A 126,558-nucleotide genomic window follows, 5' to 3' on the forward strand; every position below is an offset into this window, starting at 1 on the left:
GGCTGATTACTGTACAGAATCTGAAAGCTCATGTTCACTTTATACCCCGATACTGCCAATGAAAGAAAGATACCTGTGTGAACAGGCCGCCGACCTCCAGCTACTGGAGAGGAGGTCATTGCATCTGGGCAGATTCCTGGGCATCTTCTGCGAGGAGAGACAGGCTGAGAAAGAGGAGGAGGCAGGCCAGCAAAGGAGCCAGGAGGTTTTACCCGTAACTCCCAGGAGGTTTTACCCGTAACTCCCAGGAGGTCCTTGACATCAGGCAGTGTCTACATAAAACAGAGTGGAGAGACAGCTGGGATGGAGGCCAGTGGAGTAATAGGTATCTGATTTGGGGCTAAAGGACAGTTGGGGAAGAGAGAGATTAGAAAGTGGAGGGCGTGGAAGAGCTGGGTATCAGTTCCTGCCTGCTGTGGTTGGAGAACTAGAGAGGGCATAGCACTTTCTAGTGATGTATTTGTCCTTTCAGAGGCTCGAGCCCTCCCCAGCAGACCCTCAAACCTAGGAGAAGACTGATGCAGGAGGCTGCCTCATACCTGCTCAGGCACACCCCACAACCTACCATGAGCATGGTGTGAAGGAGCAGTTTGGATGCACAAGAAGGGAAACACAGGCCTGGGCTGGGCTTCATTCAGGAGCAATGTTGCTGAGCAGTTCTTCCCATCTGCTCAGTCACTTCCGGTCCTGAAGCAAAAGGAAAGCTTCCATTCACAGGAAGCCAGGCTAGCAAAGACAGCTTCCTGTTTTCAAGGCAAAACTAGACCACTCAAAGTTGAAGCCCATGACAATTACTCAGCATAGTTTGGGCAACCTTGCCAATAAAGGCTCACTTGATTGTTTAAATCCTTGTATGCCATTGGACAGGGCCTGAATTTGTAAGTACAGACATGAATCAAGAAGTTTGTACATGTGACATTATTTAATAAAGTAACTATCAGGGAAATATTTGTAAGGTGTAACCAATTCAGCAGCTACATTCTCCTGAAATAGTGGCATGAAGGCACACTAATCAGAGAAGAAAGGAAACAAGATTTAAATAAAATAGGATCAAAGCGTGAATTGCCATTCTGTGTGTGTGTCTGTCTGTCTGTCTATCCCCTCCCCCTTTTTCTCCCTCAGCTGTATAAATAATAACTATAAAAAAAAATCATAGAAAATACATCAAAATATTCATGCTGGTTATTTTGGGTTGACAGAATTTTGAGCAACTTTGATTCATATTAAAATTTTCTACAGTGACAAAGTTTTCTTAAAATATATTCAGTGAGCTTTTGCTGTGTACTAAGCAACTCCAAAATTGAATGACTTAAAATAAGAGATATCAGCTGGGCATGGTGGTACATGTCTTTAATCCCAGCACTCCAGGAGGCAGAAGCAGGCAGATCTCTGTGAGTTCCAGGCCAGCCTGGTTTACAAAGCAAATTCTAGGACAGCCAGGTTTGTAACACAGAGAGAAATGCTGTCTTTAAAAACAAACAAACAAACAAAAAGCAAACAAATGAAAACAAAACAACAACAAATGGACACAATAAAACAAAGAGGGCATTATTTTTAGGAGTGAGTGGGTCTTCAGGGCTGCACTTTGGGTATGTGGTGGCTTGGTGGGTCTTTGGTTAGCTGACAGCCAGGCTGGGTCAGGAGGAGTTCACACTCACCTTTCTGGTAAGTGGCAGGTCAGCTGGTCAACTGATCTGGGATGAGTATCTGTGTTTCTCCTATTCTTTTCTGGGCCAGCCCAGGAGTAGGTCTAGAATCCAAATAAGCAGGAAAAGAGAGAAAGCCCTGAAGTGATTGCATCACATCTACTCACACTCACCACCCAGAGATAATTCCATGGAAACCAGGATGAGTGGGTAGAAAGGGAAACACTACCTCTTTGTGAGAGTTGTCACCACGTACCCACAGAGCACTGGCAAAGGTGGGAAGCTGTAGGTATGTAGAATAGCATGTGGCATTTGAAATCAGAAAAAGGAAGTTCTTTTGAAGATCGAAACCAGATCTTTTTTTTTTTCCCACAAGATTTGGAATTGTGGTAAAGAGCTGCAGAAGCCAGACTCTAACAAAATGAGATATAATGAGCCAAGACTGGTTGTATAATTAACACTTAGAGACTAAAAGGTGTCAAAGGAGACTTTTTGCCCTTACTTTAAAACTGAGTTCGTTTTTTCAATGGCATTTTTAAAATCTATTAAGACTTGAGTGCTTGCTGTGGGAGGGGAGTTGGGTCTGTGTTAGAAACTCGTCTTGCTGTGGCAACAATGTACATGACAAAATCATCTTAAGGAAGGGGGTGTCTTAGGGTTTCTATTGCTGAGAAGAGACATCATGACCATGGCAACTCTCATAAAGTAAACCATTTCGTTGGGGTGAGGGAGTGGCTGGCTTACAGTTTCCAGAGGCTGGAGTCCATTATCGTCATGGCAGAGAGCATGGCAGCATGCAGGTAGGCTAGTGCTGAAAGAGAGCAGCTGAGTGTACTACATCTTATTGGCAACAGGAAGTTGGCTGAGGCACTGGGTGGTATCCTGAGCATAGGAAACTTCAAAGTTGCCCTTACAGTGACACACTTCCTCCAACAAAGCCATACCCACTCAAGCAAAACCCCTTGATTCCCTAATAGTGCTACTCCCTTTGAGATTGTGGGGGCCAATTACATTCAAACTACCGCAGGAGGGTGCACTTTTTTACAGTTTGAGGGTGCAGTCCATAATGATGAGGGAAGGCTTGGCAACACACATATGATGGAGCTGGGAAGCACACATGTGTCACATCTGGGCACACCCTGCATCCATAGTCAGGAAGCAGAAAGAGAGGCAGAGACAGAGGCAGAGAGATGAGCGCTGGTGGTTAGCTTTCTTTCTCCTTTTTATTTTGTCTGGGACCCCACAGTTCGGCTTCCTTACTCATCTAACCGAGTCCAGAAATTTCCCATAGATGTGCCATAGACAAGACCAGAGGTTTGTTTCCATAGTGATTCCAAGTCTCACCAAACTGACAGATATGACTAACCTTAAAATAGAAATGAAAGGCAGAGGAGTCAGGTAAATTTGGGAAACTAGGCCAGGGTAGAGTGTCTCAGAAGGACCTGGTGTCACATTGTTGACTTGCCATAAGAGCTGGGCCAGGGGCTGAACATGACTAATAGAACATAAAAATGTGCTTCAATAGACACCAGTGAGGACACAGAGACCAAGGGGACCACAGCCTAAATGTGGCAGTGTGGGTCCACTCCTATGCTACAGAGGGGGGTGCAGCCCTCTGTCTCCTGACACCAGAATTCTCACCCAGAGAGGCCAGGCCAGGCTGCCGAGCCACAAGCACTACATGGTTTTCAGTCTGTGTGGTCTGGGGCGCCGTGACAACCTGTAAGCTGCAACAATGAACACATTATGAGATCAAGGTTTAGAATAAAAATTTTTAAAATGTCCAGGAGACATAAAAAAACCCCACCACTATACCTGTTATCACACTGTAGTTCATATTTGAAAAACAAACTCTATTTAGATGCTTTAGAGGAACTGGGATTTTAAAATTATTTGTTTACTATTTTATTGTTATTGTTGATTAGAGACAGAGGGTCCTCTCATGCTGTGAACCAGGCTGGCCTTGAACTTGAGGTAACCTTCCTCTGCCTCCCAAGTGCTGGGATTATAGGCATGAACCACTATGCCTAACCTTTTTTTTTTTTTTTGAATCACTGGTTTCTTCTTGCTTTTATAGAACAACTTGGACAGCTTTCCAGGCCAACAGATTTTTTTCCTGTCCCTGAAAGAGGAGAGAATTTTAATCAGGTGGTGAGAAATACATGAAAGTCACATGGGGTCTGTGAACTTAGGGCCAGGAAGCATGTGTTAGAAGAGATGAGTGGGTGTTTAGCCTGGCTGTTCTTGTGCAAGATGAAGGCATGAGCTAAAGAATACTTGTTGTAGCTCTTCTACCCTCAATGGCCCCTCCCAACCAGAGCAGGAGGCTGGACAGGCTCATCTTTCCAGAAGGAATGGGACAGTAGCTTCAAAAAGTTGTCTTCTTACCTGGCTCAGGCAGTTTTCCCTCAGTGGATTCCATCTTGACAAATGACTAAGAACTGTAAAATGTGGCCGCCATCACACCAGACAAAGAGTGAGCAGCTTCCAGCACCAGAAAAGCACAGGTAAGGACAATGGTTCCTGTAGTTGGTACCTTGCTGTTTCCATGGAAATATGGTGACCACTCTAACCTTCTACAATCACTTGGTGAATACAGACATGGGCACACACACACACACACACACACACCACACACACACACACACACAATGAACATTTCATTATCACCAACTCATGAGCAAGCCTTCCTGGATAGGCCGAAGAAGTCCACACACATGCCAACTGCACACAATGGACTCAAGCCACACTGGGCTTTGTGCTCTGAGTTTTCTTTAAAAACTTCAGTTCTCAGCAGCTGCTTCAGTGGGTAGCAGACAGTTGGACTGGGATTTTGTTTTCCTCCCCTTGGGACCCAACTAACACAAATGCCCCCTCTGCCAGCTCTCTGGACAGTCCCACTGAGCCCATCTCTTCCAGGATGACCAGTTTGTCCCTGGAGTCCATTCTTTTCAGCTCTTTTCCACGCAGCAGATAGGGATGAGCTCTCTCTGCTCACATTTATTCCTGGATTGCCATCCAGAAATAATTGATAGTTCCTACATTTGACTACAGACTGGGGATTAGGCCATGTTGAGCAACTGGAAGGCCGACTATGAGCCTGGCTTTCTCTGGGGCCACAGTGTCTCCAGATCTAAAGCCTGAAACTGGAGAGTTCTTTCTCTCAGCCTCTAGGCCGATCTGCACCTTCTAATCCGACCCTAATTCCACCTGGGCACTCTGTCTGCTGCCCTTTAAGACATCAAAGCACAGCTGCTCTTTCCAACATAATGGTTGTCTTTGTTATTCCCACATGACTGGAATCTCTAAAATGTCACTTCCTGGCAGATCTCCATTTGGTACAAGTGAAGCAGTTTAAAAGTTAATAAGTACATTTGGAGGTTCATTCTAGAGAGCTTGTTCCCTTTACCTTCTATGGGCTCACTCTGCAGGCTGACACCATGACTGGAGATACAGGGATGGCTTGCAAATCCTGAGTTTGCCTCTTCTAATCTTTCCCATCTGAATTTAGGGAGACATCCTGGGAGCCTTTACTGCTATGAACATGCGCTTGGAATTGAGAATAACCCTAACCATTTCTTTTCAGGCAACAGCTATGGTTAAGGAAACTTTTCCCCAACCCGGCATCTTGGACTGCCCCCTCCACCACCCAGAACTATGTGACTGGGTTGATTCTATACCTTATGTCCATAGGCTCCATCTGCTCAGGAATGACAGCGGCCTGTCCCCTATATTGCACCAGGAAGAAATCTGACTGGAGTATCACCCTTTTGAGGTCATTCATTCTATAATTGGAAACACTCTTGTATACACAACTTATGAACCCACCCCCACCCACCTGTGCCTCTATGCCTTGACTCAGGGTGACCATTATTTTCACACCTCTACCCACAAAGGGGACTAATCTTGCATGCCATTAAGACAACCTTGAGAAGAAGCTTGAAGGCAAACATTGAAGATGACATGTTCTTGAGCAGATGAACAGTGAAGCAAGCCATGAGTGTTCCAGGCTGAAAATGAACCTGATTTTTAAGGCCAGGGGCCACTCATGCTCAGTGACCTTCTGGATGGCTCTCATGATCAGAGTGCTGGTGACTCCTGGCCCTCTGTCACCTGGCTTTCATTGTGACTTTTGTGCTCACAACAATGTGGCCTGGAGCCTCTCCTGTTTGTCTCAGTGCAAATGGGTCATTGTGACAGCTTCCAGGAATATGAATCCAGGGTTCCTTTAAGACTTCACAGAGGCTTGATAGGAGGAAAAGCCAGTCACTGGCCACAGTGGCTAGGAAAGAAACCATGTCTCTACTCAGCTCCTAGCTTCTTTCCTAAGGTCACCTTACTCTATGTTCACTGTCCTGTCCAGTAGGGCCCATAGGTAACAATGCTCAGAGCCCAAGGGTTTGATGGCCCCTGAGCTTACCAACAGGAGAGGTGAACTTCATAAAAAAAGGTGGTCCCATACTCAGAGTCTGACTCAAGGGCTCCACTAAGGCATGTTAGGATCACTCTCCACACACCCTCAGCCTACCGCTGACCTGACTCTGGGGAACTCTTCAGGGATGCAGGCAGATCTGATTCTCTCTAAAGGGGGATGTCATTGTCCTAACTTGTACAGCTATTCCTTAAGACATTTGGCTTACACGTTTCTGTCTAAAACAAGCCTGCAGGCACATTTGCACATAATGCCCTTTTAAAAGTTTAAAATAGTTTCTCAGACTACAGGGCTGGAAACATGGTTATGGGCATAAAACAGGTGTAAAAATTTAAATGTTACATATGTATTCTTAAATTGGTTTCAAAGGGTTGTATCGTCTCATTATCTAGCTAATAATTTTAATTTTACTGTATAATGTTGAGAGATTCAACAGGGTTTTACTCCTTCAACTAACATAAATCATTATTTGTATTTAATTTTGAGAGGTAGATAGTTTTAAAAATACAAAGGTGGGGATAAAATAAAAATACCTTGTGAAGGTCTTGACTGAAGGATATAATTTCTGCAAATTATACCCAAAAATTAAGAAATACAATGTATATAATTTGCACAACACACAGGATATTACATAAATATCATCTTGTTCATATGTCAATGTGGGGGCTGGAGAGATGGCTCATCTGTTGAGATCATGTACCCTCCTTCCAGGAAGACCAAGTTCCAGTCACAGCACCCCTGTTTGTGGCTCACAACTGTCTGTAACTCCAGCTCCAGGAGACTTGAGGGCCTCTTGTGGACTTCCTGGGTACTCCCATTCACAGAGCCCCATGCAAACACATAATTAAAAATAATAAATCTAAGAAAGATTCAAATAGATGTAAATATGCATTATATATTACATAGAATTAAATATACTATGATTATTTCATGCATACATGTAACCATACATACATTTGTAAATAATTGTTTTTATATGGCGTATAAGATAGACCATGTGTATGTAGGCAATGAATGATAAAGTACATGTAGCAAAATTGTTCTATTCTTTTTTTCCTTTTTCTTGGTGTAAGCTCTTTCCTCACTCTGGAATTATAGTTTCCTCTCCCTCTACTCCTTCCAGTTCCTTCCTACCTCTCTTCATCTGGATCAATTCTCTTTCTGTCTCATTAGGGAAGAGCAGACCTCTAAGAAATAACAACCAAACATGACAAAATGAAATATAATAAGGTGAGGCCAAAGTATCACATTAAAATTGGACATGCGCCAGCCAAACAGGAAAGAAAGAATTCCCAAGAGCAGGCACAAGAGTCAGAGACACACTCATTCTCACAGTCAGGAGTCCTGTAAAAATATTAAGCTACTAGCTATAATAGACCTGGTACAGCCCTGTGTGCTGTTTTAGTCTCTCTGAGAGTTCATAAGCACCTTGTAGTTGATCGAGGGCTTTGTTCTCCTGATATCCTCCATCCCCAGCTGTCTTACTGCAGCAGGCTCTAGAAATTCCAACATAGATGAAGTACAAGAAAAAAACCTTTAAAACCAACTGTACAGAAAGGATTGAGGTCTTAAAGGGGAAATGAATAAAGACCTTAAAAGAAATGCAGGAAATGCAAAAGTTAGAGGAGATGAATAAACCTCTTAAAGAAATCAAAGAAAACACAAACAGTGGGGAGAGTAAGTAAAACTGTTCACATCCTGAAAATGAAATAGATTAAAACACATAAAACACAAACTGAGGGAATTCTGGAAATGAAAAATTAAGAATTTGAACAGGAACCACAGAGGCAAGCTTGATACAACATAGCAAAATAACTATTAGTCAAAAAAAAAAAAAAAAAGTATTCAAGTCCCTCCCCCCAAACTATCCTGACACAAAACATCAAGGAAATCTGGGACATTATGAAAAGACCAAAGCTAAGAATAATAGGAGTTATTATTGTATTGTTGTTAAGGAAGGAAACAGAATCCCAGCTCAAAGGTCCAGAAAATATTTTCAATAAAATCATAAAAGAAAATTTTCCTAAAGAAGAAACCCTATAAAGGAACAAGCATACAGAACACCAAATAAATTCTATCAGAAAAATAAAGTCCCTCAGCACATAATAATAAAAAAAAAACAATAGAAAACATACAAGACAAAATTAAATCTTAAAAGATGTAAGGAAAAGGCCAAATAAGTATAAAAGCAGACCTATTAAAATTGCATCACAGCCCTACAATGGAGACTCTAAAAGCCCAGAAGAGCCTGGACAGATGTCCTGAAGACTTGAGACAGATCACAGATGCCAACCCAGACTACTATTCCAAGAAAAGTGTTCAATCACCATAGATGAAGAAAAAAGATATTCCATGATAAAGCCAAATTTAAACATTATCTGTCTGCAAATCCAGTCATACATTAAATAATAGAAGAAAAACTCCAACCAAAAAGTTAACTACACCCATGAAAATCAGAGTAAATAATCTCAAACCAGAAAAATCAAAAAAAAGGAAACAAAACAAAACAAACAAACAAACAAAACAGCAACAGTCACGACCAGCAACAGCAACACCACTACCACCAACAAAAATAACAAGAATCAAGCAATCATTGGTCGTTGATGTCTCTCAATACCTATGGTATAGAGTCTCAATTCCCCAATAAAAAGACATAGACTAAAAGAATGAATAGAGAAACAAGTCATTCTTCTGCTGTGTACTAAGAATACACCTCGAACATCAGGACAGATATCACCTACAGGTAAAGAGTTGGAAAAGATATACTAAGAAAATGGACCTAAAAAGCAAGCTGGTATAGTAATTTTAAAATATCTAACAAAACTAGACTTCCCCCCCCCAAAAGAGATTAGGAAGGACACTACATGCTCATCAAAGGAAAAATCGACTAAGATGGCATTTAATTCTTAACATATATGCTCCGAGCACAAGAGGCACCCAAGTTTGTAAAGAAACACTACTACAGCTTAAGGGATACGTGACCCCCACGTACTGATTGTGGGAGATTTTAATGTCGTTAAAATCTCCCACTGCAATGAAGCTTGAGTCGTACAGACAAAAACTAAACAGAGAAATACTGGACCTAACAGATATTATCAACGGAAGTTATTCTTGTAAGCCCACAAATTGGGTATCTGGTGAGAATAAAAAATAATATACCCAGTTTTTAAACCGGTTTTTAAAATTCTATGAGTATTTTGTCTGCACCCATATCGTGCACCAGAAGCCAGAAGAGGAATCAGATCCCCTGGAACTGAAGTTAAAGATGGTGTGAGTGATGGGAGACTGGGAATCTAACATGGGTCCCTCTGGAAGAACAGTCCATGCACCTTAACCACTGAGCCATCTCTACAGCCCACTTATGACCATGGTTTTGCATAAAAACATATCATTTCCTACCAACCCAGGGCCTATTTAGCATTCTCAGCAGATGGTTTTGCAACATCAGCGTAATATAAATACATTGCTATGACCTTTGTCCACAGTCCCATGAATGTAAGGCAATTTCCCCTTCCTGAGGAACTTTTAAATTATTTCTAAATTTTTTCTCAGATAAAAACATTTCCTTGCATGTTCTTTAACACACATCTTCAGTGATCTTGATGGATTCCATTCCTGGGAGTTGTGAGTTGGCATTTAGCACAGTATGAAAGGCCCAAAACACAGACAACAGAACACCCTGCTTGGCTTTTCTCTCTCTGGCTTCCCATGGTGCTCTTCACTATTGCCAGAAACAGCCTGGCTCATAACAGCTCTGGTGAGGCTATGGGTCCACTGCAGGCTTGAGGGACCTCAGGGCCTGCAGCTACAAGACACACAGCTGATTTGGAGGCCTCCGGACTGCCATCTTCATGTCTTCTCTGGATCTGTATGCAACCATTCACTCTACTTCCTTTCACCATCAACTTCTCTATCCTGTTGTGGAGTTCCAATTCTTTATTCAGCTTCTGGAAGCCTGGGACTCAACTGTAGTGTACCCTCTGTGCAACACTCCAGGCCCATTTCCCTCCAGGGTGAGTGTGGGCCAGAGAAGTGAGGGGAAGATAGCAAGAAGAAGACAGATTCTGTGAAACGGCATGCCTTGCAGAGTGAGGACTGGAGTTCAAGCCCCAGAGCCCACAGGAAAAAGCTAGTTGTTGGTGGTGCCTGAGTCGCCCTGGGGAAGGCAGAAGATGGGTCCCTGGGGCTCACTGGAAAGCCAGTCTAGCTGAATCAATGCACTCCAGGGTGATCAAAGACTGGCTCCAAAAATGATGTGAATGTCACCTGAGGGATGACATCTGAGTTTGACTTCCGACCTCCATAGGTACACACACACATCTTACACAATACCCTCAACAATACACCAAGTATGTGAGGGCATGTCTTGGTAGATTTATAGTCTTTTTATTTTAATTTCCAAAATTGGTGGTATTTGGTATTTTTGTGTGTGTTTGTTATCATTTTTGCTTCTATGAGGGTCCTTTGGTCATTTTTCTTTGTTTTCGTTTGTTTTTTTAAACTGGAGCTATGTCAAGCTTTTGTTAACCCTGTATGATGGTTGTCCTTGGTTGTCAACTTCACTACATCTTGGATTAACTAAAACCCTAGCAGCTGAGTACCCCTGTGAGGGTTTTTCTTTTAATTAAATCATAAATGTAGGTCTTTTGAAGTGGGAAGGTCTGGGCCACACTGTCTGCTGGCAGCCTATACAAAGGACATGGAAGAAGAAAGCGTCTTGGCCAGGTACTTGTTTCTTATCAGCTAGCTCTGTCTTAATTATTAACCCATTTCTATGTATTTCCAGGTGGTCTTACCGAGAGCAGAGGAATGGTGGTTCTATTCTCTCCAGGCTCTCCATCCTGACTCCTTTAGTACTTCCTATTTTCTCCTTGTCTCCTAGTCCCTCCTATCTTCCTTTCCTATTGGCCAACAGTGCTTTATTCATTAACCAGTATGAGAAACATATACAGAATGACATCTCCCATCATCTCCTCTTTTTTGTCTAAATAAAAAGAAGGGTTTTAACCTTAACATAGCAAAATATATAGCACAACAGTTATCAAGTTATGAATCACAGTTAACAATATTTAGTAAATTAACAATTAGGAAGATTTGAATAAAATATTCCATCATCTATTTTATCTTGTGAGTCTAAAGTCCTATATGTACCTTATCATTGAATCCTAACTAAGGAAAACTAGTAACCATAAAGCTTGGTCTCTCTGGTAAGCCCATTGCTTCACATGTATTAGAGCCTACATCTTCTGGATTCCAATATATACTGAAGACCAGCTGAGACATCAGCCTCAAGGACTGAACACCTACTGCATTCTTGGACTTACTGTTGGTAGACTCATTGTGAGATTAGCTGGACCACAGCCGTACATGACTGTGGTCTTGTATGTATGTATGTATGTATGTACATAATTTTGTGTGTGTGTGTATGTGTGTGTGTGTATGTGTGTATTCATCCTATCAGTTCTGTTCCTCTATAGAATTCTGTGTCATATATAGTCTCAAGTATTTGTTCCATTTTTTCCATTTGCCTTTTTAATTCTGTTTAAATCCCCATCAAAAATCCCAGCACAATTCTTCACAGACCTTGAAAGAACAATACTCAACTTTATATGTAAAAGTAAAAACAAATAAACTCAGGATAGTCAAAACAACCCTGTACAATAAAGGAACTTCTGGAGGCATCACCATCCCTGAAACATTGCTTTTATAAGAATGGTTTTTGCCTTCCATATTCTTTGTTGTTGTTGAATATCTTTTGTTTAGTCTTTGACAATTTTGTACATGTATGTATACAATGACACCCCCTTCTACCCCAAACTACAAAAAATTTTCTTCCTGTGTTCAAGTCCTACCTCTTCCCTTTTATTAAACCCACTGAGTCCAATTAATACTGCCTGATGGAACTCTGACCAACCTCATTGACTTGATCTTGTACAGGTCTTGTATAGGTAACCATAGATTCAGTGAATACAATGGCCATGCCATATCCAGAAAGCATGGTTCCTCCCCTCCCTGTCTTCTGGCTCTCCCATTTTTCCACCATCTATTCTTTGGTGTTCCCAGAACCTGGGATGGAGGTGAGGACAGTTCCTTCTATAATCTTATGGGTTAGGTGTTGTCTATGAATCACTTCCTAGTTTACCTTGCATTCCCTGCTCAAATGTGCCTAAGTATAACTAGCACAGGGCATTGAGTAAGCATTCAACCCATATGACTTGCTATTGACTCTTATGAAGGGTAATGGAAGTGCTTTGTGGTCTCAATGACTTGAAAATCACTTGCAAAATTGACAATGAGAATTCCAGAAATGATATCTTAAATGGTGTTTTAGTGCCTCTTGGGGGAACTGGCTAATTGAATTCAACCCCATGTGGGAGCCATCCTTCCTGGAACAATGTCCCCCTGCTGCAAGTGGAGATGTTTTCTCCAGAGCCTGGGAGTCTTATGACAAGACTCTTAGATCAAGACTGCATCAGCATCTTCCTGGAATAGATTCTGAGATTTAAGCTATGCTGCACCCTTCGAATGTTGACACCTTCTAAAATCCCTGCTGCTAATAACACCATGCTTGTGTGCAAAGAGTTGCTGTAGCAGGAAATTGGTATCAAACAGGTCATCTTATGTGCTAGGACATAAACGTTGGTCACAAGCACATTCTTTATGATGGGCCTCACTGCAGCCCCCAGACTTGAGGTCACAGTGGGGAGAAAGACAAAGCAGCTCATATATTCTAAAACACATGCACCACACCTCTGTGCTTTCTCAACATTCAGGAACAATCTTTGATTAGAACCTGACTTTCTGAGCTGAATGACCATCAACTCTTGAGTGTGTGCCCCATGACCTACAGTTGATAAAACTTTCTACTGAAAACTCACTGACATAGCCTGGATGGCTCAGAGTTTGGAAATTTTCTTCTGCTCTCTGGACTTAGATTTGCTTATGGTTTCTCCATTTTTCCCCCACTGTCCATTCCATTCATGACTTTTCATACAACAAATTCCAAGGTATCTTCTGTGGAGGGCTAACTGTGGCATCTGAATGTCATTGATTGATACATACATCTAAGAAGCTTCCCTCACCTCCCAATAGAATTCTAACTAGGCAATTTCTGTTCAGAATATGAAAAGTGTGTTGTTTGTTCCTCTGCCTTTGGCTTTGGGTAGAGACCTTGAGCAATGTTGGTCTTCTCAAATAGAATGAAACACAAGGAAGAGACCCTGATAACTAGAGAGACATCAAAGTGGGGGGTGCATTGGCACCCGAGTCTGCTTCTTTCTTCCATATCCCGAGGCACCTTACACATCACTGTAAGAATGAAAGTTACAATGGCAGATGTTTTCAGCTTCCATTTACTTGAGGATATGAATTATATTGCTCCATAATTTAAATCTTTTGGGGATTATCAGTGAAATTATTTAAGATTTTAGAGAAATACCCCAATACACCAGTATCTTATGTTTCTATGTGCACCTACCATCTGCCAGAGTAGAGAAGGTACTTACTGTAGGGAGCTCACAGTTCTGGAAGGAGAGTTATGGATTCAATCTCTGTCCCAGCTTTCCAACATGAGACCACCTGGATCAGTTAGTCTTGTCCTCTATATAATTATCTCCTCAGGTATGATGGTGAGAGCTCAGTTAACACTACAAACACACACACACACACACACACACACACACACACACACACACACACACACAAAATATGATCCAAAGATGAGCCCATGGGAGAAAAATGGAGAAGCATCTTCCAGGCATCTGCTGGTGACATCCATGGTTCCAGCCTGCTTCTTTCCTGGAGGAGGTCTAGATGGGAGAAGGTACCTTATGCATCCCTTGGTGTTCAAATCCGGGCCATCATGCTAAAAGATGCTAATATATGTATTTTCTCAGTACTGGTAGTCACATCCAGGAGCCTCATGCTTGCTAGGCAAGAAGTTCTTGCAACAGGGTCTCACCAGTTTCCTCAGACTAGCTTTGAACTTGGTCCTCCAGACCAAGCTGGGATTCTAGTATTTTAGAGGGAAGGTTTTGTACATCATGCCTCTTAAACATCCTAACTTCTTCATCTGATACCCAGTCTCAGAGCTGGTGAAAGTGCTGCTGAGTATGCCAGCCCATCTTGAAGGATGGCACTCTGATTGCAAGATGGTACAAAAGATTGCATAAAGAGTGATTTTATATATATACGTGTGTGTGTGTGTGTGTGTGTGTGTGTGTGTGTGTGTGTGTGTGTATTCTAGCATTCTATCCACATCTTACTTTAGAAACCATCATCATTACCACCATCTCCAACAGCCCCTGTTCTAATGGGCAGCAACTCCACAGACTGCCTCCACTTGCCTCCTGGATTCTTTTGAGGTAACAAGAAATGGGCAAGTTTTAAAATGTGCAGGGAATATGGGTTCACTATCCACAAAAACATGTTTGCAACTAGGAAAAAAAAATGGTATCACTGAACAGCTGAGGCCTGAAGATCACTCCCTTGATAGCTTTTGCAATAACTGCCTGGAAAGCCAAACTTGCTAGAGAGTCTCTTGATTCTATGGCTCTTCAAGAGCCATAGGGGATAGTTTTATGTCAGTTTGACCCAAAGTGGTTACCAGAGAGGAGGGAGACTCAATTGAGAAGATGTCTCCATGAGATCCAGCTGTTTGAAAGTCCATAAGGTGTTCTTAATTAGTGATTGATGGTGGATGGCCCAGGCCATTATGGATGATGCTATCTTTGGGCTGGTGGTTCTGGTTTCTATAAGAAAGCAGATAGGGCAAGGCATGAGGGGCAAGCCAGTAAGAAGCATTCTTCCATGGTGTGTGCATCAGCTCCTGCCTCCAGGTTCCCTGCCCTGCTTGAGATCTGCCCTGACTCCCTATGATGTTGAACTGTGATGTGGAAGTTTGAGCCAAATAAACCCTTTCCTCTCCATGTTGTTTTGGTCATGGTATTTCATCACAGAAATAGTAACAATTACTAAGAGAAGAACTGTGTTTAAAGATCTGGGCTATGGAACTTTATGCCAAGAGAGGGAATCCAGGGTGTAAGCTGAGGTAAAAATCCCTCTCTCATGGATTGAACAGGAAGGGACTTTGATTGGATGCTCTACCAGGTTATCAATTATGAACAAAGGGTTTTCTGTAGTTCAAGGCTACAAAACTGAGGGATGTCTAGGTGGGGGGAACAGCCCATACCTCAAAGGGATGTGCATAGGGGTTCCTGCAAATGTCAATGTGAGCATTACCTACAGAAGAACCAGCACCCTCCAGCTCTGGGACTTGGCCTGCTGTAGACCAGGTAGCATATGTCATAAGAGTAATTGAAGTGTACCGTGACTGCAGGGGACAAGTGAGGGTCCTTAACTAGTTTGCTCAGGCTACCATAATAAAATACCATCCACTGGGTACCTAAAACAACAAAACTATCTCACTGTTCTGAAAGGCAAATCCAAAGTCAAGGTGCCAAGCAGTCAGGTTCTAATCTGTTGTCTTCTGACTTGCAGACTGCCATCATTTGTGTGTGATAATGTATCCTCTCGAAAGCATCCATGTTCTCATGTCTCTTTTCATAGGTCACCAAACCTATTGGATGGGGGCCATCCTTGGGATCTCTTCTAACCTCTCATGTTTCCTAAGAAGCCCATCACCACACAGAGGACTGGGCTTCCTAGTACAAACATGAACATGAACTTCAGTCCACAGTAGGTCCCCAGCTAGCTTGGGACCCTGTAAGCAGACCCGGAGCTCTGACTCATTCAACCCTCTCCGGTGGACCCATCCTTAAGTGGGTATCATCTTGGCAAGAAAAGGGGGCAGAAGTAGAACATACAAGGAAAAAGAAAACAAATGTAAGCCTCAGCGGGCTGCTCACCTCATCAGCGGGCTGCTCACCTCAAACAGATGGGGTCTTTGAATGAACCAGAGTTCCTTGATTCCGAAGGAATGCGATGCTGAACTCACCCTTTCATGCAACAGGTGCCCCGGGGACAGTGGATTTCTATTTAGGTTCTATGCTTTGTTTAGCAAGTTGCACTGTCACCCAGTGGAAAGCCACTTCATACATAGCAGTGGTAGCAAGAGAGGAATTCCTCTCAAGGGCTAAGTGATAGGCCAGTTTGGAGTACCCAGATCCAAAGCAAATGATTCACCCGATTCTTGTCACCCTGCTAAATCAACTTCACCATCTTAGACAGAGTGACAGCAACACGCCCCAGTTTAATCTACATAAAAATATTTATTCATCACAGTCAGGCTCAGCCCTGCTAATGAATGTCACAGCTTTACCCTCTTTCTCCCCTCCCCCACAAAAACAGTCCCTTCAAAAACATTCTAAGTTACTTTGTCATTTTAACGAACATGTTAGCCGAGAGCAAGGCTGGTATTACAGCTGTAATTATGTCAGCATACAATAATTAAATCGGGCCCAAGTAGCCTTCAGGTAGGTTTTGAAATGGAAATAAAACTCTCATGTATACCGAGAGATTAGTAATATAAAGCATGGGCTAGGCCACGTGGACCCTGTCATCATTAATCCCTTTGGTGTCTGTGTAATCATGTCATGTCCAGAGTAGTTGCCATGGCTACAGTACAAAGGTGGAGGTTGATTTCTGAATGAATCCACAGCAATGGAAGTGTTCACCCTGTCCCCACTGAGCAGGTAAGTCCACAGCCAGCCACCGCCTGTCCTGCACAGTCAGCATGGTGACACATATATGGTGTCCTTGATGTCATTTGCAGCTGCCCCACCACTTCAGGCATGCCAGGGAAGTACAATGCTCAGACAGAGAGAGAATGTTCTAAGGGTTTTTGAAGTACATTTACCTCTACGTAATTCACTCTTGGGCTCTTTAGTAAAATGATTTTTAGGAATTCATCCCTCTTCCCTATTCAGACTGGTCTTTTCTGTATCAGTAAGGGTTTTTGAGAGGAACAGAGCTTACAGGACGGATATATATTATATATAATACAACACCTATAATATGTTGTATATGTATATACCATATACAACACATATAATACTATATATTATATAGAACCATTATATTATATTATACATGGGATTTATTAGAATGGCTTACTGCTTGTGTGTCTACCAATGGAAGGGCCAAGAACTAGTAGTTGGTCAGTCCATGATGCTGGATGTCGCAGCTGTTCTTCAGAATCTCAAAGAAGTAGGCTCTAATGCTAGTGAAGGAATTGACTTGCTAGCAAGAGTGACATCAAGCAGATGGAGGGCAGGCTTCCTTCTTCCACTCCTTTATAAAGGCTGTCAGCAGAAAGTGTGGCCTGGATTAAAGATGGATCTCCCCACCTCAAACATCTAGGAAGTGGGTTTTCCACTTCAAATGCAAAAGATTTAATTTAAAAAAAAAATCCCTTACAGGTGTGCCCAGTCATTGGGTCTTAGTTAATTCCAGACACAGTCAAGTTTACAACCATGAATAGCCATCACATTTTCCCTTACTTTCAGCTCTCTCTCTCTCTCTCTCTCTCTCTCTCTCTCTCTCTCTCTGTGTGTGTGTGTGTGTGTGTATGTGTGTGTTTCTGTGTACATGTGTGTAATATGTGCGAAGCCAGGGGGCAACAATGGATGTCTTCTTCACTTGTTCTCCACCTTAGTTTTTGAGGCAAGCCTGGAGCTCATTGTTTTGATTAGACTGGCTAGCCACTGAGCCCAGACATCCTCAAGTCTCTTCCAATGCAGCACTGGGATTGCAGGTGTATGCTAATGAACTGGGCTTTTGTTTTTTGTTTTTTGTTTTTTTTTAAATGTGGGTTCTAGGGGTAGCACTCAGGTCCCCACACTTCCATGTCAAGTAATTTACGGAGTTACCTTCTTACCCCCTCTTTTATTTCAACAATGCTGCATTCTTTTGAGGTACTCTGAGTGAGTCCAGTCTCCTCTTCCCAAGTCCCCTCCCAGGCCTTATCTCCGGTCCTCTCCCAGGTTCCTGTCCCAGGTCCTGAGGTGCTTAGATCTGGGAGGAAGGCTACTACTTGAAGTCACCTTTCTGGCAGCACCAAGGTCAGGCAGAATGTATCTAGGAATCTTTTCAGCAAAGCAAGAGAACAAAGAGAATGTCCACATCTCCTCCTTGCTCTGTGCACACTCCAGATGAGAACCTCAGGTTAAATCTTCAGTTGAGACAATGGATGCAACTTGAAGAAAAGCCTTGGAGTTTTGAAGAGAGACTTGCAAAGTTGTCATTGTTACAGTCCATGTGACTAAGATTCCACCTTGATGCAGGGGCCTGTCCCTCTAAAACAAGCCACAGGGTGTGGGGGAGGGGGACTCCATAGACTCCCAAGGAGCTATTGCACAGTCTGCCCAAGCAGCATGAGCCAGCAATGTCTCACCAGCATGGGGCAAGACAAGAGAGAGAACATCCAAAGGGATCCAGTCCCAGAATGAGCTATCTGCCCGTGGTGGCAGATTTCAAAGGTTTCTACCAGAGCTACACGTTTTTGGGCAATTTTGATGAAAGTACAAATTCGAGGAACCCTATCACATGGAACAATCTGCTGATGGACACATTTAATCTCTTAATAGATCACTTCCTTTGTATTGAGAGTGCATGTAAATGCATTCCCATCAACCTGTAGCAGTCATTTTTCTACCACATTCTTAGCTGATTGACCCAGAACTCTCATGCACTGATGATTAGATCACCCTCCCTGAGTAGACACATCCTGCCTCCTCCCCTTTCTTGTCACCCTGCATCCTTTGTGCCTCATTCTCAGACTGTGGGTCATCAGATACACTCCCAGGCTGGCTCCATTGCCTGATTCCTGATTTTTTTCTTTTTTTCTTTCTTTCTTTCTTTCTTTTTTTTTTTTTTTTTTTTTTTTTTTTTTTTTTTTTTTTTTTTTGCCAGTAAGTGTTGAAAATTGTGGACTTTGTGAGACAGAGAAATCTCCACCACTCTGTCATGATTGGCTGCCTCACAAGTACTTCTTTCAAAGAGTCTCACTCCTGAGCAAGCATTTTGCTGACTCACCCAGGGAGCTCACAACTTCCAGGAAGCTGGGTTGGCAACAGGTTTTTGGTTGAAGCGCCAAGACAATTGTTTTCCCATTATTCCAGCTGGCAGACAGGCTGCATAACCCCAATAGAAATTGTTCCTTCCACAGGAAGTCATGGGGACCACCAGGAGACAGCCCAGTTCTCTTACCACCTGGACGTCTCCAAGGATTTCAAATGTTGCCTGGTCCAGACATGGGAATCTTTTCTTACAAGCCAGCTCAGGGCCATGCCTGCTGCATCTCTGAAAGATTGTCTCTGTGCTAGGCCCATACCATGCTCAGATGCAAAGGAACCACTGTCAGAGAAGAATTTGCTCATTGAAGTTGCTATGGCAAATTCTACTTAGAATTTCCAAATCCTTCAGAGTTTTTCTTAAGGTCTGAGTCCAATAAAATGACTCAGCAAATGGTGGCCAGCTCCTTCAAGAAGGGAAGGAGTAGTTGCGTTAATTCTGCAGGCCTTGATTCCCACATTGATTGTAACATTATTTATTTCTGTTATTACTTTGTGACAGAAGAGAAGCTCAGACTGTATCAAATCCATTTATTAGCATGACAAGAATTTCTATAATAAGAAAATAACCAAATTTTGGTGTTCTGTCCTTGTGCTAAGCCAGCTGGTCCAGAGGAAATGTTCTGGCCCCCACACCAGACCCCTTATTCCTACCTGGTTCCCCTCCCTGGGACCTTAGTAAAGAAGTGTCCTTAGCAACTACTTTTCAGTGCCACTCAGAGTCACCAATCTGTGGGTGACTCTTCTTTCTTTACATTCAAAGTCTCCACAGCAGGACTGCCGTGAAGGGTGAGTGTTTTATGAACTCTTGCAAAATTTGGTTTCATCTAGCATTTTTTTCTTTAAAATGTTAGCCAACACAAGCCTACCTCCTTAAGTATCACCAAACAGTCTGGGAACAGCTGGGCCCTGAATTGGAATGCACGGGAAGAACTTTGGAAATGCTTGAGATACTAAAGAAAAGTAAGGACAGATGTCTCAGTATCTTCATCCAAGAGAGGCTGTCCTTAGCTATCATAGGTTTGACTTAAAATGTATATATTTTAAAAAGCAATTAAGCTGTACACAGAATTCACTGGAGCACCCAAAGAGGCCCTAACAGTACACACACACACACACACACACACACACACACACACACACACACACACACACAAAATAAAACCCAAAAATAAAACCACCTTGCTGAGCTGCTTTGAAGTAGTTCCCAAGGTGACAGGAACATGGAGGGCATGTGTAAGTTTACAAGAAGCCAGAAGCTTGGGAAGGGATGGAGAACATCGGGAGTTCAAGGCCAGCCTCTGTTACACGGAGAGTTCAGAATTAGCCTGGGCTACATGAAACTGCATCTCAAAAAAAAAAAAAAAAAAAAAAAAAAAAATCTAAAACCAGCTAACCAAACTTCACTTTTTTCAAAAACATTTTGCATTTATTTACTTATTAATTCACTGTCTTTGTGTGTGGGTATGTACATGCCATGGTGCAGAGAGGAGAAAGACCTGAGGACAAGCTGTGAGAGTTAGCTCTACCTCCTACTCTGTGGGTTCCAGAGACTGAAATCAGGTTCTCAAGTCTAGGGAGATGCTCTACCCAGGAGTCACCTCCCCAACCCCCAACCAGATTTTATGATTGAAATTTCCTGCTTACAGGATTGACCAGGTGCAGCAAAGCCATGAATTCAATGGCCTCTTGGAGCATCTCACTGCCAAGTCCTCTAGACCAATTCATGGCCCATGTGAGCTTCTTCCCACCTCTGTCTATGCCAGGAAACACTCATGATGTATTTGCTTTGGGCCAGACATCCTTCTACACACTCCACTCACATCCACTTTATTTCCATAGCAACAGCATGAAGAAGGCACTATACTTACTTGCATCTGGCAGTTAAGGAAACTGAGGCAAAGCTAAACAACCAACTGTGCCAGGTCTTCATTGTACTCTCCCTTCTCACCTCCAAAGCAACCAACCCTTTTTTTGTCTGCTCAGTTAAAATGGATTCCAGTCATTTGTACAGTTTCCCTTAGCCGGCTGGAAAATGCCCAAGTTTGTCAGTAGGGAGTGCTGGAGAGATACAGCTCAGCAGGCACCTGGGCCAGGCCCTGCAAAGCCTGCATACCACCCCTCTCCCTACTGCTGCTGTAGCAGAGGGGCTCACCTTGTACATCTCCAGGGCAGGATTCTGGCAAGCCTCAGAGGGAGGATTTTCAGCAAGTCCTACAGGTGTGGCAGTACAAACACTCTTCTGTTGTCTATGCAGCCACATCTGAACCCTCTCCAGAGCAGCGCCTTTACTTCTGTGGCTACTTGGGCTCTTCAGAGCTGCCTCTGCTTCTTACTAGAAGTAATGCTCTATATGGTGAATAATTCAGTCCACTAAACCTTCCAGATAACTGCCGGTTTTCTTTTTCCCGATTGGATGCTGGCTGGCAGGCATGTCTGTCCAAGGCCACAGAGCAAAGGATATTAATGGCATCCACTGCAGAGCCTCTGATCCTCGTGGGTCTGTCCCCTGCTTCCCGCTTCCCCTGAGCAGGGCAGGCATGATGACACACTAGTGAAGACTCTAGTCGATGAAGATGGCTTGCCCATGGCATGGGGAAAGCACACCAAACTGAGCTGGCTCCTCACAGCCTATGATTTTTGTTGTTGTTTGTTTGTTTGGAGGGTTGGTTGGTTTTTTTTTTTTTTAAGACAGGGTTTCTCTATGTGGCCCTGCCTGTCCTGGAAGGTGCACTGTAGACCAAGCTGGCCTTGAACCAAGAGATCTGCCTACCTCTGCCTCCCCAGTGCTGGGATTAAAGGAGTGTAGCATCACCACCCAGTTTGTTTGTTTGTTTAAAAGTCATTCTGTAATTCAAGAGGCTGGGACAGGTAGATCCTTGGGGCTCAGAGGACAATCAGCCCAGCCTATTTGGCAAACTCCAGGTCAATGAGTTTTTGTTTTGTTTCTTTTGAAATGGATTGTGCCTGAACTCTGATACCTAAGATTGTCCCTCTGGCATCCTCAAGTAAACAAACATGTACCCACATACACCTACACCTGAACATGGGAGCACACATATTTGTATATGCACACACAGACATACACACAATAGGGACAGAGGTGTCACCAGGGCTCCTGCCCCGCCCCCTTGTTGGCAGGCTTCTATATGCTGCCTAGACAGGCAACCCTGTGTCTCTTGCACCAGCTCTGAGAGGCAATGCTCCCCGCCATGCATTCAGAAGCACAATGACTTTTATAATGGCCAGAGGTAGAGTAGGGGGAGACACAGTGTCAACCTAGGGTTGTATCAGGTATTATCATACTAAGCAGAATACATTGCAGAGAGATGCTTGAATTTCAAATAACTGTATTTATTTCCATTTTTGTTGCAAAACTAATTTGTTCTTAACTCCACAAATACATATTTATGGAGAATACTTGGGAAAAAGAAGAGTGGAGATCTAGAGGCCATTTGATCAAGATAACTTCTGGTGCGTGCGTGCGTGCGTGTGAGAGAGAGAGAGAGAGAGAGAGAGAGAGAGAGAGAGAGAGAGAGAGAGAGAGAGAGCATGTGCTATAAAAACACTGATGTTCTCACCCAGTCATCTCAGGCTCCCACTAATACAAGTGCTTTGGCTGGCAAAGGCGGAACCGTGGGGTGGGGGGGAAGAGAGGCAGAGGGCGCTCTGGCTTGCTTGCACTCTGCCTCTTCACCTGTCCATTTTAAAGTCAGCCTCTGGTACTTCAGATGAGTGTGCTAAAAGACTTTGACCCATACTCTGGATTTCAGAACTGGCAGCCATTGGGACTGGGAATTAAAATATGATAGATTTTTGCTTCTCAAAAATTTTAAAAAATATTTCTCCCAAAAAAACACATCAAAGCATACTTGAAAATATAAAGCTTTCCTTCTTGGGTGGAAATGGTATACTGCAAACTTCAGAAGCATTGGGTAAAATTCAAAAGCAAAACCAAAACAAAACCAAATAATAAAAGGGGCTATGTCTAGTAGGTTCAGAGGGATAGAAGTCCTGGCAATGGTCTGCTGACCTATTAACTGCAGGACTGTTTCTTTTGTTTGTTTGGGTCATTCAGAAAGTGAAAAAAAAAAAATCAAAAGTAAAGTATCTTTCACGTGCGAAGATAGTGTTTAGTTTAATGGTTCATCCAGTGTCAGAAGTCTTCCCAGGTCCAGGCTGTGGCTAGCAGAGCCACCTGGAATCAGACTGCATTCCTCTGAAGGAGCTGGTCCAGTAATTGCTGGAGGAGTGAGGACCACAAAGATGTCAAGATCCCCTTCTCCTCTGCCCACCACCCACGTCACGCCTGCGCATGCCAGGCAGCTACCTTTTTGAAGACTTCTGCTCGGAGTCTGTTACTCTGTAAGATCACTCTTTTCTTTTGCTCTTCTTTTTTTTTTTTAACTTCCGGCAAGTTATTATAGATTCTGAAACAGACAGAGGACCTGATGAGGAACCAGATGGCAGGTGCTGGGGTGGGGGGGATGGGGACAGCCTGACTCATCAGCCAGAAGGAGCTCACAGGTAGGGTCTTCCTGATGGTAAGGTACCCTCTGAAGAAGTCCTCTGCATCAGAGCACAGGGAACCCATGGAAGAGGAGACAGAAAGAGTGTGAGAGCCGGAAGGGATGGAGGACACTAGAACAAGGCCCTCTAAATCAACTGAGCAAAGCCCATATGAACTCAGAGACTGAAGCAGCAAGGGTCCACACCAGGTCTTCTTCTAGGTACATATTGTAGCTTTCAGTCAGTATTATTATGGGATCCCTGACTGTGTGAATGAATGAGCGAGTGTCTGATTCTAGTGCCTTCTCTTGGGGCTCTTTTACTTGTCAATTTCAATGTATTAAAAAATAAAAAACAAGATACAAGTATATTTATAAACCTTATTGAACCCATAGAGGCCCTGAAAAACAAAATAGATCTTCTCTGAGGTCCCAGGCCATAGACTCTCTGGGGACAGTGTCTCAATGATGTGTCCTGGGCAGTGTGGCAGGCAAGCTGGGGAGACCAGGTATTTATGTGGGAGTCACTTCTCATCTTATATTTTCAGTGATAAAGATTTACCTGTAAGAAGGGGGGAGGGGTTTCAACCTACTGATTTGCCATTCTGAGGGGCAACATTCCCTATATATCCCCCTTTTGGCCATCCAAGTTTTGACTTCCTGTGATTTGATGAGAAACAACAGATTGGATGGCAGTAGCAAGAATCGTGTACTGGAAATAAACATTAAGAACATGTTTATTTACCCTTAGCCTATGGCATGTCTGATTAAGCTGATTCTAAACACAGTACGGATTCAAATATTTGGCCCTTGTCCCCACATAAATAATGAACTTCTGGGCTGCCAGCAGGGGCTAAGGGACCCTTATCTGGAAGGTTGCTTACTCCCCAAGGACCAGGAGAGAAGTTCACAGGGGAGCTTGCCCTGAAACACTTGAGAGGACAGATCAGAGACTGCCTCTCCTTGAGCTGTTTGTCCAACTCAACTGGGAAGTGGAAACAAAAGCTTGCATGTCCCACCTCTGGCCCTTCACTATTTCCTCTGGTGAGATCCCGATATATAATAGTATATGCAGTCAAAAGCAAGGAGGACAGAAATCTGCATCTTGGGAAAGCTCACAGGTCACACCAGGAAATGGTAAGCTAATGACGGTAAAGACCAGTGTCTGCTTAAATGTACAAACAGGAGGCTTTGAAGGGAAGAGAAAGGGACAGATGGTGGGCATCTTAGCAGGTAGGTCTAGGACTAAGGGAGGGGCAGCTGGCTAATTGGTCTTGAGGGGACATCAGCTTTACTCTACTGCTTGATTTAAATGAAAATATAACCAACACAATCCATGTCAAGGAACATGAAAAAAGCCATTCCAGGTGCCCATGGGAGCCAGGTCAGAGCCCAGCCAGGCATGTGCCACAGAGCAAATAGGTCCAATTGCTTGGTTTTCCTGAGGAGAACAGATAAAGGCCACGTAGCTCACTAGTCCTCCTTGAACATCAGTTTCTTCTTCAGATGTATGTCAGGCAGCCTCTGCCTACCAATGCTGCCTCAAAGTGCATTATTTAAACTGCTTGATCGGCAAGGCCTTATATAATAGCAGTTTTAGGCTTGGGGACCAATAAGGAAAGGGTTTTTTTTTTGTTTGTTTGTTTGTTTGTTTTGTTTTTAATTTTTATTTATTTTTTTCTTCACTAAATTGAAGAGAATGCTTTTGTTGCAAGGTATATACAACTTTTCATTTATGAAACAGCAAGTCTTCAAATGGAGGGACCTTTTATAAGCCCCGGTTAGAGTGTTGGGAGCCATATCATTAATGGTATGCCCCTAATTCTTATTTTAATACTTTCAAAGAGGTTCCCTGTAGGTAACCAAAGTTACTTAATTATCATGGAAACAACATAAATCACGATAAAAGCAGAGATTTAGGGTCTGGAGTGGGGGCAAAATTATTCTTCCTATTTCAGTGGTGTGTCTCTGAGTGCACTATCAATTTGATTTAATTACTATAATCTCTCCCAGGGCTAGGCACTCTATTACAGCTTAGTGGCATTTTACATGCGTGAACATGGCCAACCATGCTGAGCTTGTGTGTCCTGGTTAAGAGGCCATGTCCCAGAAAGAATGGTAGCCTTTGTGTGCCCCGAGGTGGTAAGAGTTAGCGGGACTCGGATAGTGACTAGCCAGGCAGAGCAGGGAGAACCTTGGTGGCCCCCGCCAGGACTATCAGAGACAGACATGCCAGAAAAGCTGGTTTGGGGCCCCTCTGGGCCCCCCCTGGCTCCCATGCTCTGCTGGCTTCCAGTTTGGAAGCTTTTCCTCAGGACCGCCTCAGTGAAGGCCCTCCAGAGAAACGGGTTCTCTCCTCCTCGTAAAATTACTTTCAAAGGTGCAGCCGCACATGGCTGCTGCCCAGAGCCACGAGGCAAATGCATCGAAAGAGTTTCAGTTCAGAATCCGCTGATCACTCAGGGACCAATTACAGGCCGCCCCTGAATCCAAGACCCACCACTTTCCGAAGGTTGGTCCAAGAGCAGCACAAACATTCCAATGCACAGTCTGGCAACTTTGCTCACCTCAGCCAGGTTTTCAGATTGGCAGCCAAGAAGACCTCAGCCCTTAAATGTGGGCCTGGAATCCGTGGCCCAAGGGGCAGCATCTGGGCCCTTCAAGCCTCCCTCCCCAGCTCTTTCTGTACCTCCCACAAGAGCCAAATACCTTTTAGATCTCATATGCATCTCCTTCTCTGAAATGCATCTTTCTTTGGGTTTGAACAAGTTATCTGGAAGAAACAGAAAGATGATTGATTTCAGAAGATACAGAATAGCACAATGTATGGAGCAACCCTGAGGTAGATCCAGAATAGTTTCCTGATTGTTCCGTCCTCCAAATCAGGGCCTATGACAAATACTGTGGATTTCCCATTGACCAGACGACAGCTGGTCTCAGCAAGAGTTAAACAGGGCAGAAACAAAACATCAGTATGCTTTAGTTGTCAACTTGACACAACCTAGAATCACTGGGGAAGGAAGTCTTCCTGAGGAAGTATCTAGGTCAGGCTGGCACATGGACATGTCTCTGAGGGGCTGTCTTGATTGTTAATTGAAGGAGGAAGGCCCACACTGAAGGTGGCTGGTACCATTTCATGGCCGGGTCTTGAACACGTTAAGAACACTGGCTATTTTTGCAGAGGACTCAGATTTGGCTCCCAAAGCTCAGTGGTAGCTCACAACAGTTTGTTGTTCAAGTTGCAAGGGATCTGATACTTTCCTCTAGCCTTCACGGGCACCAAGCATGCATGTAGTATACACATGTAGACAAATACATACATACATACACACACACACACACACACACACACACACATTTAAAAAAATAGAAGCTAGCTAAGTGCCACATACACAAGCAGGCAAGGATCCCAAACTGCACTGCATTTGAATTTAAATTCCTCACAATAATAGACTGAAACCTGGAATTATAAGCCTAACAAGTCCTTCAAGTCCTTTGTTCCCTTACTTTGCTTTTTGACAGGATTTTTTTTTTTTTAATGGCACTTGAACAGCCACCCCACTGAACATTTCTTTTAGCAATAAAGGGGAGCAACAAATGCCAGGCTATCTGCTCAAAGGAAAATCCCTATACTAGGTTCCTGGGCTCTAAAGACAGGGAAATCTCCCAGTCTTCCTAAGACTCCACCCCCAGAAGGGGCTCCTGGAGTTTCCCAGAATTAACAGAGTACCACTAAGTCTGTCTGGATCTTGAGTGAGCAAATGTGTGCATATTTGAAGACTTCCCTCAGAGAGAGAGAGAGAGAGAGAGAGAGAAGCCTTAACACAAAGTCTCAGACCCAATTTTGGATTAGCATTCTTTTAGGAACTAGTGGAGGCCAGGGTGGAGCCAGTGGAGACAGATGTACTGTATTCTCTGTATTCTCCAGGGATCCCCCTAGTAAGACGTTTAAGTAATCTCCCATCAACTGTATGTGGTCTATTCTGGGGAATCAGATGTTCCTCTTCTCCCAGGTCTGCTTCTCCAGGGCATCTGATACCATGAGCTTTGCTTCTATTTCCAGAAGGGAAACTGGAGCCACGATGCTTCCATGGCTGTGTGTTTTGAACTCTTTTCAGCCTGCTGTATGAGAGCAGGAGGTGGAATCAGGAACCCAGCAGTCCTTAATGGGTACAAAGCAAGCAGGCCTGTATCCAGGAAGGCTCAAGGCCGGTGGGCTCATGCCCACCCTCTGCCTGGAAAGTGTTCTAGTTTCACTTCTGTTGCTGCCACATAATATCCTGATGAAACAACAACAACAAAAACCTTACAAGGAAAGGGATTTATTTGGCTTTCAATTCCAGGTTATAGTCTATCATTTCAGGGAAGTTAAGGCAGGAACCAGAGGCAGATAGTCATATCAATAGTCAAAAGCAGAGGAAGAACAAGGCGAGATCACTTACTGTTCAACTAGATTTCTCTACTCTTACATGTTCTAGTGCCCTAAACTCAGGGATGGTATCACTCACTTTCAGACTGGGCCTATTCACACCAATCAATAGGATCAAGAGAATCCTACACACACACACACACACATACACACACACACATATACATACAGAGACACACACGACCACACATGTGTGCACTTGCATGCTTGTGAGCACATACACACAGACCCCATACACATATACATAGATGCATGAACATACATCACACACAAGTACATGCACATACCACACCATCCACACACACACACACACACACACACACACACACACACACACACACCCCAACCAAATCTAGATCAATCCCTCACTGAGACTCTTTGGTTGCAGTTAAATTGACTAAGTATCTCAAATGGCCTTTAGCAGTTTGTGAGCGGATGTGGACATCTGAGTGGTCACAATGATTCTGCTTACACTTACAGAATCTTCCTTCTATGATCCCACTCTTCTTTTCAGCCCTGTGACATGTTTATGATGTTCTGCATTTAGGGATGGTGTCCATTAGTTTCCAAAGGGTAAGTTTTACCTGCCAGATCCACTGTAAATGAGTGAGGCAAGCCTGGATTTCAGCCCCTATTAGCCTAATGCCATACACATGCACTCTTGACTGCAATACATGGCCACTCACTTGTAGCTACAGAACCTATTTTCTGAGAATTACAAACAAAGGTTCTTCCATTTCTCATGAGATCCAATCCCAAATTCATTTTCCCCACACACACTCTTCCTTTTATAGCTCTGCAAGGGATACAGACAGTATGACTCATGGGGGATTCATTTCAAGGGGATTTATTATGGTACATGTCCCCCATGGACTCATGAGTTTGAGTACTTGGGGCAATTTTTGGAGGTGGAGTCTTGCTGGAGGAAATGGGATACTAGGGGGCTGCCCTTGAGGTTTCTGTAGCCTGCCTTCACTTCCTGTTAGATCTCTACTTCCTGATCCACCCAGATAAAAGCAAACTACCTCATACTCTTACTATCACAGCTTTGACCTGCTTCTGCTGACATGTCTTCCCCAACCATGACAGCCTGCTTCCTCCAGCTGAGACCAAAATAAAGCCTTCCTTCTTCATGTTGACTTGTCAGCTGTTCAGTCCCAGAGATTAGAAACCCATCCTGTATGCATGTGCTTTACTCAGAGATAAGGTTAAATCTGATCTACTCATTCCTGCTTGCAGAAATTCTGCTTTTATAAAAATTAAAGCACTGGTGAGAATCATTTTCAACCCCCTTCTGGATCTTTTATGGTTTTTTCTTAGAGCTGCATATATTCTGACTGCCTTGGAGGAAAGACATAATTATATTTACTCTATTATCACTCAAGTAGAGGGGGACTTTTCAGTAAAATTACTAAGGTAAGCTACATTCTGGAAAACATACCCATCACACACATAGACATACACCCACATATACCACACACCACACACCACACACACACACACACACACACACACACACACACACCAGGATCTCTTTCTGATTGAATTTGATAAGTTCCCTAAGCTCCTATGTTTCAAAGTCAGCAGGCAACTAGGTACCAAATCTTCTGAGGAGTTTTTGTAAAAACCAAGTCCTCAAATCCCATTAATTTGTATAAACATGGGCAGGTGTTTATTACTCTAAACCAATAATGTATGAGAGCACATATGGGGACAGGTGACCTCAGCATGCAGCCTCATGATAGTGTCATGTCACCAAGAAACACCCAGAACCACCCTGATGCCAGCACATCTTGTTGCTTGGGGCAAAATTTTACAGCTTCCACAGGATGGTAAAGCTTCACCTTCCCTCTCCAGTCATTTATATGATAATAAACGTAACAAGGATGAACTCCCAGGAGTCTTTCCTCTGTCACCCTGGACTCCTGAAAAATGTTTTAGACATTTACTTCTCCCGAGAAACACTCAAACCAAGTCCTACCTGTTGGGACAGAGTAGAGCCAATCAGATGCCCCGGAGAGTAGATGCTGGTTTGCACCTCCTGAAGTCTTCACAGAGCATTCAAGACTGGTCTTCTGGGGAGAGTGGCTATTCGTGTGCTCTAAGGTACCTCTATTTGCATCTATTCTAAGATTACAGGGGTTTCTCATTGGGCGATCTCCCATAAGTTCAGTTCAGTTCTACCACACCCATCATATCTGGCTGCCTCACCACTGTGAAAATGCTAATTCCCCTGAAGTAGGTGATAGTGGGATGATCTATTTTGGTCTAAAGAGAACTTCAGAGATTAACAACACCTCTCTAAAGTCCCATCCCATTGCCCAGTTCAGTACCCCTTCTCCTCCCTCTCCACACTCCTTCTCTCCCACTAGAAGACATGAGATGCCCCACACTGATACTTAGTGCCTGGCCCAGCAAGGGTTAAAAGGATTAAGGAATCAAACAACCTTCCTTAGTTCCCTATGAAAGCCAGAGGGACTGCCGAGGAGTCCTAAGCTGTAACAATTCCTAAAGATCACAAAGGACACATGCGCTCATGAGCCATACCTAAAGATATTCCATTCATTAGTGTTGGCAGCAACAGCGGCACCAAACTAAACCAGATCCTCAAAGTGAACCCTAAAGAGCCCCTGGCCCCTTCCAAAGAAAGGTATATGTCTGCTGCTTCCCAGGAGCTTCCACAACGTCTAGAAAATAGAAGGAACTCCACCTGGAAGATGGGCAGCTTCATTGAATCTTGATAATTAATGACCCCTAATCTATTATAATCTAACTAAACAAGGCAGGAAAAATCCTACACAAAGATAATACAAGCTTTCATAAATTAAATATTGTGCTTTTATGATGGGCATAGGGTGATTCTTTGTCTTGCCTGAATCATAGCTAAGTCTGTGTTAAGTGGAAAAAAAATTGAAGGCACCTATATTTGAGGATCCTTGTTACTGTGACAAAAAGTAGTGTGAAGGGTAAGAAGAAAGCCAAGGCCCTGTGGCCTTCACAGCCTTGAGGCAGGAATGCCAGACATAGGGTGCCCACCCAAATTTGCACTTATAACAACAAATCCCTTAAATTACAGACGACATCTTAGATGTTACATGGAGCCTAATCATACAAGACTAGGTGTGAGAGTTGGTGTGAGAGTTAATATTGACCCTGATTACAGATGCAACATGACCACCATGCATTCCATACCACAATGGCTGTACCCTTAAACTGAGGAACCTGACCTTCCTGAAACTTCTTTTTTCAGGTATTTGAACAACAGGATGAGAAAAACTAACTGATACATCAGCCATTATTCATTTCCATTTCCTGGAAATAGTAGTTGTGCTGTATGCATTCACGGAACCTCCCCCTGCCATGACAACACAGCATCAGGCCCCACTCCCAGGACCCACGGGGAAGCAGCCATGTCAGGTCTCCACCATCCGTTCCATCTTCTGGTCATTTTGTCAGCTCCAAGTTCTGCTCTGCCTGGCAGGCATCTCTCCTGTCTGTGATTATTTCATATCCTAGCATCTACGAACACTTTCCAAGGGTCTGTGACAGGCTCTTCTTTTTCCAGAAGACTTCATGCTGGGCACCATCACAGATAGCATGGGAGCCAGCACGGTCACAGTTCTGGGAAGGGACCATAGCTAGGCAACCGTCCAGCAAGGCAAAGCCAATCACAGATAGAAATAGACCCTGTACTGTCTGCTGCCCAGACAGTACCCAGGCGTCCAGCCATCACTTCTAGGCATTGCTAGATCAAAGCACCACAGGCAGTGAGAGCACTTCCCCACAGTTCTAAATTCCCAAGGAAAAATGGGAAATCACAGCTCTAGTTGAGACTTCTTTAGTAAGTGTAATGGGTATAAACAAACAAGCAAACAAACAAACAAAATGCCAGCACAGAATTTCCAAAGTGAACTTTTGGCACGGTTAATAATAAGTACAAGATGTGTAAGTACATTTAACAGCCCCCGGGCATTATAAGCTGAAAACAGCATAAAAAGCACAAACATTTTTCAAATTAATTATAAAAGACACAGGTTCTCCTCTGGAACTGTAGGTATCATTGTGCTAGAGGACACGAAGCGGGGAGAGGGTGAAAGCCAGCTACAGGACACTAACCATTAACTTTAACTAATTTATATCTTTCAAAATTATCAGTGCACATTGGATGGAATTTCATCTTTACAGATAAAAGATTAAAATAGTGGGGGGGTCGGTTTTGAAGGCTGATGAGATCACTCAGCAGGGAAAGGTGCTTGACAGAAAGACTGATGACCTGATTTCCAGTGTTAGAACCCATGGAAAGGTAGGAAAGAGAATGGATTCCCAAAAGTTGTCATCTTACCCCTACATGCATGCAAAGACTAGTGTACACACATATAGAGACACACACAGAATATTAATTTTAAAAATATGAGTTAGATTTGAAAAGTTAAAGAAAATTGACAAAACTTAGACTATGAAAGAAAACACTCAATGGAATGAAATCCAAAATTAAGGGAGACATTGTAATGGATGCCAAGAAATACAAAGAGATAGCTGTGTACAATTTATATCTACATATTGGATAACCTTGAGGGAGGGCATCAGTTCCTGAGAATATAAAATCTACCAAGAATAAGTCTAGAAGAAAGATAAAGTCATGATAGGCTACTAGCAAGTGAAGACATTAAAGAAGAAACTTAAAAAGAAAAAAAAAATCCCACCAAGGAGAAGCTTCATTGTTGACTTCTATCAAAGAGCTCAGTGAGATCCAACAGAGACCTTCCTGGGCACTTGCAGACAACTGAAGAGAGAATACTTCCAAATTAATTTTAAGTGGCTGTGTTACCTTAGTACCCAATCTAGACAAATTTAGTAGAGGTCAATGTACTATGATGGACTTAGTTGCAAAAACCTTTGATGAATGACGAGTAAGCTAAGCTCAGTATCACGTGATTTTAAGGCTCATTCATCTGTCAAGTATGATTTTTCTCTGAGAGAGAGAGAGAGAGAGAGAAAATGTTGTACACCATTAATAGAACCAAAGAGAAAAAAAAATCATTATTTGACAAATTTCGACATTCTGTAATAAAAACATAACTAAACATATTAAGATATTAATGAGGGGCAGAGATGATAAATGAAGTTAACACCACAGCAAACACTACAAACTTGGTAGTTTTCCCACTAAGATTGGGAACAGGACAAGGATGCCCACACTCGCCACTTCTATTTGTCTGCAGGATTAGACAAAGGGGCATCCAGAAGTGAGATTATCTTTGTATGAAGAAGACATTATCTTATCATGGAAGAATTCCTAAGGATAGCAGCTAAAACTTCTGGAGTAAGAACTGGATTCAGCACATACATAATCATTATTGTTTCCATATGCTATCAATGAAGTAGATGGAAAAGTAATCAAGGAGCTTCCCATACTAATAGCTTCACCAAAAATGAAAATAGGAATAAATTTAAGTAGGCTAGGAAAGGTTTATACTATAAAATGCTGAAGAAAGCATTGGAAAGGACATTAATAAGGGGAAATATACCCCCTGTCAAAAGTTTGAATATTGTTGAAATACCCATGTTACTCAAAATGATGTACACATCCAAATGCAATGCCCATACAATTCTCAGAATGACATTTTCCTCCAAAAACAGGAGAAATGCTAAAATTTACAAAAAGTCCATTACAGCATGTTGAATTGGCTAGACAAAGGCATCTCAAGTGAAGGAGTGCACTAGAGGAATCATGCTACCTGACTTTAATATCTACCATAAAGCAACAGTAATCAAAAAAGCATGACTCTGGCATAGAAGCGACATACAGACTGCAGAACAGAGCAGGAGCCCAGAAATGCCACATAATATGTTCAACTGATCTTTGACAATCACTGAAAATACACAGTGGGCAAAGGACAACCCCTTCAGTCAATGACAAAACTAGACCATTTTCTCCCACCATCAACTCAAAAGGAACTAAAGACTTTTAAAGGTAGGGCCTTGAAGAATAAAACCACTTTAAGAAAACATTTGGATACTGTTCTAGACAATGCATTTTTAAAATTGACTCTCAAAGCACAAGAAGCAGAAGTTTAGTTAGAGAATTCTAATTAGAACATTCTTTGCATCCAAGAGAAAAATCAACCATGAGAAGAGATAACCTATAAGACAGGACAGGAGAAGATATTTGTAACCTACACATCAGATGAAAAGTTAATTTCTAAAATGTATGAGGAAAATATTCGAAAACATCAAGAAAAGAACTTGACTATTAAAATGTGGAAAAGACCCCAATAGCCATTTCTCAAATGGACATTAAATTATGAAAAAAATGCTCATAATATACAACTACATGGAAATACAAACTGAGCCCACAAGCAAATAACAACAAAAACTACAGGAACTACTGGAGAGAGGTGAAGAGGGGACCCTTGCTATTGGTAGGAACTAACTCTTTAGAAACTAAAGGAACTGTCTAAAGATGTGGCATTCACACTGCAGGGTGTCTATGCCCTTGCATTTCAAAGGAAACAAAACCAGTATGTTGAAGATACATATGTACTCCTGCACCCATTTCTGCATTTGTTAGAAACAATATATAATGTCATGTGTGTATATATGTAAATATCATATATACATATATATGTTGTTGTTTACAACAACAACATATAATGGGCAGAAGACTCCAATGAAAATGAGACTGGGGTAGGGAGGGGATATGGCTTAGGTTTTATTTTTATTTTATATTTTGGGGGGGATTTATTGTCTCAGCTTTAGTTTAGTTTTTTTTTTTTAAGAGAAATAATTATTACAAAATGTATGACCCTTATGACAAATGAAATAAATTGGCTGGAGAGATAAACACTGCAGAATTTCTGGCACTCACAGCAATGCAAACTAGAGTGGAGGTTGAGAGACTGGTCAAGGGAATAAAGTTTGAGCTATTTAAAAGGAAGAATGGTCAGGCAGTGGTGGTGTATTTCTTTAATCCCAGCACTTGGGAAGCAGAGGCAAGAAGAGTTCGAAGTCGGCCTGGTCTACAGAGTGAGTTCTAGGGCAGCCAGGGCTACACAGAGAAACCCTGCCTTGAAAAACCAAAATAATAATAATAATTAATAAATAAAAGGAAGCATGTTCGGAAAGCCTGCTTTACATGGAGATGACTAGAGATTATCAGAAATTATTTGACCTCAAGATCGTTGAGACAACTGGATGGTTCTCACGACAAAAAGACAAAAAAAAAAAAAAAAAAAAGTCAGTTCAGTTGGTACTGGCTGTGTCTGTTGTAGCCATCTAATTATTTCACAGTACACCCTTACACTCTTTCATGAAGGGAAGTGCGAAGTGCCCACAGCATAAGTTTGTAGGTTTGTATAATTTTTTTGTCAACAATGCTGGAGTAAAGCTAAAACAAAATACATGTGTTATTAAGTGACAAGTTTAAATACAAGTCACAAGCCTTGCTGTCAGGCCACTGCATTCATTCCAAGTCAAGGAGTAACTTTATCACAGTGTGTGCTCAAATTCTAGGCTTATCCAGCTTTTTTTTTTTTTTTTTTTTTTTTTGAGAATTAAGAAATGGAGATTTATGGAATATTGAGAAACTCCATCAACTATTTCCTTACAGTTTCCACACAGTTTATTACTTAACTATCTTGTGGAGCACAAAAGAAGTCATTTGGAAAACAAAACCCAGGCCATTGGGCAAACTGCTTACAGAGCCATCTCCCCCACCATGTGGAGACCCGGAGCTCCTAATTTTTATTAATGTGATTGGAAATGACCTCATCCTGTAAGTCTAATTCCAATCAATAAATGAAATTGGTTTTGTCTTCTTACCCTTCTTATACTTTTGGTTGTGAGCCTAGCCTTTACGGCTGAACCATCTCTCCAGCCCTTTTTTTATGTGTAGCCCAGGCTGGCTTTGAACTCATGATCCTCCTGCCTCTGCCTCCTTCAGCAAATCCTACCAGTGTGTGCCACCACAACCAGCCTTCCTACCCCTTTTTAAAAACACAAACTTCTTAGCTGGTTGGTGGTGGCACACACCTTTAATCCTAGCACTCGGGAGGCAGGGGCAGGTGGATCTCTCTGAGTTCGGAGGCCAACCTAGTCTACGGAATCAGTACCAGGACAGGCTCCAAAGCTACACTGAAAAACCCTGTCTTGAAAAACCTAAAAAACAAAACAAAAAAACCACAAACTTCTTAAAGATACAAAGCAATGCAGCAGGACACCCTCACAGTGTCTGAAGTCTGCCTATGAAGGGTTCTGAATCAGGAGCCTTCAAGTAGCTCACACTTCCTGTTTTTTCTGTGAGCTGATAAAGGAAAATTTACTTTTCTCTGATAAGCACATTTTAAAATTCCGCTGAGGTTAATACTGGGAGAGCTGACCACAAATATTTCTTTCAATGTTTTATGGGAAAGCACTCACGGGATGAGATGGGGGCAGAAATGAGGATGCTGTGACTCTGCAGGGCAGACTGCAGGAGCCCTGGTGATCACATCTGCTGCTATGGCTTATCTACTGAGTCACATCTCCTCCTGGATGCTCTGAGAATGCCAAACAGCCAAGAGCTGTCAACAATCCTCTGGGAAAGGGAATTTGCAAGGGCCTTCTAGAGAATTCCATCCCTCTGCTGGCCCATGATTTGAAAGGCTTGGCTCACCTTGGGGAGTGTGGATAATGAAATTCAGATTAAGCCCGTCTGATTCATGACATATAGCAGGGAGTCTGGTGTGCCCATGTGGCCACCCATGCTTCTTTCTGGTGTTAGGGGGACATCCCTCCCCAGATCACTCACAGAGGATAATCCAAAGTGAAAAAGGCGCCGAGGTAGGAGATTTCTAAGTGTACAAGAACCAAACAGCAATGGGGACACAGAGGAAAGAGGGCTTTATGGAAGCAGACGCTCCTGGTGGATTTCCTGCATTGCCAAGGGTCAGATACATAACCGAATAAGGAAGGGCCGTGGAAGAAGGGCCATGGCAAGAGGATGGGAAAGGAGCCATGCAGGCTGGCTGCAGGGGGTGGGGGGGTGGGGGTGGGAGTGGGTCCTGTCAGGCTGAGTCTGTAACATCAAGATAACAATAGTAGCTAATTTTGTTTGTTTGTTTTTCGAGACAGAGTTTCTCTGTTGTTTTGGAGGCTGTCCTGGAACTAGCTCTTGTAGACCAGGCTGGTCTTGAACTCACTGAGTAAGATCCACCTGTCTCTGCCTCCCCAGTGCTGGGATCAAAGGCATGTACCACCACCACCCAGCTCAGTAGTTCATCTTTTAAAAAGAACTCAGTTGAGAAGCAAAGGCCTCCACATACCGGTTATATGTCAAGGGGGGGGGATTTTTGGGGTAGGAGTTTAAAGAGGCTGGATATGAGCTCAGGCAGGGTGCCCTGCTACAGAGAGAAGGGACAGACATGCTTCTATCAAGTGTTTTGTCATTTTTCAGGAGTTAAGGAAAAGAGAGAAAATGAGATTAGCTAGGGAGAAGGTGACAGAGATAGGGTGGGAGGGATCTGGAGATGATGGGGACATGACCCAGGGAGGATCTGAGACTCCAGTGGAAGATGGTCAAAGCCAAGCGTGGGGGAGGCTGCCGTGAGAACAGGATGAAGTTCTGAATGTGTCAACAGAGAATGACAAGGGCCAGCACCTGCTCCGGGTGCTAACTCCACTAAATGCAGGTGCTTCCCATATACAATTAGGCTGCTGTTTGGGGTTCTTTTAAGGGAAAAAGCAACAGCTAATTCTGAAACACACGACTCTCGAGTTATGGTTAGCTTCTGCACAAGGCTCCGTCTACCTATGCTCCTGCAGAGTTGATAGAGAAGCCTTGCTTATAGTTACAGGTAACTCTAGTGACTTAACAGAGCACCGACCTGGGAGGAAGACAGAAGCCCACAGGCTAGAGTAGTTATAGTATCAGCCTTTTATGCCCAGCTCAATAATTGCCACCTGATACTTACCATTTCACCTAAAAAACCTTTTCTACCTGTCTTACACCCCAGGACCTCTGCCTTTACCACTTTGGGCTCTCAGTTACTCTACACAGCAAGCTGCCCCATCGTCTGACCCCTTCACAAGACCAAACTTAATCGCTATACCTTTTAGCCTCCCTGCAGTCACTTTTCCTTAAGCCAATTCTTGGCCCTCCCATCTCTCTTAACCCTGTCTCCATAGTTACACGGAGAATCTCCAGACACTTCCCCACTCCTGTGCTTTCCTCCCCACCCACCCTGCACCAGAACCCACCTGCTTCATTTCCATTCACCTCCACGCAATGGGAAGCTCCCCATCAGCCAAGAATTCATAAAGCTACTTCATGAGCCCTCCATCACCCCCTAACTGCTCATAAAACTTTCCCGGTCCTTCAAACAGAGACCCTTAGCCCTAATTAGCACTTACACCCACATATGCATGCACACTGTGCAAGCACACACATGCTGCAATCTGTCCCTGAGATTCCCAAGCTGCTCACAACTTATCAGGCAACACGAAACAGCTGGCCCTGATCCCTTTCATCATCACTCCTGCAAATCCAGGCACTTGCCCCTCCCAGTCTTGTCCAGGTGCAAGAGCTCCCACCCTGAAGTACTCAGGTCTTTCCCTGAGCCAAGATTGCTTCTGATCAGGAGGCAGCTACCCCAGCAAGGGAGAGCAAACCTGAGCCTTCCTTCCATCAGACATCGCAGTGCTGCAGCCGTGGCTCGTTCGCACACATGATTTATGAACTAATTTAGCATGTAAGGAAACATCTGCATTTTGCTTTTATCATCTTGCCAGCAGACAGGCTGAAGACAAGATGCATACTGTAGACTTGTTTAATGGGGCCTTAAACGTTCCCTCTCACTAGCCTGAGCTTACACAAGGCTCTGGTTTCAGAACTTGTCTGATCTAACTGACACAACACAAACAAACACAGAAATAAAGCTCTCCTAAACACGTCCGTACCACAGGGACAGTTGGAATGGCCATAAAATCCATGCTGGTCAAGGCCCCCAAGAGCATTCTAGTGGCCAGGACTGGCTTGGAATTTGGGGAATAAAAAAGGTGACTTGGTTATTTAATACTATGCATCCAGACTGCGCCCTTTTTATTATATACAGTTTTAAAATGTTCATTTAGAGGCACATGAACTTATAAGGATATTTGGGGGAAAACATCAAAGTTGGCTGATGTTGCAAGCAGAATTGTAAAACCCCCCACAACACACACACACACACACACACACACACACACACACACACACACACACACAAAGATACATTCAAGTCCAAGTTCCTAAAACTGTGACTGTGACCTTCTTTCGACCTTGTCATTGGAGATCTGGTCCTTGTAGATATAATCAAGTTAATATGTGGTCACCCTGGATGGGTGGACCTCAGCTCAGTATGAGAAGAGGAAATTGGATTCAAAAGCACACAGACATAGGAGGAAGGTCATGTGAAGACAAAGGCAGAGACTGCAGGGGGGCATTCATGAGCCAAGGAGCACCAGAGGCCCCAAAGCAGGGAGAGAGGATGTAACATGCTTGCTCTGAGCCTCCAGACAGGTCTGGCCCTGCAGGGGCCTTGATTTTGACCCCTGGTCTCCAGAATTCTGAAAGAATGTATGCTCATGATTTTAACCCAGCATGTGTGTGACAATTTCTTATAGCACGACAAGAAAGTAATGCGGGTATGTCAAGGCCATGACTCCTGTGATACTGTGGCCATTGGCACATGGCTTAGATGGAAGGGGAGGAGCACAGCATGCTACCTGCTATGATCGAATCTGTAGTTCCTTCCGCCAATGTGAGAAAGGCTCAGTCTCCAGCTTGGAGATTTTAAGAGATTGGGTAAAGTGGGAGTTTTTGGGTCACTGGAGGTGTGCCCTTGAAGCACACTGTGGGATGCTGGTCCCTTTTCTCCTTTGCTGCCTGGTTACTGTGAGATGAGCATCTTTGCTTCACTTAGCAGATCTCACCATTATATGCTGCCTTGCTATAAGCCAAAACGCAAACCCCGCCTTCAATGATGCTAACTGATCATACTGAAACTTCAAAAACTGAGCCCAAATCAACCTCTTTCTCCTGGTAAGTTAATTTGTCTCAGGTGTTTGTTATACAAAGTGAATGAATCCATCACCAATAAGCTCCCTGCAGCCACAGGTCACTGCTGCTTCCTGCACAAACTGAAGGCTCAAAATGGAGATCCTCCAATGCCATCCTGTGTATGTGTGCTTATTGTGTTTATCCATTAACATTGGTGTTGGTAGCCTAATACTTTGACCAAGTAAAATCTTTAGTACCTTTTGTGAAGGTGCCGAGAGACACTTTCACTATGGCTGCCATTTGGTCTTCACAGCACCTTGAGACAGCTGTGCCTAAAACAGGTGCCCTTTGTTGAGCTAGAGACCTGAAAGTCCCCTAGAGAACACACCTAGACCAAGCTTGTGTCTGTGACCAGCTTGAAACACTAGCTGCACACAGTGTGCAGTGGGTCAGCCCTTTGCACACCTCTCTTGTTGTCTTCATTTCTCATCAGCCTGGAGTGTATCATGGGATGGAAGCAACGGGTAGTTCGCCAGATCCCTGGCATAACAATGGCCTTTGCTGGGGTCTCTAGACAGCTTTCCTGAAGGGCTCTGGCTGGCAGGAAGGAGCCAGCCCTCCCACAGAACAGGCTCTGGTAGGAACTTACTACAAAAGCCCTCTCCTCTGTCTCCTACAGCCCCCTCCTCCTGAGATCCTGGTAAGCTTGCTGAGTTGCACTTTATTGAATATGGTTATTTCTCCCAGAGGACTTTTACTCAAAATCATACTCCTGATTTCACCTCCTGGGGGCCAAAACATTTTCCTAGGAAAAGAGACCTCATTCCTGTACTCACAGCAATAAACCAGAGGCTTCTCCAAGCCTCCTGATTTTAAGATTTGGGTTGGCAGGCCCTACGTAAGAATTCTGATGTTCCAGTCCTTGCCTTCATCTCTTGTTATTCTTGCTAGTTCAAGGGCCTGTTATGAGGTCCGTGAAGAAGCCTGAGATCAGTCTTGCTCACAGTGATGCTCTCAGCACCCCCCCCACACCCCTGTGCTGGGCCCAGAAAAGGTTCCTGTTAACTCCTTTGAGTGTGTCCTGCCTCTCAGGGTTGACTTGACCCTGGCCTCGAATTGCTGGGTAAGCTGGCCATTCTTCCTCTGAGCTCATAGCAGGAAGAGGTCTCAAGATGACAAATGTTGATGCAGACAAGCTGGAGTCAACTTCTCGCCCTGAGGTCTGTTTTGCAATCTATAAAGGGCAAAGGAGATCGCTTGCAAGCATCTGTTAGAAGCCAAGAATTTGAACTTGCTATCCTGGCTCCTACAGTGATGTGGCTCCTTTCCCAGCTAGAATGGTGAATTTGTGTCCCGAGTTATTTCTGCTGAGCTACATGCCCATATGTAACCTCTCAAAATGAGCTGGCTCCCAGAGAAGGCTTCAGGGTGCTGAGGTCTGCGCGTGCCAGTGGCATCATCTGAAATCATGATTTGAACCTTTGGTGAAGGCTTAAGGCCTGAGGATACCTGTCTCCACTCTATCCAGGCCTTCTGAGCCATCTGCAGCTTACCACTAAGAGGATGAGGGACGGTGAACTGCTTCTTGTGGGCACGGACAGGAAGTAGGCTCTGCTTCTGTCCCAGGTTTTCCTTTTGCTGGGCTTTCCTTTGCTGTACCATGTGCTTAAGCTTTTTCAGCCGTTCTTGTGAGCGAGAAATGAACTGAGGTCTACGGACTTCCAGTGCTTCCTAATTGGGACAAAAAGTTTTACTTTTTAAGAGAAGGGAGATCAGGAAACACACACACACACACACACACACACACACACACACACACACACACATCCAGATATCCATCTGTCTTACTCAATGGGAGCCAATCAAGAAAACAATACTGGGTAGGCAAAAGCCACAAAGCAAATCCTTGTGATCATTTCCCCCTGTGACCATGTGTAAAGATGGCAAGGGCACATTGATGACAATCTTCTGGAGGTCAGTTCCAGCCAGCATCACAGAACCCACTGTGGCAGAACCAAGCAATAACTAGCATTGAAGCCACTGGGTACCAATGGCCAACATCTTTCCATTTGTAGAATCATGCTGCCAATCACTACACCAAGGAGGGGCCTGCAATAAGACATTCCAAGAGACATGGGTGGGGCTAGAAGGCAGGTGCTAGAAATCTGCATACTCTTTTCTGCCGGGATTGGAGTCTTAGGAAGCACAGTCATTCTCCTGGCACAGAAAATGGCACAGAAAATGGTGCCTTTCCAAAGTCCTGTCTGTGGGTTACAGGACTCCTGGGTAGAAAGAGACAGAAGACTTTGCTATGCAGAGTGGTTCTGTGAGATTCACAGGACAGATCAGCATCCCCTGCATCTCCACAGTGGCCTTAATCCCTCTGATCTCCTTGCACAACACAACATGTGCAGAGCTGCCATGGCAGACACTGGGGATGTCATTTGTATCCATCCTCTTTGGGAATTCCCATATAGATTCTGCAGTGTCCATTGGTCAGATTAGAAAGCACGCCAGCAGCAGCCACACCCACTTCTCCCAGTAGGTCCTACTGGGTCTTCAAGGTCAACCAGAGCATCATGGTACCTCACAGATTGCCTTGTGCAAGAGTGAGTCCCACATGGCTATCTCCCTGCTAAGCTGTGGAGGCAGACACATGCTGTATCTCAGTAACTTTGTATCTTTCACAGGCACTGTCCCGGGTTTGCCTACAGCAGGTACCCAGCACAGGTTAGATGTGATCCTCCCTGCACACTGGGGGCTCAGGGAGGAGCACACCATGAGCTCCATCCATGTCATGCAGGTGCTCCTGGCAGCTGCACTGATAAAGGAGTCTCTCTGGCATTGTGAGCCATTGGCTACTGAGTAACTAACTCCCCAGTCACAAAATGTGCACAAAATGTCAAGTCTGGAGACAATGTCCCTGAGCATGCCCAAGTGTGGCTGCTGCTTTACTGTTCACCCACCTGAGAACATCTTAGAGGTTCAGGATTTGGAGGACAGCCTGGATTTTTTTTTTTTTTTTGCAGGCTCATCAAGGCCCAGGGTTACAGCAGTGAGCCAATGGAATTTTCTTCACATTCAGGGAGAGGTATCCCCCATAGCAAGTGCCGTCCCCCAAAAGTACATCTGCCCATGCAGAATGCTAGTAGCAGCAATTTTCTGCTGCTACATAAAAATTATAATTAATTATAATATATATGTATAATATATGTATATGTAATATATATGTGTATCTGTATATATAATCTTTCATGTCTTTCAACCAATGGCTGCATGATTTGGGAAGTCCCCTGAAGCTTTCAAAGGCTGTGCATCCTCATCTGACTATGGGGTGTATAGAGGCTCTCATCTGATAGGGATCTTTTGAAAATCAAATGTGAAGTGACCCTTGTGACCTGTGGACACCCTTTCATAGCTATGGTCATGGTTGATAGTGCTAACAGTTCTCATTCTTACATTGCAGAGTCATATGTCATTGACTCCAGAAAGCAAACAGCGGAAGAGAGGTTAGAAAAGGTTAGGGAGGGGCCAGTGACAAAGGCAGGGGACTTGCAGTCTCAGGCAGAAGTGAGGTCAGGTGCATGGCACACTCCCCAGGAGAAACCTCCCCTGGATAGAGTCAAGCAGGATGGGGAAGCTTTACCTGCAAGGTCATGGAGCTTGCCAGCAGATGCGGAGGCTCAGAACTATCTTCCAATGGGTCAGAGCTCTGTGGTCCCTCTGCGGGTGTTGGAGAGGGCATTGCTGGTGAAGGCTCGGGTGTGGCAATGAGGTCCTTGTGCTTCTCAAATTCCTTTAGTTTTACAACCAAGTCACAGCATGTGTAATCTAGGAAAGCAGATTTACAATCCACTTAGAGGGCACCCAGCAGCTCCCCTGCCCAGCTCCCAGACACAGGAGGAAGACACACAAGGCAATTTAGAGAATAGAAACCACCAGTGAGTTGTTAACCAGCCTTGTTAAGCCCATGAGATCCTCATCACAGAGCTTCACAGCTGCCACAGTCACTGCAGCAGGCATCAGCCTGAGTCCATGACAGGCTAGTTAGGCCACAGAGGTGCCTCTTACCCTACAGTGTTCAGAATGCCTTTTCTCAAAATGAAAGGAGACCTTTCTAGACTGGATTTCATATTAAGTGTGTCCCTTGTAATTGTTACAGTTCGCTTGCTTCAACACAGCATATTAATCTGTCTTGTGTTTGCCACACTAATGATATAATGACCAGGGATGGTGTTCAATTATGTATCCCTCCCCTTAATTTTCCAGAGTCGGCCACTGGCTTCACATAAGTAATCAGGGGGTTTTTCTCTCAAAGCTGGCTGGGCCCTTTCCTGGGGCCATGTTTTAGTTTCCTTTTGTGGGAAGGGTCAGACTATGAGTGACCCCTTATCACTCCAGATGAGGCCATCTCTGGGCTACCTCCTGATAGAGCCTTGGTCTCAAATGCAAGGATAGGTCCCTTCCATCACCTTAGCCCACCCTTCCCCTCTGACCCCCTTACTCTCCTCTGTACCTTCTCAGTCCCAGCCTCACCCTTGGCTCTTACGCTACCCCATTTCACATGATTCTCTGCCAATACCAAAGCACTTAACGCAGGTCATTCTTCCAGTCTTCAAGCGCATTCTCTTTTTTTCCTGCAGAGGATTTCTTCACTGTCCCATTTTCTCCTTAGGCCTAACCAGTAGCTCAGGTCTAGCCACTAGCCAGCACTCTCTCTTCCAAAAGCAATCCCCTTCTCTACCACACTGTTCCCATGCCTCCTTGCGAACACTCTTCCCCAGCTCATAGAGAAACCAGGGTCTTTGCATCTTTCCCCTCCTTCATCCTCTCCTGGAAAGGATAACTCCGGGGCTAGTCCTGGCATGCTGCCTTCTCACTGCTTGTGGCATCTGTCTCCAGATCCAGCATGTCTCCACTGCTGTGGCTTCTCCCACTGTAGAGACCTCCTCTCTCCTCCCTGACTGGGTCTCCACCCCAGCCCCTCTCCCATCTGTCCACATACTGCTCACCTGGAATGCAAATCCCACTGAGATTCTTTTTCTTTCAAAGTCTCAGCCCTGCCTGCAGCCTAGACTGCAGTGGGTGGAGAGGCTCTTCCATCTTAAACCACCGGGACCTCAGAGAATCAGAAGCCCCTGGTTCTGGTGCTAGTCTCCTAGGCTGCTCATGGCTTTGTGGCCTTTCCCTCCCCACTCAAGTGTCTTTTTCTCCAGTCTCATTTTAAACCTCTAATGACATTGACATCCAGCTTAGAATCACTGTGTACAGAGACACCTCTGCTCAGACCTCTCTGAGTGTAGGCCATCTTCAGGCTCCACACATTCACACCTAACAGTTACACTGCGCCTTCTGCACTGCAGGGAGAGTACTGGCCTCAGCACCCAGCTTACGACAGGTGTTTAATAATTGCCTCTGCAATCCATTGATGGTTAAAAACATAAGAGTCAAATCCCAGTCATGTTACTGTTACTTTTGCCAATTACCATAATCAGTTTAACTTTTGTCACCCCAAGACATATGATCCCGTATGGGCCCTTCTGTCTTGTTCCAAGTATTGTAAAAATATCTTCAGGGTGATGGGAAGTCCAGGGCCCATTCTCTGCCATGATCTTCTGTCTTTTCACATAGAACCGTCCACTACATGGTTTAGGAGTGGTCAGTAGCTTGACCTACAGGGACATACATGATGCCTATGTCCAACTTGGTTATTTCCTCTGGAGTGAAATGGAGAGGTGATGCTTGCCTGTGTGCACTATGGGGTCCAAGTTGCTCATGTTAAGTGCTAGCTATATGTCAGGGGCTGTACCCCTTAGCTGTTATCCCTGTCAGCCAGTACTGGGAGCCTGGGTAGCGAGGAGGGCATGCTACCTTCAGGGCAACTGTACCAGCTCCCCAGACCTTTCAAGGCCCAGCCACAGAGTCAGCTGTGTCCCTGGGCAGCCTTCTGGGCCTTAACTGCAACTGGCACTGACATTGACACTGAGTGTGGTTGATCTGGGGGCCTCCTGATCTGTATAAAGCTGCCTTCTATCTGCTTGTGAGGTGTGTTTTGCCCATCATGTCTACTTGTTAGTCCTGCTCCTTCTGCCTTGCCGGCAGGTATCTCCATAAGGCCAGCATGTGTGAATCATTCCAGAAAGGCACTGAGCTATTGTCTTTATGTGTATCAAGAAAGAGTCTGGGGACCACCGCCCTTGCTCCTTACCTTTCTGGGACTCTTTTTCTATCTGAACAGTATCATCTTCCTGCAGTGAGGCACATGCAGCTTGTAAAGGGCAAAGAAATCCGGACAAGGGGACTCTGGGTGTCAGGAAGTACAGGTGCTGTCTCTCTTGGGGCTCAGAAAAGATGCGAGATTGACCATCATTGCTTGGCGGACTTGCCCCATCAGGAGGGACGTGTTTAATGGGCTTCTGTCCCACTGGAGGAGCAGGAAGAATCACTTGTGCTTCTCCTTGCTGCTCCTTGCTGTTTCCAGAAAATACTTTTCTTTCTATTAAAAATAAAATGAGAGTTGACTCAAAACATCGGATCCTGATGAGGCTGCCTCTTAGGTGCCTAATGACTGCCCCATTGCTCTTCTAGCTAGTGGGCTACAGCAGGGCTTTAGGGAACAGTAGGTAGTTGTTATAGCTGCATGATAGCAAACTTTACATGTGGTCAGCATCCTTGACTCTGAACTGGAGGTAAGAAGAAGCTCTATTTGTATACACCCTTTACCATGAATTTGGCTTCATTTGTATACACTGTTACCATGTATTTAGTTGCAAAGGGACTGTGCCCAGTAGTGTCCTTGAGAAGTCATATTATCTTTCCTATCACTCTCAGCAGAATAAGGGATGGAGCATCTTACACTTAGACTTGACCCACAGTACCTAAGTTCAGATCCCAGCTCTGCCACTTAAACTCACAGCTTCATCTATAAAAATCTAGGTGAGACGATAATACAATCAGTGAATACTAGACACTATTTATTTGCTCTATTATTGGGTCTTACAAATATAGAACTAGAATATATGCTATAGAATATATTTAATAACACTATTTATGTGTACCCAATAACATTATTTATGTAAGCATCAACCATTAAAACAGGTAATAAGAAAATAATAATGCATAGAGCATCGGATACACACTAAGCATTGGTTTTTCCCTATTTTTACAGATATTAATGTCATGACATGTTATAGCAAGCACAGAGGTAGCAAGCAGAGCCTCATGCCTCCATCAAGCTCTGAGGAAAAGATGGATCTATAGATGTGTGGCACATGCCGTTTCTATAGCATAACATCCAGTTCCCCAGACACCTATGTCTACCAATCAGGGACCAGTGAAGGAAGGTATATGCATCTGTGCTTTGCAGCAGCTTAAAGACACAGGTGTTGTTGAGTGAATACATACTCACATTGCAACTGTATTGTTCAGCAAACAAAGCAAAATGAGGCACATTCGTAGCAAATGCTATTTTTGCAGAGGATATCTCTAGAGAGATAGGATGATGAGGGAAAGAGCAATGCAGGCCAGGAGTGAAATGGAAGAGGCACTGTCTCTCTCATGTCTGTTTAATAGGCTGGGATATTTTCAAAAAAGCTAAATTTTCACAATTTCCTGTAAGTTTTAAAAAGATGCCTGTTTTAGATAAAGTCATGACTGTTCTTGAGTTACCACCACCTTACATTGATGTCTCTAAAGGAAACAGCTCCATTGGAGGTGGGAGCAACCAATGTAAATGAGACGGGGCCCTTAAATGTTCACGTGTTGAGGCAGGGAAAAGTAGTGGGTATAACTAGTACAATGAAAGCTAGGAGAGCCACAACTCTGTTTTCTCAAGAGTGTCCTGCACAAGAAAGAGTGGACTCTTGATACTGCTCTGAGGATGTCACTGGTGACCTGTCAACGATGCCCCAGTTTCCATAACATACTTCCCCTGACCAGGAATAGAGAGAACTCCAGCCAAAAGCCAAGCAACCTTTAACTCTCATGCCCAACTTCCTGACCCAGTGAGGCCTAATATCCCAAAGCTCCTACAGCCTTCTTCTAAATAGCGCCCCAACCTGGGGACCAACTGTTCTAACATATGAGCCTGTCTGGGGCATTTTATACCCACACCATGACACTCTCTGTCTGTCTAGATGTTCTAATATAATCAGTGTGAGTTAAATGCACACCATATATAAAGCCACTGTCATGCCACTGTGTCTATTATGCAAGAGCTTCCAGAAAAGAGTTCAGCAGAGTGGCATGGCCAGAAATTCTGGGCAAGTTAGCATCATATTATGTCCTAAATATGCAGGGCTAACCCCAATGAGACAAGGCAGGGCTGCTGTGTGGTCAGGCATGCCAGCTAGTGGTTGTGAGGTTGGCAGAGGGTGCTATCCTATACTTCTGGCCCCTGATCTACCCATGTTTAGCAGATAGAGTAGGGAACCTGGAAGGAAATCAGGGCTCTCAACAGGGAGGAGCCTAGTGTAAATAGGATAAGAAGAACCTCAGCAATATGGTATCCAGATCTGCTGAGAAGGGACATATGTAGGCCAGTACAGAGCATTACAGCTTACACGGGTTCTTAGTAAGCAGGGTAACAAGGTGGGCATTTCTATGGATATTTTACTTCCAGTGGCCATAATGCACTACCATGCACATTGACTTAATAGAAAAAGTCACTTTCCCATTTCTTTCCCAGCATTCAGGAGATACACAGAACTTGGAGCTATAATGACTGAGGGGCTTTGGATCACAGCAGACAGCAACAAAGTGCTTAGCAACTGCTTACAAAGATCCACACAACACTAGGACTCTGTCAGTCAGATGTCAAAGGCAGAACATGAAATCCAGAAAAGATGAACATGAGCCCATAAGGGACAGCTGCAAGAATAGTCCACAGTGCAGGTCAGGTCTGGCACACACTGATACATGAGCTAGATTAAACTATGTTAGGAGTGAGACTGGAAAAGAGGTTTCAGCTTTCTAAAACATTCATCTGGGTAGACATATTTGGGGCTCTAGCACAGCTTCCCACTTCCTTAAAGCAGACTGTATAGATTCTTAATCTCCCAAAGAGACCCCTGTGAATGAAGCAGGCCTGTTTAAGTCTAACCCTTGAGTTTCCTCCATATATGCATCCAGTGGTCATGGACTCCCTCAAAAGCCAGACCATTGTTCAACTGCCTTCATCTTAGAAATACAGTAGTAGTAAAAGATGTCTCTGGACCATTAGCACAAACATCAGCTTCTAAACTCAACTGCAGGGATGTGTCTCAGAACATCCTAAAGGTCCTAATGCTATCTGCTGTTACTCCAAGTGGCCCCTGACTACCCTAGACTCTCAATTTCTGCTGCCTTTACACCTCCATGTGTGCTTTCACTGAAGCGATCTGGATCAATAAACCCCATAACCACAGCTTCTAACTGAGAACCAGGTGCTCGGCCCGATAGACACCCACTAGAAATGCAGATGCAGGTCCTGCACAGAAAACTCAAGCTTGCTCAGTGGGACTTTGCAGTCCCCTCTCTTGGTACCTGCATATGAGAGGATGCTGCTATAGAAGAGAAAGAGGGGCAGGCTTTTTCACAATGCATGCTAATGCCTCCAAGGAGGAAGGAAAATACAGGGAGGGTGGTGGCTAACTAAGTGCCTAACTTCCCCAGCAGGTATGTTTGCCTTATTCCTTTCCTTTATGTCTTCCATTACAATGCAAGGGGATTGAAGTACAGCAAAGTAGAGCTAGCCTGGCCACTGACAAACAAGGGGGAAATAAAACCCAGAATGAGCTCTTTCCACGGGCATGGCTGGTGGGGATTCCCTCTTTGTTCTGCCCCAGGCTTCATCCTTTGGCTGCAGGTTGAAGGGTCTCCTTGTGTGGAAATGGGTCTCCCTGTGGTAGTGCTGCACACCCACCCAGAGCAGACCTCTGTTTAAAATCAGACAATAATTGCTTCAGCATATTTCTGCTCAGTCTCTACAGAGTTTGCATGACATCCCAATGTAGATGGAGGGAAGGAAAAGGGCAAGGGGGCCGAGAGGAAATGGAATAAACAGCTCCCTCCTCCCTGAGAGGCAGGGGAGTCCTAAGCTACGTCACCTACAAGACCTTCAAGGTGATCCAAGCAGCAGAAGCAGAGTTGCTACCACTGGCCAGAGGACCAACCAAAGAGGAGAGCTGGCGTGGCCCAGTGGATAAAGTATTTGCCATGCAAGAGTGAGGACAAGAGTTAGGGTCTCCACAATCCATGTAAACTCTAGTGGGGTGTTGCAGTCAGCCTAAAATTCTAACTTTTGGGAGGCAAAGATGGAGGAATCCCTGCAGCAAGCTGGATAGCTAGGTGGACTGGATTGAGAAGATCTTGGTTCAATTAGACAGCAACTGTCTTGTGAAAGTATTTCCCATATGCCCTAAGAAGGGAGGGATTTCTCTGTGAAAAAAAAATTATACATATACATATAATCATGGGGAAAATCACTGAAAGGCCCCCGCCTCACCCCAGCCAATGCTTAATATACAAGCCCGAAGAAGGGGCAAAACATCACCAAAACTTTCCTCCTCCATGCTGGTTAGTGATGGGTGAGAGAGGAGGTCACCAACTCCTGGCTGTCTCAGATCAACTTGTTCTACCAGTAGTGAGAGGTCTGGGGAGCAGGCTTCCCCTTTGTAACATGTGCTGTGCTCCATGGGACTTATGCTGTGTTCCTCTACCCGGCCTTGTTACTTGTACACTAGGGTAAGATCAGGTTTTTGAGGAAGGAGGATGGCTCATTGGTTTTCCTTGGGCCTTTAAACCCCAGGACATCATTTAGCCCAGAGCGTCTCTGGAGATAACATTTCCTGTGTTCTACACCTGGCTCTTCCCTGTTGCTGGAGCACTGAGTGACACTCTTATCATTCCTGACACACTCCGTGGGGATCTGAGGTCTCAATATGGGAAGAGCACAGGCCCACTTTAAAAAGTGAGGTTTTTAGGCAGTAGGTCCTCAGGGCACGCTAGGGCTTGTTGACTTGTGAAAAACATGTGTAAATGGTCATTATTAATGCACATGTGAGTATCTGCATAACAGAGTTGGAACACAAGAAGTGTCTTTGGACTTTCTGGTCCCATTTCTGATGTTTTGTTTTGTTTTGTTTTGTTTTGTTTAAATGCTCATTGGAGAAAGATTCAGAAAAATCCTGAAAAGAGCAGTTTATCACATAGTCACTCCTTGGAAACTACAAAATGACTACCTCTGTGTTTGTGAGCTGCCAGACATGGCATAAACTTACAGGTAAAGTGGTAATTTATAAAACACCCAGGGAAGTCCCATGGAGCCCAGTATTTTATTCAGCCTGCTCACATACCTGTCTGCACACCCTCAATACTAGGACCCCAAATCTCTCAGGATGGTTGAGTTTGTAACATACTTCATTTCAGAGATGTAGAAAGTGATAGAAAGAACTTAGATTATGGGACCAGAGAACTAGTACCTATTCTCACCCTGGTTCTGCCGTCCATCAACTAAGTATCTAGGAACAAGCCACCCACCCATCCAGTCTCAAGTTCTTTAGTCATGTAACAATTCTATAACCTTACTGTGTGAAGTGTGATTTTTTTTTTAAATCAGAAAGATACTATTAGTTAAGATTAGTATTAATAATTAAGACTGGAATATAAGAACCTTTAGTGACCAGCTATTAAAGGGAAATCATTAGTGAATATCAGTTTCATTGTTCAATGAATTCTGACATTGCAGAATGACACCAATATGTCTGTCTTTGTTTCTAGAATAGCGCCTGCATGTCAGTAAGGCAAACCCAAACATCTTCCAGAACCTGCAAGCAACTGTGTGGGAGGGGGGTCCAGCTGTACAGACCCCTTGGCTTCGGGCTTGTCCTCTGGACATGGCAGCTGTGCCACTGCGTCCATGTCACCAGAAACAGGGTGGGAGTGGGGTGGGGGAGGGGTAGAGTACCTAGAGGAGCCAAAGGCGACCAGAGACCCTTAAGTGTACTTGAAATGCAAAGTCAGTTCTAAAGTGAGGACAAGGGCCTCTGGTTCTTCCCTCCTGTGCAGACAGTGTCCTTTTGGTGGACACACTTTAATCCCCCTCACCTCTAAAATTCCCTGAACACTTTAGTCAGACACTCACACTAGACTGGGGAAAAGCATCTATAGGGCCTATAGTGAGATTAGGGCCCAACTTTCCCTCTACACCCTGCCAGGAGCGATAGAGCAATTCAGCAATTCAAAGCCTAGTTGCATAAGACATTTGGACCTTTGGATCATAAGGCTGCAAACCCTGAGGGAAGTGAGCCCCTGTACATGTGACTGGCCCTCCTGATGTGTCACTACAGCACTGGGCTCAGACGCACTATCAAGATGGAATTACCAATTGCACTAATTTCTCAGCAAAATCCAGTCACTTGGGTAACTGTGGGGATCCCACAGTTTATTTTAGAATTGGGGAAAAACATACTTAGAGGCAAAGTTCCAAAAGGCACAAGACTCCTAACAGGTGCTGTTGAACCTTCCTGTCCAGATGTAGGGGCCAGAAGGCAGGGTCAGAGAAAGGACCTCTGAAATCCCAAGCTTTGATCCAACCCACCTCATATGGAAGGCAGACTTGAACAGGACTACCCACTCAAGAACACAGCTCACCATGTCAAGGCTGCCCTCTGGCCACAGCCCGCTGCTATTTATACACTTGGGGATTAGCCTTTTTGTCCATGAAGATGCCTTTCTCCCATTAGTGCTAATGGCAGTCAGATGGCTGAACCAAAGCCATTTCATCTCCCAGATATTCTAAAAATACACTGCAGAGAAGGAAAACATATGCACTGCTTTTATTTGGGCTTGTAAAATCGCAAACAGAATGGAACTTGGGAGATCTAGTTCCTTCCTGGTAGTGACACCAGTGTGCTTACAGGTCTGTGTGAGTTTATAGGTGGGACAATGTATAAGGTGTGCTCAGGTGCCAGTATGCTACAAGTTGCTTTTCTCATTGCTGTGTCTGAAGTCCTGCTCAGAGGCAACTTAAAGGAGGAAGGACTTGGCTCACAGTTTGAGGGTAGAGTCCATCAGTGGGAAGGCATAACAATGGGCGTGGCTGCTTGCTCATTTTGAATACATCAGAAAGCAGGGACAGGGTTAGGGAAGCAGGCCTGTGAACCTCAAGACCCATCCCTAAGAGGACCCACTCTCTTCAGCTAGTTCTCACCTGCTAACCATTACATCCTCAATAGTACCACCATCTGGGGACCAATTGTCCTCACACACTCAAACCTAAACCACCTGACAAACACACCTCATTTTTCTTGGATGACTGGAGTACTGGCATGTTCTGCCTGGTATGTTGACCGGGAATGATTCCTGCATGTTGACTCAGATGATGATCTGTGTTCCAGAAAAGTATAATGCTGAGAAAATTTCTAAAAAAGGGAATTGTATTTTCTTAGCGACTCTTACTTGTAACAGCAAGAACGAAAGGGAAATGTTAGTCAGATGTGAGAAAAATCACACTTAAAATACAAAGACGCTTCTCAAGATACATACTGAAGGAAAAGGCTGTAACCAACTGCTAACAGAAGGCTAATTAAGTGCTAATCAAGTACTAATGTCACCGTTCGGCACACCTAAAGTCTCACTGAAAAGCAAGGCTTAAAATGAACGTCTGCAGTCGGCCCTAAAGAGGATGTCTTCTTGAGAGGTCAGGGGATCCTTTGGAAGAGTAAGAACTGGAAGGGATGGAGGACACCAAGAAAGCTAAACCCTCTAAATCCCACCTACACAAAGCTCATAAGAACCACAGAGACTGAAGCAGTATGCACTGGGCCTGCTACTGGTCTGCACCAAGTCCTCTACTCTTATATTATGCCTAACAGTTCAGTGTTTTTGTGGGATTCCTGAGTGTGTGAACTGCTGGCTCTCTAATTCTTGTGACTTTTCTTGGGCTCTTTTCCTTCTGTTTGTCCTGTCCAACTTCGATGTGATAGGTTTTGTTTCATCTTATTATGTTTTATTATATATATAGTTTAAAGTAAATGAATGAATGAATGAATGAATGAATGAATGAATGAATGAATGAAAACCAAGCCACTAGGGTAAAGACTAACAATGGAACTGTCATTTATACGAGCTAGGAGAGAGAAATAGGTTTTCTCAATGGAGTGACACTAGGAATATCAACTACTCCAGGACAGATCTTACATTCAGAAGTAGCTGACCAATAAATAATGAACTTCACAGGTGTGTGTGTGTGTGTGTGTGTGTGTGTGTTCTTTCATTGCACTTTGCTTTGTTTGTTTTTGCTTTTCTATTTGGGTGTCTTATTTTGTTTTCTTGGTTTGGGGAGGTTTTATCATATTGGGTTTTTGTCAGATTTTTGAGAAAGAACTTAAAGTTTGGTGGCTAAGGATGGGGAGAAGATCTGGAAGGACTTGAGGGAGGGGAAGAATATGATAAAATAGATTTCAATTTAGAGCCTTTTAAATAATAAAAATATAACAAAGGAAAAATATACACAACACAGGTTAAAACTATTATTTCACTAATATCCACAGAAGTTTTTTAAGTTTATGTGAATAAATTATATTTTTCCTAGATTCATTCCAAAATGACACTTAAATTTTCCTGCTTAGAAATTAGAATGTTCTACTTATAGGAGTATGTGAACTGGCTAACCCCCAATTTATCCCATTGTGATAAACTCTTGTACTGAAATATAATTGCAAGTGTAAAAATATTTGGCCATAACAAAACCACATTACCTTATAATTTTAATGTCAACTAGTTAGACTAATCTTCCCAAATATTACTGGCCCATTAAAAATAACATGACATAAATAAAAATAAACTTCTGGTCAGTCCTGTTTCCTACAGCATCATAAGTTTTGTATGTGGCAAGCTTGTGTTCTGTGTTCTATTGTTTCTGATGCCCTAATCTTTCATGTCACTCTTTGGGGTCCTTTTCCTGTTGTTTGAATTCCCAAGCAATTTGAATTTCTTAAGCACAATTTGCTTCAGTGCTTGGGCGACTTCAAGCATATCTTATCTCTGCCTGCTTATGGAAGTTGTCCCTAGGGACTAGAGACAGAGTGGTATGTTCAGCATCTCATCTGCTTAAAAATGGTGAAAAAATCAATAAGATCATCCACAATCATCAAGTAGGCTTCATCCCAGAGATGCAGGGATGGTTCAACATACGTGAACCCATAAATATATTCCACCATACAAACAAACTTAAAAACAAAAACCACATGATCATCTCATTAGATGCAGAAAAGGCCTTTTGACAAAACCCAACATAATAAAAGTCCTGAAGAAACTAGGGATACAAGGGATATACCTCAACATAGTAAAGGTAGTTTATAGAAAATCCATAGCCAACATGAACTTAAATGGAGAGAAACCAAAGCAATTCCGTAACAAGGTTTTCTACTCTCTCCTTCAATCTGCCTCAAGATCCAGTTCTATCACTCCTGAGTACATACCCAAATGCTTCATTCTGCCACAAAGACATTGCTCAACTATGGTTATTGCTATTTTATCATAATAGCCAGAAACTGGAAATAATTCAGATGTCCCTCAACAGATAAATGGATAAAGAAAATGTGGTACATTTACACAATGGAATATTTCTCAGCCATTAACAAAACTACATCATGAAATTTGCAGGTAAATGGATGGAACTAGAAAAAAAATAATCCTGAGTGAGGTAACCAAGATCCACAAAAAACAAATATAGTATATATTCACTTACATACAGATGTTAGCTGTTAAGTCAATTATAAGTTACAATCTGTAGAAGCACAGAGGTTAGGTGTAGATTAAGGGGCCAGAAAGATTTTGTTAGGAAAGAGAAGTAAAAGCATAATGATGTATGGAAGGAGCAGGACATGGAATAGGAGGATCAAGTTGGGAAGGGGAGTGGGGAAGGGGATGAGAGAGGGAATATGGGGAGAGACAACTAAACATTAAGATCTATTTGAGGAGTAGTAAGGAATTGGTAATATAGTAGAAGCTTTCTAAAATAAATACATTCTAAAATATATGCATGTAAAAAGGCAATCTAAATGAAATCACCAAATAATGGGGGAGACAGAGCCCTAACAGGACATCACTTGGCACTAAATGAAGCATCCAATTCCAGGATTGGATTACATCTGATTGAGTTGTTAGCCAAAGGGGTCCCATGGAAATCCCCAAACAACTGAGGCTGTTGCCAAGGCTACAGATTGCTCTCCACAAGCTGAGGGCAAGGCCCCAATGCTGAAGACAATATCTCAACAACTTACTGAACATGTAGATGGCGAGCAAGTGCCTGCACAGAACCTTAAACCCTATGTTCTTGGGTCTTTGGTACAAGGAGGTACTCTATACCCTACTGGAGAGAAAGGTAAGCACCACATCAGCCACAAAGGCTTTGACCTACAGTGATGTCCTGCCTGCAAGTTATGTCAGAGCAATGGTGGCACAAACCTGTGGGCACACCCAAGCAATATCTGATTTGACTTAAGGCCCACTCAACAAGATAAAACTCATTTCCAACACTGCTTGGGTGACCAAGAACCAGAGGCTAGATAGTTCAGGGACCACAGTAAAGCCAAATACTATTGTTTTGAAAAAGGAAAAGAAAAAAATGACTCTCAGATTCCTAATGAGACCCTGCTATACTCATAGATGAGTGCCCTTCTCAGCTGTCACCAGAGAAGCTTCCTCTTGTAGCAGATGGGAACAAATACAGAGACCCACAGCTAGACATTATGCAAAGAGTGAGACATCTTGGAACACTCAGCCTTAAATGGAATGTCTATCAAATTCCTACACTTGGGAACCCCACAAAAGAGGAAGCAGAAACAATGTAGGAGCCAAAGGAGATACAGGACACCAGGAGAACAAAGCCCTCTAAATCCACACAAGCAAAGCACTTATGAGCTCACAACATGCACAAGGCCTGCATGGGCCTGCACCAGGTCCTCTGTGTATGAATTATAGCTTCCAGTTTATGTTTTTATGAGTGTGCAAACAAGTGGGTGTCTGATTCACGTGTCTTCTCTTGTCCTTCTGTTTGTCTTATCCAACTCTGATGTGATAGTTTGTGTTTTATCTTAAATTTTGTTGTATTTCTATTATTAACCCTTAGAAGTGTGTTTGTTTTCTAAAGAGAGACAGAAAGGGTGTGGATCTTGATGGGAGGAAGTGTGAGTAGGAGAGGGAAGGCAAGCTATAATCTATTTTCAATAAAAAGGAAAAAAAGGGTTGGGAACTTCAACAGGCTTGGTGGGGGGTGGGGAGAGCTTAATTTTAAGTCCCTTGTATCTGTGACATCAGGTACCCTTTTTGAAGTGCATATAATAGCATGAATTTTAGAAATTCACACATTTAGAAACTCTCCCTTCCTCTAAAAGTAGACTTTCTAGAAAACGTTGCTGGCAGATAGTCATGCAACCCAAGAAAGTAGCTGGGTCAGAATGGGAATAATGTCTGAATGAAGTATGATAACCAAATAAATACTTTATTCATTATCTGTGTTGTGTGCACACATGTGTGCATGCGTGCAGAGGCCAGAGGCCAACCAGAGATCATCTTATTTTTTTTTTTAATGTGCACATGTGTGTTTGGTTGCTTACATACACCCAAAGAGGGTATCCGGTTCCTAGAGAGTTGAAGTTCCAAGCAGTTTTGAATTACCCAATGTGGGTGATGGGAACTGAACTTCTGCAAGAGCAGCAAGTACTCTTAACTTCCCAGTCAATCTCTCCAGCCCCCTCCTTGGTTTTTTGTTTGTTTTTTCTTTTTTGACACAATGTCCCTTACTGGGACCCAGGACTGGGGCTTGCAGATGCAGCCGGCAAGCTGGGAGCTCTGCCTGTCTCTGCCTCCCTAGTCCTGGAATGACAAGCACATGCCACCATGATTGGTTTAATTTTCACATGGGCACTAGAGATCAAAAACAGTTTCTCCTGGCCATGAGGCAGGCATGCCACTGGCTGAGCTGTCTCCCCAAGGTAAATAAGCCTATTTCAAAAGACACACAGATAGGCGCATGTTTAGCAGGTTCTGAACCAGGCACACAGCTGGGATTTATGCAGCAGCAAACTGAAAGCATCTCCTGCTCAGCAGGTGGGGCTGGGAGAACTAAACTGCTCCAATTTGGCATTCCAGGCCTTACAAGTTTTTCTGACTTGTACGCTAATTTCTTTGGTTGAAGAACTAATTCAAGTCAGCTGCAGAGACTCCAGGTCGTGAGCTTTGGTGTTTCATAATGTAATTAATGATTCACATCCAATTACATCATGTTAAAATCCTTTCTCAATCCTTTCTCTGCTAATCCAGGACCCAGGGCCTCCAGTGCGGAGTGGATGGATGCTCAGGAGGGAAGCAGAAAGCTCGTGTGCAAGCAGCAAGTGGAAAGCACATGCATGATTTGGGATAGTGATTTGACATCATGGGATGCTTTTTTGTAAGGGAAGACTAGAAATGAAGGAATACAAGGGAATCAAATATTAACAGTCACCCTGTAAGCTTCAAGCCAGAAGGATGCAGGTATCATAACCTCTCCTCTACCCTGCAGGGGTCTTAGGGTGAGACCTGAAATTATCACTTGGTGTAATACATTCCCTCCCACCTCCTGTCCTGGCTCAATTCTAAACTACTTGTTCCTGTTTCAAAGTCATCAAGCCCCATGGGACCGAAGGACTTGTTCTGTTTGCTGCATTTTCATCAACTTTGTGTGGAGCTTCCACCCCCTGAGGTGTCTGTTTGCGATTCTTGTTGCAACTGGTTGCTGGCGTTAGGGGTGTTCTTTCTCTCCCTGTGTGCAGGGTGGGATGGAGAAAGCCACCCATTTCCAACTGTATCACCAAGTGAGGTAGCTCATTTGTAGTCTGTATTAACATAGAACTTTAGAATATGTTATTTTTGTGCCCCAGGTTTCTTCAAGCTTGTGTCAATTTCCTTTGAATACATCACTGTTTTAAAATATCAAAACCACCTCAATTCCTAAAGTCAAAGAAACTAGACCAAATTAAGAGAAGTGTAAAATACCAGTTCAAGGCTGTTCAGGGGTCACTGTAGAAGGGCTCAGTTGGTACAGGCTAACTACCGTGGTCTCTGGGGTCATCAAAGAGTTGACACACTAAAGACTCATTTTCTAGGGGAGAAAATTTTACCGGTCAGGTGGCTGAAAGGGAGGCAATTTCCAAAGTAGAAAATATATGTAGCCAATAGACAGAAAACTCAATACTATTTATGATATGAAATTATATAAAAGATGCTGTTTGCCAATCAAATTAGCAAAACATAAACATATGTATATATATTCAATCATCTATGCATATATATATATATATATATATATATATATATATATATATTCAATTCCAGAGAAATTATAGGGAAACAAGTCCAAGGTCAGTACAGTGTCTTACCAAGTATTGGGATGTTCCAACTTGCCTTCTGAGTGTTTGTAACTGAACCAGATTAGCCTTGAGGTTATTCCTTAATTAAATTTGTTCAGGCACCACACTTTGAAGTACATTTCTAACCCTTAGCAAAAGCAACTGATAAAATCAAAAGTCTCAGCAATGCTCAAGCAATTTACCCCCAAATTCTCCAACCAGGAATGCGACTTAAGAACACAAGTGGAAATGTGGCCAAAGTTTCACAGACAGATATAATTTCAATATTATTTTAAATCCTGAGAAAACAGGAATCAAGCTGAATTCCCAATATTATAGATATAGTTATGGAGTATATATGGCTGTATCAGGTGAAAATTAGATAGCTGTGGAAGTTTGAATGAGAAATGCCCCCCATAGTATCCTGTGTTTTAACACTTGGTCCCCAGTAGGTGGTGCTCTTTGGGAGGTTGTAAAACCCTTGGGGAATGGGGCCTCACTGGAGAAAGTATGTGAATGGAGATTTATAGTCTCATTCTACTTTCTGTTCTTCTGTGCTGCCGGCTTGCAGTTGAGGATGTTCAACTCTCAGCTACCTGTTATGGATACCACACTTGCCTCTTGCCATACTTCCCCTGCCATGATGGACTCTATCCCTCTGAGACTGTAAACCAAAATTAACTGTTTCTTCCATAAGTGGTTTGGTCATGGTATTTTATCATAGTAACAGAAAAGTAGCTAATATGCCTGCTATTTCACATGGTTACAGAAAACTTTGAATAGCAATGAAAGCATATTACCCTGATTTCCAGCTTCATAAAAATCTGAACATTAGAAAAGCCCTAACAACCAACAAAATATCTCTGAGACAGAGAACAGCCCTGGGTATAGACAGAGGACAGCCCTGGGTATAGCAGACAGAAGACAGCCCTGGGTATAGACAGAGGACAGCCCTAGGTATAGAAGACAGGGGACAACTCTGGATATAGACAGAGGACAGCCCTGGGTAGTAGTGTGTTCTCCCAAATCCACACGTTGAAACTCTAATCCCAGCCTGGAGATATTAAAGGGGGAGTTTGCCCATATAAGCTGAACAAAGCACGGCAAACCGAATAGAGAGGAGCCCACCAGACCTCAACCATATACAAAGAACTGTGGGTGACTGAGGAAAGCTGGGAGTGGAGAGGTGGCCCTCCAGGGAAGAGCACAAAGTGGTTGTTCTGTGTCAAAAACAGCCCCCAAAACATACATACAAGTAACATTATAATAGACGGAATGGGTTATATTTAGGAAATAAATGTATATACAAATACATAATGTATATAATAACAACTGATGAAAAAGGAGACCATGAATTTGAAGGAGTGAAGGGGTATTTGGGAAGGTCTGGAGGGAAGAAAGGGAAGGGAAAGTGTTGTAATTAAAGGACAATCTCAAAAACAAAACAAACAAACAAACAAAAACAAAAAAAAAAGTCATGAGGGTGGAGGCTTCATGAATGGTATTAGAACCCCTTAAAAGAAGAGATCCTACTGATGTGAAGCTACAGTAAGAAATAAAAAGTCTGTAACCAGAAAGGGGCCCTCGCCAGAACCAACCTTGCAGTCCTTGATCTTGCAAGGCCAGCTTCCAGAACTTTAGGTAGTGTCTGTTGTCTTTCCTACTCACTGCAGCAGCATGGACAGATTAAGATATACTATTCAAATCAATGTATATAAATGAAGAGACATACCGTGTTTATGTACAGGATAATTAATATTTAATACAATGACAAACTTACCTATTGAGATGATTTGTGTAGGGAGGTGTGTGGGTTTAGTGCTTGTGTGTAAGGGTATGCATATGTGTGGGTGCACTCACTCATGTAGATGACTGTGGAGGTCAGAGGTTGACTCAAGATGCTTCCTTGACTGCTTTTCTGCCATTTTTCCCCCATGTGGTGTGTGTGTGTGTGTGTGGAGAGGTGTAGGGACTGTCACCAATTTTGTTGCCCATCAGTTTGGCTAAACTGGCTGCATAGTGAGCCTTCAAGTCCACCTGTGTCAGTCTCCCAGCACTGGATTACTGGAGCATGCCATCACATCCAGACTTTTTGTGGATGCTGGGGATCTGAACTCAGGTCTTCATGTTAGTGAACTAAGCACCTTACCATTGAGCCATCTCCCCCAGCTCCAGATTTAATTTTCTATTATAACTTAAAGAAACAGATGGCCGTTTTTACAAAATTCTAGTGAAAAAGGTAAATTAGTAAAACATTATTTCTTGCAACGTGGTAGAATGGGTACCCCAAGATGCAAACACTATGAAGGAACTAGGACCTTGGAAATATGCATAAATACATGCTTTAAATACAGTGCTCAGCTTTCAAGAAAACCGTGAAGGCTACTTCTGACTATCTATAGCCTGGAGTTTAAGGCCAAACAGAGGGAAGAGAAAAAATCCAGGACTTGGATACTTTGACCAAACTCAACATAAAATGCCATGCCATTCATAAGCACAGGCTGGTTCCTGTCAGGGAGGGGCCAGAAACCACACAGCCTGCTTAGTATGAACATGCTGAACATTCACAGAAGATGAGTACCATGAGGTGACCATGGAGGTTCCCTCAGGAAATTATCCTCACCCCAGGAATTTCCAATGAACATATAATTACAATGTGTGTATTGCGTGCATGTACTCATGTGCGTGGGGAGCATGTGTGTGTGTGTGTGTGTGTGTGTGTGTGTGTGTGTGCATAGTATGAACTGCTGACTTGGATTCACATATAACTGATATTAATAATAACATACAGGATAAAAATAAGTAATACGTTTAAAGATATATAAAAGAGATAATTAAAGTTATAAGTGTGAAACAAGAGTCTACAAAAACAGCCAGGCTGATTTCAAAAGAGGTAAAAGTCCTAGAAATGAAAAATACATTAAGTGGAATTTAAAAATTTATACAGGTTTGGAAACTGCTAAGAGTAAAATATAAAACTGTGATTTTACTGAACACAAAGTGTCAGAAGTAGACAATGTAAAAGACAGGTTAGAAGGTAACAACATAGGAGTCCATGGAAAACACATCTAATTAGAACCTAAAGAGCTACAACAGAGGAAATGGAGGAGGAAACAAACATCTGAGAAATTTTCACAGTACAACAACCATCAGGTCCATTAAACAAATCAGGAACATCAGCAAAAATGCAAAGATGGGGGAATAAAGACTGGGAGTCAGGAGAGTAGGTAGAGAACACCAGGAGGACATGGCCCACATGGGCTCACAGAGACAGAAATGGCAAGCACAGAGCCTGCGTGGGTCTGCACCGGGTCCTCTGGGTGTGTGTTATGGCTGTTAGCTTAGTGTTTCTGCAGGACTCCTGACAGTGGGAGTGGATGTGTTTCTGACTCCTTTGTCAGCTCTTGAGACTCTTTCCCCTCCCATTGGGTTGCCTCATCCAGCCTTTATGAAGACGTTTGCCTTATCTTATTGTATTTTGTTTTGTCCTGATTGGCTTTCATCTCTTGGAAGCCTGCTTTTTTCTGAGAACAAGTGGAGGAGGAGCAGATCTGGCGGGGAGGGGAATAAGGGGTAGTGGGGTAGGGGACAACAGGGAGGAGTAGAGGGAGGGAAACTATGATTGAGTTGTATTGTATAAGAATCTTTTTTTTTTCAATAAAAAAGATAAATGAAAAAGAAGACACCTACAGTTAAATCCACCAAGAAGTATAATAAAGCACAGAGATATATTCAGTGTACCCCAGAGGAAAAGTGTAAAAATTATACCTACATTATAGCTGCCTTTTCCATAGCAATGGGTGAAGCCAAACAGACAAAAAATAAAGTCTTCAAGTACTAAGCAGAAATCACCATCTGCACAGGGTGGTAGTCCTCAACAAGTCTTTCAATATTTTGGATATTACACATCTTAGGACCCTCATCTTCCTTCAGCCTCATTCCAGTCTGAACCAGTTTAACATAAAGTTTCCCCATGCATGCTTCAGGAAGGTAAAAACGGATCTGACATGTACAATGGAAAGGAAGCAAAGATGATGGTAAACAGGGCACAGGCAGACACTGCAGAAAAATCATGTCAGTCTGTTAGCATCAGATGCAGAAGCAGATGGACCTGTTGGCAAGAGCTGTGCTGCATCTTCTGGATGGAAGTATACTACCCCACGATGCCATATTGTTGGGAAGATGAGTGAAAATACCCATTCATCTTTGACTTCTTTACAGTCATATGATACAATTTCCACGTGGTCACTAAAATAGTAGAAAATAAAATGAACAGAACAGAAAAGAAAAATAACACTCTTTAACAAGCATAGATAAAAAGCAGAATGAGAAACTAAATGATTTAATGTATGACCATGAAGAGATAAAAGAGAGGTGAGAAACCTAGAAAACTTAATGTGACAGGTATATGGACACAAGTCAATAATTAAGAAAACTGTGAGTGTTCTCATCTTTCTGTTTAAATGTTTGAGAATGGCTCATAAAATGTTGAGAAAAAAGGTACTGGACACAATTTTGCTCTCCATACATCTCATCATAAACACACAATTAAAATAAAATGATAGTCAAGAAAACCTATGTAGAAATACTTTGAATATCAAGTACCATAGAGATATATCATTTTGAGAAGTTGGGATTCTGGAAACATTTGCAAATGCATATTCAGATTTCTTGGGAGATAATACTCAAGTCTAAACAGAGATTCACCTATGTTTCACATATAAGTTATACACATAGCCAAAAGGTAATTTTAAACAGCATTTTAAATATTTTTTCACACAAAGATTTCACAGTGAAGGATTTTCCTCTTGTGTTGTATCAATGTTCAAGTATATTTAGGCTGTGGAACATTTTAGAATTTGGATTAGAGACGCTCAACCAAGTAGAAAACTGGCAAATACAAAATATCAATAGAATAAAATCATGGATCTGGGGGGAAATAAAAATAATAGAGTAGAAAATGTCTTGGTAGACTGATAGAAAGGAAAGATAAACTATTATTATGTGAGATGAACCAAGGACATCACTGGAGACCAATACTATGAAGAGCTTTATGTGATTTACACAAATGACTTAGATGAAATGGCAGGTTCTCTCAAGACACAAGTTCCCAAAACAGGCTTATGAAGTAGAACACCTGGCTAATAAAGAGAAAGTCTGATGGAGGAAATGCCCCCCATCTGATTTGCAAGGAAGACTATAGTTCATTTCCATGATTGGTGATTGATATGGAAGGGCCCAGCTCAGTGTGGTGGTACCATCCCTGGGCTGATGGTCTTGGATGCTATAAGAAGACATGCTGAGCAGGCCATGAGGAGCAAGCCAATAAACAACATTCCTCCGTGGATACTGATCCAGTTCCTGCCTTGATTTTTTTTCCCTGACTTCCTTGGATGATGGGCTTAAGCTGTGAGATGAAATAGATCTTTCATCTCCAAGTTGCTTAGGGTCATGATATTTTATCACATCAACAGAAACATAAGACACAATGCAAGTGAAGAAAAATAAACTGAATTTGTAATGAAAAGCTACCCTCAAACTGAAGTTCAGGCCAAGAGAGCTTCTCTGGTGAGTCTAATCCAGCATTCAGAGCCAGAGAAGGAGAGAATAGCCTCCAATTCATTTTCTAAAAGCTGGTGTTTCCATGATACTTGATCCAGAAATACCTCATAAGCAAACACACTAGTATCTCACAAAATACATCCCCAAATGTTAGCAAATGTAATTTAGCAATATTGTTTTTTATGATGTAATATATCATGATAAAATAGCAATCCCAAGTTAGCACAAAAGTCAATGTAGTTCCTCAGGTTTATAAAACAAAGAAGAATTGTTAATCATTGTTATTCAAATAAAAGAATAAAAACCTATGAATACTCAAATGTCCAGGCAAAACAAGAGTTCTTATCAAATTAGTAATAGGGGATGAAAAAAATAGACTGAATAAAAACTGGACAAGGAATTTGAATAGTCATTTCTCCAAACATCTACAAATGGTCAACAGGCACACACACACAAAATATTCAACCACTAGAGAATCATTAGGGAACTGTAAATCAAAAATCACAATGAGACAGCACTTTGTACAAATTAGGATAGATATTTAGAGTAAACACAGAACAAGTATGGTGAGAGTGTACAGAAATGAGGACCTTTGAGCTTTGCCAGCAGTAAAGTCAAGTAGTGCAGTTGCCACGGAAGCAGTGTGACAGCTCTTCAAAACTTACAAATAGAATTGGCATATAATTCAAGCAATTTCCCTTATTGGTACATACCTCTAACATATCTTCAAACAGTGAAAGTAAGACATCCAACAAGTATTTGTATGCTCATGTTCATGGGAGCATTAATCAAAATACTCTAAAGATAAACATAATCCAAGGATCCATCATAACATGGGTGGACACAATAGGGCATATTACTCTGCCTCAACAAAGAAGGAGACTGCTAGATGTTACACTATGGATACAACTCAGATACTGTTCAAAGGTAAAATGAATCACTTGCAAAACACTCATCTGAGGTCTCCAGAGCAGTTAATTCAGAGACAGAAGGCAGATTCTGGTTACCAAGGGATGAAGTGTCAGTTTTAATGGAGAAAGATTTTATTTATAAGATGAACAAAATTCTTGAGATGGGTGTGGTGACAGTTGCCAAACATCAATTTGCTTAATGCTATGGAACTGCTCACTTAAAAACTAGTAAAATTTCTCACAAAAAAAGGGGGAAATATAAATGGTCTTTTATAAGGCTGGAATCGATATTTTAAAAGCCCTTACACTTAACAGGGAATAAAACAAAGATGTTGTCTCTTAGTACCTCTCCTTACTGGCAATGGTGCCTAGTGCAATAAGGCAAGAAAAACAAAGTCATGTGTGGAAGATGGCATTCTGTAGCCTTTCCCCATCTCCTATATTCTTTTCACTCTCCATTTTGCAACAGCATTTGCAACATTTTGCCTGAGCTTTAGAAGAGTAGAACAAATAAATGTCTTGTTTAGAGCTAGGCTGGCATGTATGAAACTGAAACTGTCAAGGAGCAAGTATATTTAATAGAAGAATGTGGGAAATTCTTACATTAAGAGCTTTTAAGAGAAACAGCATTAAAAATCATTTTATAATAATTAACTATGTATGTATTGAGTAATGGTTTAAAAAAATTGATATAATTAATTAGGAGTAAGCATTCAGAATATGAAGGAAGGATCTATTTTATTTACACTGAAACATTATAAAACACTGGTGAAAGATAGTAAGGAAAAATGCAAGGAAACCACACCCTATATAATGGAAGACCAAAGATTTCTTCCATTAATATGGATATGAATATGATCCACAGGTCTGAGGGTGGTAAAACACTATCAAAGATTGTTTTAGAGGTGACAAATATTTAGTGTCTCTGTGTCATTGCTTTTAACTGTATCCAAAGTCCTGTGTCTTAAAAAAAAAGTTCTGTGCTTTTCATTTCTAGAAGGATGTTTTAGCTTCTGAAATCAGTCTGGATATTCTTATATTCTCTTGTCCTTCACTCATAATTTTACTTATCCATTTTATATGCCTTTAAATACACTGTTTATCTTACAATCTTTTATCTTTTTTTCTTTATCAGTCTACCTACATAGACATATACATAAAATATCTATAAGTAAGCAATGTCTCCCAACAGTGTATAAAAGTACAGAATTAGATTGGGAGGGCTTCCTTAAAGTATAAAGTTAATGTTTGATGAGGTCTGGTGGCACTTTGGCTGACTCCTACTGTGACTAGATCTGACCACACCACTGAGGCATACTAAGAATAGCCAAAAGGATTCCCCCCATATTTCCCATACATGAGCAGGAGCTTTGGTGACTCACCCACTGTTCTATTCATACTGCATGAAATTCCTACAAGGAAACACCTGTGTAAGCCAGGGAAATCCTTGCATAAACAAGAATTCCATGCAGGGGTGGTACTGTCAACCAGTTCTGAAATAAAAGATTTCTCATCAATGGTCCCCACAGATAAGTGGCATACAGCCTCTAGGAAGAATAGATTCCTGTCTTACACCACACAGGAAATTCATGTGGAAGGAGTACAGATTTAAATAAAGAGAAGGATGTGGTCAGGGAAACCTTTTTAAGCCTGTTGGGGAAAAGATAAAAGGTAGGTGGTTAAAGCAATAAAGAATCTGAATGTGGAAAATTACCAGAAGCAGGCATGATGACTAAAGGCAAGATGGCATCCTGGGAGAAATCCTGGAACAGAAAAGGGATGTTAGTGAGGACTCCAGGAACCTAAGCATTGCTTGCCACTTAAGCTAATCCTAGTGACAGGACCAGCCTTGAGGTCTCAAGTTTAGATCTGTGATTCTCCATTTCCTGGGCAATGTCTGCAGACATTTTGGGATTGCACTCCTTAGTGGGTCAGGGAGAAACACTGCTAGCATCTATGAGTGGAGACCAGGAAATCTAACACTGCTACATGACAGCCACAAATGCCCCAGTATCTAGGTTGAGATGCTGCTAGCCAGGCGTACTGTGGGTGAGTGATAAAGATGAGCCCAAAGGAGTTAGAAGCTTGTTAAGGCTCCTTGAAAACCTCTCTCACTATCTTGGGACTCTTTGCTCATCTGAAATTATTTAAAAATTAGAGGTTTTAACAGCTACAAACTTTCATCATGAATGTCATTTCCACTCATTAAAACGTGTGGAGAATGCTGTGACAGCAGTGTGTGATGCTTGAGCATGCTTAGTGAAGTTGGAGTTCATGTGGAGACAGTACAGTGCTGTCCTTTGGGAATCCATGCTCAGGAACCTTAAGATTATGCCTATCCTCTCACTAAAGTCCTGGAAATCTTGCTAAGAAAACCATGTGAAATGTCCATATTTCCCTCAAAGGATGTTTATCTGAAATTGTTCTAAAATCTATCCAAAACTGTCCTAAAATTCTTAAATGATCTATTTAACAATAAAATTTTTGGTTTTCAAGGTTAGGTAAATTCACGCAGTAGAAGGCGTTGTAATAATTCGGTGTTTAACAGGGAGTCATGTACAACATAAGTAGACAATCCATGTGCATGATCTCACTTTTGTTTAAAAAGAAATGGAAAGAAAGTATTCTACCAAGAAAAAAGAAAAGTTTGGTGTTAACAAGAGTGTTCATGGAACCTGTGGGAAGACTTATTGAGTAAGTTAACTTTCATGTTTCTATTTTTGCTTCAATTTTAATTTTTACAATGCATGTTTTACTTTTTTTCTGTAAGATATAAAAAGGTAAAAGAAAAAAGAGAGGAGCTGATTCGTCTAAATTGTTCTCTAAGCATCAATTTCACAAAATGCTAATCCAGGAAGAAATCAGGGTCACCAGTAGAGCCACAACCCAAGCAAGTTTTAAAGATGCTCAAAGTGTGCTTGGACACAGAAAATCAGGTGAGGATGATGCCCTTCTCATACCCAGTGACCTCCAAATGCACTGTTCTGTTACATTCCATGCATTTGGTGGGCCACCTCTCCAAATTCCATGACTGGTATCTGCTAATCTACCATTTACTTCTCCAAGGTCTGTAGTTTCTGCATTAAGTGTTCCACTTGGTCTTATATGCACAAGAACATTCATGTTGACCCATGAGTGCCAGGAAAAAAATCAAATGCTTGCTGTTTTCATGGGCGGTCCAAACAAAAACATCTAAGCATGGTCTGTCTTGGAAAAAATACATAAGCCTCTATCTTCCTCAACTCCAGAACAACCCAGAGACAAGAAAAACACCATTCCACTTTATTTAACTGCCAGGTTGATCCTTGGAGTAAAAAGTGGACATATTTTAAATAAAACTATATAATGTCTATTTCATTCAATTTATGTGTTTATACACACAAAAGATAGGGCAAAACCAGGAGGAGCAAGTTTTGTGCAAAAGCCATCATCATGAATGTCTACACATTTGCAAAAACTGGATTTCAAAGTTGGCTCTGGATTTCTAGAAATTTTGGAAACTTTAGCTGTGACACTGTCTATGGCTCTGTCTGTATATCCAAGTTATAATGCATACCTCTGAGATGGAGAGAGTACTACTAAGGGCCTCCTTTTCCTTATGGACCCACATGAATAATGTCATATAATGAATGATGGCTGCAAACTTAATGAAGACTTCTGGGTACACACAGGAGCACAGGGAAGCTGGGTTTTGTGGTACACATCTGTGATCCTAGCACTTGGAGAAGCAGAGGCCAAAGGGTCACAGCAAGTAAGTTCCAGGATAACCAGGGCTTCATAATGAGGGTCTGTTTCAAGAAAACCCAAACCAGCTAACCAACAAACCAGCCAACAAACCAACCAAATGATGAACCCAAGTCAACAGGAGATCCAAGGATGCAGTCCATATATGCAAATAAACTATTTTTTGTAGCTTTTGTGTTCAATTTTTGATTTCATGGACAACTTCCTAGAAGATAATATATAAGTTTCTCCACTGGTTATGACTGGGGACATTCCCATAGATCATGTATCACAATACTCAGAGTGGGCAAGAGCAAGTAGACACTTCAAGGGACAAAGTCTAGTCCCAGTTGTGGTGACAAAGGTTGTGTCCATTTCAAAAGGAAACCATTACTATACACACCTGCCCTCTAGGACCCCTCAACCTTGAAGAGGCTGTGATAGCCCTAAGAATCAAGATAGAAGAGATAACACATCTCCCCAAATGGCTCAAACAGGACAATACTAGTTTGGAGGCAATGGTTCTTCATCAGATCAGTGTCAGGTAGCATGATTCTATATGTAATGTCCTTCCCGGGTAAGAACAATTTTCTATACTCTCCAAAGACAGCCTAAAACTGGGTACTAAAGTGTTCCAGCTGTGGACCAGGGCCTTTACCAATGGATGCCTCCATGTTGCTGTGGTCTAATGAGTAATAAATGGAGTATTGGTAACAATATGAAAAGGGTTTCTACATCTAACAGCAAACTCTTCCAAAAGCAGACTGTAAAAAGAATTTGAGTCTGTTCTATCATCTTCACTTGTCTCCTGATCTCCAAGATTGGCTATCAACACCAGAGAAGATCTCATCTCATCCAAAAGTCTAAGGTTATTGGGAAAGCAGGACAGCTTCACCAAGACACAGGACTAAAACACACCACCTATTTCCCACATTTCTGATTTTTCATTTTCCAGGTTATCTGACCTAAAACACCCTTTCTTACATAACTCATCACTGTACCACTTTGTCCTCCCAGGACTGTGTTTAAATTAATTTCCAGCAAACAGCTCAGACCATGCTAAAGACTAATAATAACTATAAAACAGTATGGAGTCCCTCTTTGAATTCACTCATGTAAGTACTTTAATACACGTGAGTGAATCACCTACAGGAAGTGGTGAATAATTAACTGAATGGACTGGACTGCAATGGGCCTTGTATCCAAAGCCAATGGTACCTCTGCTAGTGGCCCTCACCATCACTGACTCATTCTTGTCTAGACAGCTGCTCTACTGTTTCCTAATTTAAAAATTCAGACCATTATCTGGTCAGTCTTCAGTCCTTGAATCCATTTCTCTTTGTGAATCCCTGGCAAACCTAAACAAATGGAGCATTAGTAATGACTTTCTCCCTAACATTGTAGAGGCATAGTCCATTCATAAAATGGAGGGTGCTATTCATAAGACAAAGAAAGTGGGGGAGAAATGGCTCTCATCTTCTCGAGTGGGGTGATGAAAATGGGCAAATTTGGATCCTTGTTGATGATGGAATAAACTGAAAAGTATATTTTTCATCCAGGAAGAGATGACCCCACCTCATTTAGACTTACCATTAACAAAACAAACAAAATTTAAAACCTTCTACATCTTTGTGCAACACTGCTCAATGTTTCCATTTTCTCAACATTCATTTAGCCGTCTGAAAGAGGACAAATTCATCCCATGATATTTGACTATTCTGATTGACTTCTCAGGGGAAACACAGTTTGGAAATCCTCACTTGCCAATTTTCAAGCCAACTGGGGATTCTGCAGATTTTACAACCTACCTCTTGGAGGTGAATCTTACATGACTCTCTCCCTTCCCTGGTTGTTAGGTTCAGGTGTGAGGAGAGGTGGTACAAGGAAGGAGACACAGGGCCCTTGAGCAACCCTGATGTCACATCAATTGCTTTGTTGACTCATCAAAATACTTGACCTTTACCTAGCACCCAGACCCTGAGTTATCTACTCTGAACCCCATGGTGGTCTGCAGGGTAGAAACAATAACTCAGGCAGTTTCTGACTTTTCAGTGTGCTGCTTAGAAGGAAAAGGACCTCAGTGAGTTAACAGTCACATTAAAAGACTGTATCCTACACACCTGAGTTTTGTTTCAGCACCATGGAATCAGGGAGCAGCCCAGTGCCTAGAACCAGCGCTGACTCAGTAAGTCAGGGGTAGAACTCTGGGTATGGTGGTACCTGAAGGTGCTAGAACTGAACACATGACACAATCATTAATGACAATGGTGACTGGCACACAGTGACAGAATTTGTTACTATCAATAAAACGGGCATCTGGGCTAGCCACTGTGATGAACAGTTTAGCAAACAGGAAAGAACGAGAAAGAATTGGACAGGCTTTGGCCAAAAGATATGAGGTAGCCCTAGAGCCGTTGGTGGGAGGAGGTGAGAGACAAAAGCACATCTCCCTTTGCTTGAGCATTACTCCATCCACTTCTGAGAATTACCCTGAAAATACAGCTTCTTTGACAGCTACCATGACAGAAAACCCCAGCATGATTCCCTCCCAAATTAATGGACTAGGAAAGAATTCAAGGGACCATCTGGTTGACCTCTCCTACTAAAGTGATAAGAACCTTGAAGGCAAAGTTCTAAGTTTCTAAAAAGGTCATCCTTGAGCAGGGGTGGCCTTTGTTAAAAGGCCCAGGTGATAGATATTTTTTGCTTTGTGGGTCAAATAGTTTCTTTTCCCACTCTCAGCTCTGTCACTATGTATAGAAGTAGCTAGGGAACATTGTATAAATGAACATCAATGGTTGTGGGGTTGCTGTTAACACCTAACTGCTCTCTTCAAACTGTTGAGTGAGAGGAGGTTCTAGTTTCTTTGTGCCCAGGCTCGTGTTTAGTTGATAAAACAAACAAAAAGACACTTTGAGCAATTGTAGCTTCAGAAGAGGTCAGAAAATACCAACCTAAGACTGTTTACCTGGTGGACAGGTTGTGGTTATATTGTTAGTTGCAATCTCACTGGGAATGATGCAGACAAAAGCAGCCTCAGGAAATCCAGAAGGATATATATATATATATACATATACATACATACATACATACATATACATATACATATACATATACATATACATATACATATACATATACATATACATATACATATATATATATATATATATATATATATATATATATGATGCTGGATATCCCAGTCTCTACAGCTAACAATCCACCTGTGCTATTGGTGAGCCCTGCTGGATCACCTTCAAAACATGCCTCTGCTGAGTCCGTTTTTGTTGTTTGTATATACATGGTTTCAGGGCTGACCACATTATACTGAACAACCAAAAGGAATATCCTCTGGATCCCTTGCAGAGGCTAGCTCCCCCTCCCTCAGAAGTTATAAATTGCCTATAATTCCTTGTCCAGGTATGTGATCCTATGAGACTTGAGACTTTCTACATTTCTAGCTAGCATGTCTATTGTTATTGCTGTGTGTGTGTGTGTGTGTGTGTGTGTGTGTGTGTGTGTGTGTGTAACAATAATACCCAGGGAAGAAGAGGTTATCAATTTGGGAGTGAGAGGTGTGGCTTGGAAGTAGTTTGAGGAAGGGGACTTTGCAGGAACTAAAGGAAGAGGAAGGGGGGAGGGTGAAGGACTTATATTTTAATTTAAAATGTATACAGACTAAAAATTAAAAAACAAACAAACACGGCCTTTAAAGCAGTGGTTCTCACCCTTCCTAACACTGTGATCCTTTAATACAGTTCTTCATGTTGCGTGGCCCCCAAACATAAAATTATTTCATTGCTACTTTATAACTGTAGTTTTGCTACATTGTGAATTGTAACCTTAATGGCAGATATGTAATTCCGAGGGTCACCACTCACTGTTTGATAACCACTACTTTAGAGTATGTGCACTTGCTGAGGGCCTACCAGTCCAAAAGGCCCACCACAAAGAAGGAACCCAGGCAAGCAGGTGTGGGTAGAGCATCCCTTAGTCTTTTCTCCAATATCATCTAACATCATATCTTGCTCTCTATCTACTTGGATGTCTCAGGAAGCTTCAAAGCTGGACCACAGTGCATCACACACATAAACACACACACACACACACACACACACACACACACACACAGAGAGAGAGAGAGAGAGAGAGAGAGAGAGAGAGAGAGAGAGAGAGAGAGAGTGATGTCAGAACCATTCAGATAAATATGAAAAACATCCCACAGAGTGGCACAGGGACCCAGATTTCAGGTAGGGAAAGATCTCTGAGCTGATGAACTTTAGCCAAATCGATAACACAACTTAGTATATCTCATCAGAAACCCATTTGTAGCCCACTGAGCCACCACCTGATATGCTCCTAAGCAGTCTTCATATACCACCTTCTATGGTGACAGTGGGAACTGGTCTGCCGAGGACTGTTTCTGGCAAGGATGCAACAGGGGTCATGGACACAGCTTTGACACTTAATGGGCACACAGACTTGGGTAAGTCATTTAATCTTCCAGCCTTATTTGCCTTATCTATAAAATAGGCTTAACTGATACTTTCTCTACAAAATTGTTCAGATGATTTGAAATAGTGGATACAAACCAAGCTCTGGCACTGGGGATTTTTACAACACATAGCATGACTATTCATGGTGCTGATAATGAGAACAAGTGGGGTAAGAGAGATGAAAGTTCACCTCACTACAGAGGCAGAGATTTGTGTGCCATTGACCTCTACAGTACCAGCAGGATGCTCACTGACAGCGAAGACAAAGCATCAAGGACCAAGGAGGTATGCAAAAAGAGAACCCATTCTTAACCTCAGTCCCAAGGAGAAGCAAGTGCCCATGTGTCTACTGGGACATTTTGCCCCAGAGGACTTCATTTTAGGAGTCTTCCTGAGTACACACATCTCTTCCAGGCTTATTCAAAAATACCATCTGTAGAACTTTCTATCCAGTGACCTAATGACTACAGCCCAAACTGTATGGACTCTATGGACTCTCCCACGCAGTATCTACAAAGGCAGCTGGATGTCAGCAAAGTGAGCTCAGAGGGGATCCTGCTTGAAAGGGCTTTAGATGAAAGGAGTTGGCATCAGACACTATGAAGGATGATGCCCATTAATAGTGTGTATAGCCACAGGAAGCCATCAAGAATGCCTCAGCTACAGTTCCAGTTACAGACAGGAAGATGCACAGGTCCTGTGAGTCTTAATGAGCATCGCCACGGTCTGAGAGTACTTGCATTAAGGCTAAAAGGCTCCATGAGGGTAGCAGCTGAGCTTGCAAGTGCACCCTGGGATGATGGCGTACCCTGTACCAGGATAGACTTAGATCATTAGAACTAGTGGATTGTAACTAGTGTTGGTAAACTTCAGACAGGAATTCTGTGGCATGCTTTCTCATTAGTCGACAAGAAATGTAGCCCACTGAAAATTAGTGTAGATATATATGAGTGAGAGTGTATGTGTGTACACATGTCCATGCATTCATGCACACCAGAGGCACATGTCCCAAATCAGCCCTTATTTTAATGGAACACAACATTCTAAAGGACACATGGGTCTCTACTTTCCTTTGTTAAGGGTTAGGAGTTATTTCTTTGAGCATCTCCTCAATCCTTGATGCTTTCTGTGGTGTTGGATATTAAGGTAGAAACTGTTGAGACTCACATGTATTTCTTCCCTTCAAGAATCCCACCTGGGGCTGATAGAGAATGGGAAATAAAGTTAAGCTTGAAGACATTCAAGAATACTAATTACTGAGTGAATGCTAGAAACTCAGAGTGGTGGTGTCACTGTCCACATTCATTGAGCTAGAAAATAAGGGGAATGTGCTCAGGGTTCTCTGAGCCTCTGTGGCCTTCTTCAAATAACAGGCTGAGGCCCTGGGATTGAGAGTCAGGCTCTAAAAGTGAGTCTGTAGGATGCATTACTTATTTTGATGATGCCAACCCCACAGAAAGCAGAGCTAACCTCCCCTAACCTACTTAAGAAAAACCTTTACAGGAACAGCCAACCTCCTTACCAAGCCATAGGGAAGCCACTCTGCTCCAAGCTGGGTGTTTGTTATCTGGCTCTGGTTATTTGCAAGGAGCCTTTGGTGAAATTTTCTAAAAGTCCAAGTGATTATTCTATACCACAAGTCAGTGTGCAGTTTCTCTGTTTCTGGAATCATCATCAATAAGGAAGATGAACTGCTCAGCTTGAGCAGTTGCCTTAAATACTAACGTGGAGTTCATCTTTGTAACACAGAATGGCTGCTTGCATTTTCCTGTATGCAATGATTCAGGCATTTCAATCGCTTAATCAATCCAAAAGCTATATAGAACTTACTTTAGAGATCCCTTGGCAGCCAATATATCTACACTTGTTAAAATTAATTATACCATTTAACATTTCCACATGCATTATAGTTTTAAGTGTTTCATGGTCATTTTTATTAATTAATAAACCCTTAATGGGCAAAATTTCATACTATAAAATTATTATGCATATGCTGCATTTTCAGTTTTACTATTATTCCTTTGAAATATTTTCCCCAAGTGGAAAGTCCATGACTCATAAAGCAGTCACTCACAGAAAGTACAACTGAAAATAGAAGTTTATTCAGAGACAGAGAAATCTATGCTGCTTCCCTCCCTCCAAGACAGACTCACTTCCTCTCCTGAAAGCCAAAGGGTCTAAGGGAAGCCTACCTGGGAGAGTCTATCTGGCCCTGAAAGAGCAGAAATAGGAACAAACTGCAGCCAGGTCCCTCCAGACACACCCGGGACACACGATTCCTTTTGCTGCTGTTTGGAAAGGAACATTCCAACTTTCCCATTAGAAAACATGCTGTAAATAGCGCACGCACGCAAACATGCATACACGCTCTTCATTCCATTATAGAACTCAGGTGTAGTTTTTAAATGTTGATGCTAACCCATTTATTAATGGTACGACTGAAAAGTGAAAACCTCAGAATTCTAGCCAGTCCCTCAATATTCAGATGTTTTATGTTTTATGAGTTTATGTTTTAAAAAATCTGGGTGTGGGTGTCATTTTATTCTACTCACCCTGCTCTAGAATGTGATGTGAGCACACTCTATTCCAGCCGCATGAGAGCCACTGTTTGCTATGGGTTGCACATGTGGCCTGCCACTACATTGTTGGGATAGGGAACTTGAGTGAAGTTCTCTTATTATCTACACATCTCATCTGAGAACATCTTCCTAATGTGACATCAGCATCAACTTATGTGTTGTTGACTTGAGGCAGAGATGACCAAATGCTCAATGTGAAAGATTTCCTGGGATGAGTTATACGGAAGAAATTCAGCAGCACTGCTTTAGCTGAACACTGACATTGGGCACCCTCCAGCAAGTGGACATCTACTCACCTGCCCTGTAACTCCAGCCAGGAATATGGATGGAGAGTTGGTCGGCATGGCTGCTAGTGGGACATGTTGCACAGTCTTCTTTCTCCTTTCTTACTGGGACCTGGTTCCTTCCCACATCTGCACATTTGACATTTTCCAGGGGAGGGGAGCCTGCCAGAGCCTTGCCACTCCCCATATGTATCGGCACCAATGCTGGGCTCTCCTTCCAGTGACCTTCCTGTGCTTGGCCCCATTGTGGATTTAAGAGGTCCTGCTTTCCCTCCAAGAGCTCTTGTGGCAGGGCTCTGCTGATTGGCTCATCATTAGCTGTGCTATCTACGCCATCTGCTGTTAACCTGTGGGAACTACAGCGGAGGCTGAGCGACAGGACAGACCTGTGCATTTTGGGGCTAGCAATTTGAGGTTGCTCAAGGGGGACAGAAAGAGACTTGTCCAAATAGTAAATGGTTTTGGGACACTGCTGAGACACCTGGAGGTGGACACAGGAACTGAACACCAATGGGACTTTTCCCGATGGTGAATTGTCTGAAGAAAAACTGTCCTCTTTGTCATCCATGTGGGTGATCCAGTACTCCTGCCTTGTACACAGCCTTGTATGAGCCCGGGGAACCTTCAGCCCCTCTATGGAGCCATTGCTAGGGAACTCTGTACAGGTGAAGGACTCATTGTGCTGACACAGATGGGTTTCCCTGGCCAGAGCTGGGGGTCCTTGGAGAAGAGCATTCTTAGCCCTGCAGTTGGGACACAGTGAGTCCCTAACAGTGTCCCATACCAAGGAGTTGGCTGGAGGGCCCACACGTCGGGCAGTAATGGTGATAGATGAGAACCCTCTGTGACGGCCTCTGCCTAGGTTGTCCCCTGTGGATAGCGGTTCTGTCTCCAATCCTAGCTCCTCCGGTGGAGTCAGAATTCCCACTCTGTCTGTAGCAAATGGCCTGTGCATGTTTACTCCACCGTGCCTGGCTGAAGTTGGCTTTGTGCGACCCAGCTGAGGCCAAATGACTGCTTGTGACAGGGGCAACACGGCTCCATTTTCCATTGACTTCTTCTGATGGGAAATGATGATGGGTGATATCATTTTTGTGTTTTGTGATGCCAACATATCCTAGAAAATAGGGAGGAAAATTGCAATTATTCCAGGAGTTCATAGGAACACAGCGAATTCTCAGGCATCAGCGAACTCTCATGGGTCATGGGAATGCTGGAGAAGGGGCACTTAGATTTCTCAGGAAAGCCTTCAAGGCACTCTTGTTACCAAATCTGAGCATTCTGAGGAGACAGAAACCTAGGTATGTTTGTGAGGAAGTACTGTTGTAGACACGTTAGTCTAATTAGGGGAAGGATGGACTTACTCAGCTGGGTGTCAGTCAGCTAGCCTTGTGATCCATCAGTAGAGACCCCTTGACTGTGAGAGTTGCTTCTGCCAGACCCTGGGACCTCAAAACAAAATCTCACAGCCTCACTAAGGAAGGGAGGCAGAATTACCAAGGTGGCTGAGAATCGGAGTTGGGGAAGTGATAGGCCAGCACTCTGGTGATGATGTCAGTGAATGTGGTAACAACGAGCCACCTCCCTAGTTTCTTCTGAAACAGTCTTTCATCTTCGCTGGTTAAGGCTAACAGTTAACTTTCTGCTTGCTTGGCCTCACAGAAGTCCAAGCTCAGAGAGCAAGACAAGGGAAATCAGATGCCCAGGTTCAGTTTCCCAGACCAGCAAACAGTTGACTTCTCTCACCAGGATGGGGTGTGCCACAATGAATGTATACCAGTATACAGAGTGTAACTGTAGCTCAATGCTACTCTGTGAGGAGCTTTTGTCCACATTTCAAATGATTAAGGAATTCCTTGCTTCCTAATTAGCAATTCCCACGATCTTATGTAAATCACTGCTGCTGTATGCAGAATAAGGCACTGTGTTTTGTTTTTCTGTTTGTTTTTGTTTTTGCACTGTGTCTAACCAGCTTAAGAGCAAGAAGGGGAATCCCTCTGTTCTTGTGTTTTCATGTAAGTGCGTTGAATGCCGCAGAAGGCTGACCACAGCCCAGCATTAGTGTGCACAGAGCCATACCCCATTTTTTATGTGTCTAAAATGAACTTGTATACAGAATTGCATAGGTCCTGAGGTCATGGTAAAGATTATATCTGTGAAAGCCAAAAGGCATCACTAGGGTACTCAGCATTCAAGGCAGCAGATCTCAAACCCTAGCATATCTGAGAATCACAGTGAACATTGTGAGTGCGGGTACCCCAGGCCCGAGATTTTGATGGTGGATGGAGTACAGGGGATTTAACGACACACACAGGACCCCTGATGTAGGTGATACAGGGAACATAAACAGAGTCACAGCTGGCCTGCTGTCATCTCAAGGAAATGCATTCACAAGGGGTGGGCTCAAGTACCATGAAACCCTGGGCTTTGCCTTTCCCAAGACATAAGGGAACAAGGGTAGGATTTGTGTCTTCTTTATTGCAGGCTTAATATTCATTTATTTAGCTAGCACAGTGATAGCACAAGCTAGAGTCATTTAGGAATGGGGACTTTCAATTGAAAAAATGACTCTATAGGATGGGCCTATAGGTGGAACCTGCTCCCCAGCCTAGATGCAATGGGGAGGAGCTTGGTTCTGCCTCATCTTGGTGTGCCATGTTTTGTTCAAGCCCATGGGAGGCCTGCCCCTTTCTGAATGGAGACAGAGGAGGATTGGATGGGCAGGGGAGGGAGAGGAGGAGAGGAGGGAGGGGAAACTGCAGTTGGTATGTAAAATAACTTTTTTTTTTTTTAAAAAAAAATGGGTCGATTGACAAGTCTGTAGTACCCATTTGCTTGATTGATGATTGATATGGAAGGACCTAGCTCACTGCAGGAGATGCAGCCCCTGGGCTGGTGTCCCTGGGTGCAAGAAGAAAACAGTTGAATGAGCCATGGGGAGCAAGCCAATAAGCAGCACTTTATGTAGCCCAGGCTGGCCTTGAACTCAAAGCTCATCCTGTCCCTGCCATCCAGGTGCTGGGACTATAGGTATGTGCTACCATACCCTGGCTCCCTCGATTTCTATGCCCTGATAACCAGAGACAGGGAAAGGAATGGGGAGTCCACTTTAAACCTCCTTCAGAGTTTAAAAACAAAGTCTTTTTGCTTCCTGGACAAGGATAGTACTTCAAGCTTCCCTTAGAGCCTTACTGCCACCTTCCAATTCAAGGTCATTCAACAGTTCAAGGTCAACCCAGTGGAGCCTGCAGTTGTGAGTGGAGATGCTTCCCCTGGCACCTCTGACACTACACTATAATACAAAACAATTACCTGTAGCTTGCAAAGCCCAGAAGCCCATGCCTCCACCTCAGAGAAATCAATAGACTCTAGGGGCTGGAGCTGGACTGGAGGAAAGTGTCTGTGCCTTTGGTGTCCAGCAGGCTTTCTGTGCTTCTGCAGTAGGTACCTTCCCCTACTCCACCCTTCTCCCTGCAGCACTCTCACGGCTGTGATTTGCATACAAGAAAATGACAGTGCACCTGGAGCCCATTTGACAGTACACGGTCCCTCCCATCCTAGTTAAATTTAGTTCCGATAATAATTGTTCCTGTGCACCCCACGATGGGAGTAATCATACCCAGTGGGAATTCCTTTGACATTGATCTTTGGGGGGAAAAAAACCTAGCTTGAAACCTGCAGTGTTGCTCTTACTCGACAGGGCAATGCTTCCTCAAGTTTGGACCAGTGACAACCTGCCCTCAAAAATCTCATGGGGTGGGGGTAGAGATCCCTGAACACCTTGGTCTCCAGGTGTAAGTTGAATCAGGACCTGTGGGGTTGAGGGTCAGAATCTATATTTGTAACCAGCTCCTGGGTGGCCCTTGTGGGGTGGGGGTTCATGGATATGGAGGAAGGAAGCTGAGCCGACTTAGGTGACCTGGGACCCATCCTCAGTCATGGCTGTCAGAAGCCTCAGACCTCAGAGAAGCCTTGATTTTCAAAGCTATATTGCAGGAAGATTGAAATGGAGTCTGTTAAGATGCACCCTCTCTTGTACTGGAATCACCAATGTCAAAGGGCCCCCATCATGGGCTCAGGCTCCTGTGGGAGCAATATAGCATGGCTATATTGCTAGGAACAAAGAGTTGCCAGTTCAGCTTGGAACCCCACAGAAAAAAACCATGATACTGGCAGTGGCAATCTGGTTCCTCCAGGCAGAGCTCAAGGACATACTTGCTGAAGGCTTTCTTGGGGCTACCGGCCTTGGGCATCATTCCCAAAGGACCTAGAGGCTCAGAAGAGCCTGGATAAAGAGCCAGAGACCTGGGAAGTATGACTGTGATTTTTGACTCCCATCAAAAGAAAGAGGAAAGAGTGATAATGAAAAGTGTGAATCTGAACTTATTTCTCGAGTTCTTGTGTTACTCAGGTGACACTCTTCCTGGGTGAATACACTCTGACCAGCACCATGCCCAGGAAGAATTGTCTGCCTTTGCTTCTTCACAGGGAAGGTGTGAAGAACAAAAAGAGATGACAGTGTGACATTGTCTCTCAAATCATAAGCCTTGCTTTGGTTTCTTTTTCTTGCTGTAATAAAATACCAGGGCAAAAGTAATGGAAGGAAGGAAGGGAGGAAAGTAGGGAGGGAGGGTAAAGGGAGGAAGGGAGGGAAGGAGGGTGGTAGGATAGGTATATTTAGCTCAAAGTTCAAGATACAGTTCAGCAGTAGCACCATCTAGAAGTAGCTGGTGACACCATGTCTTCAGTAAAAAGGCCCAGGATCCAACCCCTCTGAAATGGTGCCACCTACAACTAAGATGAGTCTTCCCACATCGATTGACTGAAGAGAATTCCCCCAAAGGTTTGCTTAGAGTCCCATCTCCTGGGTGATACTAGGTTTTGTCACATTGACAATTAACACTAATTATTACAAGCATTTGTATAAATTACTTTTCCCATGACTTAGCAGAAATTAGTTGAGACCTGATGTGATCTCAGCAGCCGAGACATTTCATCCAACTTACACTTGTCCATAACTGCTTTGCAGTGTTGCTTGTAACATTACAGTTATAGGCAAACCATATGTTTAATGATCCGGATGACAAATATTTATTGAACACCTATTAATACTACATGCCAGGTGCATGTTGAGTAACAGAAACCACTGTGGTTCCCTGGAGGTAATGTCCAAATATTCAGGATATTCATTAGACTGAATACTAACCAAAGATCCCCCAAATAAAATTAGAGGCATTAAGAGGGAAACGAGGGACTTTCCAACCTTTAGCATACACAATACTTGTGTAAGGGAAGTTTTATTTATTGAATCTCATTTTCTTACTGAGACCAATAGATAACCAAATAGAACATATAACCTAGCACTGGGGAGATGGCTTGGTTGATGAACTGCTTCTACACAGGCATGGGAGCTTGAGTTTGGATCTCTAGCATCCACATAAAAAGCAGGACATGATGACATGTGCCTATAACCACAGCACTAGGGAAGCAGAGCCAAGAGGATCCCTGGGACTTGCTCACCAACTAGTCCAGGCAGAATGATGGAGATATTATCTCAAAAACTGAGGTAGAAACCAGTCAAGGAAGACACTGATATCAACCTCTGGCTTCTACATGCACACACACACACACACACACACACACACACACACACACACACACAAACACACACACACACACACACACACACACACACACACACAGACACACACACACACACACCCGAGAAGAAGAAGGGACATTATAAAAACACAGATTGTCTCAAATCAAGCTATTTGGGGTGACACTCCCTCTGCCTTTTAACTAGGTTAACTAAAGGTGACTTTGAAGAGAGATACCTTTCATGTAAAATAAAGTTAAAAGATATAAGACTAGATTTGAAAGGATGGAGAAAGCCATGTGGTATTGAAAGAGATGTGTGTTCAAGGTGAGTGAAAGCCAGGCTGGGTTTGGGTCTGGCTTTGGCAGCAGACTGTCTCCTGGCCAGCATCTTCCCACATAATTTCTGCAATCTCTTGCTCATAGATGCTAATATTGATTTCTTTTAAATGCTTTTAAGATATTGATTTATTTTAAATGTTTCCAGCATGATTTTGTAGAGCTGGTAACTGTTTTCATGCTTCTTTTATCGACTGTGTTTGCTTTTTATTTATGCCTTAAGGCATACGACTAAGAAGGGCATCGTTTCCTAAATTGAAATAAGAGGGAGATAAGTGGCAGGTACTCAGAACAATCCTACCCAGAGCCACTGAGGTGAAAATGACTTTCTTCCCGCAGCAATTTATATCTCTGAAGGAGAAGCATGCAGTCTGGTCTGGACCTTTAAAATATGTATTTTTTTTCCCCTGGGTGAGACAGTTCTTTCCTTTGCTGGTATAGCTCTGCAACCTATGGCTATATTTTCCAGATTCGAATCTATCTCCTCACAGATACCTGCTGCCACTGTTGCCTTCACCCGCTGCATATCTGCTTACCCTCATAGGACAGACCCAGAAGCATCATTGCTGAGTAATCTATCAACCCTGTGCTACTTCGTTCCGCATACAAGGGCAATTTAGACTTGCATTTACTCTGCTGAGAAGCAACGGGAACTCAGGGAACTCATCAGGAAGCCTTTGTCTTTCTGTGTAGTCAGTAAAAACCAGAGGATTCAGGTGGGTAACAAAGCAGTAAAAAACTGCCTAAAATCAACCTTTCTGCCATGTTTTTATTATGGCTAATAGATACAAGGGTCGCCATCTTAAGCATTCTAAGTGTGCTTCCCTGCTGTCAAATGCATTCTATAATGGTGTACAGCTCTCACCATCCATCTCCAGAAGTTATCTAATAAAACTAAGATTCTGTACCCAGTAAATAAATAGTTCCCACTCCATCCTCCTCACAGCCACTGGAAACTAACAAGAATCAATGCTTTAAATGGGGAGAAGGCAGTTGGAAATCATAGTATGTGCAAATACTTCATAGAGTCTGAAGAAATTAAAAATAAAAAGTGGTGGCACAGGCCTTTGCTCCCAGCACTCAGGAGGGAGAGGCAGGCAGAATAGTATCTGCACTGGGTAGTTTTTGTTAATGACACAAGCTGTAGTCATGTGCAAAGTGAGAATTCAGTTGAGAAAATGACCCCATCATATTGGTCTATGCGTATATCTGTGAGACATTTTCTTGATCAATGTTTGATTTGAGGGTTCAGGCCCAGCCCATTGTGAGTAGTGCATTCCAGCGCAGGTGGGCCTGGGCTATATAAGAAAGCTAGCTGAACAACTAGGGGAGCAAGCCAGTAAGCAGCACTCCTGTATGCCTCTGCTTCAGTTCCTGCCTCCAGGTTCCTGCCTTGAGCTCCTGCTCTGGCTCCTTTTGATGATGGATTGTAACATGAAAGCCAAATAAACTCCTTTCCAAGCTGGTTTTGTTACAGCAATAGAAACCAAACTAGAATAGCATCCTTTATCTTGAGAGATTGAGTCTAGGGATTCCTGGATGAGCTGTAGATCTATAGTAAGTGCAGAGTTAAATAAAAGACACTTTTTTTTTTTTTTAGGAAGAATCCCAAATAGACATGTTTCCTATTTAAATCTGTTCTAAGGAAACATCTATAAGACACAGAAGGTGAGCTCTACCCTGGGGCAGACCTCCAGAGCAAAGGCAGAATGGATAGGCCATGGGCCCAGCACTTTAGGTGCTTCAAGGTTTGCATGTGTGTGATGCTTGGCTCTACATTGAAGCTTTGTTTTGGCTTCTGCACAAGGGTTCATTATCAGGACCCCCCCACACTCCAGGCCTATAGAAGCATCAAATGAGTCAACTAGTTATGCAGAACCTGGCATATAAACTGGCTGTGTTAACCACTATGTGCAGAATTCTTCACCTCCTGGTTTGAATCACTTCGTTATACACATATGACTTCTACTTTTTGTCTCTATTACACACTACTGATACTTCTTCCAGATAAAACAACCTGTACTGGCTTGTTGTATTTCAAAGTACTCCCTTCTGACCTTCAGGATGCTACATAGTTTGGTATTCTGACTCCCCCTCTCCTACTTTAAAATCGAGGTAGACTCATCATACTCTCCTCTGACACTACAAACTTAAAAATTGTTGGTGAAGATTGTAGAAAAGCCACTTTGAGTGCACCTATATATTCTATACTTTCCTATAAAGTTCTTATAAAGTTTCCTATAAAGTTCACTTGAGTTTGGGTTTTTCCCAGATTCATCAATTCAACATTCTATTAAAGAAAATAAACCACACCCTATCTCAAGCAGGCAGGCAATTGTGTTTTATAGTCCAGCAACTTTTGCCAATCAGCCTGGAAGTCACAAACATAGGTTACCTTGGCGAAGTCCGACTTCCTCTCTGTAACATCAGACTGGAGATTTTTAAGGGCGAATTGATCATTTGTACTATAGCGCGTGTCCAGTAATCCTAGACAAAAGGAGACGACACGGCTACTTTTAGTACACCAAAGGATAAAATAGAATGTGCAACTTCAGCTTTCCTATAAAATTTAGTTCCCACTCACATAATATACCAGCCAATAGCAGCTCCACTATATTACAAGCCATGACAAAACCTGTGTCCTTTCTTCATTGTTCCAGCTTCTTCTGCTCTCGGAGCTCATTATTATTGATTTGGTTACAAGAGTCCTTCCCCCATACAGTTGTTTCAGTTCTTTAGATTTGGTAAGTGGTTGACCAGATGTGGCTCTAATCATGTTTCCATTGTCTCAAGTTTATACTCAGAGTGGGCGGGGGAGGAAAGAGGAAGAGAGGGAGGGAGGAGAGAGAACCCACATTTCTACATTTCCCAGCACCTCTAGCATCAAGGCATAAATACAAGACTGACTTTGACCAGTTTCTCAATGCATCCATAACTAGAGGGACAGTGGGTGACCAGGCACTGGCTGCCAAGTCACTTTTAGCGAGTATGAAGATATTTGGGGGGTGACATAAGGGGCTTTTGCTATAAAGACAACTAAGGCTGTGGTCAGGCCCAAATGTAGATAAAGGTAAATGGACAAGATTTCTCTTGGTTTAAGCTTTCTGTTAGATGGAATCTGCCCTATCTGACTCCTGGAGTCCCAAGCAGAGATAGTTTTGGGAAAAGCATCTATGGATGAAAGCAAGGAGCAGTCCTGGGGCAGAACTGAGACAAACTTAGCTACTGATCCACAGTAACAGTAACCCTGAGATCTTTCACAGTAAAATTTTCCAGGATTCTTAAAGAAATGTGAATCTGGCATAGAAGATCTGACTGGAGGTGTCTGTGCAAGCATAGCCAGCGATCTACTCTCTCTAGACCAGGGGCAAAACTTTGTCTCCCCAAGGCCACATTCTATAGAATGTGGCTGTTGAAAACACTGCAATGGACAATGCTGGTCCTAGAGATTAAGCACCAAGATATTTAAATTTAACATGCTATTTCAGAAATCTAGAATATAGTAGAATCTGGGTAGAGGTGAATACTCCATCTCCAGTACCATAAGAAGATAACTGGCTTGTTCAGATAGAGGTTAAAGCACCTTTCTGAAGAAAATCATATACCACAGTACTGTCAAGTTTGAAAGATTTGGGAAGGGGTCAAGATTTGACTCTAGGGAATTTTCAAGGTTCACCTCTAACCCACCCAAAGACTGCCTTCATTACATCCTGTCTTTGAGTGACAATGAACTTCCATCATGACTGTCACTGAATGACAGCGGGTCATTCAAGGTGACACACACTTATTACTTTCTGTGTAGCACTAATATCAAACCTGAAGTGTTTGGTGGGTTTCTGTGCAATGCTGATGCTTCAGAGGACCTGACTCTGAGGCTGATAAAAACAGAAGTTACCTGGCCTGCTTGTGTAGAATTGGCACAGTTTTGGGGACCAAATGGGGTATTGTCTGCTCATGTTTGGCCCTAGCTGACCCTCAGTGAATCAGCTAGAATCAGCTATGGATCCTGCCTTCATCCATAAATGTGGACAATGGTACCTCCTACAGAGACAAAGGCCTTGCCCTCACTGCCCTGGGAAATTCTTATCAAAGCACTTGGATGAAAATGGAGTATCAGGTAAATCTGATAAATGGCAGAGGGTGCTACTGTTACAGCACAGGTCAAGGTGGTTCTTGCCAAAGTCCAGCATCACTAATGTGGTAGCACCAGTAGTCAACCACTAACACTGGACCACAGAGTCCCAGGGCTTGAGTTCCAGCTCTGGGTACATGGATAGCTTTGGGTACACTGCTCGACATGCTCTGGTTCCTCCCTGCATGATGGAGAATATGGAGGTGACTACTTCACAGGGATACTGGAAAAAATGAGTGACACAACTAATTTGATTTCAGTACAGTGTGCAAAACATAATATTACATCATAATAATCATTCACTATTGGGAATAGCCTCATTTCTAATAGGGAAAAAGAGAGGTTGCTAGAATTGGGAAGCATGAGTGATTAAGTACGAGCATCCTATGCCTGTTATAACAAATGGCCACAAGACCAATGCATCCTCTGGAGATCAAGTCCAACACTGGGCTAAAATCAAATGAGCAGCCAAGCATTGCTATCTGAGGGTGCTGGGGGAAATTATTCTCTTTGACCTTCCTGCTAGACACTCCATATTCCTTAACCTATGCCTGCCTCACTCCGGCTCTTGCTAGTGTCCCTTCTCCTTGATTCTTCCCTATTGTTTCCTTTGAACAAGGGTTCCTGGACTAAAGTAATCCCACCTGGACAATCCAAGGCAATGTCTCCATCTCAAGGGTGGATCAGAACATGGATATATTTGGGGGTACCATATTTCTTGTAGCATAGTAATTGGGGAGATTCAGGTAGAGAGACTGAAGAACCTTTAACTATGCATACATAGTATGTCTCTGTAACAACATAGAAAAACATGATGACATACTATGAAAAGGAACCAAAAACCTATGACATTAATACAGTGTATGAGGCAACATATAAAAACTGTAAAGTGACTGGTGGAGAAATGGCCTTGGGTGAAAAGAACCGACTTAGGTTGTAGGACCTGACCAACTGAAGGGTTCATACCCAGTTAGGCTTTGTGTCTGGAAGACACCCAGCTGAGTTATTAGCTGTAGCCATGTGGCTATACACACTTTTTTCCCCCTCACTGCTTCTGTTTTCTCCATCTGCAAAGTCAGAATATGGGGCTGATGCTGCTGAGCCCCTCAGTCATCTTTGCTGGATTGCTACTCCATCCCTTTGCTGGATTGTTACTGTCTATTTGCTGGATTGTTACTCAGTGCCTTTGCTGTTAGAAATGTGCTGCCAATAATACAGAGTCCCTCTCTTCCATGAGTATAATTATTCACATTGGACCATAACTATGTGATTATGATATAAAAGGCCATGACAGAATATTGATAAAAGGCCAAAGTTGACCTTGGACAATGCCTTCACTCAGGTCCCCCTCTACTAAGTACCCTTCGCTTGCCTGTGGATCACCTCTTGGAGAACGCTCTCTGTATTCTTAAGCCCTCAATCTCTGTCTTAGGACTTTGCTTCTTGGGGGGGGGGAAGGCTATGACGGCTAACAACACCTCTTTTCTATCCCCTAGTACAGTTTTTCCAAGTGTGCCCCTCCAGCAACAGAGCCAGCATTAGAGAAGTTGATAAGAAACATTTGTTCGGGTGGTAACATCCCCCAATCCACCAAATGAGGATTCTATTGGGGAGCTTAGACATCCATCCAGGCTTTAGTCAGTTTCTCAACACACTTGAAGTCGCTCAAGTTCAACATGGTCTTAAGGCTAGTAACATCCCTTACAGATAAAGTCTGATGACTGAGAAGGGAACCATGATGTTTTGATTTGAAAACTACTCTGCAACTTGCAAGGAGCTGTGCCCCACCTGAAAGCAAGATGATCAAAGGAGGCTTCAATTAGTATAAACCTATTGCAATGTCAAGCAGCTGATATTTATGATGCAGCTAGTTAAAATCATCCAACGATCCACAGTGATCTTGCTGGTGTATGGTATCAGGTCAAGAAGAGTATGAAGATTATCATAGGACAATTTAAACAAAAAAGACAAATGGAAAGGGGCGGGGAGAAATTGGACAACCAAGCAGATGACAAAAGCAAGGGGGAAAGTGGATCAAGGTAAAAATAAAGACAAGAGTTAGTCACATTTGATGACTTGTAGGATGTGCATATAGAATATTAAATTCCGTGCACTGTCCAACATGACTTGAGTTGTCCCTACAAACAGCTGACAAGAGCCATTGTGTATAGCCTAATGAATCAATCCATCAATGCCACGGGCAAACAGGGGAGTGTATGGGTCCTGGGTGTGTGCCTGAGTACACTTCCTTTCACATCTAAGCTACAGTGTCAGAAGCAAGGTACACTGTGACCTCTCTCCCTGTAATGGTGGGTTTTGTAGAAAAGCATTTCTAATTTGACAGGAGTCAAGGCTTACTCTTGATTGCCTTAACAACTCATTTCACATTTCATAAAGAAAAACCACTTTTAAGAGTTAGATTTCACTGTCTCTGGGATTTAACCTCAGTTAAGCCTCTAGAGATTTCTTTCCATTTGGAATGTCTAGAACAACATGGTCTTTTGTCAGTTTTTCTGGATTCTCTCCTTGATGCCATCTGTTCACTTCTGCTTCTTCTTAACATGCCAGGGGTCCAGGTCCCTTTGATGATCATCACCTTTAAGCTCAGCTGCTCCAAATGACCCCTGACTCAGCTTTTCCCAAAGAGGAATCAATGAACTTCCATAGAGTTCACCAATCCACCCCTCTTGCCTATGTCCTTGGTGAGTGCTTATACCCACCTCTTCCTACAGTACAACCAGAAGTATTGCCCTTTGCATCCCTGCCTTCTCTCACTTCCAGGGTACTCCCAGAAGGCAGCACTGATCTTGTGGAAAGGCTCCTCTCCATTGCATCAGTATACTTTACCTGTGCTCTCTGCTCTTGGCAAGCTCACTCCTGGGCCAGTGGCCACCAACCACACCTCCTGGCAAGCTTGGCTAAAGCCCCTTAGCACCACCAGCAGTGACCTCAAACAGAGGCCCCATGGCTTAGGAAATGTAACACTTGGGTGCACATGTATGGGCCCCCAGAGACTCAAGAGAAGCAGAACAGGAGCCCTTGAAACAAGCCTACTTCACATCCTGGAAGTGGGTACCCTGAACTTCTTCACAGTTTGAACTGTCTCACAACTTGATTGTACATACTTCCTCCAGCATTTCCTTAGGCTAGCTCCTACCCCCTCACCCTTGACATGGTGCAAAGTTACCTCCTCTCAGAAGGACTCTCTGAGACGCTCCTATCTGCACATCTAAGGCTGTGTTAGAGTCTAGACAGGTTGTCCGTAGATGGCACAATGGATTGCCATAAACCACGAGGCTCACAGCAACAATAATTTATTCTCTTATAGCCTGAAGGCTGGAAACTGAGGTGTCTGTAGGGGAAAGCCGTGCTTCCCCTGAAGGCTCCAGGGAAGGGTCCTTCTTGTGACTGCCAAACTCTGGATGTTGTTGGAATCCCTTAATTTCCTTGACTTATGGCCACCTGGATAAGACCTCTGCCTCCATCTTCCCACAGCCATCTTTCTCATGGGCTTATGCCTCTGAATCTTTTTGCTCTTGTAAAGATACTAGGTCTAGGAACTATCCTAATCCAGTGTGAACTCCCTTAACACAGTCATATCTTCAAAGACTTTGCTTTCCAATGAGGTCACACTCAAAGGTTAAGCCTGAAACATCTTTTAGGGAGAAACAAATCAATTCACAGCCCTGTCCAAGACAAGTGTTATGACACATGCTCCTGTACTTGCTAATCAGTCTGATTTTTACTAAGATCTCATCTTTCTCTGGAACCTGGTACTGATGATTTCTGGCCAGTTGAAGATAACAAGTATATACTAGACAAGCATAACATTTATACTCTGATATTTCTGAGGGGAAAGCCAGAACATACCTTCCCTATACAGTTTGATCATATCCCACTGATGTTTCAAAGCCATCTTACTTCATTTCAAAGACCATCTAACAACCAAGACATGCTTTGCCAAATCAAAGAACGTGGCTATAGTTTATATCTGTTGCTACTCTCAGAATGAGTCAGGCTTCCAACCTTCCATCCTGGCCTGGCTGATGCAATCATTGGAATGTTTTCCTAGCAACCTGGCAGTGTGTAGCCACCTCAAGGTCTCTTCTTGTCACCACTAATTTGGGGTTAACATCTGAGGCTCATTTGACAAGTACAAGGAGTTTCATGAGAATTGTTTAAAAGCTTCCTGCAAAGGAACAATTAGACCCAAGAAAAAACCCTTTAAGTAGTGCCTGGAGTCAGAAGATTTCTTCCCAACCTGCTCCTATTTTCTTGTGTTTTACTTGCTGTGACAATGTTAGTTACTTACTAAGCAGTGAGTGAGTCTGTGTAAAAGTTCCTCAGGAGGGCTACAGGGATGTCTCAGAGGTTAAGAGCATGGACCACTCTTGCAGATGACCTGAGTCGGGTTCTTAGCATCCACACCAGGGGGATCACAACCACTGGTAACTCTATCTCTGGAGCATCTAACACCCTGTTCTGGACTCTGTGGAGACCTGCATGCACATGTATACATATATACATAACTTTAAAAAATAAATCATTTTTAAAGTTTCTTAGGATTAAATATACTCATAACATCACAATGCTAAACTTTAATTTACTTATTACTAGTTTGTATAAGCTGGTCTAGCTCAAGTTCAACAATATAACATTCCATCTACTGTAATAGCTATTATGGTTGGCTTTTAGACAGTCAAATAAACTATCTTTGACCCTAAGAAGAACATTATCTCATAATTTATATGTGATTCAGTTTCAAGTGGCTTCCCTTATCTAGCAAGGGAAGTAGTCCACCACACAACTAGAGTCTTAGAATTGCAGATGCTATCAACAGTCTGCATAACTATGCCTTTCCTGGGAGACCTATGACTAAGTGCAATTTAAAAATCAGACACAATACTAGATTGGCAACAGTGACCAATGATCAAGCATGAACAATCACAATAATATGCTACAGTAAAACTCTGTGTGTGGTGGGAGGTGCATGGAGGTGGAGGCCAGAAGATAGTCTCCATTATCGATCCTTGGGTACCATTTATACTGTTTTGTTTGTTTGTTTGTTTTTTGAGACAGGGTTCTTTTGTTGGCCTAGAACTCACCAAGTAGGCTAGGCCGACCAGCCAATAATCCCCATGGCTCTGCCTATTTCTGTTTTCTCAGTGTTGGGATTACAAGTATGCAATATCATCCTGGTGCTTGCGTGCGTGCGTGTAGGTGAGTGTGTGTGTTGTATATGCCCATGTGTGTGTTGGTATACATGCCTATGTGTGTTGGCAGAGGCCAAAGGAGGGTTCTCTATCACTCTCTACTTTATTCTTTCTTTTAACTTCTTTTTTTTTTGTTTTGTTGTGTTTTTTTTTTTTTAATTTTTTTCAAGGCAGGGTTTCTCTGTGTAACAGCCCTGGTTGTCCTAGAACTTGCTCTGTAGCCCAAGCTAGCCTCAAATTTACAGAGACTGCCTCTGCCTCCCAAGTGCTGGGATTAAAGGTGTGTGCCACCACTACCTGCCTACCTTATTCTTTTGAGGTAGCTGAACCTGGATCTTTTCATTTTCCAGATGGAATGGCAGCCAGCAAACCTCAGCAATCCTCCTACTTCCAACCCACTCAGTCCTGGGATTACAGGCATGCACAAGACAATGCCCCTCCCCCCCCGGGTGTCAGTATGGGGGCAGTTATACACATTCATGGGACAATGCCTAGCTTGTGACATGGGTGGTAAGATCTGAACTCCAGTCCTCACTCTGCTCAGTAAGAGCTCTAACCACTGAGTTAGCTCTCCAGCCCTAATTCTGGTTTCTTTGTTTAAAAAATGAAGGTCCCGGGGAATTAAACTCAGGACCTCATGCTCATGCGCCATCCTCTTCACCCACTGAACCATCTCCTCAGTGCATGTAACACAACTTCTAAAACATGGTTGTTTACTTTTGTAATTTGCCACATGATACTCTTAGACTAGGGTTGGTTACAGGAAACAGACCATACTCAGTGAAGCCACAGGTAAAGGGAGACAATTGTGGTCAACAACATAGTGAGGTGTTTGCTATTTAAGCTGTGACAGAAGCTAGTAATGCACTACAGAAGTTAGTGAACTGAAACCCCCCAGGCTGAGGTGGCCCTGGCACACATGAATCACTACTCAAGCATGAGATGCAGTGATCAAGGCCAAAGGGGAGATCTAGCCAGCTGCATAATTCAGGACCTTCAATGAAATGGATCATTTGGGATGGTGACAGCTTTATGCTCTGGGATGAGGCATCCACACCATGGTCATTATCATGATGAGCAGTGCCTTTGTAAGCAGGTAGGTAATATGAACGTCACTGGCTGAACCCGAGGTATGTCACCATTAGGTCCCAATGGCTGAACTGGATGGAGGGCTGACCTCAAGGCAGGTATTGGCTAGGCATCATCCATATAGTTTGTCAATTATGGAGTAAAATAAGACATTTAAAAGTCCTATGGATTTTTCAGTCCCAGGGAATATAACTGAGTGAGACTACCAGAAGGTGAGGCACAGTCCCTTGGAAATCTGATGCAATGGTTCTGCTGCTAAGTGGCAGGAATGTGAGTCTCCTCTGGGGGGACAGCATAAGGGCACTGTCTTCAACTGTGAAGGGCTCCCAACATGATAGTCATGACAAATCCCACATTCATGGTGGGGCTTTCTCACAGGTACAGCATCAGTACACATACACCCTCACAGCTTTGGTGCAGTACAGTACCAGAAGAACATAGACACACAAAAGTCCCTGTCCCTGAAGAGTCCATAGCCTAATGAGGGGGATGTGACATGAAGATCTGTGCCTCTTAAGAGTGACTTTAAAAAGTTGTTGTAAACATACATAATGTAACATTTCCCATCTCTTTCATTTTCAAACATGAGATTTGGTGGCACTAAGAGCAATCATGTTGGTACACAATAGTCACCATCATCCAGCTCCTAAACTAAAGCCATCCTGACACAATACCAACTCCCTGTAGACACTCCTCTCAGCCCCTGCCTTTCTGAGTTGAACATACAAGCATCATATGTGACTCATATAATATAACATGCTCAGGTTTATTCATGTGTTAGAATTCCCTGTTCCTTTGAAAGCCAAATAGCATCCTATTTACAGATAGACAGCAATCTGCCTATCTATTTGTCTACTAGCTGGCTCTTAGGATGCCTGGGCAGTTTGGCTTCTTGAGTAATGCTGAATTCAGTGGATGCACAAATATCTGAGTTCTGGTTTCTCATTCTTAAAGCTTCCCTTTGCCTTTCATTCTGTAACTCTGTCTTGATCTTATACAATATTGTCTTAGGTAGACTGCAGTTTGTTCTTACATGGAGACCAGGGGACAATCTTGAGCACCATTTCTCAGACTTCAGTTTCTGACAGTGTCATTCATTGGCCTATAACTCACTAGGATGATGAGAAGGCTGGCTATCCAGCCCAAGGCAATCACCTGCCTTTGCTTTCCCCACATTGAGGGTACGTCAAGTACAATTGTGAGCAGCTTTTTAATGTTGGTTATTGGGGGGTTGAACTCAGGTCTTGCAATCTCCCCCAGCCCTACAGTACCTTGAAAAGTCTATAGGGGGAGAGAGGTAGATACAAAGACCATAGTAGCAGTCATATGAAAGCCACCATTTTAAGAAAGTTATCTTTTTCTCCTAGACTACTGCCTTCATGGAGTGAGAGGGAAATGGAAAGTGGGGTCATGATTAAGACCCTGGTTGGTGGTGACAGATGGCTGTAACCAAACATAGGCAGTTAGTGTTGCGTGGCCCACACTCCTTCAAAATGGATTTGGAGATGAAGGGGAGGCTTCTCTTTTCATGAGTAGTCTGCAGAGTTAGTGGGCATCCCCACTCAGGGAAACCAGGGCCCAGGTGTGGGTACTAACCCTGTCACTCCTCAGGAACTTTTGTGAAGAACCATGACTCATGTAGTAGGAAGACTTGATGGAAGAAGATGGAAGAAGAGACCCTTGTCTTTGTTCCTCTGGCTCCATGAGGACACACCATGGTCATCTGGGAAGAAAGAGTCCAGGCAGGCAACAAGAACACTAGGTTCCTGACACCACTCAGCTGTAGCCTACAGGTTGGTGTCTCTCAAGGGCTCAATGCCCCATCTCTGTTTAGACTGCAGAACAATGCCCTGTTCTCTCATGGAGTTCTGTCCTACCATGGCTGGGACATGAAGTGTTGAGGACATGTGAGCTGAGGCATATGAGAGAGGATGGCATTCTCTACTTGACCTTTGTACTTTTATGAATAAGAAACTGGTCTAATTTGCATTGGGCTTCTTATACTATGTTTTCTTCTTCATCAAGCATGCTGAACACAAGTCATTATTATACCATATTGAAGTCATTCAGCCATTTTATTTCAGGAGAAGCCATTATCCAGGTAGGTATTTCCAAAAATCTAGGGACAATGGTGACCAAGTAGAGGCATCCTCCTCTCCAGCTTTTAGCCTGAGTGACATCCAGCCTGTAATAGGATCTCAGTTGCCCAGGTCATTAGGCATAGACAGGCAGCTTCCTAGAGGATAAGCAAGGATGATTAGACTCTAGTTCAAGGCTAGAGGATGACCAAACACAGGGACAGAAAATGGGATAGCTTTGAAACTGCTTCAAAAGAGGACCAGAGGTGGCCTAAGCCCAGCTGCCAAGTATGTACTCCAGGGACATCAGAGGAACCAGTCAACTCAGGTTCATTAGAGAAATAAGATGCAAAAATATTCTCATAAGATGTCAGGGTGGAGCAACGTGACACTTGGGTATGGGACTAGTGGCTTCTTATTGTCAGTCTGTTTGGCTGAATTGGCCAGAGCAGCAAGCCTGGTTCCTGGAGCCCACCGAGATGATTACAGGCTCCACCAAGAGCTGGACAAATGAGGCTGGCACAGCGTCTAAAAGCCTCACGTGGTAAATCTCTCATTAGAAGAGCCATTAGCTGCACACAGCACATCAAGTGGCTGGGGTAGCGAGCGGGGAGAGGCAACATCACTAGGCTGGATCTGAGAGCTCAACACCAGAGGAGAAGCCCACGCATGGAGAGTCCTGCCCACACCCCTGTCATTAGCTAGATTCCAGCTTTGAAGGCGAAGTAGCCTCTACAGGACTCTCTAACAGCTGAACAATTAGAATGAGGCTGCTGTCACCTGGGGAGGGGGGAGCTTTCCCCTTGAGTTCTTGGATCCTTTGTCTTGGTTGAATGTGACTACAAGCTGTCAGCATTTCCCTGTCTTCTCTACTCTCCCCTCCTGCTTAGGACAAATCTCATGGTAGGGCAAGAATCATAGAAACTGCCCCTGGAGATGAGAGGCAGGTGAGAATTCAAGGCCCCCAGAGATGTCCTCATAGCCACTCCTACCCTTGAGGCAAAGAAGGAAATGGTGGCACTGAGGTGGGCAGAGCTTCCCCTCAAAAAGCCTCAGGCAGGAAGCAGCTGAGTCAGTCTCACTCAGTCAAGTCTGATGACATCACTCAGTCAAGCCTGAAAGCCTGTTAGCTTTAAGGGCCAACCTGACACAACCTAGTATCACCTGGGAAGTCTTAATGAGAAAGTATCTAGACTGAGTTGACCTGGGTGCATGTCTGTGTAGGGATGGTCTTGGTCTTGAGTGCTAGATGATGTAGACCTAGCCCCATGTGGGTGGCATCTAGGCAGGGAGTCCTGAACTCTACAGGACAGAAGAAAGCTAGAGGAAAGCAGCAGCAAGTAGGCAGCTTGGTGGCTTCATTGTCAGTGCCCTTGACTGTAGATATGGCATGACTACCTGCTGCTTTGAGTTTCCACCCTGAGTCTTCCAAAGGATTGACTGTAACCTGGGATTAAGCCAAACAAATCCATCCCTCCCCCTAAGTTGCCTATGCTCGGGGTATCATGGCAATAGAAATGAAACTAAAACAGAAGTCCTGGATCTTTGTCATTCTGGTTTTCTCTAACCATGCCTCTTCCTGCTGAGCTGAGCTATGTCTCCTCCTCCCCTCTCTAGATGATTAGCTATATGTTCAAAACCACGGTTTTACTGAGAATAACCTGTGTTTTACAAAGCTTCCATCCTGAACAGGCCAGGCACAGTTCAGTGACTCCATCACTTCCCAAAGAAGCCCTAGACCCATTAGCAGTTACTCCCTAGGTCCCCATCACCCCAATTCCTGTTACACAAGAATCTACTTTTGCTTTCTGGTTAGCCTGCTCTGGATGTTCCATTTAATGGGATGATAGGGTATGTGACTCTCTTGTTTGGCTTCTGTCACTTAGCACCTTCTATACAGTTGCCTCATGTTGTACTACATACACATTGGGACTTTATTCAGTCTCATAGCTGAGTAATACTCGGTTAAATGGAGATTGCATGTGAGCTGATATCCATACATCAGTTGATGGGCATTTAGGCTGACCTAGTCTATCATGAACATTTGTGTACAGGTTTTCATGTTGCTATGTGTCCAGGTATACTGAAATGCTGAGGTATATTGTAACTCCATGTTTACATTTTGAAGAACTGCCAAACCAATTATTTTCCAAAGTGGCTGGATAATGTGTCATGAGGTAGGTACTGTTTTTGTTTCTGCTTGTTGTTTTTCCATTCTTGCCTACACTTGTTATTGTCATATTTTCCTTATAGCTATCCAAATGCATGTGAAGTAATAGCCCTCTGTGGTTGCATTTCTTTGGTGGCTAGCAACATTGAGCATCTTTTCATGCCATGTATTCTTGGGGAGAGAAATGCCAGCAGCAGTGGTTCCCAGACTCTATACCTGGACAGTCAAAGATGGGGCTGGCATTAATAAGTGAGCCTGAGGGAATACCACCAATGTGGGTTTGTATCCTGCACAGCATCTGAAGTTTTAAACCTAAACAAGTCACCTTACTTCTTTGTGCCTCAGTTTCCCTATCTACAAAGGAAGGATTGTGCTTTCTATTTTACTGGATTATTATGAGTGCTGAGAGAGGAGGAGGAGAAAAGGCTCTCAGCACACTACCTGCTTGTGGAAACATCAGATGAATTTCATTTCTTGACCTCCACAGTAAGCACTTCTGCAGCATCCACTATGATAGGGCACTAGCCTGGGTACTGAGGTGATGGACACAGCAGAGAGACAAATCTCTGCCATCCTGGAGCTTGTGTGCAGTCTAACATTCTCAAAAGAGTTAATGAGGCTAGTTATTATTATAATTCAACATTTTTACTCTTGATTGCAAAATAAGTACCAGTTCATCAGAAAGCAGAAGGACAAGACAAAGGGAGTTTCACTAATGAACTTGAACTTTAGTGAGAGACCAAGCATTAGCTTCAGTAATTGCAGCTCTCTGTCAGTTTCAGGTGTGGCCTTTTTTTCCTCTCTGAGACTGAAAGGACAGAGGCCTGAGAAGCCACTGGTTATAGGTCCCTTAGGTATCAGGGGTGAAAAGTGTATGCATGCATGCACTCACAGAGGGCAGGGAGGGGGGGGTTAGCACCTCTAGATATCTATACAAAGGAGCGCTGAAACACTTTCCAAGCTAGAAAGTGATTTAGGGGAATAACATCACAGGAATCAAAATCAAATAAAGACGATGTATGGGAGCAAAGGCAAGGCAAGTGGCTCAAGCTGCTTGGGATGCACCAGAGCTAAGTGGGGGCTTGGATGTGGAGGATGGTGTAGGGTGGGGCCTTGGGACATGTGAAACAGGGCTATGTGAAGCTACTAAAGGAAGAAAAAAAGCTGACAATGCAAAGAATGCCTCTAGGACAGGTAGCCAATGAGGTTCCAAGGCCAGATTGCTTTGCTCAGAGATCCACAAAGTCATGATGGAAATGTGTGCCATGGACCAACACTCAGAGCCAGTTTCATTTAAGGCCACCTCTGAGAATTTAACAAGTCTCAGAACTTTCTCCCAGGTTCCCTGCCCTGCCCAGTAATTCTGACCTAATCGGGTACTTGGATGTTAGGTCCTTCCAGAACATTCCATTGGGAGATCTTTCCAATGTGGGCTGCTGTTGATTTCCATGGTCCCTGTGGCATTCTATGCAGTCTACAACTGCAATCGCCATATACCTGGAAGGGTGGGAGTGTGGCAAAGGGGCATGTCACACCTGGCTAGTCAAAGAATCAATAAGGCTGCATCTGCAGAAAGATGTGAGAAACAGCCAAGGATTTGTCCTATCAAATGGTAAATTTCATAAAAGTGAAGGGAAAGGCAGTATAATACTAGGAAAGAATAAAACCAACCAAATAAACAAAAAACATGAAAGACAACATGAGAAATATGGAAATGCAAAAAATAATGAGCAAGCATAGCATTTTAGTAGATATTAACAAAAACAAAATGAATGGCAGTAAATAATGATAGAACAATCCACTATTACTTTGAAAGTTCAAATAGCATCCCTATTTCTTACCAAACCCACCAGTCACCTACAAATAAACTAAAAAATGTGAAAGTAAACTTTCTTTTTCAAAGCCAGGAATGGTGGCACATGCCTGACACCTCCACACTAGGACTGTAGAGTAGAAAGATTGGAAGCTCACGGTCATTCTTGGCTGTGTTGCAAGTTTTAGACCATCTTTAACTACATGAAAGCCTAACTCAAAATTTAAAAAAAAAAAAAAACATTTTAAAAATAAGGAATAGTTAATACTTTGTCATCCTGGATAGGAAAGGGTGTCTTTAGAACATTCTCAAAGAAAATAATATTAAATAAAAGTTGAATAAGTTCAATTATTTTGAATAATTCCTCATTCTAAGCAATCCCATGTAGAGAGAGTCTAAGTCACAGATTAGAAAAGCAATATTGAAACTATGTAACATATGAAAGTTTAGCATCAAGATTAATTTTTAAACCTCCTAGGAATTAATCTGGGGAAGGCTGTGGGAAAAGTAACGAAATAAAAAAATGGGCCTTTTTTCAAGGATATGTGGTCATTAAGAAACTCAAAAGTTAGGCAGCATCTGTAGGCTCTGTAGTGATGCCTCCCTTCTCATCCCCTTCCAGTGGCTCTTGGTGTGTTTTAAAACATTTTTTTTCTGGGCTGGAGAAATGGCTCAATGGTTAAGAGCACTGGCTGTTCTTCCAGAGGACTTGAGTTCAATTCCCAGCACCCACATGACAGCTCACAGCTTTCTTTAACTCTAGTTCCAGGGGACCTGATATATATGGCAAAACATCAGTGCATATAAAAATCAATTAGGAAAACTTTTTTTCTGATAAAGTTCTGTTGATTTCTTTTGAAGAACTAGTCTCTAGTGTTTCTTGTCATTTTTAAATATTGCATTGATTTCTTTCATTATTTTGATTTGCTTTTGTTACCCATATCCATGCTTGTAGCTCAAGTTTATTCATCTCCACTTTTTAGCAGCTAAATAGCTCTATTTATAAATTCTCCTGTCAAAAGACATTTTGGTTTCTGTTTTTTTTTTTTTTTTAACATCATCATTTTCAGTTGTTATCACTGAGGTGTGAGATGCTATTGCCTAAGGTCAAGAATGCCCCTGTCTTATGATGCAAGGCAGACAGCTATCAAAGGGAATTGGTTGGCCCAGAATGTCATAGTTCTCAAGGTAGGAACCCTGAACACAGACACAAAATTCTTATGAGATTTGCAAAGACAATTTAACAATCCCTACATGGGACTGATTCAACCTGACCAAGTGAACTTCCTTACAGGCATAGAATTCACTGAGGAAAGGGTCACCTGAACCCTTTTCCCTCTCATACTTCATAGATATTAAGCTGGGGTAAATCACAGACCAACATCTTTTAGAATACAACATGGCAGAGCTTCTTTGTGAATTAGGAGTCAGTGAGGTTGTCTTATACAAGGCACAGAAAACAACAGCAATGGGGGGATATAAGTTGAACTTCAGTAAAGTTATATCTTCTGTTCATAAGGGGACATAAGAAAAATGAAAAAGGCTGCAAAGACATGAATGAAATATTACAATCTACAGTTCTAACAAAGGATGGATATCCAGTATATCTAATTGACAAGGATATTCAAAGTATTAACAAAAACACAAATAGCCCAATGTAAAATGGAGTAACCAAACACCTACTTGTCTTCTCTAGGTTGGAAACAAGTTTCATTTTCCTGGCTGTTTCTAAGCAAGTAGAAGTGACATACAAACTCAGGTCACACAACGCAGGGCATCAAACTACTGAGTTCTCTACAACTTTATTATGGAGGAAGAATGGCTGCTAACCCTTCCCAACTGCACCTGCAGGATTCTGGACTATGCCTGGCTCCTTCCCTCTCTATTTAGTCTAGCCTCCTATTCCCTACCTTGACCCATGGCTTAATTTCTATATCTATATGATGAGATATTTTATTGTGATTTTTGTATTACTTAGATTTTTGTCAACTTGACACAAGAGAATCCTTTGAGAAGTGGGAATCTCAATTAAGGAGATGCCCCCATCCTATTGGCCTATAAGCTAACATGCAATGCATTTTCTTGATTGGCAATTGATGCAGAAAGACCTAGGACACTGTGAGGAGTGCCAACCCTGAGCAGGGGGTCATGGGGCATATAAGAAAGCAATGGGATAGAGCCATTAAAAAGGATTCCTCCATGATATCTGCTTCAGTTCCTGCCTTTAGTATGTACCTTGATAATGGACTGTACAACCTGCAAATCAAACAAATTTCCTACCCATATTGCTTTTGTTCATGGTATTTATCACAGAATAGAAGCCAAATTAAGACAACCTTCAATGCTCAGTCTTTGCATTTTCATTGTAAACATGGTTTTCCCCAAGGGCTTAGAGACTAGGATCCAAGGCTACCTCCAGTGGTAGCAATTCCAACTGCATCTTTATCCCTTTCTCCATCATTACTCTTGTCTCTAGAAACCTCTTCTGAAAGCAACCTTATCCCTATCCCCTCTAGGATTTAACATGGGTACTTCCCTGGACCTGCTCAAAGAAGAGTCATCCCAGTTCAACTCCCAGTAAATGCTTCCCTCTGAGTATGAACCCATTGCTTATATCGTGTTAACCTTACCTTACTCCCAACTGTGGAAGCCTGGGATTCACACTTAGCTTCATAGATAATATACTTAATCTCCTCCTAGCCAGGATATACACTTTAGTCCTGCACACTGAAGGCCAGAGAGACAACTTTTCTAACTTTAACTCCAACATCAAATATTTCATTTGTTCTATGTTTCTGTCTCCATGTCACACTGCAATGACTATGTGTCTCTCTGGTTGCATGGCAGCCCCCCCTTTGGCAGGAGTTCTGGGCTTGTGGAAGTAAGGCTACCAGGAATGGGTTCAGCACTGGAAGGCCTGCCACCATGACTTCAGCTTCCTGACCCTGTCAGTGCCTCTCTTCTTCTGCAAATGAGAAAATGACTCCCGTTCCCTTTCTGGAGTTGATTACTGCCTGGAAAGTTCTTAGCACAAGTTGGCAGCAGCTGCCAACAGGGAGAAGAGCTAATTAAATGTTTGCTGAGCTGGGCTGAATGACAAGCTCTGGGTCTCCAGTGCGGGACTCAATCCAGAGTGTTCAGATGGCATCTTCCCTGTGAGACCCAGACCCTGTGGGCACTGGGACAAGCTTGCAGCCGAAGCTGCATAAAGGAGATGAAGAAGGCATGCAGGAACCCACTGTCAGAGGCACAGACATGCTATTACTCCTTCCCTTTACCCTCCTGTGGAATGGCTAGTGCTTGCCAGTCTGAGGAGGCTTTTTGCTTTGCTTTGTTTTGTTTTCCTGGGGAGATGTGATCACAGATAGTTCATCAATGAAAGACCAAAGCAGAGATTCTCAGCCTGTGGGCCATGACCCTCTCACAGGGGTTTCCTATGAACATCTGAACTGATGTTTACCTTATGATGCATAACAGTAGCAGAACTACAGTTATGAGGTAGCAATAAAATAATTTCATAGTTGGGGGTTACCACAACATGAGGAAGTATATTAAATGGTCACAGCATTAGGAAAGTTGAGAACTGGACTAAAGAAATGATGCACTCAAGTCCAATTAGTTTATTGGGCTTCCTTATAGAGACTGGGTGAGGGGTCATTTACAGAAGTGTGGGTGACCCCAAAGCAAGACCAGCTTCAGAATATTGTACCCTAACATATATGATGTATTTATTAATTACTTTTCTGTTGCTGTGCTAAAACATGATAACCAAGACAGCTTATAGAAGAAGAGTTTATTTGGGCTTATGGTTCTAGAAGTTTAAAATCCACAGTGGTAGAAGTGAAGGTATGGTGCATATATCATATATATGAAAAAGCCACAAACTCTAAAAGAAAGGTTTAGTATCTCTCTCTCTCTCTCTCTCTCTCTCTCTCTCTCTCTCTCTCTCTCTCTCTGTGTGTGTGTGTGTGTGTGTGTGTGTGTGTGTGTGTGTGTGTGTGTGTTGGATTTTCCAGTTGGAAGTCAACGTGGAGGGATCATAGCCATTTCCTAACTAGGCAGCAGTAGCACACTTTCATCAGCCTTAGCTAGCAGGCCTTCCCCTCCTGAACCTTCTCATTAGGGGAACACAGCACAAGTATCAGCAAACCGTAAAGCCCATACAAACCAGGGCTGTCCTGCAACACCTGTCCCAAGAGGCACTAGTGCTTGCATCACTGCCAGTGGCTGCTCCTACCCAGAAACAAGCTGAGCGGGGCACTGAGGGTCCACGAGGATGCAACAGTGGAGCAGAACCTTGGCTTGTGCCCTTTGGCTTGTATGCATGGTTTGCTCCAAGCTCTGTGCCCAGACCATGGGATTGCAGGAGCACCACAGCTAGTAACAATGTCTGAGCTATGCATGTTACCCATTTCCTAAAGGGCTTTGCAGTGAGCACCATGCAGGGGGGCCCTTCTCATTCTGGAAACAATCTCTTCCTCCAGATGTGGAAGGAGTCTTCCTCATACCTACATAGCACAGAAGAGTGCTCCACTGGCTAGCCACACTCAGTTTCAGCCCTGGTCTTGGTACTGCTAAGACCTCAGGGAAGGGTCAGGATGCTCTGCTTCCCTGAGTGTGTGAGCACCGTGAAGGAACTGGCCTGCACTATCATCTCCTCAGTCCTTACTTCTGTAGGACCCACATTTTAAAGAAAAGGAGCCAAGGGTGGTGGTGTACAAATCACAGCCCTTAGAGCTAGGGCCAGAAGGAGTGGGAGTTCAAGGTTATCCTTGGCTATATCACAGCTATAGAAGTCAGTGTGCACTATGTAAAACTATCTCAAAATAAGCAAAAAGCACAAACACCAAGAAAAGATCAGCTATACTGGTACAAACTTTCAATCCTAGCACTAGGGAGGTGGAGGCTGGTTGAAGACAGCCTGGTCTATGTATTGAGTTCCAATCGAGTTCAGGCTATATTATGAAACCCTACCTCAAAAAGAAAGTAAAATAAACAAAGAGGGAATTAAATTCAATTAAATGTAAAAATGGAAGCTGAGACTCAGAGCAGCTGGAGAAGAGGAATTCAAGCCAGACCTAATGTCTCCAAATGTTTGCACAGCCCATCCTAGCTATGCAGGCTTCGAGGAAACAAGGCACCTCCAGCCTGTTCTCTCAGCCTAAGACCCAAAACTGCAGACCCGGGAGTGAAGTTGCAGCTGTGTGTTCACCAGCCAGAGTGCCCCTGACTCATTCACAACCCGGTCTGACTCTGACTTAAAAAAGAAAAAAGAAAAGTCCCCCACTCAAAGGTCCAGGTGAGAGGCCCAACCAGGCTCAGAGACTCAGGAGTTAATGCTCACAAGAGCTTTGTGTCTCTTCCAAAACATAATGCCACTGAGGGCTGGATTAGGCAATTCTACCATTCCCATGAAGCACAGGTCCACCTGAGATTAAACAAAGTTAGGAAAGTAAACCTCCAGAGGCCTGGGTGTGAGGGAAGCCAGCACTTCTGCACTTCTTTCCCAACTCAGATGGCAGGTAATTGGTTTTGTTTTGGTTTTTTTTTTTTTTTTTTTTTTTTTTTTTTTTTTTTTTCACTTGCACATGGAATTTCAAAGTAAAGAAGGAGGGTGGCTTGATATCCCACATCTGCTGTACAGTATACAGATAGATCCTCAAGGGCCACTTCTTCTGAGGACCCTGAGTCAAGTCTCCCAGATGTTCTAACATGATTTAATGAGAAAAACAGCCTCCGCTTGACAAAGAGGTGTCGGCCTGTCCGGTCATACAGGAGGGCTTCCTATAGCTGAAAGCACATGTGGAAAAGAAGTTGTAAACGGTCATCACTGGTCCCAAGGAAGCCTTTACCTAAAGACAGATATTTGGATGGGGGGAGCACTTCCTAGGGAAGGTGAATGCTGTCGCTTAGCAACCTGGAAATCCTCTCAGCCTCAATCACTGGTTACCTGGCCCACGGAAACAGAACATCTCTCACAGATGGATCAACCAGAGTGAAGCATCCCCTTAGGTGTCAGCCCTGTGGGGCACAAGGACCCCAGATGCCTCTGATCCCAGCTTCACAGGTCATTCTCCTGCAAGATTTAGAGCCTCGGGTTCCCACTACTTTCAAGTTTCCCTGGAGCTTGGCTCTACAGATGCAAATTCCTTCCTGTGTATGTTTTTTTTATTTCTCCCTAGCACAGATCACACTCTTTCATACTTGATTCCCTAGGCTGTAGTGTCTTATAAAAAAAAAAAAAAAAAAAAAAGAAGACATTGGTCATGTTCATTGAATGTTGTGGGTTGCACTGTGTTCCCTCAAAACCCTTGTGTTCAAATGCCAGTCCCAGAACCTAGGATTGAGACCCTGTGTGGGCAGAGGACCCTTAAAGACAAAATCAAGTTAAAAATGAGGACTTGGGTCAGGGTGGTTCCTAATCTAATCTGACTAGTGTGTAAGTGGAAAACTGGAGGCAGAAAAGCATACAGGGAAAATGTCAAGTGGAGATGAAGGCAGACGGGGCCTGAGATGCAGCTCAGATCCTAGAGTGACTGCCTAGCACGAAGTCCTTAGTTTGATCACCAGCACTGCATAATCCAGGTATAGTGGTGCACACCCATAATCTCAGCACCCAGAAAACAGAGGCAGGATGATCTTGCCTATCTGATGAGCCTGAGGCTAGCCTGGGCTACATAAGACTCTGCCTCAAAAGCAAAATAATATGAGTTGAGATGACTTGATGTTTCTATAAGACAAGAGCTCCCAAGGATCACTTAGAAGCCACCAGAAGCCTGAAGGAGGCCTGAGGCAGATTCCTAGATGCTGGAAGGAATCAACTAACCTTGCCATCCATCACCTTGATCTTGTCTATCTGGGAAGTTACAGGCATGAGTTTGTCTATGTCTGTCTCAGCCTCCCTTGCTGTTATGGCATTTTGTCACAGCATCTCTGAGAAGTATGCACTTGGCACCTGTGGTCATAGGTCCTTGTCAGCTTTTCTCATTTAACTATTTGACATTTCAGGAAGCTGTGGCTCAAAGAAGCAAATAAATGGCTGCAGCTTCTCCAGCCCCCAAGCAAAGGAGTAGAGCTTTAAACAAAAGGAGCTAAACCTGGAAGTCCATACTGGGACCCTTGCTTGTGGCCTTTTCTTATTCTAGACCTGAAGGGGTTTCCCCAATGTAACTAAAAGCAGAGTCATCTGCTAACTAGGCAGGGAAAGCCCAAAGCCAAAGCTTTATGAAATATTTAATACGCTGGTGGGAGGCACCTTGCCAGCTGAGCTGCTGCCAGGAACCGGTCCTTGCTGATGGCAAGAGACTCTTGCTACAGAAAGCTGAGCCTGGAGCTAAATTAGCTTAGAAGCTGATTAAACCTTCAGGGCTCCAGGGAGTATGAGGCTGGAGGAGGCCTTCGTAGTCTGGAGCCTGAACAGAACAGTTCTCAGCGACCTTTGCACCATGATGGCTTGTGGGGGCACTTGCAAATGCTTTTCACACCAGAATACTCAGAAATCCTATTGTAGTTAGGATTAGTATATTTAGCAGGGAAAACAGGCCTGCCATAAATGGAATAAGACATCTTTGTCTGGGTCTCCTTTTGCAGCAGAGAGGCTTATCTTTCTCCGTGTGTGTGTGTGTGTGTGTGTGTGTGTGTGTGTGTGTGTGTGTGTGTGTGTGTGAGCGTGTGTGTATGTGTGTGTATCTATGTTATCAGGTGTGTGTGAGTGTGTGTGTGTGTGTCTGTCTGTCTGTCTGTCTGTCTGTCTGTCTGTCTGCGTGTCTGTGTGTACCAGGTAAGATTCTTAATTGCTGCTGGAAGTCTCTTCAGTCAGACTTTATGAAAGGACAAAGGTTCACTGAAAGCAGTCGCCTCCAGCTACTGCTCATATTTAAAATTCAAAATGACATGAACAAATACACTTATCTTGTATTTTCTCCTCTTCTACTCACACAGGCTAAAGAGCATAGAAGTAAATCCATCTCATAACTAGAACACCAACAAAATGGCCAAACATTATAATCTGGGAAAAATTGAAAATAAAGCAAAATAAATATAATGGGTTTTGGTGAATTCTATGAAACAGGCAAAATATCTAAAAGCAACATATTCTACAAGTCTACGAATTAATTTCTCCAGCAGGCATTTATTAAATGTGTTATATGACTTTTAGGCTGGAGAGAGTGACTCATTACAAACAATGAGACTCAATGTGGTTAAGTTATGAAAAGTCAAACAAGACACGAGAAGCTGGGAAGCAAGGCCATAGCATAGGACCTGTGAGCATAGTGAGACCAGAGAATGAGAGGTGAGCTGGAAAGATGTTCAGCAGCTAAGGGAGCTTGCAGCTCTTTCACAGGACCCAAGTTCAATTCCCAACTCAGGAAGCTCACACCTTTCTGTAACTCCAAATCCAGAAGATCTGATGCCCTGTTCTGGCCTCAACAGGCCCTACACATCTGTGGGAATATACACACATCTGCTTTAATTAATTAATTAAGACTGGGAGTCACTGAGCCAGAGTCAAAGCAATCTACTAAGGACAGATAGTTAACTGCAAAGACAAGCAGTATTCAACAGGAAAATTCCAGGACAAAACAAATCAACACTAGCACCAAAATGCCAGCATATCTGGAGACACATCTAAAGTGAAACATGCACTACCTGTATTTAAAGTATGGTAAAATTCATACCAGAGAAAATGAAAGAAAAACTTCAAAGGGGACTGCCATAAATCCATTCTGTCCAGATTAATTTATATAATTCTATATTTAGTTCATAAATTGACAATCTAGTTTGTAAATTTATATGGGAAAGAGAACACATTGGAAGAGTCAGGATGTTTATTCAGAGAGTGGGTGATGGCTACACCACATACCAAAGCTTACTTCAGAGTGGTATTAAGTAAAACAGTGTGGTCTCAGCTGTGTGCAGATCAGGGAAACTAAGCAGAGAAAAATTTTAAAATCATTTTTTTTTATTTTAAAACAATATTTTCTCATTTTACATACCAATCCCAGTTCCCACTCCCTCCCCTTCTCCTGCTTTCCCTACCTCCCCTCCTCCTGCTTTCCCTACCTTCCCTCCACCCCACCCACTATTTACTCCCCAGGGAGATTAAGGCTTCCCATGGAGTGTCAACAAAATCTGGCACAACACTTTGAGGCAGGGCTGTTGTAATTTTTAAAGATCAGGGGTGTATGTGTGTGTGTGAGAGAGAGAGACAGAGAGAGAGAGACAGAGAGAATGGAGAATATGACATTTCAATCAGACAGGTTGTTTTTTTAATTGGGGAAAGGATCATAAAAGGGAAGCGGTGAGACCAACCTCTGGGGACAGGAGCAGTAGGAGAGAGGAGAGAGAGGAGAGAGAGAAGCAGGCAGAAAGGAGAGAAAGAAAAAGAGAGAGAAGGATGGGAGGTAGACAGGGCCCTTTTAAAAGGAAGTAGTGAATGTGCACAGGAGGTGTTCTCAGTGGCTGCAGCTGAGGGTGTATCCTATCAGAACCCTAAGGGCAGGCCAGTACAAATGTCTAAATACTAACAAGGATCAAGGCCCTCCCCCCAATATCTAGGCTGAGCAAGCTATCCCTCCAAAGAGAATTGGCTCTGAAAAGCCAGTTCATGTACTGGAGATAAATCCTCATCCCAATGCCAGTGGCCCCACAGACTGCTCATGTCACACAACTGTCACCCACATTCAGAGGGCCTAGTTCCAATGCAGGTTCCCTCTGCTGTCCAATGCTGTCAGCCTGGAGTCAGTTCCCACTAGCTCAGGTCAGGTGTTTCTGTGGGTGTCCTCAAACTGGTCTTGACCTTTTGCTCATTTTATTGCTCCTCCCTCTCTTTGACTCAGCCAAGAGCTCAGCTGTGGATCTCTGCATCTGCTTCTATCAGTTGCTGGATGAAAGATCTATGATGATAAATCAGGTGGTCATTAATCTGATTAGAGGGGAAGAAGGCCAGTTCAGGCACCCTCTCCACTAATGATTAGGGTCTTAGCTGGGGTCATCCTTGTGGATTCCTGGGAATTTTTCTAGTGCCAGGTTTCTTGATAGTCCCACAATGGCTCCCTCAATCAAGGCATCACTTTCCTTACTCTCCCTCTCTGTCCTTCCCCTATCTTGACCATCCTGTTCCCTCATGTTCTCTTCCCTCTCCTGCTGCCCCCACCCCCATTGCCACCCCACTTCCAATTTTCTCAGGAAATCTTGTCTATTTCCCCTTTCTGGAGAGATCCATCTATGTCTCACTGAGAGCATGTTTTAAAGAATTAAGTTTATGAACAAGAGCTCAGAGTACAGAGCATCATAGGAAGGAGCAAGGTGTTTGGGAATAAGATCATGCTGTGGTCTACACTTATTTTTCCTAATTATTATTTTACATGTATGAATATTGTGTCTGCATGTGTGTCTATGCGCCGTGTGCATGCCTAATGCCTGCAGAAGTCAGAAGAGGGAATCAGATTCCCTGGAAATGGAGTTACAGGTGGTTGTGAGATGCCATGGTGGGTGCTAGGAATTGAACCTGGGCCCCCTGCAAGAGCAGCTAGTGCTCTTAACCACTGAGCCTCTCTCCAGCCCCTTGACATCTATATTTAAAACCATACTCAATGTTTACATTTTCAATAGTTAAAAATGCAAAAGTAAAGATGTGAAAAAGAATTTAGGATGATAGAAGTGTTTGTTCATTAGCTTGTTTGTAGCACTGGAAACTGACCTCTGGGCCTTGAGGATGCTAAGCTGGTGCTCTACCTTGGACTATGCCTCAGCACAGGAGAGCTCACTGAGTTAACACCCAAATAATATTGGATGATAATGGAACTTCAAGAGGTTATAAAAGATTAATAATTAGACTATGAAGCAATGAGTCATTTTTATATAACAAATGATATTACATGTGAAATTATAAACTGAGCAATAGGCTGGAATAAAATATTAAAATCTGAATCATAAAAGTAACTCTCATGAGTCTATTAGAATAAACACCTCAGAACAGTGAGTAAGGACCCACAATAAGATACTGGATGCTGAGAAGATAGCCAGAGCTGTTTAACAATTGGAGATCTACAAAACAGTAGAGGAACATGACAGAGTGAAGCTTTTGCATCAGAGGACATCAAGAGAGAAAAGGACAACCCCCAGATTGGGGCCACAACAAATCCTATTCTCTGATAGGGGTTCATATCCAGAATTGTAAAGATCTCTCCCAACTCAACAATAAAATGGTTTAGAAGCCAACTTAGATACAGGAAGGGAGATTCGGTAGACATTTACTGACAAAGATCTACAACATAAATGAAAACCACAGTGAAGCCAGGTGTGGTGCATATTCTGAGTCCTGGGAGGTGGAGGCAGGGGCATCACTACCAGTTCAAGGACCAGCCAGGTATACTAGAGCATAAAAACAAACACAATTAGAGACTACTTTACTCCTGTTAGGTTGTTTACTAAGACAGGAAGTAGCAAGTGTTGGTAGAGTGTGGGGAGTGACAACCCTGTGTACTGTGGAGTGTAAGTGGTACAAATACTGTGGCTGTCTGGCAGCTCCCTAAAGAGTTAGACACAGGGCTTCCTGGTCCTCAGCAACATTTGCAAAAGCACTCTCACTGGCACTGTGCACACCGGTTTAAAAGTGGAACAAACCTCAGTCTGTGAGCAATGATGGTTAACAGACTGCTGTGGCTACATGCAAGGGAATACTATTCAAGCATGAAAAAGAATGAAGTACTTTGTGCTATACTGTGGACAAACCTAAAATAACAGGATGCTAGAAAACGCTGCCAAACTTGGCAGGTCAGACGATAGCCTCCTTTATATGGGACACCCGAATGGGTGAATCCCTGGAGAAGAGTGAGTTCATCATTTTCAGGGCCTGATGGATAGAGAATGACTGTGTATGAATGCAAGGCTTTCTTTGAAGCAATGAGAATCTCCTGATTCCAGATAGAAGTAGCAGTTGCACAACACTGCACAACAAACTGCTTAAGATGATGCAGTGTGAACTTTACCTCATTGTAGAAAGGCATGACAAGATGTTGTCTTTCCTTTAATTAGCAAACACACAGCTTCACACCTTCCATGGCCACAACATGCTAAATATACAAGTTTACACATGCAAGCAGAAGCACATATACATAAACACATACACATACCACATACAAGTGTGCACACACTCGAGTACAGTACATGTACCACTCACATGCACACACACAGGACAAGTATGTATATAAAATTAAATGTCCCCCAAGCACAACATACACACTCATACCACACAAGTGTGCCTTCACACAAGTACACGTATGTACATGCATCCACTCCTCATACACACACACACACACACACACACACACACACCTAGGGAATCACAGATTGAGATGTGGTGGTCCAGATGTGAGCAGCAGAGCATTTGAGGGAGGGAAATTGCACAATGACTATTGAAATCAGCAATGCATTTTCCTGGGGGTAGGAGAGATGAATCAGTAGTTAATACTTGTTGCTTTTACAGAGACCTAGGTATGATTCCCAGCTCCCACATGGGAGCTCCCAAATACCTATTACTCCAGTTCCAGAGGGTCTGATCCCTTCTCTTACTTCCATAGGCAGTAGGCACAATTAGACAAAACACACATAGACAGAAAATTAAATCTTCAAGAGGCACATTCCTTGTGACCATCAGCTTCACTTACAAGATATAATTCCACACAAATCTTAAGGTCCTTAGCTATATTTGTCCACTGGTATTTTATTTGTTCACAAAGTGAAACAATTAAAAAAAAAGTCTAGCAATGTGTTTGCTGGTTATTCTCAGAACTCCAGAAAAGAAACTAAATAACCAATTGGTCTCTAATTGCCCTCGAACACTTTTTACATCACCCATAAATTTCACAGACATGATTTGTGCCAACAACTGCACAAGCAATAAAAATGTACACATATATTAATTTACACTATGATATATAGTGTGTGGCTCTACAACGTGGATAAAGTCAAAGCACTCCCATGCTACACTGCTTGGACCTCATCAAGTCTTGTCTGTAACTCTTCAAACTTGCCAGCTCTGACTGTTGACAGACAGCCAAGCATCTTTCCAGCTCTGTTCTCTCATTGTAAAAATGGGTGATTGATGTACCTGACTCAAAGCGTTGTTGAGGGGATGCAAGAGTTCTTTCAGATAAAGTATTTAACTTCAGAGCTGATGTGTCTTAAGCACCTGCAAATGTAGGATGTTATTAGGTGCTCAACGTTGATATTTGGAAAGGAGAAGTAGCTAATTGAAATTTTCCTGTAATTCAATGTAAGGATGGCTGTGCAGCTGTGGGCATGGGCAACATGGGATGAAAAGCAAGGGAATGATGGGCACACTTTCTCACCATCACTATGCCCTTACAGAAGCTAGAAATCAACCCCATCCCTTGAGACCAAGTCAAGAGCTTGCCACTGAGACTGAAAGCTTATATGCCCCCCTACCCCACCACAGTGGTTAGATTCATCTTCTCCACACCCCTGCTATCTCCATTAACACAGATGCTTACCAGCTCCCCATGTTTGTTCCCTGGAAAATAAACTGTTGGAAAGAAAAATCAATTTTCATTAGCAGTGCCATTACTTTCAGGAAAATTCTTTTTCAAGTAAGAGTAGAAAAGACACCCTGAAAGCTGATGCCAGGTTGACCTTCCTTGAAGGATTCGGTTTCTGCCTACAGGAGCTTCCTGGCTGTCATCTTATAGAGACCAGGTGTCATGGTCACAAGAAGACAAGTCACCAGCAAGGAGGTGCCACAGTTATGAAATGCAGGCAGCTGGACTATGGCTAACTAAACAGGCCCTTGCCTAGGAATGAAACATCTCAGTTCAGCTGACCCAGCTCAATTCAACATAAGTCTGGGGTTTTCAAATCTTCTGTTTTTTTAAAGAGAAATTCTATTGGTCCTGAGAAGATTATGCCATAGTTGAGAACATGTGTTGCTCTCGCAGAGCGACCTAGGTTCTGTTTCCAGCAACAACACTGGCTCACCACCCTCTTTAATTCCAGTTCCAGGGGATTCAGTACTCAATTCTGACCCTCCACAGGCACCAGACACAATATGCGATACACAATACATACATATGTATCACCATATATGGTACATATATGCATAATATATCCATGTATACACACATATATACATACATACATACATACATATAATCATGCAGGTAAAACACTCATACACTTAAAATAAATCTAAAACAGAAAGTTAAATTCTCAGACTGAATATTTTGAGAAATCTTCATTTAAAAAAATATTTTCAACAAATCCATAACAAATGTCAAGAAGTCCTCAAGGTCAGTTAAATACTTCTGGCCAAGGAGGGACCCAGTGGTGACTTACGTGGCATACATTTGCAGATTTGTCTCTGTGTGTCTTGGGGAATCTATCCGTTGTGACTCTGAGTCATGCCCAGCCCATGTTGCCATGGGGAATAGCTACCTCATACACCTGCCTGTCCTCCCTACCTCAAAGTGGTCAGTCTTGGAAACACATCAGAAACAGAACACAGCACATGCTCTCCAGCCAGGATGCTCATACTATGGAATAGTTTTCCTTTCTGCTAAAACATATAACAGAGTGTGTGACACTGGAAGTCTCAACTTGATCAGTGGGGCTCTCAGAAAGATGATCTGAAGTGAAATAAAGAGTGATGGTATTTGTCAGGTAGGACTATAAAGCTACCAGGTAAACATTGGGACAGCATTGGTTTTTCCTAAGTGAGGGTGAGTGAATAATTGAAAAACCCACACCTGGCAGAGTTACTCAGAAACTTATTCCATCCTAGTGGCATGGTAGCCAAGCCACACTTAGCAATCTTCACCATGCACCACCAATGGGATGGGGATCTATGCACATCTAGTGATTTCAGCACTGGTCCCTTCTTCTTGGTCAGTATGGTTATTGGGTAAAGAACGCTAAAGCCAACTCCTAAAATGGATTTCCTATCCCTCGTGTGTGCACAATGGTTTTTAAACATGACCACTATTTCTAAGAGAAATGAATGCTGAACTGTGCACACCATCCTTGCCAAAAATAAAGGATACCTTACCTAGGAGGCTGTGCCTAACACTCCATTCCTGCACCAGGGACCCCAACACTTCAGCTCTGGGTCCCTAGCCTTTCAAACCCCTCTGATTCTTTCTGCCCTAATGGCAGATCTCTATCCCCAAGAACTCCTGGGAGAGGTAAAACTGGCCATCCTTGATGTGAGCACCAATCTTTGAACCCAATAGACTTCAGAATATAAATATGAAAAAAGAACTGTGCTAATCATGTATAGCCCCTTTTTAGTCATGCTCCCCACACAATACACATATCAAGTGTCCACAGATCTTTGGCACCATATGGGGTATTGAGTACAATTGTGTTTGGGCTACAGGCAAACACTTCACCTGTTTCTATTAGGGGTGTAAGCATCGTGGATGTGGACACCCTCATGACCATGAGTAGGTGGGGGAGGCAAGATGAAGCTGGGAATGAGTTACCCATAGATACCACAGTAAAGAATCTCCCTCTCATTGCAGTTCAGTGTACAAAATGAAGAAGCCATGACTGATATTACTTTCCCTACCCCTCTGATCAATAAGTCTCTATAATCATAGTTAGTTCTTATTGCTCTCTTTGCATTATATAAAAGAAACTGTCTTTGGAACATGAAAACACAAAGCTTCACTTTTCAGAGTCATGGCAAAACACTTTTACAAGTATTTGCTTATTCTGACCAATCATGCTACAGCTATTTCAGGCTCACCTCTCTCCATTACCCAAGATCCCACGATAGTTGTGGAGATTGGAGGCAAAGGTTCACACAATATTTAAATAAAATCCCCACCTTATTGGAATATTACCTTTCTCCACTTCTGTCATTGGCAAATCCATTCTTTGAAAATCCTAAGATTAAATAGGAGGCTGACCCAAACTCATTGTGCAGCACTCAGCATAGGATTCCCCTTCCTCTCCCCTTGAAGATGGAAGGCAAGAGGAGAGTGTAGTGATTGCCTTAGGATAGAGTGGGCTGGGGATTCCATGAAAGTTGTAGAAACGGAAAGAGCTGGTTAGTCAGAAAAAATGGCTGTGTTGTAAATGTACATTGGTTATCTGTCTTGTTCCTGAGACAAAATACCTGACTTAAGAGAAGAAAGTTGTGTTTTGGTTCATGGTTTGAGGGTACAGCCATCATGGATAGAAAGACATGATGGAGTAGCTCATGGCTGTGGAAGCAGGAGTATGAGACTGCTTGCTCACACTTGGGTTGATCAAGAAACACAGAACAGGAAAAGGGCCAAGCTATGAGCCTTAAGGCCTGCCATTCAAGACACCCACTTGCTCCAGCCAGAACTGAGCTTACAAAATAGTACCACATCATGGAGAGCAAATGCTCCAACACATGTGCCTATAAGGGTCATTTCATATCCAAACCATGTGCCATACATCTATGCTTATTTGTGAAAACACACTGGACTGTCTATGCTGGACTCCAGTGCCCTTGGATAAGAAAGCATGTTTCAGTGAGTATATTTAGCAAACATATCAAAAAAGAACAAATCAAAGACTTAAAAGTTATTTTTAAAGGACCAAGATGCTGTTAATAACTTCAAGTTATTGCTTTGCTCCCCTGAAGATGGAAATGCATCTCTACTAAATATAACAAACATGTATTATATATATAAATCATACATACATACACACATACATGTATATTAAGCACAAGGAGACTCAGAAAGGAGAGAATAAAGTGATCAAGCCAGATACCTCAGGATCCATGGAATGACACAGTGATAAACTCCTGGTTTTGCCTTTTGCTTCCTGTATCTCAGATTTGGAGCTGTACAAACAGTAGCCTGAACATACTGAAGGTTGAAGATTATTTTTAAAGTCCCCCAAAGCCTGCTCTATAGCCCAGTGATCAAAAGAGATTGACACTAACTAGGCAAGAAGCTTTGAAAGGACAAGTACAGCTCTACTACCCCAGAGGATAAAGCTGCCTCATGCTCACATCACTAGCAGCATGGTGTAGCAGAAAGCCAAGGCAAGTAGAGAACTATAACTTTCACCCATGCCTGCCAGCAATGTGTCTGCCCCATATGAAGAACACTTGGACTTTCATTATCACTAGGCAGGACTGAGGCACCCTTCTCTTCTCCTCTGGGGTGGTACCCAATGGGGTTAAATGGAGATTTAAAACTTTCACATCCACTAGAGGTAATAAGGCAATCCCACTACAGTGTTAGTGGAAATATGAGCTATAGCAACAAGTTGTGTCAGCCAGGAGAGGGTTAGAGAAGGTTCAACAGGCAGCCAGATGTCTGATCACTTCTAGGACCCAGCCATAATGAAAAGCTCTCTTAGGGTAACGGAGCCCAAGTGGGAAGCCTGCAGACATAAGGCAGAAATACTGCCAGGAGTCAATTTCAGAAGGGGGGGGCATTAAATAATACTTAGCATTTCATGCCAAGATGAAAATGCCCAGATTTTAATGGAAAAACTAGAAGAACCAATCTCAAACTAAAGGGGAGTGGGGGGGAAACAGCTAATGGATTCCAACCAACATAAGAGATACATAGAAATTATCTGAAAATTTGTTAAAATCACCATGATAGAAACATTACAACAATCAGTACCAAGCACATTCAAAGTAAATGGGAAAGGGGCTTAGTTAGGAAATAGGCAGTCTCATCAAGAAATAGAAACTACAAGAAGACCAAAAGGAAAACATTAGAATCAAAAGATACAATAATGAAACCAAAAGCTCAGAGGAGAGGAGGCAGAGGAGGCAGTAGCCTAGAAGACAGAATAATTGGAATTACCTAAAGTGAACAGTACAAAGCAGGGAAGGGATCAAAAACAAAACTAAACAATGGCTCAAGGACCTATGAGATTCTAATCACAGATCTAGCACACACAGCAGTGTTGTTCTAGAAGATGAGAAGGGAGGGAAGTGCTTACAGAAACACGGGCTAGAAACACCTCAAATTTTACATGAGACATAAACCTGCAGTATAAAAATGGGAAGTAAATACAATGATAATAAATCACAAGGAAAAAGAAAAACAACAAAATCATCATGGTTAAACTTCTGCAAGGCAAAGAAAGCAAAAATAAAATCTTAATGGCAGTAGGTGGAAATGTGTCTCACCCATGAGGGATATTCGCCTTTATGCAGTAGGTTTTCTGACCCAAAGTCCTAGCAACCAGAAAGTAACATTGAGTTTTCCACAGAAAAGAATGGTCAAATTTAGACTCTCAAACTTGATGAAAATATCACCCAGAAATGGAAGTAGCATCAAGATACTATTGTAAGAGGAAGATACCAAAACTACAAGATTTTGTGATCATCAGACTAGCCCTAAGAGAAGGGACAAGGGCAGCGGCAGGGCAGGTGACAGCAGCAAGAACTCAATCAACACACCAGGAAAAGAGAGAGAACACAGCTTCCTGAAGTGTCAGTCTAACTGAGGCAATTGGTCTCTTTCTCCACTTGACTTCTGAGATTATGTTTGATTAATAAAAGGATAACAGTGCTGCTTGATGTGGTCTAAATGCATTTAGAAGTTTTTAAAACTAGTACATTATAAACAAGGGAAGAAGAGTTACGTAAAGTGCCTATGTTTTGCACAAACTGTAAAATGATAGCAGTATGTATATATTGACATCTAGAATAATCATTGATAAAGCTATATAAAGAAATTAAAAAACACTAAAGCTACAATGAAATTATTTTTTAAATGTTAAAGTAATTGACTTGAATGAGAATTTAAAACTAGGGTTAGCGAGAAAATTCAGTGGTTAAGAGTACTTGTTGGCATTCCAAGGACCCAAGTGTTCCCAACACCCATGTCAGGTGACTCACAACCACTTGTAACTCCAAGTCCTAAGGGATACTACACTTGTGGCACCTATACTCACAAGTGTATACTCCTTCCCCCCCACACACACATATACATACACAAATTTTTAAAATAAATCTTTAAAATAAAGCAAAGAAATTAAAAACAAAGAGAATAAGAGAGATACTTGACTGAAGCCCTTATAGGTCAATAATTATATTCAATATAAATGGTCTAAATACACAAATGAGAAGTCACAATTTGGTAGAATGTATTACAAAATCAAACTATTTGCAGCCTATAGGAAACTCATTTTGATGTTAAAGTAAATGACTGACTTGAATAAAAATTAAAAAGTAGAGTTGCAAGATGATTCACTGATTATGAATGCTTAACCACTGGTATTTTGAATATATCAATAAAACTGACAAGGTTCTAAAAAAAATAGAGAAGAAAAGGAAACAGAATTTCAAAATCAGGAATAAGAATATAGTATACTCACAAACTCAACAGATGCTAGAAAGACAATTAGAGAATGCTTTAGTCAACTCTACAAGCATGCAGCATACCTGCAGACCCAACAGATGCCAAAGAGACAACTACAAAATATCACAAACTCTATACACAAAGCCTATACAAACCAAGACATAACCACCAACTCCTTTTGAGAAACAAATAACTCACTGGATGTCAAATACATGATCAAATAGCCTGACTGATATCCAAGAAACTTTAAAGCTCATAATTTAAAACTCTTTTAAACAAGTATCTCCATGCCTAGATCTCATTGAAGACTTCTATCAAACATTTAAACATACATCTTAATGTCAACTCTACACAATTCAATCAAAACAAAAAGAACACATCTTTACCCTTTTGCTACTCTACTATCATTGCCCTGAAACATCCAACCCAGGAAGATGTAGAAGACAGAATTTTACAATACAATCTCTGGTGAATACAGCAAAAAGTCTCCAGAAATTGTTAGCAAATTGAATTCACAATATGTTAAAAGACAATTGTAACAAAACTGTGCTTATAACAGAAATACAAGCTATTTATTAGTCAATATTTAAAACAGTGTAACCTACTACAGTTGAGACTAAAAATAATCTCACTGTTCAGATTCATCTAATTCACAAATTGAATGCTTCCCTGTAAGAACACTATTATCAGAAAAATTTACAAAATGTTTAAAACAACCCAAGTAACATTATACCTAATTAAAGATTAAAGACTGAGTGTTTTCTGATCAGGAATAAAGGTGTCTTCTTTCTAGCATCTCTGTCAGGATAATATGGGGGTTTCTCACAATTATAATGGTGCAAGAAAAAGACAATGCATACTGAAAAATAAATAGGGCTAAGGATGGGAAGCATGCACATAAAATCTTGTTTGGTCCCCAGCACAGAAAGTGTGGGAGGAGAGGAAGGAAAAAAGGAAGGATGGAAGAAAGGAAGGAAGGTTAAATCACACACCACACACATACAGAGGGGGCGAGAAAGAGTGGAAGGGAGGGAGGGAGGAAGGGAGAAAGAGAGGGCGACAGAGAAAAGGTGGAAAAGGAGGAGAGAGAGATTCCTACTTTCCAATGATATGACTTTCCAAAGATTATCTCATGGACTCACAAAATATTTTCCAGAATTAATGAGTGAACTCAGTTATGTTGTAAGATAAAACATAAATATATATATAAAAAAAAACTATTTATATTTTGATATGCTGAAAAGAACTCAAGGCCAATTTTTTTTTTCAATTGCACTTACAATCGCTCAAAATAATATAATATTTCAGTCTACATATAAAAATATATATGAAGGGTGTGTGTTGTGTGTGTGAAAATTATACTCCTAGACACTCTTCTCATAGAAATAAAGACATGAGATTTAAAAGGCCTGTGTTTGAGTGTTTATAGCAGCTTAGTTTGCAATGGCTAAATGCTTGAAGCAACTCAGAAATCCTGCAATGTGTGAACAGACATACAGACAGTCATCAAACAGAAATGAACTATACCACAACCCAGATGAATTCCTGAAGAATAATAATGGGTGAAAAAGTCACTTCCAGAAGTTCCATGATTTCACCCTTCTAACATTCTTAACATGAGAAACCGATAGGTGCTTGTCTGGGATTGGGGACATGGAACAAGAGGAGTGGGGTTCTGCACCACATGAATTTATAAGGCCAACAGCAGGGGCTGGGAGCTTGGATGGGAGTATTTTGCCCCGACTATACCCATGGTCATATGCAAGTTGTGAAACTGGACTGCGTCCTTGTAAGATGTTATGGTTGTAGCAGAGGGGTGGTGGGAAACAGGATAAACTGTACATGGAATCTTTGTGTAACAGTTCTTAAAATTGCTTGTGAGCCTACATTGGTCTTCAACATCTAAACAGTTTAATTAAAACCAGTGCCAATGCCACTACCATCCTTCAACCAGAATCAATGCACCTTTCCCCTGTACTTTCTCCTCAAGGCATCAGGTATGGACTGGGAAATGGAATATGAGTTAGTCTTAAAACTGGGTGCTTTGGGGTTTAAGTCTTTGCTCTTTATATACCAGGTATAAAATGTATAGTATTCTATTATTTCTTGCAGAAGGGTAGTAAATAAATCTACTACAAAAAAAAAAAAAAAAAAAAAGAACACTCCAAGGTTAGAGAGAATGTTTGCAAAATGTACTTAGCAACAAGTAACTGCTACTTCTATCTCCATGTTGATTTTGTCCACTCTACTTGGTACCATGGATGACAGTATTTAAGTTCCTTTGTACAGGACTAGAAGTTTCTTAAGCAATGTACTAGGCTCTACTCACCCCCTTTTTCTTCTAGGACAGTCTTTTACATGCTGGCTGTCTCAGAAATGTGTGCTGGATTGAGTTTAAGGTATAAAGTATTATATGGGGAATATAACAGCAAAAACAGATTTTCAGGCTGAAAAACTAAGAATTAATAAATAGAACGAAAATGACTCTGTTAAAAGAAATCTAATGCACCTCAATAAACCAAAGAAAGCCTTAAGATTCTGACACCCAGCACAATTATTTCAAGTTCATGTCTGAAGCTCCAGACTGCATTTGACATCATTTACATAATGTCTCAAAAAGAGAGGCACAGTGGGGAGCAGTTTATAGGATAGCCTAATTTCCTTTCTGTGGCTATAATAAAATACCTGGAGGAAAAGCAGCTAAGGTGAGAAAAGGTCTGATTTGTCTTCCAATTCCAGATTAGAGTCCAGTATTGCAGGAAAGTCAAGGCAGCTAGTCATACCCACAGCAAGGAGCTGGGTGCAGGGGTGGGGGGAGGTGGGGGAGAGTGGGGAGGTGGGGGGAGGGAGAGTAAATTCATGCAAGCTCAATGGTCAGCTAGTTTCTCTGCTTTCATACAGTCCAGGCCTCCCAAGCCAGGGCATGGTGCTCTCACTTCCAGTATGGGTCTGCCCACATAAGTGAAGTCAATTAAGACTATCCCCAAAGACATCTCAAGCAGGACAACCTGACCTAGGCAATGCTTCCTTGAGATTCTTCCCAAATGACACCAGGTTGTGTAAAGGTGAGGCTTAAAATTAATCACCACACAGGAATAAGTCCAAACCTGGCTTCATTACTAAGGAGAACCTCAGAGTCATGCCACATATGAAGTTGAAAAGGTCTGCAGAACAGGGAGGAAGACAGCTATGTGTCTATGTTGATGCAACCAGAGATAGCAATGCTGATGTCTGAATTCATTGGCTAGATGGGAAAGACAGTCCCTTTTCAAGATACTCCAGCTGCCCCTTTTGCTTTCCAGTCAGGAGTTAGAGCAGAATTAATTATTGGAAGTAGTTAAAGGCCTGGAAGATGATGACCTGTGGCTAGAGTTGAGATGAACTAAGTTGTCACTGTCCTTGGTAATGGGAATATTTGGGGCAAGGAAGCTGGTTTTTAAGTTGGTTGATTTTATTTTTGAGATTATAATATAATTACATTTCTCCTTCCCTTCCTGCAAACCCTCCCATATACCCTTCCCTGGTCTCCTTCTGGCCCATGGGCTTTTTTTCTGTTATTGCACACATACAGTTATATACATATACTCCTAACTATAACATGTTCAGTTCTTAGAATGTTACTTCTATGTATAGCTTCAGGTCTACCTGCTTAGAAGAACTCTCAGAAATGTCTGGGAGATCTTTGACTGCAATGGTGTCTATCTCTTTAAATTTTCCCAGTGCCTAGAACCACAGAGCTGATATGCAAATATCTCTAGATCTATGGAGAGTTTGCCCAAGTAGTCAGCATTACTGGGTGTAGCAATATTGGGATCCACATTTGTCTTTCCTCCACAATGGCCTGATATCTTATGACCACTACATCTGAGCAAATACCAAGGCAGAAATGAGCACAATCGTCAGGAGCATCTTTCTGGCAGCAAAGGGGCTCTAGGGAGTCATTCTAGCATCTCTCTGCAGAGGGGGAATCCAGCTACACCTACTAAGCTATAACCCAGTGATGGCTCCTCAGGGCACATACACACACTCAACAGTGATCTCTCTCTCTCTCTCTCTCTCTCTCTCTCTCTCCTTTCTCTTGGTTAGGAGAGAAAGAGATGGAGGGGAGGAAAGAAGATGGGGGAAGGGGAGGGCGAGAGAGACTGAGACTGGAGTCTGGTTTGACCTGAATCCAGAGAGACCAAAGTGGGAAATCCTGGCTGGTAAGACACCCCTTGGAAATGCCAAACCATCCCATTGCCCTGAAGTCTGAAGATGCCATCCATTACCCTTTTCCTATCTGTTGGTCACACTGCTCATAGCTTGGCAGGAAACATGGCATCTGAACAGAGACCAGGAATGAAGGAGGAAGATATGAAGCTCCTACTACACCATCGAGATATGTAACTCAGTCTCTCTAAGCCTCTGTTTCCTTGTATACACAACAGTGACAAATTTAGTATCTATGTTTTAATTAAATTACCCATTCACTCATTAATTAATTTGCAGGGGACACACACTTGCCACGGTGCACATGTGGAAGTCAGAGGACAACTTTCAGGAGTCAGTTTTATCCTTCAACCTGTGTTTCTCAGGGATTGAACTCAAGACATCAGTCTTGGCAGCAAATGCCTTTACTCACTGAACCATCTTGCCAGAACTAATACCTATATTTTAAAATTGCTGTGAGAATTAAATAACAAAACACATAAGACTTTAGCATACCACTGAAGTGCAGTGAATAGAATAGAAGGAAATATTTTCAATCAATTGTTGTGGGTCAAATGGACATCTGCCTGGGAGGTGGCACAAAACCTTGACCCTGCCTCACATCATCAACACAAATCAATTCCAGATACGTGACAGACTTACAGAAGAAAGGTCAGGCACTAATACTTCAGAAGAAAACAAAGGAGAACACTGTCATCACTTTTGGGCTGGTATAGATTTCTTTCAAAGAATACAAAAGGAAGCTTAGACTTTAAAAGATAAATTAGACTTCAGGAAAAATCAAAACTATATTCATCAAAAGATGCCATTAAGAAAGGAAAAATTCAAGCCATAGATGGAGGAAGGGTATACATAATGCATGTATCTTTAGCCATGAATATCTTAAGAATGCCTGAGAATAAATAAGAAAAGGACACAGCTTTAAAGCCTGGCTAAAGATTTCGGAGAGATGCCCTAGCAAGCAGAGGAACAGATGCTGAGCACTGCCAGTCACCTGTGTAACTAGAGCAAAGAAACACAGCAGAAAGAGGCTCCAGATTAAAGTATTGGACAGTGTCCAGTTTTAGAAAGGATGAGGGCAACTCTAGCTCTCCAGTGCTGCTACTGAGAAGGTAAAAAGTAAGACAGCCACTTTGGGAGAGCAGCCAGAACTTATCCACACAACAACCCCCTACACCCACTGTAACATCAGCCATCCTACTTCCAGGCACACATCCAGAAGTGGATTGGGATTACTGTGTCTACAGAAGATGCGCTCAGGGATGCTTGTGGCAGCTTTGTTTACCACATCCAAATGGTGGAAATAAGCCAAATACTGACAGAGAAATAGCAAGGGATGATAGATAGACAGATAGATAGATAGATAGATAGATAGATAGATAGATAGATAGATAGATAGATAGATGATAGAAATAGATGGATGGAGAAAAATTGGATACAGTGCTAGACTCATGTAGTAGAGAATATTATGCCTCCTGGAAAAGAACACTAGAACATGGAACCATACTACGACAAGGTTGGAACCTTGGGCATTGTGTGGAGCAATCAAGTTCAGATGCCCACCACACATGTTGTATTATTTTGGTTCCAGCAAGTTCAGGAGGTACAAAAAGTAATGTAGTGTCATAGAAAAAGGAACAGGGCAACCTTGGCGAGTAATTTAGGCCAGGAAAAAACAGGAAGGGGCTAAGATCATTGTGCATATTCCTTCTTGATCTTGGTGGTTGCTATGGGGTATGTACATGTGTGTATATGCTATTTAAATACACATCACACACATTGCAATATCACAGTAACCATAACAAATCCGTTAAGTGCTATGCAAGACATGCACTGATCACAGACAAAGTTAGTGATCTACTCATCTCTATTATTGTGTGGTCACATTGATGGATTCAACTTTCAGCACATTCCCCGCTACCAATTTTCCTCAGTAGCACTGCAGAGACAATACAATACTTTCTGAGCTAAAAAATAACTTCTGCTTTCCATTTTGTGTTAGAAAATGTGCATAAAAACCAGAGACACTTTTTTATTTCAAATGACTTCTCCAGCTGATGAGACCTGCATTAGATGTTCCAGAATGTGTGGTATGGTCAAGCCAGTATCAAACTGGAAATATGGCATGGAAACAACAGTTAATTGAGAGACAACCTAGGCACTTACCTCCTTAAGGATGCTTAAAATGTTTGATAGCCTCCCCAGAACACCCTTATGACTCTGAGAGGGCAATCTGAATGTGATGCACACAGAAGTGGTAGCTTCTGCTGATATGTGCTTTCCCCTTAGAGCCAATTGAACCAGGGAAGGCTGGGACAGTCTGACTCACCTGACTCCTCAGGGTTTTATCTCTCATTAAGTCCAATTTGACTTTAGGTTAACTTACCTGTTTACAAAATGAATGGATGGGGCTTTGGATTATGGCCAAGAAAGCAGGAGGGTAAAGAAAACATCAAATGTAGTGCCATTGAAGCAGCAGATCAGAGCAGAACTATGAAGTGAAAAGTCAGGCACAGTGACACACTATAATTCCAGCATTTGGACACTGGGGGTTCAAGGCCAACCTGGGCTGCAGAGTGAGGCTGTCTCAAAAAAACAAACAATCAAAAACAACAACAAAATACAAACAAACAAACAAACAAAAAACAAAAAATGAGGGGGAAGCCAAGGGAAAGAGAAAGAAATGGGGAACAGGGAGACTTAATCTACCAATTATTTTTTATATGGTGTTTAAAATAAAGCTAATGGTGAGTAGAATGAAAGGCAGATCAGTGGGTAAAACCACTTGCTGCCAAGTCTAAGGACCTGAGTTTTACATGAGAGAGAAGGGAAAAAGCAACTCCTACACCTTGTCCTCTGACCTCCTGCACACACACTTAAAGGGGGGGGGTCAGGGTCAGCACTGAGCTGAGATTCCCAAAGGGCACCATAGTGTGACACTGCCTATCCCCTTGAAGTTCAAAATAGAAGTCCAGATGGTTCCCCCTCACTTATCAAACCTGGACATTTGTGAACGGTTTCCTAGCTGCAAACTCAAAAATGATCCTTGAAATTATATTACCAAGAGAAATTTTCCTTCATTGCTTATTTTGATATAATTTCAATGAATGTATAGAATGTGAAAGTATTTCCTCATTTCATCCCAGTTCTGAAAATGGAATTCAATTTATGAGCCGGTCTGTGGAACTCCAGCAGAGTATAGCAGCAACGTGCCAGCAGCCGATTGCTAGCTGGAGGGCAGGCTTCTGGGAAAGAGAGCAAATAACCCTTTAGGGGGTGGGATGTTCTATAAATTCATTGCCAGAGGGCTGGAGTCTCAGTCATTTGCTGAAGGTCTAAAAAGAAGGAACAGTGAGGGAGAGAACCACAAGCATCTCTACGCACCCCACTATGACCCCAAATAACCTAAGGGAAACCTACAATATTGAACCCAAGTAGCAGGCAATAGTATTACCTAGGGACCTCTATGGAGGCTCCACACAGAGAATAGGGCTGCTTCTAAGAAATATGTTCAAATGATCATCTCAGGTGATGAGACTGTTATGACATTTTTGAAAATCGGCGGGGTTGGTGGTGGAGGCCTATATTGTAACTCAGGA

General features: G+C 42.8%; 1 protein-coding gene across 1 annotated transcript; it reads right to left on the reverse strand.

Annotated features, from left to right (window-relative positions):
* Positions 1–23,121: 23,121 nt before the first annotated feature.
* On the reverse strand, positions 23,122–91,066 carry LOC127227220 ((E2-independent) E3 ubiquitin-conjugating enzyme FATS). The gene is made up of 8 exons (XM_051191559.1): positions 90,930–91,066; positions 85,323–85,414; positions 77,003–78,107; positions 43,709–43,893; positions 41,616–41,793; positions 26,327–26,390; positions 23,440–23,539; positions 23,122–23,352 (listed from the first exon to the last, which is right to left on the reverse strand). Exons 1-8 carry the CDS (start codon positions 90,973–90,975, stop codon positions 23,314–23,316), a joined length of 1,809 nt encoding a protein of 602 aa, XP_051047516.1. The 5' UTR covers positions 90,976–91,066; the 3' UTR covers positions 23,122–23,313.
* Between the last annotated feature and the right edge of the window lie 35,492 nt (positions 91,067–126,558).

Source organism: Phodopus roborovskii, unplaced genomic scaffold (genome assembly GCF_943737965.1).
Source record: "Phodopus roborovskii unplaced genomic scaffold, PHOROB, whole genome shotgun sequence".
NCBI classification, from domain to species: domain Eukaryota; kingdom Metazoa; phylum Chordata; class Mammalia; order Rodentia; family Cricetidae; genus Phodopus; species Phodopus roborovskii.

Bases quoted from the DNA above. Each gene is read 5' to 3' on its own strand.
- LOC127227220 (XM_051191559.1), bottom strand. From the start codon at position 90,975: ATGGCTTTGAAACATCAGTGGGATATGATCAAACTGTATAGGGAAG. The intron at 85,415-90,929 runs GTATGTTCTGGC...CCTTTTGTCTAG, and splicing joins GATCAAACTGTATAGGGAAG to GATTACTGGACACGCGCTAT. The intron at 43,894-77,002 runs GTGAGTAGATGT...CTGCTTTCCTAG, and splicing joins TGGCTGGAGTTACAGGGCAG to ATTACACATGCTGTGACTTG.